Source organism: Geotrypetes seraphini, chromosome 12 (assembly GCF_902459505.1).
Source record: "Geotrypetes seraphini chromosome 12, aGeoSer1.1, whole genome shotgun sequence".
NCBI lineage: Eukaryota > Metazoa > Chordata > Amphibia > Gymnophiona > Dermophiidae > Geotrypetes > Geotrypetes seraphini.
The window spans coordinates 35665915-35810093 of record NC_047095.1 but is presented as its reverse complement, the minus strand read 5'-3'; positions in this window follow the sequence as shown (position 1 = coordinate 35810093).

Sequence of the window (144179 nt, the reverse complement as noted above, 5' to 3'; positions counted from 1 at the left end):
ACACTGATATACCAAGATTATGAAACCTTACTGAGCTGTTTGTACAGTGCTGCCAACGTAAGTGCATGGTGGCAAGTTCATGAATTTAATTGTCAGATCTTTTACATATATAAATCCACACTCCATGCCAACCACATATCCAGAGTGATTTCACTCATGTCAGATAAACTTATGCAAACAAAGGCTGTATGCACACACGTTTAGGTATCTTCACTCCAGTAAATTTTATAAAATACTGCTTCCCTGTGCAAAATGTTTATGAAAACTGCACTCAGAACATTGTAAACCGTTCTGAACTGCCCTGGGAGAACGGTATAGAAAAATTAAATAAATAAAAAAAAATAAAATAAAAAATAAATAAAAAAATTTTCAAAAAAAAGATAGACGTCCAAAAGAAAGCATAAACAAGCTCTGGGATGTCTTACTAGACAAAACGTCCAAGTGGGCATTCTCAAAGATGACTTTCTGGATGTCTAGCAGGACTTCTAACCCACTGTGCGTCCAGAGTAGAAATGGGTGTTTTGGGAGGTGGGGAATGGGTGAGATTTGGGCGGGCGTAGACTTGGACATCCTGCAGTTATAATCAAACCTTTCCCTGGCTGTCTTGGACAGAACTTTAGATGTTTTAATCTAGACCTGTTTGAGAAGCATCTAAGTGCCAAAAGGGTACCCAAACTGACCAAATAACCACTGAAGGGATTAAGTAATGATCCCAACACACTCCCCGAATGGTCATTGACCCCCCTCCCACCCCCCAAAAGTTTGAATAAAATGGTACATACCTGGATATAGAACAACAGCACTTGGTATGGGAAAGCCTAATAGAGCATCACACAAGTGTCTTAAGTAGTCAAGTGGGTGGGCTAGTGAACCATAGAGAGGAGGAGCCAGGCCCATAATCCACTCTAACTACTACATTTATGGTGGACAGTGTGAGCCCAATAAAACCCTACAATACAATATAGGTGCTACCTACAGCCATAAGGTTTATTGGGGTAGTAGACAGGTGGGTATTGTAGGTTTTAGGGGAGTTTTGCAGGGTTCACCATACTTTAGAAGGGGGTTATGGTAAGATGTACTGACACTGTTTATGTGAAGTTCACAGCAGTGCCTTCTAGTGTGGCCCATTGTTCTGTTGGCATGTCTATATGGCCTGTCAATTAGAAGGCTGGCCTCTCCCTCATCCAAATGAACTTTTAGACGTCCTGGTGGACAAAACATCTAACTAGACAATTTTCCCCCACCAAAAAAATTTGGACATCCAGTATTTTTGAAAATGGACATTTCTGGAAGTCCAATTTTGGATGTCTAGCAAGAAACATCCAAAATCAGACTTAAGATGCACTGCTGAAAATGCCCATCCACATATCTAGTGTGTAAGAGTACTTCAATCAGTTTCTCCTTTCTTATGATTAATTTCTTCTTGTTATAGTCAAGACATTCCAAGATAAGTTAAGGCTTTTTATAATAGATATTAAGGGGCTTTTTTTAACTAAAGCTTGGTCCCGCACTAATGGACATTAGTGCGCTCTAAGTGTAACACGTCCCATAAGTATAAATAGGACACGTAGCATTTAGCATGCTAAGCTTTATGAGGGGATACTGAAAAGTTTGCAGCCCAACCAAGAAGAGAATGACGTGGATATGGTTCAATCAATGATCAGAAACAATGTCAAAAACAGATAATTTTGTTTCTGCAAATTGGTACTTAACGAAATAAGATAACACCTTTTTTTTCAGCTACAGCGGCAAAATAACGCTCAGAATTTAGGAAGTTGGTTGTTTGGGCTGAGAACTTTTCACCACCCCCTCGTAGTAAAAGGGCCCTTTGGTTTTTGCAAACACCCTTTCTAATCTTTATGTCTAATCAAAGCTTCTAAAATCTAAGGAGCATGTCAAAACCCTAGGTCAACTGTCAAAAACAGGCTTTCTGTTCTGCTCCAGCTCTGCTAAAAATCTGTTTCTTAGTATTTTTCTCCTTATGAAAAGATTATTTGTTCTGATGGCGACCTTTGTATGCAAGCTTTGTTTATCTAACTCTTATCATACCATGCCTGGAGTTCTTTTGTTCTGTGTTTTGGTCACACAATTCACTAGGCTAAGCAAAGGAAGACTCTCACAGTCTGCAGTGTCCTGCATTCAGAGGCAACACAATTAGAAATCTTCAAATAAATGGTGTCAGAGCAAGTGAAGACCTCTGACAGCTGTCATTCACGGATACGTATGCTGAGGAGTTCATGGTTCAAAGCACACTCTTATGTTCATTGAATTATCCTTCATTGGAAAATAGCTTTGCCAATTTTCCTTCAGTTTCGAACATTCAATTTCACAAAATTTCTAGCCCCCCTAAACCATTTTCTGTTTGATTCTTATATTTTTCGGTTCTGAGAAAAATTCCATTCTTGTTTATCGATTTGGATTGTTGTAATGCTCTGCCTGAATGATTAATCTATGCATGGTGAACATTTTGTAATAAACAACATTTTAAAAGGAATAATTAGTGGCACTTTATAAATCAATAATGTTGACCTGGACCTTTTAATCATGGAAAAATCTGAATATCTGAGAAACAAAATAATAATAAAAAAACAATTTTCATTTTGAGAACTGCCTAAAGCAAAAATAAAATAATTAGATTGATATTTATTTTGTTTATCTTCTGAATACAGTGCTGTCAGCCAACAGCTGCTGTTAATTCCTGGAACTCGGTTGGTTGCCCAGGCAACCCGTGATCGTGCCACAGAGGTTTTCTGTGGCAACCTGCTGCATTTCAACAGGACCATCGCAAATTGCCAGCAGTTTTTAGCTTTTGGCAATGTGTAAGGGACCCTAAAATAGAAGAAAAGCAATGTGGAAAATACAGTTTCTCCGGAAGAATATTAAACTATAGAGATAATCTTGAAGTGGGCTACTAAACTGATTGTAGAGTCTGGGGGAAGAGTATGGCAAAGTGGTTAAAACTACAGCCTCATCACCCTGAGGTTGTGGGTTCAAACCCGTGCTGCTCCTTGTGACCATGGGAAAGTCACTTATTCCCTCTATCGCCCCAGGTACATTAGCTAGATTATAAGCCCTGCAGGGACAGAGAGGGAAAAATGTTTGAGTACCTGGATATAAATTTGGGTAAACTGTTCGGAGCTCCCTTGAGAGAACAGTATAGAAACTTGAATAAATAAATAATGTCCTTTGAGGTGAGACTTAAAGACCTTAACATGTGTATCTTGAAGAAAATAGGAAAACAGAGATTATGATAGGAATGTCTGAATACCTTACAAATATTTCCTTACAGAATAGGTGTTAGATCATAAGAACATAAAAAACGCCTTCACCGGATCAGACCCTAGGTCCATCTAGTCCGGCGACCCACACACGCGGAGGCCAAGCTAGGTGCTCCCTGATGGAGACCTTGATCACCCGTATCCCTCAATGTGATTTGCAAGGAGGTGTGCATCCAACTTGCGCTTGAATCCCAGAATGGTAGTCTCCGTCACAACCTCGTCCGGGAGAGCATTCCAAGCGTCCACCACTCGCTGTGCGAAACAGAACTTCCTGACATTTGTCCTGGGCCTGCTGCCCCTCAGTTTCAGTCCATGACCTCTTGTCTGTGTCACATTTGACAATGTGAATAATGATGCTTCTTGCTCTATTTTGTCGAATCCTTTTAGTATTTTAAAAGTCTCTATTATATCCCCTCGCAGTCTCCTCTTTTCGAGGGTGAACAGTCCCAGTTTTCCGAGGCTGATTGAGGTGTGAGATGGAGTGCCTAATTCCTCCTGCTGCCAGCCCTCAAGACATCCCCCGGTAGGAGGGATGCCTTGTCCCTCCTGCTACAATCCTCCCTCCCAAAGAACATCAGCAGGTTGGAACCCCCCACCCCAAGCCCACCAGGACCCCAATGCTGATGTTCTTTGCAAGGGGTGGTTCTGGCAGGAAGGACCGGGCATCCGTCCTGTCGAGGGATTTCTTGGTGGCAGGAGGAATTGGGCACTCCTTCTACCATGGACATTTGGGAGTGGTGGGGGGCAGCTTCAGGGTTCCTGCAGGAGGGACTGAGCAGCCCTTCTGCCGATAGTCTTTGTGGGGGGTGGGGGGAAGGGTCCCTGCTGCGGCTGCTAAACTGATCGCGACAGGAAGATTCCCTTGCTGCAATCAGTTCAGCGGCCGCATCTATTTGAAATGTAAGCCAGAATTTTGCTGTCCTACATTTCAGACATCCATTGCGGCCCTAGGGAGACACCTAGGCCACTTCCCGGTGAAACCATGTCCACGCCTAGCCTTGGGCGAGCTTAAGCAACCCTACCTACCTCCCTAGTCTCGTAAAGATGCCTAAAATGTGGGCAGCCTGCCTCAGGATGTTTAAAAAACAACAACATGCATCTCAATTGGCTGGGGGAGCACTACAATCGGTTCATAGTCAGTCGCGAGTGAGACACCAGCGCGCCGACAATCGAGCGCTGACAATTTGGTGCAAGAAAGAAGTGCGCCGTGGGAAAACGTAGTTTTAAAGAGCTCTGACGGGGGTGTGTGTGTGGGGGAACCACCCAATTTACTGCATAGTGTTTGCGCTGCCATTGGGGGGGTATGGGGTGCAACCCCCCACATTATAGAGAAAACTGAACTTTTCCTGAAAAAAATCGGAAAAAGTTCAGTTTTCTCTATAATGGAGGGTTCCAACCCCTCAACCCCACCCCTCCAACAGCAGTGCAAACACTATACAGTAAAGTGTGTGTGTGTGTGTGGGGGGGGGGGTTCCCCACTCACACCCCGCTTCGGAGCTCTTTAAAACTAAGTTTTCCCACAGCGCGCTTCTTTCTTGTGCCAAATTGTCAGCGCTCGGTTGTCGGCGCGCTGGTGTCTCGCGCACGACTGACTATGAACCGATTGCTTGTGTAATCGTTTATATTATTGGTAAATATTATCAGCTTGGAACTTAAGAAAAAGCAGAGTAAGAAAAGTAGCTGGCCTGTACGCCACGACATTATAGCAATTGTAAAATTTCTTGATATAATCAGGTTAACAAATTAATGTACACAAACTAAAGTGTTTCACTGACAGTTTCCCCTGTAAAATGGTGCTTTAGTACTTTTACAATGCTTTTGTCTTTGCGTTGTTTCTAAGAGGAAATAGCATTTTAATAGGAGAGTAGGGTTACCAGAACTTGACCTGATCCATTGTATGACTATAGTCATTAAAATACCTTCTTTTATAACATCTGAAGAATTTGCAGCAATATGATTTTTACTCTTTAGCATATAAATGGAAGCCTTTTGGTAGAACCAAGGCTTTATTAGAAGTCCCGGAGTATCAGATAATCTGATCATGTATCAGAAATGTGTATGAATTCCCTTCAGGGCTCTCTTTTCTGTTGCCAGAACGATGGCTGATAATCAGTGAGGCATGCAAAATGAAGACAAAACACCACACACAGGGCCTTATACAAGTTGTCTGACCTATGCTTCAAATAAAGCCCTATTTGTGTTGGCAGTGGATATCCTTGGATGCTTTCTGCTTGGTCCTGCTACCAAACATAGCCATAACATTGTCAATCTTAGGACGTAAAACATTATTACAGTATTTATTATTAATAGTTTATCTTTGGTGCTTCCGTAGTGTTTCACCCAAAAATATTTAATATGAATTTTTTCTGATTTTAATTAAAAAAATATATCAGTTGGCACCCCCGTATCAAGTAATGCTTTGTACTCTTAAGCTTTCTCCATCATAACTTCCAAGCCTTTCTTGCTTCCTTTTTTACAAGTCTCCATTTCTTACAAACACTCCAGGTCAACGGTGGTTCCCTGTCCTTTCATATTCAATGTTTGCTTCTTCTTCTTCTCCTGTGAGTTAACCCGTTGATTTCTTCTCTTCCTCTCTTTCCTAGCCAAGTACATGGCTTCTTCTTGCAGAAAGGCTCTTTTTCCTGTCACTGGTCCCTAACTGAACTTTGTTCCCTCTTCCACCTTTTGCAGTCTCTCTCTCTTTAGGTAACTCCCACCCCTCCCCCTTCCTGCTGTCTCACCCATTGTGCTGCATAATCTGATTAAAAATGAATGGACTCAGAGCTGGTGGAACAACAGGAGAAGTCTGGAACTAATGTCTTTCTCGCAAAGTTGCCTTTTTTTTACCTTCTTGGCGTAAAGACTCACCCTGCTCATTAGACCCAATGGTTTATGGAAGTTAGAAGAATTATGTGTGCCCATAACTTGAGTTTGGATTTGGAAAAGACAAAAAGTCCAAAATGTCACATCTACACACAGAGGACTGATTACTATCCATTCTTCTGACAATGCTGGCTTTTGGAGAGCATAGTTAATTTTCTTTTTTGGCACTCCCTCCCCGCAAAATACTCAGTTTTCCATACCTTTGCTATTATACGAGACCTCAAACAGTGTCAACTCCTGATTTTGGCAGATTGGCGAATATCAGGTAAAATAATTGCTGAGACACTATAGCTATCCAGGGAATGTGTTTGGGTGTAAAATCTCTGAGCAACTGGGTATGCAGAAGCTGTCAGCCAAGTGGGAGTCCAAATGTTTGAATGCTGACAAAAAATTACATCAAGTTGATTTTGCAGCATTTTCAGTGAGCTGGTGTCAGCATTTTGCAATGACTAGTCACTGTTGATGAAACATGGCTCACACACACACAAAACAAACAAACAAAGAAGGAAACAAAGCCCCACAAGAAACAAAGGAAATCCAAAAAGAGGTGCATGCCAACCTGGGATTTTTCACAAAATAGCCTCAGTAATGAAGAGGTTCTTCCAAATATACTTTATTGGTATAAATAGACCTGACACTGCCTGTGTTTCAGCTCGAAAAAGCCTGCCTCAGGGGCACATATATTGTTGAGTAGGTGATTGTTTTGAAGCTTATTTGTGGTTCAGTGTGTCACAGAGTAAGAGTTGCTGAATAATCACTCGTTTAAGCACACTGTGGAAAGTCACAGGCATGCACTATGGACTGCCAATTGCAGAGTGGGGAGATGGTGGTGATGACGGTCATTGCAATGGCATAGTAGGCCGAGGGACCTTCCAGATCTCCTATGCCCAGACCTGTAGTGCGATAGCTAGGGGATTTTGTGAACAGGATATGTGCCACAGCATTAACTGAATGTACTTGTTCCACATCAATGATATTTTGCACACCAAATTGTGCCAATATAACTTTAGGTGTAATTAACTATAATTAACTATTCTAACTTGGCTCAATATCCTATACTAATACCACCATTTTAGATCTTTTAATTGATAACCAGATGTGGAGAAGCATGTTTGATGTGATGTCCAAATCCAAGTTTGGATGTTTTGCAGAAAGCACAAAAATCCAGTAGTTAACATGACCATTTTTGAAACAGAAAAACATCTACCTTTTTGTTTTGAAAATGACCATTTTTTTTTATGGGCTTGTCCTCGTGCCTATTTTTTTGAACCATTTTTGAAAAAAAAAAAAAATCTACAAAAGAAAAATGCACAAAACAAGCCATTGGGGTGTAGGAGGGGCCAGCATTTTTAGTAGACTGGCCACACAGACATCCCAGTGGAGCACCCTAGAGGACACTGTAGTGAACTTCATATACAAAGGTCGAGGTACACATCTCACCAAAACACCCTTATAGTATATAGTGCGCCCTCCAAAACCCACCCAAAAACTACTGGACCGAACTATATACAACAATAGCTCTTATGCCTCTCTGAGAGATCCCACGTGCCTATCCCATGCCTTCTTGAATTCAGACACTGTGTCTGAATTCAAGAAGGCGTGGGATAGGCACATGGGATCTCTCAGATAGAGAAATATGTTAGATTTGGAATGTACATCTTGCCAGAGCTGGTGTTTTAGACTTGGCTGGGGCCCAGGACAGAAAATCTATTACCAAACTGGCTGAAGTGCCTTCAGCCTCTGGCAGGCTTGAGGCTCTCTTTGGTCAAGGGGTCAAGAACAATTACCCTCTTGGGATGCCCATGTGGGATCCTTATGAGGGTGGAGTTAAGGATGGGTCATTAGGAGAGGGATCTCCATGAGAGCAGACTCAGGGGTGTGGGTCTGTGAAGTGGGCAGACTTGATGGGCTATGGCCCTTATCTGCCGTCATTTTTCTATGTTTCTATAGTTACACCCTCTTAACACTATCCCTGGCATGTGCAATATCTATAATAATAAAATGCTAGCCGCGCATGCGCACTCTCGCCGCGTGTTCCCTGAGATCTGATCTGTTGCACTAGGCGAGAGTGCGCATGCGCGTTGTACGTCACCAGCCGACGATCACCTCCACAAGCCTGCTCCCAGCCAGCCGACGATCGCCTCCACAAGCCGGGACTGGAGCACAAAGAGCGCCTCCTGCCCCCCCCCCCGGGATAAACCGAAAAACGGAGCCGAGAGGTGTCCAGCAACTTTCCGAACCGGCTCTTGCAATGACCCCCGCCGGCCGGGGCCCGAGTCCTTTGCCGCCCCCACCCTTCCTTTCCCGCGGACCCGACTACGAACCTGGCGATTCCAGCGTCTGCAGCAGTCTTCACACGCTGCTTCGGGCCCTTCTACTGCCCTGATTTGCTCTGTCGCGTCTCTGATGATGTCATCAGGGACATGCCAGAGTAAATCAGGGCAGTAGAAGAACCCGAAGCAGCGTGTGAAGACTGCTACACACGCTGGAATTGCCAGGTTCGTAGTCGGGACCGCGGGAAGGGAAAGGGGGGTAGAGGAAAAGCTAATGCTTCTGCACAGGGAAGTGGTGTGGGGGGAGGGAAATGGAGGGGGAGGGAATGCTGCTTTGGACAGACAGACAGACAGAGGGAGGAAGGGAGACAGAAAGAAAAGCAGAAATACACAGGGGCAGGGAGATACACAGAAAGACAGACAGACAAAGGGGGCCAGGGACAGAGACAGACAGAAAGAAAGACAGCGGAGGAAGAGAGAGACAGAAATAAAGACAGACAGACAGACATATATTCTAGCACCTGTTAATGTAATGGGCTAAAATACTAGTTATATATATTTTGCATAGGAAGCAATGTCTGTTTTATGTCTCTGATACCATAGGCCATGCATGGGGTATATATCTTGTGGTCAGTTATTCTGTATGTGGCATTTGTGTTCCATGTGTGTGACTGAGGTATTAGAAAGAAGCAGAGCGATTATGAACACTGCCAGGACAGCCCTTTGCAGATATTGGGAGGTATTTAGTATTTTTTTATTTTTTTATTTAACCTGTAGCAGCCAGCATTTAAACAAACAAACAAAAAAATATCCTGACCACCACATATTTCATATTTTCCTTATATATTACAGCAATCATTGGACTGCTGAATATTGCATCCATTATTGCAACATAGGTTATGATTAATTCAACAAAATTGATGTATAACTTTGTTCCAGAAGTGCTCCCTAGTCCTGATTCTAAGTGAGTCATCATCAGGTTGAATGCAATTTCTTATTCATATATAGTGTGAGGGTTGAAAAATGTTTTGACGTATGTCATTTCAGCCCACTATAGAGCAAGCCCAGTGGCCCAGATGAATATTGCTATAGGGGTGATAAGTTCAGCGCAATCTTGTCACATTAAAATTGTTTTGTTTTTTTCTAATTAGAGTTTCCTTATACAAAGGCACTTTCATTTCTGAAAATGTTCATTAGAAATAGTAATATCTGACAAGAATTTGAGTCATGGAATTTTATTTTGCATCTCATTAAAAAAAGATTAATATGGATCTCCAATAAACTGCAAGATGTAACAAGACAGCATTCATAATCTAATCCACCCTTAAGGTACAAGAGTTACAATATTTATGCTTTGCACATATTGAAACACTAGTATTGTATAGCTTCAAGTCTCTAATAAAGTAGCACTTAAACCAAAATAAAAATTAAAAAAAATATTTGGAAAAATAATGCAATTATTTATTTTATTGCGATGTGATTTTATTAGGAATAGGCAGCCAGAAATTCTCCTTTTGTGTCATTTCCCATGTTGCTTCCAGAAACGTTTGTTTTATTCTTTTTTGTTTGGCCACTTTTTCATCATGGGAACAAAGTAATTTGAAGAGAGTACAGTTATCCCTGGGTTCTATATAGGTCACCCAAAGCTGGGTGCTAGAATTTACATGCAGATCCAAGATCTGGGTACTACTTTATGATGACATGAGCACCAGCTGCTAGGGTTGCCAGATTTTGCTCCTATAAAATCTGGACCCATAGCCCTGCCCCCAGGCCTGCCCAGCTTTATCTAGCCCCGCCCCATTATGCCCAAGTCACTCCCCGTCCCAGCCTTGCCTCCCAGCCTTGCCTCCCTCAACCTGTTCTCGTTCTTGAGATCTTGTCAGGAACGCATCTGCACATGCGTGGATGCAATGCGATTATATCACACGCATGCGCACAAGCACGTGATATCATGCGCGGAAGCTTTTCCGATGTGGTCCCGATGTGGAAGCTTTTCAAAACTCGGACAAAGTGTTGGGTTTTGAAAAGCTGTCCGGACTCCCAGACATGTCCTCAAAAAGATAGGACATGTCCAGGAAAATCTGGATGACTGGTAACCCTTCCAATTGGCCACTTAATTTGTGCTACTTGGTGCTTGATTGGAGTGAGCGCAGATCTCCTCTGCATAGAAACATAGAAACATGATGGCAGATAAAGGCCAAATGGCCCATCCATTCTGCCCAACGACAGTAATCACTATCTCTTTCTCTCTCTAAGAGATCCCATATGTCTATCCCAGGCTTTGTTGAAATCAGACATAGTTTCTGTCTCCACCACTTCTGCCAGGAGACTGTTCCATGCAGCTACCACCCTTTCTGTAAAAAAGTATTTCCTTAGATTACTCCTGAACCTATCACCTCATAACTTCATCCTAAGCCATCTCATTCTAGAGCCTCAGAAAATCATAAAAAGCCCAGCAGAAGAATAAGCATGAAAACCAGTTTCTAGAAATGAACTGAAGGGGGGCATTACCCTCCATTGGCAATATGGAAGGTGCTGAAACTTGTGTGACACACTTCTGCAAAACCCGTTTCACAGGAATTGATTAATTACCTAACGTATGGACTCCTGAGAAAATTAACAGAAAAAAGAAGAAGATTATTCAGGTAAGAATCTAATCTTTCATTTAATGCCAGTGCCTAGTACTGAGGGCCGTATTCTATAAACGATGACGAAGTTAGGCGGTGTTAGGCACCCTATCGCTGCCTAACAATTGTTTCAATTGGCTCTAATTGTGATGACAATTGACCACGTCATTTAAAACTGATTAAAAACTTGTTTTTAAAAAAGTAGGTGCCAGGAGGTGTCTACAGAATAGGTGCTGGAATTGCAGCTACAGCAGGATACCTAATGGTGCTTTATGCCTAAAAGGGTGTGGTTAGGAGTGGAGTGGGACCTAGGCACCATTCGGCGAGATTCACTAAAGACCTTAGCCATCTATGATTTAGGCCAGTAAAACCCTGGCCTACAGTGCAGATGTTTACATTTTCTGTTGGACGCCGTTAGCTGCGATTCTTTAAATGGTGCCTAAGTGTGATTGTCATGCGACCGACACTGTTTTTGTAGAAGGCTGTTGATTTAGGCACCTTTTACCGAAGCTGGCCCTGAATATCCGGCATAATGCTAGTGGTGGCCCAAAGAGATGCTGACCACCTCTGGCTGAATAGTAACCATGCATTTCTCAACCCTGTCTATGGGGCACACCCAGCCAGTCAGGTTTATAGGATATCCACAGTGAATAATCATGAGATAGATTTGCATACATTGCTTCCTTGGTATGCAAATCTCTGTCATGCATATAGAATGTAGATATCCTGAAAACCTGACTGAGTGCGTCCACAGGTTGAGTTGAGATTGAGAAGCACCGTTATAGAGGATGAAAACAATTAAATTTGAAATGAAAATGTGGAAACAATGAGTCACTCTACCTTTTTTAAAAATATAAATATAGGGCTCTTTTTACTAAGCTGCGCTAGCGGTGTTAGCACGCGCTTAGCGCACCCTGCATTGCCGCGTGTGCTAGGCGCTAACACCAGCATTGAGCTGGCGTTAGTTCTTAGCGCGTAGCGTGGGGGGTTAGCGCGCGGGGCAATGCTGCACACGCTAAAAACGCTAGCACACCTTAGTAAAAGGAGCCCATAATCTTGATGGTACCCAGCTTTAGGAGCTCTTTCATGGTAGAAGTTCTAATGAAATGGGGGAAATCAGAAAGGCATAAAGCCTTACACGGTAGGAACATCAACTTATTCTTATACATACTTTAAAACAAATTGTTCTCATAAAATATGCCCACTGCATCTCTGAATAATAGAACAGTAAAAATGTTTGCACTGTCCAGTCATATTTATCAAGCTTAAAGTCAGTGTTCTCAAAAGGACCGGCTGAGGAAATATCCAATATATTCCACTGACCTACAGAATGATTATCTCACCTGAACTCTCTGCTTGCATTCTTGCCTTGTTCCTGTTCATAAATCTATGTCTAACTGTACAACCTATTGTTGCGTATTGCAAATAAACAAATATGATGGTACAGATAAAGAAAATTCTATATTTCATGTATAATACCCGTATAATAAAGAGATATAGTAGGATACTAATTATCTGAACTCCAATTATCCAGACTGCTTCCATTCTTTCATTTTAAAATTTCTTTTTTTATCATAATCTCTGTATCATAATTATCTCATTATTCATTTATTTATTCAATTTTCTATACTGTTCTCCCAGGGGAGCTCAGAACGGTTCACATGAATTTATTCAGGCGCTCAAGCATTTTTCCCTGTCCTGGCGGGCACACAATCTAATGTACCTGGGCAATGTATCTGATAGCCAGCATTGTATTTCTGAATTTCTGGCAGTTTTAGCCTCTTTAGCATGGTTCATGGACAACTCGGCGAAAAACAAAGGCGCGCGCTGACAACTGAGCGCAAGACGGAGGCGCGCGCCAAAGAAAATTACAGTTTTTAGGGGCTCCGACGGGGGGTTTTGTTGGGGAGCCCCCCCCAGTTTACTGAATAGAGATCGCGCCGGCGTTGTAGGGGGTTTGGGGGGTTGTAACCCTCCACATTTTACTGTAAACTTAACTTTTTCCCTAAAAACAGGGAAAAAGTGAAGTTTTCAGTAAAATGTGGGAGGTTACAACCCCCCACACCCCCCACAACGCCCCCACAACGCGGTGCGATCTCTATTAAGTAAAGTGGGGGGGGTTCCCCCCACACACACCCCCGTCGGAGCCGTAAAAACAGTAATTTTCTGCGGCGCGCGCCTCCACGCTGCGCTCAATTGTCTGCGCGCGCCTTTGTCATGGCGCGCTTTTGACCTGACACCCTTTAGCATAGATGGTTAAACCTATATTCATCAGCTGACCGGCTACGTTATAGCAGCCAGATAGTTCTGCTATTTATGTAGGTCTGTCTAGATGCTAAATTTAGCTGGTCAGCCAGTGAAAATTGGCACTAACTAATCTAAGCTAAAAGTTCATTTTTTTGATGCTGTTTTCAACTCCTAACTCTCACTCACCATAAAATTGCCTATATCCATCCTATCATTCTCTGCAAGAAACTCCCCAACCTCCCCTGTGTGTCCTGTCTGTCCAACTTAGATTGTAAGCTCTTCCAAGAAGGGACTGTCCACTGCAAGTTGAATGTACAGTGCTGTGTACGCTTTTCAGGGCTATAGAAATGATAAATAGTAATAACAATAGTAGTAACCTGCTATGTTGAGCTACACAGGCGGTGACTGGGTTAGCCGCTAAGCACTCATTTTCAGCTGAATATTAGCGCTTAGTTGGCTAAGTGCTATTTACCCCAGCCAAGAATCACTCATGGCTGCTTAAATAGCACAAAATATCTGTGGAAGGTTTGTAAAATGAACCCACTACACACAGAAGTGCTGGTATTCATATGTGGAAGTTGTTATGTTAATATTACTCTTTTTTTGTCCACATATATATTTGAAAAATGACTGTAAGAGCCGCTAAATACATAGGCACTCTTGCATGTTCTTATACATAGAGAGGCATTTTTGTTAAGACATCTAAATCCGATTGGGACATTATGTGAAAAATGTCCAAAACTGACTGCTGAATAGAATGATTTTTGAACAAGAAAAACATCTATTTTTTTGTTGTTTGGAAAATCACCATTTTCTAGTGCATCTCTCTTTAGGTACCATTTTTTTGGGGGGGGTGGAGGGGAGTATGATTGTGATCTCGCTAACATGAATAGCGCTGTGAGTAACAAAAGTTTTTACGGGATACACGGAGGTTTGTCTTGAATTAGCATATATAAATTTTATGATGTGAATTAAATGTCTTCAGTATTGGATGGCTTTTTGTATAGTTTTCCTGTTTGAAGTCTTTTGACTGGGATTCTATTCTTTTCCGTCAAGGATGTTGGAGGAGCCTCAACCCTGAAGAAGCGCAATTGAAACATGGACATGTCGGGAGAGGTGCTCCACAAATTGATTTAAACGGATAAGTGACATTGTTTGAATATAAAATACCAAATATTAAATTATAAATACAAATTAAAGAAAATTAAAAACAAAATTGACAGATGTGAAAGATCCGATGACGATAGCGGCTCATGCGGTATACTCATGAAAACTTGCTGAAGAGCCATCTGACGATCTACTAGATACATAAAGAATATATAATAGTAAAAGACTATTTAGGAGGGAAGTTAATGTTATATTGTAAATATAATACAGACATGGCAAGTCACATGAATTAGGCGTGTGGCACATGCATTTGACCTCTTCCTCCAGCTCAGATGCCAAGGTGCCCTTCTCTTCAATATTGATTCATGCTGGAGGAAGTGGGATAGATATTGCATCTGTGTGTGTGGGGGGGAGGAGGGGGAGAGAGAGGAGAGGAGAGGGATTAGAAATGACACAGTCACCTTCAGGGGAAGGAGTAAGAGGGAGAAATACTGATTTCACAGGGAACGGGAGGAAATGATGCCAGGACCTGTGGGGGGGGGGGAGGGGGAGGGAAGAAAGAAGGAGAGAAACTGGTCCCTTGGTGAATGCAGGAGAGAGAGAGAGATAGAGAAGAGGGAGGGAGGGATAAGAACATAAGAATAGCCATACCGGGTCAGATCAATGGTCCATCTAGCCCAGCATCCTGTTTCTACAATGGCCAATAATAGCATATAATAGCTGAACTCCCAGAGAGGAGGGAAGGAGGATGGTAAGAGGAGAGAGGAAGAGATGCTGAACATGGGGTGGGAGGGGAGCAGAGATACAGAGGGGCAATGCTGGATACCTGGGAGGGTATCTCAGTATGTTTTATTAAAACTTGTTATATTGCCTATTCTTACAACAGGTCCAAAAGGAACTCCATATTAAATAGTAAAATACGCAGCATACACTCCCTCATTTAAACTTATTGACCAAATAAGTTTAAATATCTTGGAGCTGTTGATTCTCAACTGATTTTCTCAGATAAAGTTTCAGAAATGGTAAAGAGAGGTTTTTACTTTTATAGATCTTTAAGAGTGGTAAGACACTTGTTTGATACCAAGAGCTTTCATACTTTGATTCATGCCTTTTTTTTTTTTTACTTCAAAAAATTGATTATTGTGATGTTGCTTATGAACATGCATGAAAGAGGGTGACGGGACTAAATCGCGCGAGACAACGGCGCACCGACAACTGAGCGCAGACAACTGAGCGCAAGGTTGACGGCGCGCCAAAGAAAAGCACTATTTTAAAGGGCTCCGATGGGGGGCGTGGGGGGAGAACCCCCCCCCACTTTACTTAACAGACATTGCGCTGCCGTTGTGGGGGGTTTGGGGGGTTATAACCCCCCACATTATACTTAAAACTGAACTTTTTCCCTAAAATACAGGCAAAAAGTTTGGTTTCACGTATAATGAAGGGGGTTACAATCCCCCAAACTCCCCACAACGCCAGCGCGATGTCTGTTAAATAAAATAGGGGGGTTCCCCACCAACACCCCCCATCGGAACCCTTTAAAATAGTGCTTTTCTTCGGTGCGCCGTCAACCTTGCGCTCAGTTGTCTGAGCTCAGTTGTCGGCGCGCCGTTGTCTCGCGCGATTTTGTCTATGAACCATGAGAGAGATTTGCAGACCAAGAAGGCAGTGCAGGCAAATCTCTCTCATGCATATTCATTGTGGATATCCTGAAAACCTGGCCTGCCAGTAGATCTCGAGGACAGCCCTGGGCAGCCCTGGCCTACACTGTTTAAATTCTGGATGGGGCTTATTCTTGTTCTTATTTGACAACGTAGTGTGATATTCAAAACCTGATATTTTAACATGCCGGAAACATGACAATGCTTTGGTGTACATCTGAGGCATCAGTAATAATCTGTATAAAATCCTGTAAATGCTTCAGCTGTAAAAATAAGCCTTTACAAGAACATTATTTCTTCTATATTTCCTGGCATAACTTTTCTTACTGACCTTCACATGTTCTTGCCTGGTTTCTGACCCTCAGCTTAGCCTTGGTGGATCAAGAAAAGACCTGAGCATAACGTTCAGAGGTGCTGGACAAGGAAATTATTATTCCTGACATGCCTTGCCTCTGAAATTATTGAGGATATTTTATTAAGCACATAGCTATTTCTAGCTCTGAAGAGGACATACCACTAAATAACTGTATAGAGTAGAAAAGGCAGGACTATATTTTCAGGGTGTTAAAATTTTGAGTACCAGCCGACGATATATGATCAATTTAATACATATTAGCATAATCTGGTTCTAACAACAGATAAAGATGGTTTTCTTTAAAACAGCAACAAGAACAAGAAAACATGCATCCAAAGTATCGTATAAAACAAACTGGACAATGGGGATTTGTTATCCTGGCACAGTACCAGTAACATGCAATCTTGTTTGAATTTCCAGTTTACCCTCTATTTCTTCACTGAGAAGTTTATTTCATACTTGGACAATGAAATGAAATAAATGAAATGAAATAAAACGTGGTGTTTATCTGCATATTTGAAATGGCTGATATCTTTAGAGGTAGCAGATAATCTTCTTTATATAGCCAGGATGCTGAGTAGGCTCAAACTTTTTCTGCTTCCAAAATGCAATGCAATTATAAGACATGCTTATGACTGATTATAATCAATCAGCATAGTCTAAAGTGTAATTTCCATTGCTGCAGCTGTGGTTAGATTAAATCATCTTGCAAGTAATAAGGAATTACTCGAAGACATCCAGATATCTAAGTGGAAAATCTTTAAGGAAGTAATTTTTTTAACTGCCCACCTTGGTGAATCGTTTGTAGGTGATTTTAATCTGCGCACTTCCCGTTAATTTTCATAACAAAGGCATATTGGAAATTCTCCCAGACAATTTAAAACTTACTAACTTGTGAATATGAAGTTTTTGAAGAAAAAAAAATGCATATACTTTTGAAAATTCAAATGTGAATCTTTCTGAGCTCTGCAACTCTACAGGTGATCAGGTATAACTGTTCAAGAATATATTTAGGCACCTGCATTTAACATTAGCTATAGACATGGCATATTTGCAGAAGTCCAAACATAGCAAGAACTGTATCTTGTAAATTGCATGCATAAGTGGCAGCTCCACCTATGCCTTTCCCAGTGGCATAAGGGGGGGGAGGCAGTCCACCCGGGCTCTTTCTTCGTAGGGGCACAGCACCCGTCCTCCTCTCTGCCCCCGTTCCTTCCCCGCCCCCCATTTCTGCACATGTGCACTTTGTCCCTTTACCACACCTCTGTAACATTCCTAATGTAAACAGCAACTCCCAACCTGTTATCGCACCTGCGTCAGCTCTTCTGTTGACATCACTTCCTGGAACTGGACTTAGGAAGTGATGTCACAGAGAGAGCCCACGCAGGTTGGGGGTTGCTGCTTATGGCACAAATATTACAGAGGTACAGGGGAAGGGAAATGGTATGCACCTGTGGCAGTTTGTGGGGCGGGGAAGGAGCGTGTAGTGGTGGGGAAGCGGAGAAGAGGGCGGTGGACAGTCACCACATGAGCCCCTACAGCCACCTATTTTATAGGAGGTAAGGACTCCACACTCAGTGGCGTAGTGAGGGTAGGAGGTGCCTGGGGTGGTAGCGCCCACCACACCCTTATTTCCACCCCCTCGCTCCTTCCATGCACTCCACACTCCTTCTCTGCCCCCCTCCCCCGCGGCACACTTACCCTCCCCCCTTACCTTTTTAAATCTTCACCAGCAGGAACAACTTCTCTGGCCTGTTGCTCATACCAGCGTTGGCTTTCCCTCTGATGTCACTTCTTGACCCTGCAACCTGGAAGTGATTTAGAGAGGAGGCAGGATGGCGTGAGCAGCAGGCCGGAGAAGTTGCTCGTGCTGGTGAAGATTTAAAGTGGTACAGGGTAAGGGGAGGGAGAGCACAAGCATGGCGTGGGTAGCGGAGAGGTGCTCATGCCAGGAATATTACAGAAATATGGGGAAAGTGAAGTGGTGTGCACATGGCAGGAGGGAGTGGGAAAGGAGTGTGTGGAGGTGCGGGAGCAGAGAAGAGGTGGGGAGGGACACCACCACCCTGGGCCTCTCACCCTTGCTACACCACTGGCCTAGGCAAACCTTCAGCCTTGCAGCCACGACCACAACCTCTATGAACTTTTATTTCTTTTGGCCCACCTCAATAATCATAATCACTCAATACACTCTTCTCAGAATAATTTGGGTAAATATCCTGTTTGGAACCTGCCCATCATGAGTTTGTATTTCTTTTGACTTCAACTACCTCTTTTTTGTTTCCCAGAAGCTGCTACCCTAGGCAATAGCCTAGTTCTGTCTAATGGTTTGGCCAGCCCTAATGTCAACCAGCTATAAAACATTAGATGCTACCATATTATTGGTTTAATTTCATGCATTTCTTAACTAATTTTTAGAATTAAATTTATCTTTCAAGGGTGGAGACTGAGCATCTGCTCTACATATACTTTTTTTAAAGAACAGGCATGCATGTGCATATGGGAGTGAGGAGAAAAAAGAAATAAAAAAAAACCACAACAAAAAAAAAAAACCCCAACAACAACTGTTCTTAAAGTCATAGTGTGAAGAAAAGAAGCAATTCATTTCTTAACAACATTAGAAAATATTTAAGATTGTATAACTAATACTTATCTAATCCATCCTTATGTTTCAGAGTGATATCCAAAAACAGCAGTCCTGTAAAATAAACATTCTGGTTCTGATATTGAAAGCAGCTGGCTTAAGCAAAAAAAGGAACAATATCCAAAACAAAAAGAAATCCCAAAAATCAAGTATGATTATAAAGCTCAATTTGCTAAACAAAAAAAAAAATTATCACCATTGCATCACATAACATAATAAAAAATGATACACACGTACAAACTGATCAAATAGTGGCAATCAAACATTCACAGCATTGCAGTCGCACTAACATTAATTTTTCTAATCATTTGGACCTATGGGTATAACTTGCAGATTAGTGGAACTATGTATTCCACCTTTGATTATTCTTAGAACAATTTTGTAGTTATGGAATTTTGTATTAAGGAATTTACTAATAAGGAGACATTTTGTTTATTTATTTATTGAGGGGGTCCTTTAAGAAAGTTGTAGTACTAAAGCAAAAAACAAAAAAACAAAAAAACAAAAAAAATGGCATACTGCGAGGTGAGGGAATGCATAGAATGGATTTATCCATTCAAAAGAGGACTTATAAATTGAAGTTTCAAAATACACATGATTCAGATTTTGTGGTATATTTGAGAATGTGCCCTTGTCAACGATTTTATGTTGGTCACATGAGGAAAATTATAGTCCGGTTAACTGAACATTGAAGCAGACTCAGTACTTGTACTGTGTTGACCCCTTTGGTGCAACATTTTTTTGCAACAACATCAGTTTGTTCAAACTAAAAGGATTGTTATTGATATGGTCCCTTCATTACCCATAAGTGGTGATACAGCTCAGAATCTATTAGAACATGAACAATTGTGGATTATCCATTTAAGGGTAACCATGAAGTAGGGACAGAATGATAATATTGAATGGAACTCTATTCTATAATTCCTTTGATTGGTTTATTTATTTTTATTCTTATACTAGCTGATGCCCCGGCGTTGCACGGGTATTTAATTATAGCAATAACACTGTAAATGGATTCAAATAAAGATACTTTATAGTGGTGAATGAAATTATTTTTTTACAGCTTAATAAAAAGTACAATATTCAAATTATAATGTGAAATATTTGACAAAATGAATACAATATAACTAACGCAAAACGTGATTATAAACAACATTTTTAGTTTCACCTCCAGGAGCAAGAACATATAAATTGTTGGGTGAACCCACCCTTTGAGCAAGCAACATAGAGTTGTGGGCCAAGAGACCCCCAGAACATATCACCCCAGGTAGTGAGGGATCTGCATACCAAGTTTCGTTCAAATCGGTCAAGCCGTTTTTGAATTACTGTGAGAATGGCAGCTTTTTACATTTTTTCCATTGACATGAATGGGTGATATCTGATTTTCTGTTTGTAGCTCCGCCCATGTGTGCAGGTGGGCCGCGAGACCCCCAGAACATATCAGCCCAGGTAGTGAGGGATCTGCATACAAAGGTTCGGTCAAATCGGTCAAGCCGGTTTTGAATTACAGTGAGAATGGCAGCTTTTTACATTTTTTCCATTGACATGAATGGGTGAAATCTGATTTTCTGTTTGTAGCTCCGCTCTCGTGTGCAGGTGGGCCGCGAAACCCCCAGAACATATCACCCCAGGTAGTGAGGGATCTGCATACCAAGTTTCGTTCAAATCGGTCAAGCCGTTTTTGCGTGATCACGGCACATACACACACACACACATACATACCTCCGATTTTATATATATAGATTCCTCACTATCCGATGTTCTATGGAGATACCAAAAGGACACTCACGGTAATAATCTGGAAATGGACATTGAACAATCAATGATACTTACTGTAACAAATGTGAAAGCAGACTGAGCGATCACTGATATAATGATATGTGATAGAAGTCTATAAAATGCTAAGTGGAGTGGAAAGGGTAAATGTGAATTGCTTGTTTACTCTTTTCTATCTAAGTGATGCATGAGGTTCGCCATCTTCGCACCAGGCTGGCAAGTGACCAGGCAATCCTCATGCCCACCAGACACCCAGCTATCTACATGCCTAATGATCGAATCACCAACTTCAACAGCTGTCCTAACCCTTCCCTCCTGGGCAATAGCCCCTGGAGACACTTCCTCGGTGCGAGAGGATATTGCATCTCCTGGTATAATAAAACTCTGGAATTCATTGCCAGAGAATGTGGTGAAATTGGTTAGATTTGGATAATTTCCTAAAAGAGAAATCCATAGGCCATTATTGAGATGGATTGGGGAAATCCACTGCTTATTCCTAGGATATTTGTATTTATTTATTTATTTATTTATACCCTGCCTTTCCCAAGGCAGGTCACAATAAAGTACATACACAGGCAGAATCACATACAGTACAGGATAAGCAGCATAGAATCTGTTTTGCTACTTGGAATCTAGCTAGGTACTCGGGACCTGGGTTGGCCACTGTTTGAAACAGGATTCTGGGCTTGATGGACCTGTGGTCTATTCTAGTATGCCATGGAATATTGAGCTGCTTTGAATTTTTCTGAGATAAGTGATTTTTTTTTTTTTTTTAGATAAATCATCATTATTATATTTTGGACACTTTTTATATAGTTGGGGCTTTATGAATTATCACAATTTCATTGTCGACTAATGTTTATTAAAAGCTTTCTATACTGCATAACCGCCTAAAAAAAGGATCCAAGCGGTGTACAATCTATAATACACATTCATTAAGAAAGGAACTCCATTTAAAAATAGGATAGAAAAGAGTAAAAGCAGGAACCAAAATGGCGGCGGTGTGGTAGCAGTGAGGTAATCTGCTCCATTCACCTTGCTATTTTCTACAGTATATTGCTTCTTACGGACCTGTGGGTCAGCGATGCCCCATACTAAGCGCAAGGGCTTTCTTCGGGTGGATCCTTCCTCACCCCGGCAAGCTACCCTGGACAGATTCCTTACGAGCTCACCGGCCTGTTTGGAAGGAAGTGGTTTCCCAGTGTTAACCCCGGCGGAAGGAGCCGCCATGGTTTTGGGATTGGAAACATTGTTATTCCCTACTACAGCCTGACTTCCTCCTAATCCGGCATCAGAGGACGTGATGAGCGTGAATGACGACGGCTGGAAGAGCCCGATACCTTCGTGCAGCAAGGGATCCCACGAACTCACAGATGCCGAGAGTTCATCACAGATGGCGGAAGAGAGCAATGCTTCTCATGTTACCTTGGAAAATGTTTGGCGAGTCCTGCAGAAGCTCGAGGTGGCCGCTACGAAGTCTGCAGGTGACACCTCAACTATATTAGCTAAAATAGAAACTTTGTCTACTTCAATAGAATATATTCAAATTGAAACTAATGCTAAATTTACTCAATTTGACACAGAAATTTCTTCTATGCAGAAACTCTCAGGTTCCTTCATTAAAGAAAGGCAGTTTTTTCAAAGGAAAATTGAACAATTAGAATATTATAATAGAAGGTTAAACCTAAGAGTACTGAATTTTCCTAAGTCTACTGCTTTAACTCCCTTGAATATGTTTAAGAAATTTCTTATGGAAAACTTGAAATACACCATTGAGACTATTCCACCTATAAACAGAATTTAGTATCTTCCTAATAAAAAAGTTGATTTACCCGCAAAGAGTGACCAGATTGATAAACCACAACTACAAGCGTTTGACTTCGATAATATAACAGATATACTGGAAAATTCTCAAGAAACAATTGAATATAGAGGGACTCTGTTAATATCTTTTGTGTTTGATCAGGACTTAAACTCTTTAATGAGAATTTTCTTTCGTCACTCACATACACTGTTTTTTGGTCAGAAGATCTGGGTTTTTCCAGATGTTGCAAAGTCAACCCATAAGAACGGAGAAAACTTTTTCTGGGTATGAGGGAAGAAGTAAGAAAAATGGGAGCAATATTTTTGTTAAGCTATCCATGCAAATGTGTAATTCGATACACTGGTATTAAATATATATTCTTTGTACCGGAACAACTCCGAAGCTTCCTGGACATGGAAAAAATAATATAGGCTGCATAAGAAGGAAAAGGCCTGCTTTATTGAACCACGTTAAGCCTTTCTTTTCTTAAATAGTGATGATTAATTGAGAGCTCCTTATCTTTTCCTTTTTGTTTCTCCACTGTATTGAAGCCAAATAAGAGTTTAAAATAATTATGTTTAACGATCTGATTTTCAATTTAAGTAATTTAATAATTATATTGTGTTAAACCTAAAAGAACACCTTTTGGTCTTTTAGGGGGGGAAAAATTACTTGCATTTTGTTGTTATTCAATGCTCTGATTTTCTATAACAAGAGGTTATGTTGTGATGAGTTTGAAAACTCAATAAATATATATATAAAAAAAAGAAAAGAGTAAAAGCAAAAGTTATAATTTTTTTATTATATTTTTTTTCCATAAATTACAAACAATTGAAATCTCCATAATAATAATTATAATAGCAATAAAAACAAGCAATCAAATCTCAGGAAACCATAATAAATACATCAGTTAAAAAAAATTGTTAAGAATTTGAGTCTGGGGATGTTATATTAAAGTAGCAATTTAGAGTGCTAGAACAAACGAGGCTATTAGTCCTTCCTTATCACTGCTTTAATAGCATGGAAGTACTAGTGCCTTAATTGTGCTGTGAACTGAGGACTCTGGGCCAGATTCTTTAACCGGGGCCATTGTCAGTGGCTGCATTAAAAGCGGTCACCAATTACGTGTCAATTACGCAACGGTGCTGGTTACAGAATCGTGTCTCCAGCGAAGATAGGCACCGGAAATGTAGGTCAAGGTTTTCCAGGCCTACATTTCCGGCATTTACCTTTAATGTGAATCACGTCTCCATAGGCACTTAACGGCACCTAATGCCACTTATGGCTTTAACCAAGCCTACAGTGGCGTTAGTCGCCAGAAAGCACCTAAGGAGATGTGATTCCGATGCAGATTTATTTAGGTGCCAGTAGGTGCCTTGAAAATCAGTGAAAAACATCATTTGAATGGCGTTTTTCATTGAGTTTGGACACCTAGCAGCACCTAAAAACCAAGCACCATTTAGAGAATCCGTGCCTCTGTTCTTATATTAAGCAAATATGTAGACACCATTTCAGTACCTTACGGTAACAACTTGCACACTTAGGCTGTGTCTATATTGGATCAGAGAGTTTGGTGAGAATACAGTGCTTGGAACAGTCTCCCGGTGGAGGTGGTGAAGACAGAGACTGTTAGAGAGAGGAAGAGATAATGGTTACTGTGGATGGGTAGACTGGATGGGCCGTTTGGCCTTTATCTGCCATCATGTTTCAATACTGTCTATGGAAAAACCGTTTGTTCAATCGATTAATCATCAACTGACTGAGAACAAACTCAGCAGAGTTCTTATTGCGCTCAAGACCTCAAACACCCAAGACACTACTTTTAATTGTTTTTCATGCTCTTACTGTAGTGAAGTATTCATCATCGGTCTTGTGCAGGGTTTTATTTATATTTTTATATAACTTTAAGTGCTCTTCTTTATAATAATTGTCCACCATAATTAAAATTACTGTATATAAAAATATAAATAAAACCCTGCACAAGACCGATGATGAACACTTCACCCCAGTAAGGGCACACAAAACAATTAAAAGTAGTGTCTTGGGTGTTTGAGGTTTTGAGCACAATAAGAACTCTGTTGAGTTTGTTCTCAGTCAGTTGATCATGTTTCTATAGCCTTAGCCTATAATCATAAGGTTCTATGACCTCACAATGCAGGTGTAAAGAGCCTTAGCCAATAGGGAGAGGAGGAGATAGTGGATCCTGCGGAAAGGGAGACTGGATGGGCCATTTGGCCTTTATCTGCCATCATATTTCTATGTTTCTTTCTCTGTTTCTAATGTGATATCCTAAAAACCAAGCTGGCTTGGGAGTTCCCTGAGGACTAGGTTGAGAAGCCCTGAAATATGCCAAATAGTCACTAGGGAAAAGGATTGGGACCTGTACAGTATACTGCCTTTTTGTAGTTATACAACCACCATGAAAGAAGTTTTCATATATCCAGGTACTTATTTTGTACCCGGGGCAATGGAAGATTTAGGAGTCCTTTTATTAAGGTGCGCTAACCGACTTAACGTGTGCTAAAGATTAGCACATGCTAAATGCTAAGGCGCCCATAGAATATAATGGATGCCTTAGCATTTAATGCACACTAAATCGGTTAGTACACCTTAATAAAAGGACCCCTAAGTGACTTGCCCAGGGTCACAGGGAGCAGCCCTGAGATTTGATCCCACAACCTCTGGGTGGAGAGGCAGCGTCTCTACCACTAGGCTACTCCCCATTTACCCCAATTAAAGATGATTACCCGCCCTAGGTTTTAAACGACCAACTGTTGAACCTTAATCTAAAATAAACCCATTGATTTCTTCATTTGAACTTTGCAGGTATATTAAGCCTTGGTTCTCAGCAGATCATTATGAATCACATCACAGAACCTCAATCATGCCTTCCATTTCCTCGGGATTAGAATACTGTCAGCTATCAGCACCATAGCAGGCCAATGATTGCTTTATTTACACAGCAAATAGCTCTAAATCCTTGAACCATGTGATTGAATGAAAATAGAATTAAGATGTGGCTGTGGGAGATACTGAATATCCAAAGAAAATCTTGCTCCTTGTTTACAGTTCAATAAGAAGAAAAATCAGCATAATATTGTTTGTTGTGCTCTTTTTGTTATTGTGATTTTTTAAATTATTATTTCAACCTTAAAATACAGTAATGATAGTGGGAGAGCTAATTAGAATCACAAAGGGACATCATCTTCACAACCCCCATTTTAGAGTGTGGCACTCATGCTTAAGTTGTCAATTGGAGACTCTCGAAAAAATAATACCAATAGGTTTTAGGCAGTGATGAAACACATGTGCTTTGCATATTTCATGTTGGTAAAACTCATAAGTGCTCATTAAAAAACCATGCACATTGGATCAATGATAAAATAACAGCTGAAAACATTGGAGCTATTACAATACCTTTGATAAATGTCCATGAGAAGCAATAGACTTCGCTTTAATGCCTGCTCTCTTTCAGTCAATTACTGTACACTTTAGTGACAAAACCCCCCCCCAAAATATTCACTACTAAGGGGAGGCTGCAAACACTGATCCTTTCTGCCCCAAGGGTGGTCCAGAATTCATACTAGAATTTCTGGATTAAGGCCCAGTTGCACTAAAGTCATAGACCGTCAAATGATTGTCGCTAAACCAGTGTTGACTGGTTTAGCGACGATCGGATTTGCTGACCCGATGCAGAAAACAGCTCACCGCATGGTTTTCTGCAGGGTCGCTCATTCTCCAATCCGGCCATGCAAATACGCTCATTAATATTAAAATGCCATCTAAACTAGCAGAGCAATTGATGCTCTAACATGGCTTCCCGTTGCACCAAAAAAGTGATCATTTATAGCGATCCCAAAAAAGTGACTGGTCAAGACGAATCAATTACCTGTCCCACTAATACAAATATATTTCTAACATGCCAAACCTTTTTTTAATGGGCAAAGATGCTGTGTGTGTTATACAGAGCACAATATCAGCCCCATTAAAGAAAAAGAAAAAAGCTCCCTCCATGATGACGGCACTCCCTGACATCCCCCCAGATGAACTGTCACCAGGGACTGATCTCCCCACCTGCACCAGAAAAAATCAGTAGGAGGGATATCCACTCCCTCTGGCCATGCTGACCCCTCTTCCCCCACATGAGAAAAAATTGGCAGGAGGGATGCCTACTCCCTTTGGTCATGCCAACTCCCCGGGATACAGAGGGAAGAGCCTAAGGCCCTGATTGGTTCATATGCCTAAGACCCCTTAGCATCTGAGCCATTCAGGGCCTTAGGCCCCTCCCCATGCATCACATGATGCACCAAGGAGGGGAAAGGCTGCCATTTTGGATTGGTGGACCTTGGAGCAGCCTCCCTCCTGTTCTCTTCAGACAAATGTATTGGGGAGGGGTCATGGGGTAGGGGGGAGGTTTGGAGGAGCATCTGGTGACAGGAGGAAGTGACATCCCTCCTGCCTTTTTGGAGGGAAGGCGGATGGTAGGGTATGGTTTGTGGGGCAGATGTTGTATATGCCCCCCCAAAAAAAAAAAAAGGGTGCTCCTTTATACCCATGCAATGGCCACATTAGCGCTTATCGTGGTTTAACAACAGGGCCCTAGAATGAATTACATCTTAAGCATAACTAGATAAAATAGAAAAACGTACAGAGTTTTTATCTTTGAGACCTGGGAGGAAATTTGGTTTCAATACAATAAAGTCCAGCAATCATTCTGTTTTCACAGCTGTACAGGAATGTACAGTAGGCCATCTTGCAGACATAAGATGCTGGAAGCAAAAGGAAACTGATGACCCAAAGTAGGTGAATCAAAACCTGAGTCAAACCAAGCATTGAATTTATGGACATGGTATTGTATTCACATACTCTTCAAACAAAATTATTTGACCCTTAGACATAACCTGTAGAAAATCATGACAATAGAACTAATCAGCTAAGTTGAGGTTATTTTACATGAATTGTTATTTCAGGTACAGTACTCCCTCGATATTCGGGAGGTTCCATTCCAGTTGCGTGTCAAAGCAGCTCCTGATTGGTGAGGCCCGACTTTAGTACATGAAGAGGCGGTCGGAGCATACAGCGAGTGATTTCCTTCACTCGCCGGCGCTGCAGCTGCCCTCTCGTGGTCGGCGGTTCGCAGATGGAAAATACTGCGAATGACCGGGACAGTGAACCGCCAACCGCGAATTCACGGGGGAGCACTGTAATGAATATGTTTCTGCAGAAATTGAACCAAATCCATGTTATGAAATTTACTTGCTTGTTCAAATATTTTTAAAGTCATAATAAAATACTTGCTTCTTTAATTAAGCTGTTAGATGCTAATGCACATCGTATATAACAAAATAGACTAATGCAAAACATGCTAAGGCATCTTGCATTACTTTTGGTAAAGGTATGGTATTTCATTTATTGTATTGTTTTTAAGGGGGTGAGATGGAGAAAGGGCAAAGAGCAGACATGGAAGATTACGCTGCATCGATCGCACCACAGACCAGCGTTTGAAGAACACGGCCTTAAACTGTACCGTTCCCTCTGGTTTTTGTAGCCCAAATGCATGACCTTGCATTTCTTAGCATTAAATTTTAGCTGCCAAATTTCAGACCATTCTTCAAGCTTCACCAGGTCTTTCTTCATGTTATTCACACCATCCGGCATGTGTACTCCATTGCAGATTTTGGTATCATACGCAAAGAGGCAAATTATACCCGCCAACCCTTCAGCAATATCATTTATAAAAATGTTAAAAAGAACAGGCCCAAGAATAGAACCTTGAGGCACACCACTGGTAACATCTTTTTCCTCTGGCCTCTATAGTATCTCCCTTCAACCAGGTGTAGGGGTAAGAGCTACAGCCTTAGCACCCTGAGGCTGTGGGTTCAAATCCCTCACTGCTCCTTGTGACCCTGGGCAAGTCACTCAATCCCTTCATTGCCCCAGGTACACTAGATAGAGTTTGAGCCCACCGGGACAGGTAGGGAAATATGATAAAGTAACTGATTGTAAACCACTTAGAATGTAAGCAGTATATAAATAAAAATAAAGAAACGGAAGGGCCCTATCCTCTTTAACCTTTTCTCATAACAGTGTTGGTCGATCCCCTTTATCACCCTTCTCTGTATTTTTTCCAGCTCCATATCTTTCCCTTCCCCCCACCAAAAAAAAAAAATGACTGCTTAGAAAGAGCGAAGAAGATAAAAGGAAGTTGTTGGTAAATGATGAAAATTTTATCCTTCTTTAAAACGTACAATGCAATATTATTGAAAAATAATCATGAATTTAGTACTGTACGACGTCTCCACGACTGACAGCAGCATTGTTATTAAAGAATGACAAATAAAAATATATTGACAAAGGATGTACTGCATACGATAAGAAAGGTTGTTTTAAACTTGACAAATGACGAATATATATCATTTTAATAAGCTAGAATTTCCGAAAGAACTCTGTAGATCTATGGAAGAGCTAAAACATGCACCTTGAAAGAGAGAGCATTCTTCTTTGTCTAACACAATAGAATGCTAGAGTTTCGCTGTTCTGTGCATCTGTATTTTTGCGGTTCTTTTCTTTTCCCCATGGAGAGGAACAAGAGAAGCAGTGGGAGTCAGCCAAGCAGCTGGATTTCTGTGTCTTTTCTGTTCCAGTATCCCATGGTAACATGTCAATCAGACTTTATTATTTCCCCAGGTCTTCACAATTGGCAACCAAAATGTGAAAGCAGCTTTATAATTTTTACATTTTGTTATGCTCTAGACTATACTCATAAGTTTAAATGTTCACTAGGCTATTTAACAGCTAAAGTCCTTGTGCTAGCGGCACACCTATTTAATTTATACCACTTCTCCCTCGTCATTCGCAGGGGATACGGGCAGAGCCGGACCGCGAATGCCAAAAAACTATGATTATCCAGCTCTGACCCACCCCCACCTCCCTGCCGCCTTTCCGGCCTTACCTGGTGGTCTAGAGGGTTTTCGGGGCAGGAGCGATCTTCCTACGCTCCTGCCCCGTGCAGATCGCCATCAGGAAATGACTGTAGGGAGTTCCCGACGTAGTCTCGAGAGGCACGGGACAGGAGCGTAGGAAGATCGCTCCTGCCCCAAAAACCCTCTAGACCACCATGTAAGGCCGGGAAGGCGGCAGGGAGGAAAAAAAGATGGATTTTTTTTTACATTGACTGTTTTTTAAATTTTCCCCCTCCCCAGGAAAAAATCGCGATTATATGAAACCGCGAGTGCAGGAACCGCGAATGGGGAGGGGGAAGTACCTTTTTGAAAATCTGGAGGGGAAGGGGGTGGAGGAAGAATGTGTTGACCCCAAAGTCTACCCCCACTCCAAATCTGAGAGCTGCCTAAGCCCTTATAATGCCTCCCTCCCATTGTCCACAGTCTCTCTCTCTCTCCCTCACCCCCCACCCCCACTTCATAATTTGTTTTTTTCGTCCCTCCTCCACCTCTGGTCTGCATTTTCCCATCTCTCTTATCCCTCCTCAACCCCACCCCTGGGCTAGGGTTACCAGACATCCGAGAAAACCTGAACATGTCCTCTTTTAAGAGGACTGTCCAGGCCTCCAGATGGGCTTTCCAAAACCCAGCATTTATCTGGGTTTTAGAAAGCCCTGATGAGCTCCAGCTCCATCTGGAGGGCCTTTGAGCATGTGCAGATGATGTCACACACATCCTTGTATGTTCCAGGCCCTCCAGATGCGGCTGGAGCTCAACCAGAAGAAGAGAGGAGGCTTTGTGGGGGTGGGGCTGGAGGCAGAACTGAGCAGGGCTAGGGTTGGACAAGGTGGGGCTGGAGGAAGAACAGGGTCATATGTCCAGGGTTTCCTGGAGAAAAATATGGTAACCCTAACCTGGGTCAACTTAAATAGCTCCAGGAGGTCCCACGGTCTGAACATCTTTTCTCCTTCTGTCCATCTCCCTCACTTCCTCTCACCTGCCCCATTTCCTTTTAATATCCAAATGTTCCTTTTCAGAGGGGCCCTAGTGCAGCAGCCATTTTCACAAGCTTCTGGCAGCTGCCCTGAAGATTTCCTTCTGCAGAGGTCCCCTTTCTGCTGCTGCCTTTGGCTATGAGCCTAAGAATGGTGGTATCCAATAATCTTACAGTAGTCTTACAGAGTGCAAACCGTCCTTTTTCAAGACACTTTTAATTAGTGTATTGTCAGTAGCTGACCACTTGCTGCTTGCTTGTGAGGGAGTCAAGGGGTCACAGCTGTCTGACTTGATCTGTAGAATTATTGTTCTTCCCTGTCATTGCAGACTGCAGTTCCTTTCCATTCTTTCTTTTGATTAAATACTGTACAGATGATTGTAAACCACCCTGAAAGGTTTCTCCAAGGGTGGTATATCAAATAAGAAATAAATTTGGAAGCATGGAAGCTTATGGAGGTCCTGGCCGAATATTGCCCAGGACCTGCATAAGTTAGGGCAGCACATTCTTGAACAGTCATTTCCTGATATTTAGGCATACATTCTGTAAAGTGAGCCTACCTTTAGGCATGCTTTAGACGTTCATGTGGGACAAGTGGCAAGCAGCGTTATTTAGGCACTATTTAGGCATTGTATAGACGTCTCTTATGCTCAAAGCGTATCTTAGGCGTCTATTAGGCACGCATTCCCAAAAAAACCCATATAGACGCCAGATAGATGTCCCTACGATGTTATATATAAAAAGGTGTTTTTTACTGATTTGTTATCATTATTTCAGGACTGTAAGCTTTAACATAATTAACCCAAAGTATACCATCATTAAAAGGATAATAAAAACACAGTAAACCATGTTTAAAAGGACATTTATAATATATTAGTTTCAGTAGGAGTTGATCTGGGAACATCAGCATGGAAGGGGGGAAGCGTCACTCCTGTGTTACACAGAAACTTGTATAAGAATGGTATCATTAGCTCCTATAAAAAATGTAAAGCATAGGACTGTGAGCTCCATATAGGCTTCAAATAGACGTGGTTTAAGCTCCAGAAAGGCTTTAGCACAATACATGCTATTTAGGTCATCCAATCAGCTTTCTCTGGGCATCCCACAGACGTTATTTGAGAGAGGTTTTTAGAAGCAATTCCTTGCTTTAAATAACACTCTCTTTATCATGAAACACTGCTACAAATAGCTCATTCTTCTAAGCAAACAGAAAGCCCAAAACTTCAATTGGCCAAGCTTAAAAACAGAATAAAACACAGAACAGACCTGAATGTGGCTTCTAATTCATTGCAAATGGAGATATGGAGCTGCACAATGCTGACCTCATTATGACATCATCAAAGTACACCTGCACAAGTAAAAGACAAGTCAGGAGTTGAACTCACAACCTCTGGAAGATCAGTACAGCACTTTTACTCATTGAGCTACAGCACCTTCCAGTCCAGTTTCTCTGACTTCCCTGTCATATCATAGTTTAGTGATCTGTTAAGGTAAAATCTGCATTCTTCAATGCAAGGCTTGAGGATCAGTGGCTGTGCCCATTCATAATCTGACTCTTCCCTCTCTCCTTAGAGAATGACATGGGATGGTTTCCCATGGTTAACTGTGTGGACGGGGACAAATTATGTCCCTGTGCCATTCTCTAAATGTCAGTTGGCTCACTCAGTATGATGTAAGTGAATAGGAGCCTCTACTGCACACTTAAACCACACTGAATATTGGCCTCTTATTTCTTTATTTATTGGGATTTATTGATGACCTTTATAACAAGATTAAGAACATAAGAACATAAGCAATGCCTCTGCTGGGTCAGACCAGAGGTCCATCGTGCCCAGCAGTCCGCACACGCGGTGGCCCAACAGGTCCAGGACCTGTGCAGTAATCCTCTATCTATACCCTTCTACACAGGTCCTGGACCTGTTGGGCCACCGCGTGTGCGGACTGCTGGGCACGATGGACCTCTGGTCTGACCCAGCAGAGGCATTGCTTATGTTCTTATGCCTAGTTATTAAACACTGCTTATAGAATCAAGGCCTAAGTGCTCTAGTCTTCTGCAATGGATCAGTCTTTTATTTCATTCTATCCCTGCTATGGCTATCAATAAAAGAGGACTTTTTGAATTGTTGAATTTACTTATTTGCCTCTCAATATATCATAAACAAAAAGATACATTGTAACAGGAGTGTGTATGGCCAAAGATTTTATGACTTTTGTAGATTTTTTTTTTTCATGTATTTTATATAGTCATGTTTTTTTCACATATTGTATTCCCACAAAAATGTTGCCTGCATCAGGGTGAATTAATAAAATATTGTTTTCCTTAAAAGCAAAATGCAAACTAAACAAGCATTAGGGCATGGGCAAATTATTTTCAGAATTTAACCAGAAACCCTGGAAACATGGAGGAGCTTCCTCACTAGCACATCACTAGCACTTTAGAAGAATGATAAAGAGGTCTTTCTTTCACAGACCAGCGCTGCCCCATCTATTAGGTTGCAGTCAGGAGAAAAACTGACTTTGTCATGATACGGTTCTTAAAGCAAAAGTAATAAATGCTATATAAAACAGAAGCCTGCAGCATGGCTAATTTATTCATTATCCACCTCAGAAAAATAATTAAGTTATGCTTTCGTTCTTGGCACTTTATTCCTGTTTAGCCTTTTTTTTCCCTTTTCTTCAGCAGTCACTGACTGAAGGCTTATTAGAATGAATTAGCTGCAGAACTTTTAACTCTGACTTAAAGTAAAAATAATCCACTTCTCTAGCGGAAACAACATTGATTAAATAAACCAAGTTTCATGCAGTTCAGACTAATTCCTTTGGCTGCATTTTCCTATCTTAAATCGTATATCTAAATTACTCTATTTTAAGTACTTTATCGTGAACTGTGAGTTTATAATTAGTGTTAACCTTACCACCTTTACTGGTTTCACTCCTTTTAGGTTTTAGTTTCCAGAAATTATAGACTCAGATTAATGGCATGGAATTATATAGCTAAAATAAGTATATTTATCTTAATGCCAATGAACTTATTCCACTTTGTGTGTCGGGAAAAATTTTTTTTAGCACATCACTCACATTTTTTAACGCTTACAATTAAAGTACTACAATGCTTTCATTTTTATGTTTATTACTTAGAGTTACCATATGACTCCAGAAAAAGGACGATGGATTAAGACATCTGGATTTTACTTCCATTGAAAGCGATGGAAGTAAAACCTGGATATCTTAACTCATCCTCCTTTTTCTGGAGCCATATGGTAACTCTAAGTAAGAGGGTTGAGTAAGGTCAGGAAGTACATTTTGGACAGTCATTGCCTATGGGAGCAAGGCTTTCCTAGGGAGGGGCTAAGAGGAGTCTTAGAGGTTGCTGACCAGGGGAATTGGATGAGGGGAATCAACCTGGTGATAGGATGTTGGAGTGGGTTGTGATCAGACGGTGGATTTGACTGGGAGGTACCAGATCAAGGTGGGAAGTAATTGGGAAGTTGTAATTGAGGAAAGCTTGATCAGGGTGAATGGTAGTGCTTGATTGGAGTGGAGGGTGATTTGGGGAGTGTCAAAAGTTATCCTTCCTAGGAGCATGGCTGTCAATAGTGCAGCTGCACTTAATATCATTTTCTGAAGTGGAATTAAGTTTACCCCTACTATCACCTTCATGATAGTGCATGGCACCGACTCTGTGCTAATTATCACAGCTCCTGCCTGCTTAAATCACCTGTGGCTACCTACCTCCATTATTCTGTGACACTAAACTGGGCAGTGCCACTGAATATCACCTCTGACTGCCCATAAAGAATGGGCAAGCCAGGGGCAGTACAGAGATGATGTTAGGGAGGAGCCCAGGGTTATGTGTGTGCTGACAATATTCAGTTCTGGCACCATACGAACATAAGAATTGCCATTGCTGGGTCAGACCAGTGGTCCATCGTGCCCAGCAGTCCGCTCACACGGCGGCCCCTAGGTCAAAGACCAGTGCTCTAAATGAGCCCAACCTCAAAAGCTGTCCTAATTCTGCCCACTTAGCTATGCAGGTGTGAGTATTAATATCGACTGGCACCCACATAACTTAGTTTTGCCTTTTAAAGTCCCTCGATCACTCTCCTGCCACCATAACAAAGTCCCCTCCTTCCTTCCTTCTCCCCATAGATTAGCACCATGAAAAGTCCCTCCACTCTCCCCTAGAATGCATCTTCCAATGTTTAGGTACTTACCTCAGGCCTACCTAATGCCCCTGGTAGTCCATGAGGGTTGTTGGGGGCAGGAGCAAAGCCCTCTCAATCCTGCCTCTTGTGATGCCTCATGGCAGATCACAGTGCTTTATTAATACCACGACCTGCCACAGAATTCCTGCTTCTAATCTCAAAAGGCTGTTAACTATGAAATATGCAGCTATAAAGTTATTAGAAAACTCACGGAAGCTTGATCATGTTACTTCTTCATTTTTGAAGTGTCATTGGTTGCTAGTTTCATAGGATAACATTTAAATTGCTTACATTAATACACACAGCATATTATGAACACCAGCCTGTTTATTTACATTCTTTAGTAATTTCATACACATTTTCTAGGATATTAAGATCTCTGCAGGATCATAGGTAATTTATATCCTGCTTATCAACAGCTAAATGTGAATCAACACATTCAAGATCTTTTTATTGGTTGGCATCCACAAGCAGAAGCAAGTTTTAAAAAGGTTTAAGGTATTATTGAAAACTTATCTTTTTAGACAAGCCTTATGTCATATCTGTCTGTCCAAGTTAGATTGTAAGCTCCTCTGTGTAGGGACTGTCTATTAAATGTCAAATGTACAGTGCTGCATGCGCCTTTCAGCACTATAGAAGTGATGTTAGTTAGGTACTGACCTGGATGCTGAGGGAAGGATACATTAATGAAGCTGTATAATACAATTTCAGTACAGACACATTTGATAGTTTTGAACGATTGGTTTTTGAAGGTGTGTTTTAGTCTTTCCTATCAATAATTTGTGGAGCTCCCTTTTCTTTATATGTTTTTTTATTGTAAACCACTGTATGCTGTATAAGTAAAGTGGAACTGTATATCAAGTTTTAATAAAACATCAAAACTAAATTGAAGCATAAAATGAACCTCCCATTCTACTAAGCCGCTATAGAGGTTTGTACCGCGGCCTATAGCGCGAAATGCTCCGACGCTGCTCTGATGCTCATAGAATTCCTATGATTGTTGAAGCAGCGTCGGAGCATTTAGTGCTGTAAGCCGTAGCAAAAACCGCTATCACGGTTTAGTAAAAAGAGGCCTAAATGAGTTAAAGTCTAAATGTAAGCCTGTTTGGGTGACTCGTCAAATGAGCGAAGGACAATTACGCTCCGACAAACGCACCCCGACAATTGCATGCAGGGAGAAGTGCGCGCATGGACAATTACGGAAGTGGATACTATTTTCTCTTTTTTTGAGGGGGATGCGGGATCCCCCACTACACTTTAAATATTCACTTACTATTTAGTGTTAGGGTAAGATTTATATCATGATTATGGGAACTCTAATCATGATAAAAACACGAAGCCTTACCTTAACATGAAACCCCTGATTTGCTGAGACTCTCCAGGCCCCTCCCAAGGGACAGGGCCTGAGGAGTCTCAACAAATCAGGGCTTTCCAGATTCACGGGCCTCAATTGTCCTGCGTGCACTTGTCCCTGCGTACAATTGTCGGCTTGCATTTGTTGGAGCGCAATTGTCCTGCGCTTATTTGTCGGTGTACCATTGTTTGTACAAATACTTTTGAAAACTTTTGGAAATATAAAATAAGATAGCACATCCTGTAAATGTAATCATCGGTCCACCCCAGTCTGTCCTATGTGCATATAAACGTATGTGTGCTCTATCATTATGCGTAATAAGTTGGACAATTTTCAAGAAATCATGTTTCCTCGTATAAACCTCTATTTTTTTCTTTTCTTACTGTGGAAATGCTTTTGAATGTTGCCCTTGTCGTGCCAGAAAACATATAGGATATAATAATATAACAGGGTGCCTATGGGCAAGTAACAAGAATGGCACTTATTTTAAATCTATTTCACAAAGGCAACCTAGGCACCTACAAGCCATTATAAAGTGAGATCCCAGAAGCAGCCCCAATAGAATGCAAATGCCAACACACTCCTTTGCACGTACTCCAAAAATGGTGTGAAAGTGCACTTGTACTCTCTCTAAGTACCCATGCATCTTATAAATCATGGTTCTGATTCTACAAAGTCTGCCTAAATTTAGGCGCTGATACCTGCATTGATTCTGTAAAACTTAAGTGCCCATTATGGAATCATGCTTAGCATCACCTAAGCATGTTTAGGTGGGGCTCAGTGTCCTAACGTTCAGGCGTCCCCAATTTACGCCTTGGTTTTCTTTGCCTAAAGTTAGGCACCGACATCGGAGCCTAAGGGCACCTAATTCACAAAGAGGTGCCTAACTCGAAAACAGGCCCATGATCTGCCTCTAACCATCCCCACTTTTAGCATAAGCGCTTAGTGTAAGGTACCTACTTTTTATAGAATTGAGTTTCCCGACTTAGATACCTTACTCAATTAAATCCAAGTAAAGTCAATTATGTGGTGCTGAGTGTCAGTATTGGCATTGATTAAGCCTATTGATCAATTAAGTTAGGCTTATAGAATCAAGGCCTATGTGTATATATTGTAACTCCACCCCTATTCTTCACAAAATTGCTCCTGGAAATGCCAACACAAGGTATGTACCATCTTGTCAATGCACTTATATGTATGTAAGCAAGTTACTGCACAATTATAGAAAATCCATTTACCTTGAATAAATCAGCTTTAAGCATGGAAAAATCTTTATAAAATTACCCCCATAATGATAGGATTGTGCTTGGCACAAATTCTGCAATAAGATTCTGAATAAGTACTTAAGGCTTGATTTCCTAAGGCTTTTCTTTCCTTCTCAGTCTGTAGAAAAAAAAATTCTTCGTCAATCAGACCTTTAGTGGATTTTTTAAAAAAATATAATTTACCTTATAAAAGAAAATTGCATGCCCATTCTTGTGATATAGATTGCCATGTAAAGAGAATCTTGACAGAGCATAACAGGAAAGAAAAAAACAGAGTGTTCTTTTTGACAAGAGTGCCAAAAGAATATAGTATTCCTTCTTTGATGACATACCCTTGGGGATGAGATTAATGTTATTTCTTGGGGGAATACAGGAAATAGGAGCTATATTGTGGTCTATGCTCATTTTCTCTTTTCCTTCTTATAAAACAGTCTATTCAGAAGGGGTCAGAGAGAGAGAGATACCTAGCAACATAATGAGACTAAAAAAATGTTTTTTGAATATCAAGTTAAGCATGAGTGTTTGAAACGCCTTTTAAGGCATATTTCACACAAAAACATGTATGCCTATTATGGAGACTCAGTCAGTCTGTTGTCTAGCTATTAATCATTGGAAGATGATATGCTGCTTCTCTGTACAATAAAAGTAGGCGAACATTGGTGCAGAGCTGGGTCCCACTACCTGGAGATCAAGACCAACTCACCTAAGCTGCAGAAGAGCCAAAGGAACCATCTAGCAGTTGATAAGGTGGAAGAAGGAAGGAAGAATGAATGCAAAATAGACAAAACACAGGGTGTTTAAGTATAAGAGAGATCAGAAACTTGTGAAAGAAACAAGACAGAGAGCAAGTGGAAGGGGACATGAAAGAAGACTTGGAAGAAAAGGGAAGACAAATATGGATAGGGTGCAAGGTGGACAGGGCAAGGAGAGAAAGGGAGTGTCAAAGGGGAAGGAATAAAGGGTAAGAAAACATGGAAAGGGAGAAAAGAAAAAAAGAAGAGAGAGGAACAGCCCCCAGATCCCCTAACACTACACAACTCATGTTGATTATGCAGCTCCAGTAGCTGGCTGGGGTTTTCTATTACTGGAAAATTCTGTGGGATGTTTTCAGACCACAAGGATACAGTGGCGTACCAAGAGGGGGGACGGTCGGCCCCGGGTGCAAGCCCTGAGGGGTGCTCTCGGCCTTGAAGTCATTGGCGTCCGGTTCCCCCTCACCCCCGGCGTTCGGTTCCCCCTCACCCGACGACTGGTTCTCCCTCCTGGCATCTGGCGTCCGGCTTCCCCCCCTGGCCTCTCCACACCATTTACCGTAGAGAAGCAGCCTGCAGCAAGATCGCGATGCCAGAGATCTTTGCAGAACTGTTGCAGAATGGGACCTGGGAGTAATCATTAGTGAAGATATGAAGACAGCCAATCAAGTGGAGAAAGCCTCATCCAAGGCTAGACAAATGTTGGGTTGTATCCGGAGAAATTTTGTCAGCCGAAAGCCCAAAGTGGTAACGCCGCTGTACAGGTCGATGGTGAGACTGTGCAATTTTGGAGGCCACATTATCAGAAGGATGTGCTGAGAATAGAATCAGTTCAACAGTTGGCCACCAGGATGGTCTCAGGACTCAAGGATGTCCCATATGAAGAACATCTAGGTAAGTTGCAGCTATATTCTCTCGAGGAACGCAGAGAGAGGGGTGACATGATAGAGACGTTCAAATACGTTACTGGCCGTATTGAGGTGGAAGAAGACATTTTTTTCCTTACAGGACCTAGGGCGACAAGAGGGCATCCGCTAAAAATCAGAGGCGGGAGATTTCATGGTGACACTAGGAAGTACTTCTTCACCGAAAGGGTGGTTGACCGTTGGAATGATCTTCCACTTCAGGTAGTTGAAGCCAATAATGTGACTGACTTTAAGAACAAATGGGATCAACATGTGGGTTCACTTCAAAGAAGAACTTAGTGGGGAAGGTTATTTGAGTGGGCACACTTGTTGGGCCAAAGGCCCTTTTCTGCCGTCATATTCTATGTTTCTATGTTTCTATGTAACAAAAGATAGAAAAACTAATTTTATTTTCTGTTTTGTGATTACAATATGTCAGATTTGAAATGTGTATCCTGCCAGAGCTGGTCTTAGACTGCAAACGTGAGCTAGAATTTAACAGAGAGAGGAAAAGTCCTTTTTGTTTCTTTATTTTATTTACACCACTGCACCAGTGTGGTTAGGAGAAGCCAAAGGGGGGTGAAAAAGCTATAAAATAAACCCACCAGAATGTTTGAAAAAACACCCAATTGGGCAGGAAAATCGAATCGAAAAACCAATTCAATAGGCTGAATCGAATCATAATTTTTTTTCCTGAATCAGGCAGCACTAGTTTGCGCTACTGTCTTAGACTTTAGGACCTGGGATTGGGGAGAGATGGCATCCTCAGTACTTTATAATGCAAGTGAAACGAGGATTTGGTCAGACTTTTGAAGGGTCTGCAGAAGAAAAATATTGTATAGGCCGGGGACTTGAGACAGCAGGAAATAGAACATAAGAACATAAGAAATGCCTTCACCGGATCAGACCGAGGTCCATCAAGTCCGGCGATCCGCTCACGCGGCGGCCCATATAGATTCTCTATTATGAAAACCTGAAATTACCGTATCCCTCAATATGATTTGCAAGAAGGTGTATATCCAACTTGTGCTTGAAACCCTGAAGAGTAGTCTCCGCCACAACATCCACAGGAAGAGAATTCCAAGCGCCCACCACTCGTTGTGAGAAACAGAACTTCCTGGCATTCGTCCTGAACCTGCTGCCACCCAGTTTCAGGCTGTGACCTCTTGTCCGTGTCACATCTGAAAATGTTAGTAATGCTGCTTCTTGGTCTATTTCATCAAATCCTTTTAATATTTTAAAAGTCTCTATCAAATCGCCTCTCAGTCTTCTCCTCTCGAGTGTGAACAGTCCCAGTTTCCTGAGGCGTTCTTCATATCTCAAATTTTTCATTCCTTTGACTAGTTTCGTGGCTCGCCTTTGCACCTTCTCCAAAAGAGTTATGTCCTTCTTAAGGTAAGGAAACCAATGTTGGACACAGTATTCCAAGTGTGGTCTGACCATTGCTCTATAAAGTGGCAACTTTTCTTCCTTCTATTTTTGTGAATGGCAAGGCTGAGGATGTCAGAGAGTTCAGTTAAAATATGTGCTTTATAAGAAAATATAATAATGTGTTTTATAAAGTTTATAAGCATTGCTGGCCTACCCGGTGAGGTGTTCCTAGTGGTGGTGGTGGTGGCAGCGTGTCAATGTGTTGAGAGGAACGTTTGGGAAATTCTGCTGAGCAAACTCCGGGCCCATTTCCACCCCCCAGTTAATCCACTCCACTCAACTGGTTCACACACTGAGTGGGTCTTTGGGTGTTGTGCCTGGGTAGTTGTTTTGGGATCTCTTCCAGTGGTTTGTCAGTATCTCCTTGTGGTCCAAGGAAGGAAACTTTGTTAACCTTAGCATTGACCTTCAGAATATGTTTGTAACAGCGCTGCTTGTGTGGCATTAGGCTATGTAGTGATCAAAAGAAAAAAACAGACCTTTGCACATTTTTGCACTATATAGTGGGTGTATGAGGAGATTCACATTTCCTGCACAGCTAAGTCCATGTGAAGTTACCTTGTGCTGTATTTGACATCTAACAAGGTCTCTGTTTGGAAGGAAAGATCTAAGCTTAAAAATGAAGTGGCCAGAAGTTATGGTAAAAGCAGATAGCGTAGCTGGTTTTACGAAAGATTTGGACAAATTCCTGGAGGAAAAGTCCATAGTCTGTTATTAAGACATGGGGGAAGTATCTGCTTGCCCTGGATCGGTAGCATGGAATGTTGCTACTCTTTGAGTTTCGACCAGGTACTAGTGACCTGGATTGGCTACCATGAGAATGGGCTACTGGGCATGATGGACCATTGGTCTGACCCATTTAGGCTATTCTTATGTTATATTCTCATCTGTAGGGGCCTTTGTTTTCACTTCTTATTTTAATGTATTTTTTTCTGGGAACTTATCAGTGTTTTTTTATAATGGGAACAAAATTGGAAGAGAATTAATGTGTGTGGAATGTGGGGGGGGGTAACTAATTTCTTCAGCTAAATAATTCAATCCACCTCAACCAGACATAGGAGAACTCACGCACCATTTACACACCCTCCAACCAAAAACGTCAAAAGAAGAAAACTGTTTGACAACCTCCTAGCCATTCGAGCTGCAACACTCGACCCCCAACTCTACAACCTATTGACCTCGACCATAGACTACAAAACCTTCAAAAAAGAAATAAAAACCCTTCTATTCAAAAAACACATAAAACCGAACTAACACAATCAGAACTGTCCCAAGCATCACCTACAACTACTCCATATGTACTTCTGATGTCATGACAATTCAGATATAATTTATGTTATGTTATGTTTGGAATAATGGTTACATATATGAAGTTCAATAAAATAAAATTTTCACTGTCTGTTTCTATTCTGACCATTTATTCAGTTTCATGGTTATTACAAAAAATATTTTTTTTACATGGGTGTGTGTGTGTCAAAAAATGATGGGCCCCGGGTGCCACATACCCTAGGTATGCCACTGCAAGGATAGCTTGGAGTTGCAGAAGAGATTTTTTATCCACTAGAATATTGCATTCATTTTAAACAAAATGAAAAATGCAAGAAGACTGGACGGATTCATTTTGTTTCATTGCAAAACAAAATGAATCCCTTAACTCAACCTCATCTCCAGCAGACCTTTGGCCTACCTGGCTAATGAGCAAGCTTCTGTCTTTCATTGCTCCATACCTCCTCCCTCTAATCTGCCTCAAGTCTCTCCTCTGGACACATTTCCCAACCTTTGAAGCATGTTGTTGTGCAGTCCCTCTAAACAAGAATATACCCAAACGCTGAAAATATTTTACACTGATATCCATGTACATTAAATGCCTAAATTTGCTAAAGAGTTTAGGTAAAGTGGAGTACACAGAGGCTCTGGGGGATCCTTGAAAAAGCAATTTCTTGCAAAACATATCGGATCACTTGGCCCCAGGAGCGTGAGAGCTTGGATGAATTTAAGTTGAGTATAAAATAATCTCCTAAAAATATATATATAAATATAAAAACTCAGAAAAAAATATAAAAAATGGACATGCTAAAAAGTATGTAGGCCAATGAAGACACCTAGACACCGTTATCCCCTCCCGACATAGTTCATTATTAAAGGAGGTGGTGGTGTATCTGAGGCCACATCTAGTCACACAATGCATTGAATTTACCATGAAGGGTTGTTGTTGAAGCATTTAATGTACACGGATATCAGTGTAAAATATTTTCAGCGTTTGGGCATATTGTTGTAAAGTTCAAAGTTGGAGCTCTAATCGCAAATGTATTGTGTAAGAAAGAGCCATTTTGTCATAAGTCCCTCTAAACAAGCCACACCTTGATCATTCAGTTGGCTCCAGTTTCCGGCCAATCTCAAATCTCCCTTTTTTTGCAAAATGTCTTTCAATTATAAATTTTCTTGGAACAAACTAATGTACTTCACCCTTAACAATCAGGCCCATATTCTATAAACGGTGCCTTTGGTGCCAGTAAGTGTCTTACCAGTGCCTAACTTAAGTGCAAAATGTAGTTTAAAAAAATAGTGTTAAAGAAAAAATGTAGATGCTTACCATCGCCTAAAAATCTGACACCTGCATCGCGGCTACAAAGGCGCTTTATGATACCTAATGCCACTGTAGACATTGCTAACACTGGAAGTGGCGTTAGGCGTCATGAAACACCTCTGTAGTCACGATTCACATGAAAGGCAAGCGCCGGGAATGTAGGCCTTAAAAACTCAGGCCTATATTTCCAATGCCTACCTTTCAGGAAGCCACAATTCTATAAACAGTGCCGTTGTGTGATTGACACGTGATCGGCAGCTGTTTCTTAAGCGGCTGCTGTCGATGGCACCATTTATAGAATCTGGGCCTGAATGACTATCCATTTCTCTTTAGATTCACATTGCTCTGCCATCATTATTTCTTGATCTCACTTCAGTCTTTGACATCATAGATCAGGGCTGCCCAAGTCCGGTTCTTGAGATCTACTGGCAGGCCAGGTTTTTAGGATATCCACAATGAATAAGCATGAGAGAGATTTGCCTGCACTGCCTTCTTTGTATGCAAATCTCTGTCATGCATATTCATTGTGGATAGCTTGAAAACCTGGCCTGCCAGTAGATCTCGAGGACTGGACTTGGACAGCCCTGTCATAGATCATTCCTTTTTCCTTATCCACCTTCACTCCTTAGGGTTTCAAGGAACTGTCTACTCCTAGTTTGCTGATTACTTGTCCAAACGTACTTTACAACTTTTCTTCAATGACTCCCACTCTCCAGTTTACTAACTCACCTCGGGAGACCCACAAGGCTCATTTCTGTCATCCACTGTTTTAAATATTTTTTCTGTCCCCACTCTTAACCAGGAACAAGGCTGTACCCCCTTTTAACTATGTATATGATGCTTATGATCTTGTTGTAACATAGTCCACTCTCAACAAGTGTCTCTCTCCCCAATCTCATTATGGCATAAAAAGATCTGCCTCCTTCTTAGCACTTCCAAATACAAGGCCATTATCTTCTCCTGCCCTCACACTCCACTACCCTTGTGCACCACATTTGAAGGTTTACACCTTCCTTTTTAAGACTCCCATTTAAATATTATCAGAAGTAGGAGATCAACTGCTTTTACACCTAAGCAGCCTATAATAGGAGCCCTTGCCCTGATCCAACCAGGCATGTGAGCTCCTCCCCCTATATCCCGTTTAAGAGATCAATCTACCTGCTTTAAATATCAGCAGCAGTAGAAAAACAACTGCTTTTACATACAAGCAGCAGCGAGACCTACCGCAACCACCAAGAGCCCTCAGACCTGATCCTGCCAGGAGTGTGAACTCCTCCCCCTGCAGTCCATTGGAGAGATCAATCTGCCTGCTTTTAAATATCAGCAGCAGTGGAGATCAACTGCTTTTACACCTAAGCAGCAACGAGACCAGCCACAACCACCGAGAGCACACAGACCCGATCCTACCAAGAGTGTGAACTCTTCCCCCCATGCAATCCGCTAAGAAGATCGACTGTCGGCTCCGGGCGGCTTTCCCGCAGAGGAGAGAATCCTGCATTCACCGTGGGCCTCATCTGGGGCAGCCTCCTTGGAGCGGCTGGGGCACGGGCAGTGTGTCTGGGAGGGAATGCATGGATGGGAGAACATCGCAGGGGAGGAGACATAGGCATCCTGGGACTGTCTGCCAAGTCTCTTCCCTGAAGAAGCCCTTTCTGGAAACGTCAATCGCTCCTCCTAAACTTACTTGCTCCACTTCATCACTGACGCTGAAACCATGGATTGAAGACAAAGTTTTATTTTATTTTTCTTTCCAGCTTATGATTTATCTTTAATCTTATCTATTGTTTTGCCTTTTGTCTTTGTTTTGTTCTATTTCTATCATTTAAATTTCTCCAGAATTCTACTGTTCAACGGCTCCCCCTTCTGCTTCTATTCCTTTCTCTCCTCTCTTCTACCTTCCAAAGTATTTAGATCAATGCTGTCTTGTTAAAATGTTTATTTTATTTTTATTTTTCCTCTAACTCTACTTTTCACTTCTCTATTACCCTCCAGGTACTTTAGTTAGATTGTGAGCCTTCGGGACAGTAAGGGAATTTTTCAAGTACCTTTCTTATTTCTAATCTTAATGTATATTTTCTGTAAACCGCTTAGAACCTAACGGATGGAGCGGTATATAAGAAATAAATTACATTACATTACATTACATTACATTGTCTTTCAAGCCTTAAGTTGACTCTGTTGTCTGTTCTGCTTTTTTTTTGCCCTTAATCATATCTGTCCCCTTTGGCCTTTTCTTGACCCTTCACTTGTCCATTCATTCCTTCTCTCTATTGTTATCTCAAAAAATATACTACTGTAACTCACTCGGGGCTCTTTTAACTAAGCTGCGCTAGCGGTTTTAGCATGCGCTGCAATGCCGCGCGTGCTAGACACTAACGCCTCCATTGAGCTGGCGTTAGTTTTTGGCGCGTAGCGCGGGGTTAACGCGTGCGGCAATGTAGCGCATGCTAAAAACACTAGTGCACCTTAGTAAAAGGAGCCCTTAATTTTATATGGATTTTGGAACTCGTTTAGGTCTAAGTGGGCTATAAGCTTTTGAAATGAATAAATAGAAATGCCACACAATGCTCATTAGCATATAAAAGGCTTATTTTACTAAGGTTCAGTAATAGATTTAGGGGGAATTCATCAAAAGGTACTAACTGTCCTCCTCCTTTAATAACGTGTAGCACAGTTTTTAGTGCCGGCAGCGGCGGTAACTGCTCCGACGCTCATAGAATTCCTATGAGCGTCGGAGCAGTTACCGCCGCTGCAGGCGCTAAAACCCACGCTATGCGTTAGTAAAGGAGGGGGAGGGGGTGTTAGCACACATACACTAGCAATTAGCTGCACTAAACATTAAAGACATCCATTATATTTCTATGGGTGTTTATAGCATTTAGCGTGTGCTAACGTGGAATCGCCTGCTGATAAATTTCCACCTTAGCGTGAGCTAAATGCTAGGAAGCCCATAGGAGTATAATTGGCTGCATGGCATTTAGTGCACCGTAATCATTAGCATGTGCTAAATCTGTTAGTGCACCTTAGTAAAAGGAACCCAAAATAAACAATGAAATGAAAACAATATTAAAAAAAATGATCGTAAACAAAAACATTGCCCTCTCTGGAGAAGAGAGCGCGCTACCAGGCATGCAGGAAATAGTAGAAACCGTCAAGACCTAAAGCCTGTGGAAATAATACGGTCATCAAATATTTCTTAAATGCTACTGACTGCATTTCTCATCTGTCTCAGTTCCATCAGTAATTTGTTCCACTCCATAGGTCCTGCTATAGAAAAGGAGCAACTCCTTGTTTCTGCAAAGTGAATTCTTGACAGGGAAGAAACAGAAAGACAGTAAGTACCTTCTGATCATAAATCATAGAACGGTCTATAAATTTTCAATCCATTAAGTATAAAGGTGCATTGTTCTGAGAAGATTCATGGATTAAAATCAAATTTTTAAACTTAGTCATGTTAGTACTGCTACTACTAATAAAGGGCTCCTTTTACAAAGCCGAGGTGGAGGTTTCTACCACGGGCCGACAACGTAAATGCCCCAGTGATCATAAGAGTGCTCTGAGCATTGGATCATTTACTTCACCGACCTGTGGTAGAAAGGGAATGGGACGCTTCAGCACGGCCCTTTCAGAGTGGGCTTCTACTGTAGCGAATAAAGCTTCAGGGAGATATTATTAGTGAGAACGTCCGGTAGAAACCAGCTTCAGTACTTTAATAATAGTTTCTAGTAAGACAAGAAACAAGAAGCTGCAATAATTGAAGTTTGATAATGCCACGTTCTACAATGCAGTTGTTTAAATCCTTAAAAGGCACCAACGTCTTCAATCATCTCACTTGACGAAACCTAAAAAATGCAGATTTTAGCACTTCCCTAACAAAAGATGCCATCAAGAGAGAATTAAGCATAATTCCTAAACTACAAATTTGTTCAGTCAACAAAATATACTCCCCCCCACGCACACACATGCAAACAGACATTGAGGGAACATCAGAATTCACTAAAAACTATCATTTCAGTCTGTATTTTAAGCTAACAACAAGGGCTACTTTTTAATTGTGCTATTTTAGCAGAAGTTTCCATTTTAAGGAATGAAACTTACAGCAGTTACTAATAATTGAAGTTAGGGTTACCATATGGCTCCAGAAAAAGGAGAACGGATCGAGACATCCGGGTTTTACTTCCTTTGAAAGCAACGGAAGTAAAACCTGGATGTCTTAATCCGTCCTCCAATTTCTGGATCCAAATGCTAACCCTAACTGAGGTTAATAGTAAAAAAATATGTCTTAATGGTAGCCCATGATGACTCCTCCCATGGGGGGGGACGTCCCCATAGGGGAAGTTTATTAACTAGCTCCCCCCCATGAGTTTATTAACAAACATCTAGCATTCGTAGATTCTTCATAGCAGCCTATATATCAGAATCACACATTTTTTTTAGAAAAACAACTTGTATGTCTTCTGCATAGGTATAAAACTGAATACCAATCTCACAAAAAAAAATTGACAGACTGGGATAAGAAACAAGGCAGATCCATGAGGGATTTCAGCCTTGGGAGACTGTATGATCTAGGAAGTAGTTTCCCCTCATATTTGCTGAACATGATCTGTCAATTACAAAGTGCATCATCTTAAATCTATATTAACAGTGTCATAATATGAGGGGGGAGCGAGGTGGCGGTCCACCCTGGATGCCAGGCCCCTCCCCCTCTCCGACGCCCCTTCTCACTCCTCCCCCTGCCGTGCATGCGCCGCTTTCCTTCCCCCATACCTTTTTAACTTTTGTGCAAGCAGCCACCAACTTACTGCCCACGTCAGCTTTGGCGCTTTCTCTGATGTCACTTCCAGGCCCTAGGCCTAAGAAGTGACGTCAGAAAGAGAGCACCGAAGCTGATGCGGGCAGTAAGCTGGTGGCTGCTTGCACCAAAGTTAAATAGGTACAGGGAAGGGGCACACATGCGCGTGGCGGAGAAATGGGCAGGGGGGGGTCGCCGCTCATCCTTATTGCAGCAAGGGATCTCCCTGCCGCAATAAGTATAGTGGCCATGGCCGCCTGTCTGATCACCAGCAGCAGGGTGCCCAACCCCTCCTGCCGGAATGCCGCCCCGCCCTCCCAAACTCCCAATCGCCGGCAGGAGGGTGCCCAATCCCTCCTGCCGGAAAGCCGGAACCCTTCCGGACACCCCATGCTAATGACCTCCCCTCCTGATGACTCCCCTAACCTCTCCCCAACTAATCCCCCCAACTAACCTTTAAATGTTGGCCAGCTGGACGGGTCTTGCTGCCGTCCAGCCGACAGGCCCGCCTCGTCGAAATGAGATGGGCCCGCCCCTTCCCGGCCCATCCCCGCTAAGTCTAAGGCCTGATTGGCCCAGGCTCTAGAAGCCTGGACCAATCAGGCCTTAGACATAGCGGGTCCGCCCATCCCCACTAATCCTAAGGCCTGATTGGCCCAGGTGCCTACGAGCCTGGGCCAATCACACCTTAGGGTTAGTGTTGAAGATTCCTGTATTATTATTAATGTTGTTTTTAAAGTATTTATTCTCAAATAGAGGAACAATTTTATTTTTGAAGTCTATCAAATGATGTCTAGAGGATATTTAATCAAACATTTGCATGGATATGCTAATAAGAATGTCGCTCCAAGGGTCAAAGTCTCTATTCTCATTGCTAAGAATAATTTTCTTCGCTCTTGCTTGTTCTCATGATGTCTGGAAACATCCATACTTTCTTTCCCAGAAACATTTGTTGAGGATTTCGGAAATACAATCTTATAATTGCATTCATATCTTGTTCGAAGATTTGGAAACAGTAGTTTCTAGTAATTCAGTAACATTGAGAGCATCTGTTGTCAAACATTCCTCTGCACCTGGGTTAGTTCCTTCAATTTTCTTTTTTGGCAAATAATAAATTCTATTAAGTGGAGGTAAATGCTCAGGGGAAAACTTTAGTATTTCAATTAAGTACCTTTTCCACATATCAATAGGTATAACCCCCAGGGCCTTCAGAAAATTCAACAGACGCACATTTAATCTTTGGTTGTAATTTTCCATTTGTTAAATTTTTTTACTCAAACCTGTTCGCTCCTTTATCAAATTATTAATTATAGCTTGATTATTTACCACATTGTCCTTAACTTCTTTTATTTCCGTTGAAAATTCTCCTTTAGATTTCTCTAAGGATTTCCCCAAAGCGTCCACAGTACTTACAAGTGTTGTCAGTTCTTGTGAAGATCTGGCCACCTGGGTGTTTAGTCGCTCGAGAGAGTCCCAAATCTTCTCGAGGGTAATCGCCTCCGATTTTGCTGGTTCAGAGCCAGTAACAATACTGGCTCTCACTTCTCCTTGCTCTCCTTCCATTCTCGCGAGTCCAAGCCCCTGATACGGGGTCTCCCCAGTGCTCACTTCCGCAGAGGAAACCTCCAATTGGGCTGCGAGATGAACAGGGTCCAGAGGGGAGAGAGAAACCTCCTGCCCAAAATCACCAGCCGGTCCTCCGGCCGGAGAGAGCTCGAGCCTACCTCCCGGAGCATCGGGGCCAAAGGAAGCTGCGGTGAAGTCTAGGATGGATCGCCCCACAGCGGTGAAGTCTAGGATGGATCGCCCCACAGCGGGCTCAGCACGGACGTTACCCTTCCATTTTGAATGAGGCATTACGAGGTAATCAGAAGAGGAAAAAATTCCCTAGACCGTTGGTGCAACCGCTAGCTTCACGCTGCCACCATCTTAACTCCTTTAACAAGCTCATAATTGAAAAAAAAATAATTGGGTACAGGTGGCAATCTTCTTAGGCACAATTTTACAAAAGATAGACGGGTATTGCATGGTGCCAAATGGTGCCTAACTCCAAAGTAGGCATGTTTAGGGATAGAGAAAGACTTATCCCCTGTTTTACTAAGGTGCGCTATGCGTTTTAGTGCACATTTAGCATGCGCTAACCGCTAACGTGTCCATAGACTAACATGCACGCACTAGCATTTAGTGCGTGGTTAGCGTGCACTAAAATGCTTAGCACACCTTAGTTAAAGGAGCCCTTAGACACCACTAGATGCAATTCTCTGAAGGACTTAAGCACCTATAATGTAGGCCTTTAAAACCCTAATTCCATTACGTAATCCCAAGTGTACTCGTTTCTAATTTCAGAACCTCAGCGACACCACTCCGAGTTCAGACTTCCATTGCCCTAAGCTTTATATGTCTGATAGTCATTGGTTCTTTACTCGTTAGATTTTTCTTTCAGTATTTAAATATTTCTTTTATATTTCTAACATTTCAATAACTTTTAGAACATAAGAACATAAGCAGTGCCTCTGCCGGTCAGACCATGGGTCCATCCTGCCCAGCAGTCCGCTCCCGCGGCGGCCCAAACAGGTCACGACCTGTCTGAATCACTAGAAGGGGCTCCCTTGCCACCTTGGTATCTCGTTTAAGTCCTGCCTTCCTATCGAAGTCCTAGCCCTCCAGTCTTGCACATGCACGACCTGGTTGGTTTATACTCATTACCTGGTTAACATTCTATACTTGTGTTACATCCCAGCTCCTCCCTCAGTATCCCACGATCCCTTTATCCGTCAGGAATCTGTCCAAACCCTGTTTGAATCCTTGGACCGTACTCTGCTTGATCACTTCCTCTGGTAGTGCATTCCAAGTGTCCACGACCCTCTGGGTGAAAAAAAACTTCCTTGCATTTGTTTTGAACCTATCTCCCTTCAGTTTCTCAGAATGCCCCCTTGTATTTGTTGTCCCCTTTAGTCTGAAGAATCTGTCCCTATCCACCCTCTCTATGCCCCTCATGATCTTGAAGGTCTCTATCATATCTCCCCTGAGCCTCCTTTTCTCCAGGGAGAAGAGCCCCAGCCTTTCCAGCCTCTCGGCGTATGAGCAGTGTTCCAGCCCTCTTACCATTCTCGTTGCTCTCCTTTGGACTCTCTCAAGTACCGCCATGTCCTTCTTGAGGTGTGGTGACCAATACTGAACGCAGTATTCCAGATGCGGACGTACCATCGCTCGATACAATGGCATGATGACTTCCCGTGTTCTGGTTGTTATGCCCTTCTTTATGATGCCCAGCATCCTGTTGGCTTTTTTCGAGGCTGCTGCGCACTGTGCAGATGGCTTCAGTGATGCATCCACCAACACACCCAAGTCTCTCTCGAGTCTGCTGTCTCCCAACAATAACTTAGTTTAGCAATTTTGTAGTTTGGGAAGTCATAGCCAACATGTTTCCCAGCATTGCCGACGTTATTCAGCACACTCCCTTTCCAGTGCTGGATAGCGTCAGCAATGCTGGGAAGCGTCCTTGAAAAGCTTGAGGGCTTACCCCTTCCTTTTTGAGACTCCCATTGTCTTTCAAGCTTCAAGTTGACTCTGGTCTGCTTTTTTTTTTTAATGTCCTTTATCAAGAGTGGACTGCTGGGCATGATGGACTGGTCTTACCCAGCAGCGGCAATTCTTATGTTCTTACATCTTAATGGCAGCCCATGTTGATAAATTCCCCCTAAATACTGTTACATGTGCTTTGAGTTTTATAGTGCCCTGAAATAATCTCCACAACCTTAACACATGGAAGGAGATTTTCTTCCTATCTTCTTTTTTCTTTCCTTAAGTGTTCTTAAAATGCGCAGTGCCTAAAAAGATAGTTTTGAAAGCAAGCAGGAAGTAGATGAACCATATGGGAAATACATGTTCTTGCTTTTACATGACTTTTAAGCTGAAATTCTTATTTCAGAATATATATATATCCATCATATCACAGGCATGTGACTGAAAAGGAAATACAAACAGCTGAAGACTAGATATTTAAAAAGGGCCATCAGATGTTTCTAATTTTGAAATGTTTTCTACTAGCCTCCGGAGTATACTTTAAATTCTTCACTCACATAAAGCCCCGAAGCTTTCCTGCAGCTAGACATTTCAGCGCAGGTGAAATTAACCGGTATTAGTATGGAGTTTACCAAACAATATATATTTTGTGGTTGATATATGGGAATGATAAAAAGTTGAAATGGATTAAAAAAAAAAAAAAATAATCTATTAAGTAGCCTGGTTTCAATTTTAAAGAAAAAGGAAATTTATAGGTCACTGATCTTATACCAGTCTTTGTGAAGGTGCAAAACTCTGTTTTCAACTTCTAGAATCATTTGAAGACATAAAGACAAAGTCACAAGATCCATTTTGCTAAAGTGCACTAAGCAGTTAGAGGTCAATTTAATAACAATGCTTCTATATTTAAGTGCTTATGTAGCACTTATTCTATGAAGGAAAAATAGGTGCCTAGTTTTCTTTATATAAAAAAATGAACATAAAAGTTGAAATATATGCTTATAATTAAGGATGTTCAAACACTAAAGAGTATTATATCAAAAACTTTACATGCTGTTAATGAGATTTGTACCCTGTTACTATATAATATATGAGGGACCGTTGAAAAATTCTCAGCCCAACCAAGAAAAGAATGATGTGAAGCCATGAAACTTAGAAGTTGTGCCATACTTTTCTTGACACTTTTCATTTCAATGATATGAAATGAAATGAAGTGTCAAGAAAAAACGTGATCCTTTGTTAAAGTGGCAATTAGCGTGTGGTACCTTGATATTTTGAATAGATCTCCCAAAGATAGATGCCGAGATCATCTATGCTAAACTAGTATGCTAGAAAGGCCATTTTATGCAGAACAACCGTAATAGAATATTAGCATAGAACGCAGCTCGGCCCTGAATCTATAAAAGACACCTAACATTAAGCACCTAGATCGGCACACCCAGCCAATCTGGATATCCAACTTACCCCTTTCTTTGCAAAGTCACACTAATGTTTTTCGTGCCGGCTGCGGCGGTGAGAACTTCGAAGCTCATACGAATTTTATGAGCATCGGCGTTCTTACCATCACGGCCGGTGCTAAAAACGCTAGTGCGACTTTGTAAAGGAAGGGGTTAATTATTTAAAAAGCCTTAATCGGCATTGTTAATAAAAAACTGCAATTAATTAGATGGTAGGCACCTAACTTGGTAGGTGCCTTCCACTTCAAGGCAGGCATCTACTCCAAAGCTCCTACCAGAAAGTCGGCGTGGTCAGGGGGCATATCAGGGGCAATTTTTGCATTTAGGAAGCAGATTATGGGCGTGTTTTGAGAAGCGCCATCATTTAGGCCAAGAAAAAACCTGGCATAAATAGAGAGTGCTTAAAGATTCAACGCCTACCACGTTAGGCGATGCTAGGTGCGATTCTATAAATGGTGCCTAACTTATAATTGACACACTCCTCAGCATCTACATGTTAGGTAACATTTATAGAATTAGAGTCCTTGCGTCTAAACTTTGGATGTGAGCATTCATGCCTGCCAAAGGCGCTTGAACCCATTGCAGGCATTCTGTAAATGCCTTTGACCTGCCCATGCCCCTACCATGTCCACATCCCTTTGGAGTTGCACACTATGGAAATTAGACATGCATGTTATAGAATAGGGCGGAGGGTAGATCCATGTGTAACTGGATTTGCCAGATGCTTTTAGGTCATTTGCCTAGGGGTCATCGGGTGTTGTGTAGGAAGATGAGTTTATTGGCCAAGAAGTGTATTCTTCAATATTGGACAGTCCCTGACCGCCCGAAGTTTTGGCATTGGCGAAACCAATTGCATCAGTTGGCCATCTGGGAGGCGAGAGATGCTGGAAGGCCTGAGAAGCGAAAGATGTTGTTTCTGCAAATATGGGATCCTTACTTACAAACCTTGCATCCTAAGGGCCATAGTGCGATTTTAAGATGGGTGTCTTAGACAGTGGGGTACCTAGCATATGTGACACCCGGGACCCATCATTTTTTGACACCCCCTATCTATATGAAAAATATGATTTTTAGTAACAATCCACATATTGCACAAGAGTGTACCTACGAAAAGGCAGAATCTTAAACACTGCAGTGAGCACTAGAACACCAATACATACATTGTAAAACTAAACAAGCCAGATCCTGTACAGTCAAATGATCCTGTACAGTCGATGATATCAGAAAGCCATGTCCCTTTCATACACACAGACAGATACACCCTCGCCCAATATGGAATAATCACAAACTAAAAATAGAAATATGTAGACAAAACTTAAACTGAACTGCCAAGAAACCAGACTCTGCATATAATGCAACACTACGACACCACAAAAACAGTAATACATGTCCTCTAATACTGTGCAAAATTTAATGACAGTAGATGTAAATTTGAAAAAACTGATACATAACAATCACCACTTTACAAATTAACAAATAAAAAATAAAACAAATAATGAGAAATAAGAAAATACCATTTTATTGGACTAATCCCCGTAAGCTCGGTCCCCATCCTCGCAAACCACCTGATTCCATCCACACAAGCCTTGAATTGTTTTATATTGAACTTATTATATTAAAGTATAAAAAGAAACAATATTCTGTACAATTGTCAATTTATAAATCAGCGTCTTCTCCCCACTCCCCATTTCCCTTCAGCGTCCTCAGCCCACTCTCTCTCCACTTTCCTTCAGCGCACGCACATAAAAACAAGCAAGTAATTTTATATAATTTTCATTCTATTCATTCATAGAAATTAAAGTCTAAATAATGTCAGTCACATAACAAAACATGATTTTACAAAAATAATTTCCTGCACAGTCAAGCCTACAAGGATTACAAGATGTCTTTCAGCAGCTCCCCTCCCTCCCTCCCCCTTACCTTTATTGGCAAGTCAAAATGATCTACCAACAATAAAATTTTAAAAACACAAAGCTCACTGTACCCAGAGAAAATGTTAATTATCATTTATATTCCACGGGTTTTCAAAGAGGTCAAAACAGATGACTTTATGCAATGTCACCTCAGTGACAACTATACAAAAATAGACAAATATACCCCCTCTCTTTTTATTAAACCGCGATAGCGGTTTTTAGCGCAGGGAGCTGTGCTGAATGCCCCACACTGCTCTCAACGCTCATAGGCTCCCTGCACTGAAAGCTGCTATTGCAGTTTAGTAAAAGGGGGCCATAGTGCAAAATATAGACAGCATATATAAATTCTCAAAACAGACACATTTTGATCACTAAATTGAAAATAAAATCATTTTTCCTACCTTTGTTTGGTAATTTCATCAGTCTCTGGTTGCGCTTTATTCGTCTGACTGTGCATCCAATATTTCTTCCCTTCTTTCAGCCTCCTGTATGCTTCCTCTCCTCCAGACCTCATTCTCTCCCCCAACTTTTTCTTTCTTTCATCCTGCCCCCTTCTTTCTTTCTCTCTCCATGCCCCCTATCTTTCTCTATTTCTGTCTTTCTCTCTCTCTTTTGTGCCCCATTTCTTTCTTTGTTTCACCCTACCCCCCTTCTTTCTTTCTCTCTCCATGCCCTCTTTCTTTCTCTCTGTCTGTCTTTTACTCTCTCTCTCCGTGCCCCATTTTTTCTTTTTCTTTGTTTCCCCCTGCCCCCTTTCTTTCTGGTTCCCTGTGTGCCCCCCCCCCCCGTTTCTTTCTTTCCCCCTCCCCTTCCCTATGCCACCACCATTGGAAAAATGCTGCCACCGCCACTGGGGAATAGGCTGCCACTGCCACCATCGGGAACAGGCCGGCTCCGAGTTCGCCCTGCTTCTCTTCCCCGCGGGGCCGACCATCTCTTTGCTGCTTGACATCAATTCTAAAGTTGGAAAGGACGTTCCGGGCCAGCCAGGCAGCGATTGGCTGAACCAGAACGTCCTCTCCAACATCAGAATTGACATCGGGCGGCGAGAGTTGGTCAACCCTGCAGGAAGAAAAGAAGGGAGAAGTCGGCCGGCTTGTTCCCGATGACGGCAGTGGAAGCCTTTCCCCGGCGGCAGCCTATTCCCCGGTGGGTGACCAGATGTGCACTCCCTTGGGGCGTGCACCTGGGGTGGACCGGCCCCCCCGCCTTCCCTTGGTACGCCACTGGACTTAGAGTATATTGATGTGTCATAGTAAGGTTAAATAGAGAGTATCATTGTGAAGGGGGGTTTAAGGGAGGGGAGGTAGGGGATATATATGCTCCTTATTTTATTTGATGCTTTGTTATTGTATTATGCACCTTGGAGTGCTCTTATACTTTATTTGATGTTGTTTGCATCAATAAAAATTGTTTGAACTTAAAAAAAATACCAATTATTGGTTGTTATTTCTAATTAAGCCAATTACTTTGCACAAGTTCTTGGATCCGTGCACAAAATTGAATGCTCAACTTTGCGTGACCTATACAGAGTTCAGGTGAATCGATTTAAAACAACAAAAAATTGGCCTCCCAATTTGGTAACTGACCTCCCCCTTACCCCCTAAAGCAGGAGTAGCAGCACTGCTTCTTGCTGTCCAGCCGCTGCCGCACCTGCTTTAGAGGGGGAGGGTCACTCGGGAAGTGCTGGTGTCCGGCTTCCCCTATGGCCTCCTGCTAGTGTCCAGCTTCCCCCCTGGCCTCCCAATGGTGTCTGGCTTCCCCTCTGGCCTCCCGCTGGTGTCTGGCTTCCCCCTGGCATCCTGCGCATCCATTTACCTAATATCAGCAGCCTGCAGAGAAGATCGCTTGTGCTAGCGATCTCTGCAAGCTGCTATAGGTCTTCGGAGCTGTTTCCTCTGCCACGATCATGCCTCTGTTGTCAGAGGAGGGGAAGGACCGCAGCAGAGGAAACAGCTCCGAAGGCCTATAGCAGCTTGCAGAGATTGCTAGCACAAGCGATCCTCTCTGCAGGCTGCTGAAATGAGGTAAATGGATACGCGGGAGGCCAGGGGGAACATGCAGGGCTTCCGTAGGGGGGGGGGGGGAGAATATGCAGTCCTTCGGGGGGGCACAGTCCTTTGGGGGTGGTAGTATAGGCCTTCAGGGGTAGGGTACAGGCCTTCAAGGGGGAACAGACTTTCAGGAGAGGGGGGGCCCTGGTATAGAAGTACACGGAGAGAGGGAGGGAAGGGGGTTCAAAAAGACGTGCATATGCTGGACTTTGGGGAGAAATAAATAATGGGTCTAAAAACAGAAGAGAGATGGTGGAAATGGGATTTAGAGAGGGAAGGAACACAAAGGGAGAGAAGTTGGACGCAAGGGATGGTGTGGAGGGGGGGATAGAGATACTGGATAGGAGGTTAGTTGGGAAAAGAAAGGGAGAGGTGGTGGATCCTGGAGTGGTGGGGAAGGAGAGAGAGATGCTGGATGAAAGAGTAGTTAAGAACATAAGAACATAAGAAGCGCCATCTCCGGATCAGACCTTCGGTCCATCAAGTCCGGCGATCCGCACACGCGGAGGCCCTGCTAGGTATTCACCTGGCTTATTTTATAGCCAAATATATATGGGAATTCAATCGTGTAAGTCAGACTAAATGTAAGAACGCATTGAGAATACTGTTATGATAGCATAGGACCATTCATACCACATTAACACAGAACACTCATTAACATCACACCATCAATATAAGAAATTATAAAACAACGGAGAAAAATAAACCTCAAGTGTGAGAGGCCGGGACTACACAAGTACCCGAGTCTACTCACATCATCACTGGTTTATGAAAAAACTCCGTGTACATTTAAATCAATACTTTTTCATTCACACTCAATAACTTCTTAAGAGTTTTCAAAGAATTTTTTTCAAAAGTGTTTCAGGATAATATATATAGACATATTCATGGCATGAACCAGATCCCAAACTAATCATAAACAGCACGAGGGCTACAGCTCAACTAAACAGGTGTATGCAATTGTTGAGGCATGGAAATTTGGAGCACAAGAATGAGAACAAGCAACAACTCATCTGAAAAAACGGAGTGTCCCAAACGATTCTCAGTCCTTTATCCCGACAGAAAAGTCCTTCTGTTTCGCCTGAAAGGCTACTTCAGGGGAAAGATCCAATGTCCAAAAAATCTCCTGCTTCTTTCAACGCCACAAACGTGCAGCTGGCTCCTCTCAAGATAGTGTCTTGAGAGCTTGAGAGGAGCCAGCTGCACGTTTGTGGCGTTGAAAGAAGCAGGAGATTTTTTGGACATTGGATCTTTCCCCTGAAGTAGCCTTTCAGGCGAAACAGAAGGACTTTTCTGTCGGGATAAAGGACTGAGAATCGTTTGGGACACTCCGTTTTTTCAGATGAGTTGTTGCTTGTTCTCATTCTTGTGCTCCAAATTTCCATGCCTCAACAATTGCATACACCTGTTTAGTTGAGCTGTAGCCCTCGTGCTGTTTATGATTAGTTTGGGATCTGGTTCATGCCATGAATATGTCTATATATATTATCCTGAAACACTTTTGAAAAAAATTATTTGAAAACTCTTAAGAAGTTATTGAGTGTGAATGAAAAAGTATTGATTTAAATGTACACGGAGTTTTTTCATAAACCAGTGATGATGTGAGTAGACTCGGGTACTTGTGTAGTCCCGGCCTCTCACACTTGAGGTTTATTTTTCTCCGTTGTTTTATAATTTCTTATATTGATGGTGTGATGTTAATGAGTGTTCTGTGTTAATGTGGTATGAATGGTCCTATGCTATCATAACAGTATTCTCAATGCGTTCTTATTTTATAGCCAACCATATCTTTATATGCCTCTCTCAAGGAGATATGCATCTAGTTTGCTTTTGAAGCCTAGGACTGTCGATTCCGCAATAATCTCCCCTGGGAGAGTATTCCAGATGTCAACCACTCTCTGTGTGAAGCAGAACTTCCTGACATTAGTCCTGAACTTGCCCCCCCCCTTAGCTTCATTTCATGTCCTCTTGTCCGTGTCAAATTGGACATTGTAAATAATCTTCTCTGCTCTATTTTGTCGATTCCTTTCAGTATTTTGAAGGTCTCGATCATATCCCCACGCAGTCTCCTTTTCTCTAGGGAGAACAATCCCAGTGTTTTAAGTCGATCCTCATATTCCAGTTTCTCCATACCCTTCACTAGTTTAGTTGCTCGTCTCTGCACCCTCTCCAGCAGTTTTATATCCTTCTTTAGGTAGGGAGACCAATGTTGGACGCAGTATTCCAAGTGGGGTCTGACCATTGCCCTATAAAGCGGCATTATAACTTTCTCCGATCTACTCGAGATTCCTTTCTTTATCATGCCCAACATTCTATTTGCCTTATTTGCCGCTGCCGCGCATTGTGCCGACGGCTTCAGGGTCCTATCTATCAGTACACCCAGATCCCTTTCTTGTTCACTTTTCCCCAGAGTTGCACCTGACATTCTGTACTCGTATTCCTTATTTTTACTGCCTAAATGCATTACCTTGCATTTCTCCACGTTGAACTTCATCTGCCATTTCTCCGCCCATTTTTCTAACCGACACAAATCGCTCTGGAGTTCCTCACTGTCCTCCTGCGATCTGATTGCCCGGCAGAGTTTTGTGTCGTCTGCAAACTTGATGATCTCACTGGATGTTCCATTTTCCAGGTCATTGATATAAATATTAAAAAGGATCGGCCCAAGTACCGAGCCCTGGGGCACACCACTAGTCACTCTCTCCCAGTCGGAGAACTTCCCATTTATGCCCACTCTCTGCTTTCGGTTTTCCAGCCATTTGCCTATCCATCTTTGTATATCTCCCTCTATGCCATGGCTTTGTAGCTTCCTGAGAAGTCTTTCGTGTGGAACTTTGTCAAATGCTTTCTGGAAGTCCAAGTATATTATGTCCACCGGCTTTCCACTATCAATTTGCTTGTTCACGGTCTCAAAGAATTGGAGTAAATTCGTCAGACACGATTTCCCTTTCCTGAATCCATGTTGACTGGGTTTCATCAAGTCGTGTGTGTCCAAGTGCTGAACTATGCTATCCTTGATCAGTGATTCAATCATCTTGCCGGGGACAGACGTAAGACTCACAGGTCTATAGTTGCCCGGTTCTCCTCTCGATCCTTTTTTGAAAATTGGCGTGACGTTCGCTTTCCTCCAGTCGTCTGGTATCTGACCAGTTCTGATTGACAGGTTTGCAAGTTTTTGCAATAACTCTCCAATTTCAATCTTCAATTCCTTCAAGACTCTCGGGTGAATTTCATCCGGTCCAGGGGATTTGTCACTTTTAAGTTTGTCGATCTGGTAGTATATCTGATCTAAGTTCACTTCGACTGTGGTGAGGCTGTCCTCTATTTCTCCTGTAAACAGTTTCTCCTCTTCAGGTATTGTTGAGGTGTCCTCCTTCGTAAAGACGGACGCAAAGAAGGAATTTAGTTTGTCTGCGATTTGTTTATCTTCCTTGATGTACCCTTTTCTTCCCTTGTCGTCCAGGGGTCCCACTGCCTCTTTTGCAGGTTTTTTCCCTTTCACGTATCTAAAGAAGGGCTTGAAGTTTTTGGCCTCCCGGGCTATTTTTTCCTCATAGTCCTGTTTTGCTTCCCTCACCGCCTTGTGACATTTCTTCTGTTCATCTTTATGTTTGTTCCAGGCTTCGGTTGTCTTCGTGCATTTCCATTTTTTGAAAGAGTCCTTTTTTACCTTTATGGCTTCCTTCACCTGTATGGTGAGCCATGCCGATTCTCCTTTGCTTTTAGTTCTCCGATCTTTGGAAATCCTCGGAATGTAGAGATCTTGTGCTTCTGCAATAGTATTTTTCAATAGGCACCATGCCTGATCTACTGTTTCAAGTTTGTCCACCATCTTCTCGAGTCGTTTTGTTACCATGGCTCTCATGCAATCGTATTTACCCTTTTTAAAGTTTAAGGTGGTGGTTAAGGTTTTGACATGTTTCCCTTTCCCGATGTCAAGTTTAAAGTTGATTACATTGTGATCACTCGTTCCCAGTGGAACCATGACTTCTACTTCTGTTATCGGTCCAGTGAGACCATTTAGGACCAAGTCCAAGGTGGCGTCGCCTCTTGTCGGCTCTTTTACCATTTGCTCCAGGAAGCAATCCCCTAGCACCTCCAGGAACTTGGCCTCCTTGCCGCAGTTGGAGGCTCCTAGTTTCCAGTCTATTCCTGGGAAATTGAAGTCTCCCAATATAACTACATTGCCTGTCTTGCATACTTGTTTGATTTCCTCCATCATTTCTGAGTCAGTGACTTCCGCCTGTCCTGGGGGACGATAGTAAAGGCCAATTTTTATATCTGCGCCATTGCGACCAGGAATTTTGATCCAGAGGGACTCCAGCTTCTCTTTCCTGTCTGTTGTAATCATTCCAACAGAATCTATTCCTTCCTTAACATATAGGGCAATACCTCCACCTTTCTGCCCTTCTCGATCTCTTCTATATAGTTTGTATCCTTGTAGTACTGTGTCCCATTTGTTTTCTTCATTCCACCATGTTTCTGTTATGCCAATGATATCCATGTTCTCATGTCTTGCTATCGTCTCTAGTTCTCCCATTTTGTTTCCTAGACTTCTAGCATTTGTATACATACATCTAAGTTCCCTTCGTGTTACCTTTTTGGACCTTCTACTCTTGGCTGTCCTTACAGTTTCATTTACGGTATCCTTTACTGCTCCTGTGTTATCTCCCATGTTTGCTGTGTGGTCATCCCCTCCTGTGTCTGAGTTGTCCCTTCCTGCTTGTTCTCCTTTGTTGGCTGTGAGGTCGACCTCTCTTGTGTATGAGTAGTAGTCCTTTGTTCCTACGTCGGGGCATCCTGTTGTCCGTGCCATCGACCGGTTGTCGACTGTCGGCTTTCCCCTGTCCTTCAGTTTAAAGCCTTCTCTATTGCTTTCTTCATGTTGCCTGCCAAAACTCTTGCTCCTTCCTTGTTGAGGTGTAGTCCAACCCTTCTGTAGTACTTGCTTTTTCCCCAGAACGCCGTCCAGTTGCGCACGAAGTCGAAGCCTTCGTCTTCGCACCATCGTCTCATCCAGGCGTTGATCACTTGCAATTCCCCTTGTCTCTTTCCATCTGCTCTTGGTACAGGGAGGATTTCAGAGAAGGCCACCTTCACCTCCCTGATCTTCAGTTGTCTTCCGAGTGAGCGGAGCTGGCCCTTCATCTCTTCCCTGTCATACTTCCGCCCGCTCACATCATTTGTTCCCACGTGGATAAGCACAGCGGTGTCCACTCCCCGTGCGCCATCTATGATCCTGGAGATCCTGCTGGTCACATCCTTTACTCTTGCTCCAGGCAGACAGGTGACGACTCTGTCCTCTCTTCCTCCTGCGGTGTGGCTGTCCACGTGTCGTATAATGGAGTCGCCTACGATGATCCCCATCTTCTTTATTCGGGAGTTCCTTGGGGGGCGTAGGTCCACGTCCTTGGAGTAGGGCCAGTCATCTTCCTCCAATGATACTCTTGAAATTGTTTCCTGTTCTTTGGGTGGGGGGACATCTTCCTGTGCTCTCACTATTCCTCCTGTTGTGCGGTTGTCTCCTATCTCGTCTTTGTTTTCTTCTGTGTTTGCATGGATGTCTTCTCTCCTCACATGTGTTTCCTGAGTACAGTTTTCCAGCCCTGGGATCTCTACGTGGTGCTGATGGGCTTCCTCTATGAACGTTTCTAGATCCTTGACCTCGTCGTTTGGGCTGTACTCCACTAGAATCTTCCCTTGTGCTCGGATTCTGTCTTCGAGTTCCATCACTGTTCCCTCCAATAGTCTTACCTGACATTTCAAGCTATCCATCTCCATGCATCGATCGCAAATGTATGCCTGGATCCCCGAAGGGAGGTAGTCATACATATTGCAGTCGATGCAGAAGACAGGAAAGCTCATCTTCTGACTTCCTTGGGCTTCCATTTCGTGCTTCACTCGTGGGTTGTCTGAGTGATTTGTTGTGACCTACTGCTGCTCTTTTTCCTACTGATCCTACCTCCCCCTTACCTTCTGACTTCCTGACTGCAAGCTTCCTATTTGAGTGAGTCTGTTTGTGTTACAGTGCCTGTGCCTTTGTGTGCTTGTGTCCCTTGCCTGCTGCTTCCTTGTGTTGCTTGCCTTGTTGTCTCTCTCGTGTGTGCTGTCTCTGCTCTACCTCACCTTGATTGTATGTGCGGGTTGGTTTCTTTTGTGTCTGTCTCTTCCTTACCTTCTGTGGTTGTCGGTTCCTTACCGGTCTGTTCTCCTCTGGTGTTCTTGAGAGTAGCGCTCGTCCCTTGCAAGGCCCTTCGCAAAGGCGCTCTCGCTAAGGCGAGCGCCTTTACCGCGCGCCTTCGCCGCGCGCCGAACGGCTGGGCGCCGTTGGCTCCTCCCCTTTTCAAGGGGGAGTCCGGCGCTGCCTGTGACGCTTGGGGGGGGCGGAGCGAACTCTCGCCGCTACCCCGAGCCTACTGTCTTCCTACTCCTGCTTGCTTCGGTGCCCGGCACCAACGCTGCCTGTCTCCTCTGCTTCCTGCTTCCCTTCTCTCCTCTCTCTTCGGCACCGCGTGTGCCGCGCTGGCTCCTCCCCTTTTCAAGGGGGAGTCCGGCGCTGCCTGTGACGCTTGGGGGGGCGGAGCGAACTCTCGCCGCTACCCCGAGCCTACTGTCTTCCTACTCCTGCTTGCTTCGGTGCCCGGCACCAACGCTGCCTGTCTCCTCTGCTTCCTGCTTCCCTTCTCTCCTCTCTCTTCGGCACCGCGTGTGCCGCGCTGGCTCCTCCCCTTTTCAAGGGGGAGTCCGGCGCTGCCTGTGACGCTTGGGGGGGGCGGAGCGAACTCTCGCCGCTACCCCGAGCCTACTGTCTTCCTACTCCTGCTTGCTTCGGTGCCCGGCACCAACGCTGCCTGTCTCCTCTGCCTTGAGAAAAGGTGGATCTGTCGATGGAGATGAAAAAAAGGAAAGATGCCAGACCTCCAGGGGAGGGAAGGGAAACGGAAGGGGAAGACAGAGATGGAAGATGGATGGTTAGCACGGAGAAAGAAGGTTACCCTGGCAAGCAAGTTATCAGAAGACAACTAGAGCCTGGGACCAACAAGATTTGAAAAATGACCAGACAACAAAAGGTAGAAAAAATAATTTTATTTTCTGTCAGATTTGAAACACGTTTCCTGCCAGAGCTGGTGTTAGACCTCAAACGTGAGCTAGAATTTAACAGAGAGAGGAAAAGCCTTTTTGTTTGTTTATCTTGTTTACACCACAGCGCCAATGTGGTTAGGAAAAGGCAAAGGGGGTGAAGAGGCTATAAAATAAACCCACCATGATGTTTGAAAAAAACACCCAATTGGGGAAGAGAATCGAATCGAATCGAATCAAAAAATCGATTCAATAGGCTGAATCAAATCAAAAATTTTTTTCCTGAATCGGGCAGCACTAGTAATTACACATAGAGTTTCTGCATAATAAAGATATGCTACCGAGTTAATGTCATCAAGGACACATGATCACTTCAGAGCTGCAGCAAAAATAAATGGTGAAGTGCTAGAAAGCAACTGAAGAACATAAGAACATAAGAATTTCCATCTCCAGATCAGACCCTGGGTCCATCAAGTCCGGAGATCCACACACGCGGAGGCCCCACCAGGTGTACCCTGGCATAATTTTAGTCCCCATATCACTGTATGCTTCTCAAGGGAGATGTGCATCTAGTTTACCCTTAAATCCTAGAACGGTGGATTCTGCAATTACTTCCTCTGGGAGAGCATTCCAGGTGTCCACCACTCGCTGTGTGAAACAGAACTTCCTGATATTCATCCTGGACCTGTCCCCTTCAGCTTCAGTCTATGTTCTCTTGTCCATGTCACACTGGACATTGTAAATAACTGCTTTCCCTGCTCCATTTTGTCGAATCCTTTCAGTATTTTGAAAGTCTCAATCAGATCCCCTCGCAGTCTCCTCTTCTCAAGGGAGAACAACCCCAGTCTCCTAAGTCGTTCCTCGTAGTCCAGGTTCTCCATACCTTTCACTAGCTTCGTTGCTCGTCTCTGCACCCTCTCTAGCAGTTTTATATCTTTCTTTAGGTATGGAGACCAATGCTGGACGCAGTATTCCAGGTGCGGTCTGACCATGGCTCTGTAGAGCGGTATTATAACTTTCTCTGATCTACTCGTAATTCCCTTCTTTATCATTCTATTTGCTTTCTTTGCTGCTGCCGCACGTTGCGCCAACGGTATCAGGGTCCTATCTATCAGTACAACCAGGTCCTTTTCCTGTTCGGTCTTTCCCAGAGTTACACCTGACATACTATACTTGTGATCTTTATTTTTTCTGCCTAAATGCATCACTTTGCATTTTTCCACATTAAAATTCATCTGCCATTTATCTGCCCACTTCTCCACAAACACAATTGGCAGACCCCTGAAACTAAAATGATATTTCATGAATTGCTGCAGCTCACAAATTTTGCATCCTGACTGAGCTTCCTTTTTCATATACTTCAGTGTAGAGCTGCCTTCAAAGGGGGTCTGCTTTCCTATTTTGATGCCACGATTTTAGCATTGTTCCAGTTATTGCTGTAGAATACTGAGTGAGTTTACTTTGCTCAAATTCTATCTGTTTCAATCCAAATCATTATTTTATCATCTCAGATTGAATTTATTTTTTTTTATTATTTCTAGTTTTCTTTTATCACAAAGCATCCAGGATTTCACGAAAGCAAAGGCTTATGGAGCTGATTGGAGAAAATCTAATCAGCGACACTATAAACGGCGCTAGTCATGATTACTTATGCACCATCTTGTACAACAGGATAAGAAAACTATCACAGTGAATCCCTGCAGTCTTCTGGATATAGTACTCGTAGGGCCTGGTTTACTAAAGCCATTTTTCCCATTCTGTATGTATGAGGAACAAACGATTAGTAAATCAGGCCCAGAGAGATAATAGAAAGACTTCTATTCTGTAAAAGCTTTCTCTTATTTTGCTCCAATGGAAATCCCTTATTGAGTAAGGCCTGATAGACAAAGGCACAAGTAGTAATTCCAGAGAAAATTGTTTTCTTGTATAGAACATGTTACCATCAAGAGCCTGATGGAATCCATTTACTCATCTGCTTCTAAATGTGAAAAACTAAGTACATACAGTGCTTTTAAACCAGAGTAGTCTACTATGTATTAGGGATTTTATGACTCATACAACAGAGTTATAGATTATTCTTATGTGAACCAGGTTTATATTATTTCAGGTTAAAAAAAATTAACACTTTTATTGTTTTAAGAAAAAAATGTGATATTTTTCAAAGATATAGAGTTGAGAAGGTGTTTCCTTCCTCTTAATCTTGTTTCCAAGACATATTATTTGGAATCTTTGCATTTTATTTTTCTTTCTATGTTCAACAATATGTAAATGAGCTGTTGAGTTGGTTGGATTTATTTTCCTAACCTCATGTTTTTCCATTTCCATGATATTATATTGCAAGTTCATGAATTGCAGCTTGAGCTACTAATGTGAGCTATCTCATCACATACGGTAATGCTTTTAACATATTTTATTTTACCACTGGTCCCATTTTATGCAGTAGGACCTATTAATTAATAACAGGGCACGTTTGTAAGTTTCATTAAGCAGCTAATGTAAGGTATGTAGCACAGTGGACAGTAGCTCAGACCTGCGCTACAGTCTTCTGCATTAAAAAATATAGCTTCTGTGATAAAATTCTTAAATTAGCTGCTAAATGATGGAGTAGATGAGATCTGGGAGTGCAGTGCACCAACAGAAGTGTGATTATCATGCATGGCCTTTTATGACTGCTGATAGTGCAACTAAATTTGATGCCACATCAAGAGGAGGCAGTAGGTCAGCTGAACTACCAGCAGTCCCTTAGGGCTAGATTCACTATGCAAACCGATTGTTTATGGCCAATCAGGGACTTCCTTAGACTCCTCCCTAAGGAAGTCCCTGATAGAGAGCTGCACGGGAACGGGGATGACGGGAATCCCGCGGGACCCGCAGGGATCCCGCGGGTTCCCCCTTTGGGTCACGGGGATCCCATGGGGACGCCCCCTAGGGTCGCGGGGATCCCGTCGGGATGCCTCCGAGGGTCGCGGGGTTCCTGCGGGGTTGGATCGTAGTCTCCTTCTCCTTACCTGCCCTGTCGCAGCACACAGCCGAACGGAAATCTTCCCGATGTCAGCGCTGACGTCGGAGGGAGGGCTTAAGCAAAGCCCTCCCTTCCTCCGATGTCAGCGCTGACATCAGGAAGACTTCCGGTCGGCTGTGTGCGGCAGGGCAGGTAGGGAGAAGGCAATGGCGTACGAAAGAGGGGGGAGGGGGCGGTCCGCCCCAGAGAATGTGCACAGCCGGTCAGGTCCCCCGATCGACCGACAACAGGCCCGGCCGACAAATCTCCCTGCCCTGTTGCCGCGAATCTAAATTACCTCTTACAGCAGCTTCACTACTCCAGCTGCTGTAAGAAGGTAATTTAGATTCGCGGCTACAGGACAGGGAGATTTGTCCGACCGGGCCTGTTCTGTTGTCGGTCCGGTGCAAAAGCGCCACAAAGGTAGGTGGAGTGGAGAAGAAAAGACGCTTAAGGGGGGAGAAGGCCGCTGAAAGCACTGGGGAAGACAAAGGGGTGGAAAAGAACGCTGAAAGGACATGGGGTAAACGGGAGGAGGGGGGGGAAGGACCCTGAAAGCACTGGGGAAGACAAAGGGGTGGAGAATGCCACTGAAAGGACATGGGGAAGACAGAGGGGGGAGAAGGCCGCTGAAAGGACATGGGGAAGACAGAGGGGGAGAAGGCCGCTGAAAGGACATGGGGAAGGCAGAGGGGGGAGAAGGATGCTGCCTGACAGGACATGGGGAAGATGGTGGGGGAGAAGGACACTGAAAGGAAATGGGGAAGAGGGAATGGGAAGAAGACGCTGGCAGGGAAGAAGGCAGAGGTGCCAGACTATGGGGGGAGCAGAGGGATAAAGATGGGTGCCAGACCAATTTGGGAGGGGGGAGAAAGGGAGAGGCACAGTAACAGAGCAAATGGAAGACACAGAGAGAAGAGAGGCAGTGGATGGAAGGAATTGAATGAGAACATGAAGAAAGCAGAAACCAGGCAATAAAGGTAGGAAAAAAATTCTTTTTTTTTTAAATTTTTTTGCTTAAGGATAAAGTAGTATATTAGTTGTGTTGACTTTTTGAACTAAAAATTTATAAACATTAGAGGCTCTGGTAGAAACCCGTTTACAAAGTATGTATTCTTCCCAATTAATATTTCCAAATTAATAAAGTCTTTTTGCTTATTTTTAAATGGGTTTCTACCAGAGCCTTTAATTCAGTAGCATAATTAAATGAAATAACTATTTCTGTAGTTTATAGGGACGGGCGGGGACGTAGGGGATTCCTCGCGGGGACGGAGGGGATTCCTCGCGGGGACGGGCGGGGACGGAGGGGATTCCTCGCGGGGACGGGCGGGGACGGAGGGGATTCCTCACGGGGACGGGTGGGGACGGGTGGGAGTCCTCATGGGGACGGGTGGGGACGGGTGGGACTTTGGCGGGGATGGGTGGGGACGGGTGGGATTTCTGTCCCCGCGCAACTCTCTAGTCCCTGATTGGCTCTAGTCCCACAGTTTACTTAATAGACATCGCGCCGGCGTTATGGGGGGTGTGGGGGGTTGTAACCCCCCACATTTTACTGAAAACTGAACTTTTTCCCTGTTTTTAGGGAAAAAGTTCAGTTTACAGTAAAATGTGGAGGGTTACAACCCCCCAAACCCCCCATAACGCCGGCGCGATGTCTATTAAGTAAACTGTGGGGGTTCCCCAACAAAAACCCCCGTCGGAGCCCCTAAAAACTGTAATTTAGAGCGGTGCAGCGGCGTGCGCTGCGGTCAATTGTCGGCGCGCGCTTTTGTCTTTCGCGCCGTTGTCTATGAACCGTTTATGCTTAGCTTTAAAGTTAAAAGAGGGAGTTTAAGAGGGAGACCATTAATTTAAGAGAGTGTTCTCATTATAAGTGGTAAATACTGTATTTCAGCACCATTGCCACAGCTGATATGAGGGACCTAGGAAAGTTCAACATTTTCAAGTTATTCTTCCTATGATAATTTTCCATATACAGTATTCAAATGTTTTTTGAATAAATGATCTTTCTTTAACCATATCCAGTTCTAATTGCTTAAATTGGTTAAACTGTTCTTCATGTTTTTCAGTACTCTCATCATGCGCTCGTAGGATCTCTCTTTGTGTTTCCACAATGGAGGTAATAGATCCACAATCACTTCTCAACACAGAAACTGTTTTCTTAATGTTGGAGTCCATCCATACTGATAATAGCAGGCTTCACCATCTCCCCAAATTGCAGAATTTTACCTCTAGAAGCCTTTCCTTCTCAAGTTTCAATGCAGAATGGTGATTTTATAGCCTCAGCTGGACATTACTCCATTGACTGTTACTCCAGGGCTGAGTATTGTTGATTCCTTGTGGGAGAGCAAACCATCAGCCATTCCTGTATCGTTGGGGGTGGAGCCTGCCTCTGATCTGGGCTCAATGAAGCCTGATAGACAGTAAGTTCTGCTGTTCAATCTAATATCCCTCCTGAAGTCGGCACCACTATCATTGTTTGCCAGGTCATCGCTCCTGGAATGGCTGCTTTCAATCCTTAACCCTATTCCTCTGCCCTCCAACCCATCCTGCTGATTAACCGTTCCCCTTAACTGTATCCATGACATCCTGTTTGTCTGCCTTTGCTGTTTAAATTGTAAGCTCTTTTGAGTAGGGACTGTCTTTTTTGTGACTGTACAGCACTATAGAAATAATTCATAGTAGTGATAGTAATAGTGTGAAGAGTTTCAGTCTTTAGGAAGCAGAGTTGAGATTGTGATGTCATAATACCGCATTCCACCAATAGCTAAGAGCCAACCTCATCAGTGATATCACAATGGCTTGATTGCCCTGTACTCCCCTCTGCCCTCTAACCCAGCCAGCAGATTAACCATTCCCCGTAACTGTATCCATGACATCCTGTTTGTCTGTCTTGCATGTTTAGACTGTAAGCTCTTTCGAGCAGGGACTGTTTTCTTATTCTTTCTGACTCTGTGCAGCACTGCATATATCTAGTAGCACTATAGAAATAATTAATAGTAGTAGTATTAGTGGTTGTCTGAAAGAGATGTTTCAGGGTTGTTGACACTGGAGAACAAGTCCACAAAGTCCCTTTTTTGTTTCCCCATAGCAAATGCCGCTGAGATAAGCTACGCCATCGCATTAGCTTCAGTCAAGGAGAGAGCTCCGTTCATGCATCCACCCTTGACGCCATCTTGGCCCCCACCTCCAATCTTTTCCTTTTAATTCTTAAAAAAAAGGATTGATTAGTAAAAATTATTAATAGAAGTTTGGAACAGTGGTTCTGGCTCTTCCAGTGTTTATAATGGTCAAATCAATTTTTTTAAAAAAATGTTTATTTTGTATAAACATTTAAGTTAATGTAGTCACGGCCACAATTGAAAACGGATCCATCGTTTATTATGCCCTGTCAAGGAATTATATGTTTTAAATAAAATATTATAATGATATCAAGAAAAAGTATACAGAAGAATTAGTTGCTATTAATCTTGCAGAAGTTTTCTTTTAAATTCTAGAATGATAAACAAAATGGCTAACCCCCTCCTTTACAAAGCCGCACTAGCTTTTTTAGTGCCAACCACCACGGCAGCACCTCCAACGCTCATAGAATTCCTGTGAGCGTCCGAGTTGTTACCGCCATGGCCGATGCTAAAAATGCTTGCATGGCTTTGTAAAGCAGGTGGTAAATTACCTTAAATTTTGAAAGGCCTTAAAAAGATATCTCTTCATATATGTTCAGGAGTCTGTTATAAAGCCGACTCAATGAATATTCCTTAAACAGTAAATGGGAACAATATTCGATTGAAATGTTGTATATTCAAACTTTTCTTCTAGTTTAGGGGTGGGAAAGTTTCATTATCAAAATGTCAGCGAATGTTTGAAAAAAAAAATATGGTCTAGAGTACACAGTTGGCTAGTAGATGTGTTTGCAATTCTCTGGTCACTGGTGTATAACTAAATAGACCAGCCTGTTTTAATCTTCCTTTACAAACATGTCAAAAGCTGAGTATCGAAGCATATCCAGTTCCTTTTTAGTATACTTAAAGAAGCAGTTTTCCCATGTTTCAACAATGGAAAATAAAGACAGTCATCTTAAAGTTATGCTGGCTTGGAGACATCTGTTCCACTGTTAGACACGCTGGCCAGACAAAGTTACGAAGCTACTTGACCTCTCTGTAATGTGGGTTTATTTGGCCCATGAAATTGAGCATGCATAATAAAACAGAGATACAGATGCAAATCAATTGCACTGTTTGCATAAAAAAAGTCGATGTTGTATTAATCCAGATAAGATATTCTTAAAGGGACCCTTGCAATGAGTCATCTATCTATCCATCTGGTAATTTATTTATGAACAAAAACTAAGACACTGATTGTGGGCTTACAAGTACATTTTAGAGAAAATATTAATTTCTTTTTTGGAATTAATAACCATAACAAAATGCAATGATAGTTAAACCACCTGAGGTAACTCTAGACTCTTTATGGGATCTTATGGCTAGCTTTGTGAAGACCATAACCCCTAATTTTCAACATATTGAAGAAAAAATTAAGGAACATTCTAAAGAGCTTAAAGACTTAAGAAAGGACATGACTGTCTCTAATCCATCCATTCAGAAATTTGAACAGGAAATGCGCACATCTAAACAACTTCAACAGACTTTAGTTAAGGACAATGCTAATTTGAGGAAAAAAATGGAAATGCTTGAGAATAATTCTTGTAGTAATAATTTAAGGCTGATTAATTTCCCTAAGCTTGCAATGGTAACCCCTAGGGAAATGCTTAAGAGTTATCTAGTGGAAACTTTAGAAATCTCAGAAGAAACCTTACCACCATTTTCTTGTGTGTATTATTTACCTGACAAAAGCTGTAATCAACAGCAAAAAAGATCTTTAGAACAGGAACCAATAAATGTTTCAGAAATATTAAAGACTTCTGATAAAGAGTTAGCATTACCAGCTACATTGATTATAACTGTAGCTCTTTCGATAGATAAAGCGTGGTTGTTAAAACTTTACTTTAAAAATAGACAAAAAGATTTTCTTGGCCTTAAAATACAGATGTTTGCTGACCTTTCACGGGAAACGCAAAGGTGCCGCCGTGAATTTCATCTTTTGAAACCTGGGGTTATATCCTTGGGAGCTACTTTTTATTTGAGGCATCCTTGTATTGTGTCTTACCGTACTGTTAAATATGTGTTCTTTGAACCATATCAATTGACAACTTTTGTGGCAATGTCTCGTCAGGATGGAGAAAAATATGGAACCTTGTTTTCAGTGCTATAGCTTGCAGCATCCTTTTAATACACATTTTGTATTTTCCTTTTGCTCATTTTCGCTGTTTCTAAAGTCTTGGATCCAAAGGAGGACCTGAGTTAAATGCTATTTTCTTTATTGCTTGTAAAATCAAATTATGTATGCTATTATTGTTTTCTGTACAAGTGCAATACTTGAAACTTAAGCTGAAAATTAATAAAGATATAATTATTAAAAAACTCAAAATGCAATAATAACACTATGAGTTAATCATTGACTATTTTCAGTTTTGTTACCGTTAAATCAATACTATTTGGCTACAAATAAAATACACATATTCTATATAAAAGCAAATTAGTTTTATTGAAAATACAATCCTCCTTTTATGAAGCCACGTTAGGGATTTTTTTTATCACAGGCCATGGCGGTAAAAGCTCTGATCCTCATACGAATTCTATGAGTGTCAGAGCTTTTACCGCCGTGGCTGGTGATATAAAATCCTAACGCAGCTTCCTAAAAGGGGGGAATAATTGATTATAATTTAATCAGTCAAGATTCAGGAGGCAGCAGTCAGCATTTTCTTTAAATGCTAACCTTCATAGGCAAAAATGAGGCACTGCCTTTGAATATCTGGGACCATGCTACCATGCACTGGCCGCCGGAGCTTATGGGGGTCTTGGACAATATTCAGCCAGGACCCACATAAGAGTGCATACTATTTGCATAGAGGGCACCCATTGGGCAGGTGTGAACTATCATGCATGCACAAACCAAAAAGCTAGATTTGGATTTGAACACCGGAAAAAAATTGGCATAGAGTGCTATTCCATAAAGTGTGCTTCGAGTTGAAAATTCTTTATAGAGTAATGCTTAAAGCTCATTCTGGTCCCCAAATTTTGGTGACAGCATTTTTGTCAGCTGAAACCTGATGTAAAGGCCGACAACTATTAGGGTGTGGGAATAGTGCTATTCTGTAACTGCCTGCAGATTTTTGGAACAGCCCTATGTCCCTTTTTTGAGTTGTGCACTAGGGACCCCATATTCAGACTATGAGAGTAAGCTCGGCTGACTTCCGCGGTCAGTGCTGTGTCTGAATATTCAATGCCGGGACACTTCCAGGGACCGGCATTGAATATCTGGCACATTTTTGGATGCCAAAAACTTAGGCAGCCATGTTGACATTCAGTGCTGGCCAACTAAGGCCCTCTTTTACAAAGGCACGTTAAGCATTTTAGTGTAGATTTAGCGTGCACTAAATCAACGCATGCGTTAACCGCTAATGCATCCATAGAATAACATGCATGCATTAGCATTTAGCGTGGGTTTATCGCGTGCTAATATTTAGCACGTGCTAAAAAGTTTAGCGCACCTTTATAAAAGAGGGGGAGAGTTTATAGCGGCCAAAGATAGACCAACTATTTAAGCAGCCCAATTTAGCCACTCAACTTAACCAGCCAGCAGTCTGAATTTTCGGATAGCCAGTTAAGTTGCACAACATAGCTAGCGATTTGTTAGACACCAACTTCCTCTTACACTAAAGCACGCTAACCGATTAGCGCACGCTAGTCAAGGAACTAGAAATGTTCATAGAGGAAGCTCATCAGCACCATGTAGAGATCCCAGGGCTGGAAAACTGTACTCAGGAAACCCATGTGAGGAGAGAAGACACCCATGCAAACACAGAAGAAACCGAAGACGAGGTAGGAGACAACCGCACACCAGGAGGAATAGTGAGAGCACAGGAAGACATCCCCCCACCCAAAGAACAGGAAACAATTTCAAGAGTATCATTGGAGGAAGAAGACTGGCCCTACTCCAAGGACGTGGACCTACGCCCCCCAAGGAACTCCCGAATAAAGAAGATGGGGATCATCGTAGGCGACTCCATTATACGACATGTGGACAGCCACACCGCAGGAGGAAGAGAGGACAGAGTTGTCACCTGTCTGCCTGGAGCAAGAGTGAAGGATGTGACCAACAGGATCTCCAGGATCATAGATGGCGCAGGGGGAGAGGACACCGCTGTGCTTATCCACGTGGGAACAAATGATGTGAGCGGGCGGAAGTATGACAGGGAAGAGCTGAAGGGCCAGCTCCGCTCACTCGGAAGACAACTGAAGATCAGGGAGGTGAAGGTGGCCTTCTCTGAGATCCTCCCAGTACCAAGAGCGGATGGAAAGAGACAAGGGGAATTGCAAGTAATCAACGCCTGGATGAGACGATGGTGCGAAGAAGAAGGCTTCGACTTCGTGCGCAACTGGACGGCGTTCTGGGGAAAAAGCAAGTACTACAGAAGGGACGGACTACACCTCAACAAGGAAGGAGCAAGAGTTTTGGCAGGCAACATGAAGAAGGCAATCGAGAAGGCTTTAAACTGAAAGATAGGGGAAAGCCGACAGTCGACCACCGGTCGATGGCACGGATAGCAGGATGCCCCGACGAAGAAGCAAAGGACTACTACTCCTACACAAGAGAAGACGACCTCACAACCAATAAGGGAGAAAAAGCAGGAAGGGACAACTCAGACACAGGAGGGGACGACCACACAGCAAACAAGGGTGATAACACAGGAGCAGTAAAGGATACCGTAATTGAAACTATAGGGACGGCCAAGAGTAGAAGGTCCAAAAAGGTAACACGAAGGGAACTTAGATGTATGTATACGAATGCTAGAAGTCTAGGTAACAAAATGGGGGAACTAGAGACAATAGCAAGACATGACATATTGGATATCATTGGCATAACAGAAACATGGTGGAATGAAGAAAACAAATGGGACACAGTACTACAAGGATACAAACTGTATAGAAGAGATCGAGTAGGGCAGAAAGGTGGAGGTATTGCTCTATATGTTAAGGAGGGAATAGATTCTGTTGAAATGGTTACAACAGAAATGAAAGAGAAGCTTGAGTCACTCTGGATCAAAATTCCTGGTCAATATGGCGCAGATACGAAAATTGGCCTTTACTATCGTCCCCCAGGACAGGCGGAGGAAACTGACTCAGAAATGATGGAGGAAATCAAACAAGAATGCAAGACAGGAAATGTAATTATATTGGGAGACTTCAATTTCCCAGGGATAGACTGGAAACTAGCAACCTCCAACTGCGGCAAGGAGGCCAAGTTCCTGGAGGTGCTAGGGGATTGCTTCCTGGAACAAATGGTAAAAGAGCCGACAAGAGGCAACGCCACCTTGGACTTGGTCCTAAATGGCCTCACGGGACCGATAACAGAAGTGGAAGTCGTGGTTCCACTGGGAACGAGTGATCACAATGTAATCAACTTTAAACTTGACATCGGGAAAGGGAAACATGCCAAAACCTTAACCACCACCTTAAACTTTAAAAAGGGTAAATACGATCGCATGAGAGCCATGGTAGAAAAACGACTCGAGAAGATGGTGGACAAACTTGAAACGGTAGATCAGGCATGGTCCCTACTGAAAAATACTATCACAGAAGCACAAGATCTCTACATTCCGAGGATTTCCAAAGATCGGAGAACAAAGAGCAAAAGAGAACCGGCATGGCTTACCATACAGGTGAAGGAAGCCATAAAAGAAAAGAAGGACTCTTTCAAAAAATGGAAATGCATAAAGACAACCGAAGCCTGGAACAAACATAAAGATGATCAGAAGAAATGTCACAAGGCGGTGAGGGATGCCAAACAGGAGTATGAGGAAAAAATAGCCCAGGAGGCCAAAAACTTCAAGCCCTTCTTTAGATACGTGAAAGGGAAAAAACCTGCAAAAGAGGCAGTGGGACCCCTGGACGACCAGGGAAGAAAAGGGTACATCAAGGAAGATAAACAAATCGCAGACAAACTAAATTCCTTCTTTGCGTCCGTCTTTACGAAGGAGGACACCTCAACAATACCTGAAGTGGAGAAAGTGTTTGCAGGAGAAATAGAAGACAGCCTCACCACAGTTGAAGTGGACTTAGACCAGATATACTATCAGATCGACAAACTTAAAAGTGACAAATCCCCTGGACCGGATGGAATTCACCCGAGAGTCTTAAAGGAATTGAAGGTTGAAATCGGAGAGTTATTGCAAAAACTTGCAAACCTGACAATCAGAACTGGACAGATACCGGACGACTGGAGGATAGCGAACGTCACGCCAATTTTTAAAAAAGGATCGAGAGGGGAACCAGGCAACTATAGGCCTGTGAGTCTTACGTCTGTCCCCGGCAAGATGGTTGAAGCACTGATCAAGAATAGCATAGTCTGGCACTTGGACGCACACGACTTGATGAAACCCAGTCAACATGGATTCAGGAAAGGGAAATTATGTTTGACGAATTTACTCCAATTTTTTGAGACTGTGAACGAGCAAATTGATAGTGGGAAGCCGGTGGACATAATATACTTGGACTTCCAGAAAGCGTTCGACAAAGTTCCACATGAAAGACTTCTCAGGAAACTACAAAGCCATGGCATAGAGGGGGATATACAAAGGTGGATAGGCAAATGGCTGGAAAACCGAAAGCAGAGAGTGGGCATAAATGGGAAGTTCTCCGACTGGGAGAAAGTGACTAGTGGTGTACCCCAGGGCTCGGTACTTGGGCCGATCCTTTTTAATATTTATATCAATGACCTGGAGGAAGGAACAACCAGTGAGATCATCAAGTTTGCAGATGATACAAAACTATGCCGGGCAATCAGATCGCAGGAGGATAGAGAGGAACTCCAGAGCGACTTGTGTCGGTTAGAAACATGGGCGGAGAAATGGCAGATGAAGTTCAATGTGGAGAAATGCAAGGTAATGCATTTAGGCAATAAGAATAAGGAATACGAGTATACAATGTCAGGTGCAACTCTGGGGAAGAGTGAACAAGAAAAGGACCTGGGTGTACTGATAGATAGGACCCTGAAGCCGTCGGCACAATGCGCGGCAGCGGCAAAGAAGGCAAATAGAATGTTGGGCATGATAAAGAAAGGAATCTCGAGTAGATCGGAGAAAGTTATAATGCCGCTTTATAGGGCAATGGTCAGACCACACTTAGAATACTGCGTCCAACATTGGTCTCCCTACCTAAAGAAGGATATAAAACTGCTGGAGAGGGTGCAGAGACGAGCAACAAAACTGGTGAAGGGTATGGAGAAACTGGAATACGAGGATAGACTTATAACACTAGGATTGTTCTCCCTAGAGAAAAGGAGACTGCGTGGGGATATGATCGAGACCTTCAAAATACTGAAAGGAATCGACAAAATAGAGCAGAGAAGATTATTTACATTGTCCAATTTGACACGGACTAGAGGACATGTAATGAAGCTAAGGGGGGACAGGTTCAGGACTAATGTCAGGAAGTTCTGCTTCACTCAGAGAGTGGTTGACACCTGGAATGCCCTCCCAGATGAGATTATTGCGGAATCGACCGTCCTAGGCTTCAAGAGCAAACTAGATGCATATCTCCTTAAGAGAGGCATATAAAGATATGATGGACTATAAATTACGCCAGGGTACACCTGGCAGGGCCTCCGCGTGCGCGGATCGCCGGACTTGATGGACCAAAGGTCTGATCCGGAGATGGCAGTTCTTATGTTCTTATGTTCTTATGTTCTTAAATGCTAATGCGTCCATAGGCTAACATGCATGCGTTAGCATATAGCGTGCGCTAAATCGATTAACGCATGCTAATTGGTTAGTGCACCTTAGTAAAAGAGAGCCTAAGGCCTTCTTTTACAAAAGCGCTAATCAACATGTGCACTAACCGCTAACACATCCATGGGATAACTTGCATGCATTAGTGTTTAACACGTGTGTAGCATGCGCTAAATCAACATGTGCACTAACTGCTAACACATCCATGGGATAACTTGCATGCATTAGTGTTTAACATGTGTGTAGCATGTGCTAATATTTAGCATGCTAAAAAGCTTAGCCCACCTTTGTAAAAGAGGGGGCAAGGGGCTGATTCCTAACTTAATTGGCAAAATACCCTTAGCCTCAATAATTAGTTAAAAAAAAAAAAATTAATTGGGCAATAGGCGCATATCTGATTATATAAAAGATAGACACCTCTCACAATGCGCTTAGTGGCGCCTAATACCTAAGTGGGCGTTTCTATGGGTGAAATGTGTGTTAGAAACCGTTAAGCGCGATTCTCCAAAAACATAGGCACTTGAAATGCAGGCCTTTAAAATTCTCACCTACATTTCAGGTGCTTAGGTTTTTACACAGGCGTCACTAGCTGTAATTCTGTAAATGACACCTAAGCATGATTGACACAAAGCTAGCGCCTTTTTTTAGGCGTCGGCTGATTTAAGCATCATTTATATAATCAGCCTGCAAAATGGGCGCCGGCCGGGTGTCGATCACCAGCAGGCGCCACATCCAGAATCACGTCTTATTTTTAACATAGGCACCTTAAATTTTGGTCAGCATTTTAAAGGCCTATATTTAAGGTGCCTATCTCGTGCCTATGAAGATGCATAGGGATGCCTAAGGCTACTTCGGGTGCAAACCACACACACGCTGGCCTTAGGCATCCCTATGCGTCTTCATAGGAATGAGACAGGTGCCTAAGAATGGCGCTTGCATTTTTAAAAAATGTGCGTTCCATTTGGTGATAGGACAGCTACTGCTGCCTAACTTCAGGACACCATTTAGAGAATTTGACCCTAAATGCTAATATTCAGTAGCTATCTCATGTTGAATATTAGTGCTTAGGTGGCTATGTGCTATTTATTATTATTTTTATAATCTTTATTAATTTTCCAAACTGAAGAAAAAGTGCATACAGATATAAACAATAAATAGCACTTACAATTGCATAAATATAAAAAACAAAATACCTTATACCACTACCCCTCCCTACCCTCCCCCCCATCTGTATGTGTGTGGAAATATAAAAAAAAAATCCAAAAATTAAGGATTGTTCCAATTAACCAATCTACAATTTAATAAATGTTTCCAACGGACCCCACTCTTCTTTCAATTTTTTATTATTTTCCACTTGTTCCGCATACATTCTCTCATACCTGTAATATAAGCACAACATTTCCCACCAAAAGGATAGGTTTAACCTGTCATAATTTTTCCAATTATCGGTTATCATCTGCATTGGCTATGTGTTATTTAACCAACCAGGTGCCATTCCTGGCTGACTAAATAGCTCTGAATATCAAGAGGCAGGGGATTTAAATGTGCATGGTTATAGAATAACATGCAGGAAGATATGCATGCAAAATCTAATTAAGGTCAATTGACTGTAATAATTCATTGTTAACTATTAATTTATTGCTAGTTAATGGCTTGTTAGCTAATTCTTGCATATACACCTTTAATCAGCCTGCAAATTCAGTGCCCAATTGCACCCCCTTTCCAAAAACAGTACACATTTGACAGCTTTGTTCATGTGGCGAATACACGGTCAAACAAACATGACTAAACAGTCCTAGAAACAATATGGGAAAAGAAACAAAACAAAAATGTTCTGGCTGCCTAACTCTAATAAATGCTAGAAAAACTCAACTCCAACAGCCCCTACCCTCACCCCACCTTCTAGTTGTTCTACACTCAATTTTGTGCTTTTTCTATGCTAAAAATTCCAAAATGACCTACTGTACATATATGTACATAAGAACATAAGAATCACAGCTGCTGTGTCAGACCAGTGGTCCATCGCACCCAATAGTCCACTCATGCAGCGGCTCCTAGGTCAAAGACCAGTGCCCTAACCGATACCAGCCTCATCTGCATTCATTTCGGTTCAGCAGAAACTTGTCTAGCCTTGTCTTGAATACCTGGAGGGTGTTTTCCCCTATAACAGCCTCCGGAAGAGTGTTCCAGATTTCTACCACACTCTGGGTGAAGAATAACTTCCTTACGTTTGTACAGAATCTATCCCCTTTTAACTTTAGAGATTGCCCTCTCGCTCTCTCTACCTTGGAGAGGGTGAACAACCTGTCCTTATCTGGAAAAGGCTGTTAAACATTGATATTTCATACTTTCAAAATATTCCTAATTATCTGGAAAATAAACATCTATGTTTACAATTTAATACCTCAACCAGACGTAGAAAAACTCACACCCCATTCACACACCCTCCTATCAAAGAAGTTAAATGGAAAAAACTCTACGACGGCCTCCTAGCCACTCAAGCAGCGAAATTAGATAACCAAATCTCCAATCTACTGATAACAACCACAGACTACAAGTTATTCAGAAGATAAAAAAAGACCATACTCTTCAAGAAATCCCTGATTAAATCTTAACATCTCAAATATTTCCTTCTACCTATCTTCTTCCTCACTCTCTGAAAATATCTGCCCTCTTCTCTACCTTCACTTGTCATGACCACTGATCTCTTCTTGTAACAGACCAACCTTAAATTCTTTTGTAATCCGCCTTGAACCGCAAGGTAATGGCGGAATAGAAATCTGTAATGTAATGTAAATACTCCTAAGAATAGAAGCCCTATTTATAATATTTCTATTTAGGAAGATTTTAAAAAAATGGTAAACACTGCAGACCAAATTTCTCTTGATTTTATTGGGTCTGCATCTTCAGTTACCTAATAATATTGTGCTGAGTAAACTGAGACCATCTAGATGTGATCGGTATGCATTAAGGGGCAGATTTTGTAAGTGGCGCCTTATGTGGCAGACGCCTAGAATAGTGGTGCCTGCCATGTGCCAATCACAGACAGACGCCCCTTATATAATCATGGCTAGCAAGGACCCTAGGCGCTAGGCTAGGGTTCTACAGGCATCTAGGGTCCTTGTAGAAATGCGGCAAGCAGCGCCTAGTGATGCTGAAATGCAGTGCCACCCCTAAACACGCCAACTTCTGGGTTTTGGCGTCACTAGGTGCCATTAGGCGCCAGTCCCAGAGGGCACTTAACGATTAATGGTGTGATCAATTACCTTGCAACTTAAAACCAATTAAAAAACACTTAAGTTAGGCGCCACAGGCACGAACTGTGTGCCTCCCGGCGCCTATCTTTCAGTGACTTTTTTAGGAATCCAGCTCTAATTGTATAACAAGCAAAAATATCATAAATTATTCTGGCAATTTAGAAAAACAAAACAGAATGCTGAAAAAAAATATCTTCACCTCTCGATTTGTTTTCCCCCATCTTCCTTTCCACTTTCACATCTTGTGGGAATTATGTAGCTCGAGCTGACTCGTAGCGTCCACAAGAGATTTTAACTTTGATAAACAAGCCCCACCAAGTATACTGGCAAAAACTTATTGAGGTTTGCCCAGTAGGCTTACGTTGGAGAGCAGATCAATAATCACACCGCTGAACTGACAACCTAACTAGAAAATGCATGATTTATTTGGTATGGGTACAGCTCACAAAGCTGCAGAGTAAGAAAGCCTTGCAATAGCTTTTGACACAGATCTGGGCAAAACATGGGTTTCAGAATTAAGAATTCTGATAGATACAGTCACAGATTGCTTTTGTTTTTGGAAATACCATGGGCCAGACTTACGTTCCAGGCAAAAAAGTTGTCAGAATGATAAAGGTCATCTTGCTTGCACAATTCTGAAAATATACAATTTTTCCTGAAAGATATCAGCTACAGATCTGGAAAGAAAATACTAATACTCGTCATTATTTTTATAGGGCTCCTTTTACAAAGCCGCGCTAGCGGTTAAACGCGCTTAAGAGCACGCGCTAGATCGCCGGCCGCGCTAGCCGCTACTGCCTCCTCTTGAGCGGGCAGTAGTTTTTCGGCCAGCACGGGGGTTAGCGCGTGATGAAAAGTCGCACGCGCTAAAGCCGCTAACGTGGCTTCGTAAAAGGAGCCCATAATGTTACTAGAGGTACAGTACACAAAAGCTCATATGCAGAGGAAGAAAAGTTTATTTATATATTTATTTTATTCATTTTTCTATACCATTCTCCCAGAGCTCAGAATGGTTTACATGAATTTATTCAGGTACTTGAGCATTTTTCCCTGTCTGTCCCGGCGGGCTCACAATCTAACTAATGAACCTGGGACAATGGGGAGATTAAAGGGCAAATTCTATAAGAAGAACCCAAAAGTTAGGCGCCGAAGTAGGCACTGTTCAGCGCGATGCAAGTAAAATTGGGGTGCTGTTTAATGAATCACGCTGAGGGGCACCTATTTTGGAGGTGCCCAATAAATAGGCCAGCTCTAGGCGCAACTAAAAGTTAGGTGCCCAGCTGAGCGCATAAGCACGCTTAAGAGCAGTGATTCTGTAAGAAGGCGCCTAACGTGCATATCGCCTATTTTTTTGAAGGTCACCTAAATTTTTATAGGCACCTTATTGCAGAATCACTTTTTCTTGATAAGTCTAACAAGATGGTGGACGGTTAGCTCATCAACTGCACTGTCTCCCTTTTCCCTTTTTATTTTGGGTTTTCTGTTGCTTTGTTTGTTTTATTTAGTTGTTTATTTTTTGTTTGATCTATTTTTATTAATCTTATTTTGACTTATTTTATTGGTTTTGGGCCTCCACTCGTGAAATCTGGACTGATAGCTGTCTGATTTGACCGTTGGTTTTGGTCTAACAGTCGAAAAGCCTCCTTCCTACCTGATGTTCCTTGCACCTCTGGCAGGTCTGAGCTGTGCTTGGCGGCTGAGCCATAGCAAGTGAAACTGGTGGTGGAGAGTCAAGAGGGGAGCGGCGCTGATGTCGGTGAAGGGTGGCTGAGACATCGGGAAGCGGTGGCTATCGAGACCTGGAGGCGCCATATTTAAGGTGCTCAGCGTGAACACCAATACCGGCAAGGATGCAGCTCCAGATTTCCTGCTGGCAGAGCGGCATCGGCAGGATGGGAGGTCTGCAGAGTAAATTCCTCAGGTCTGAAGTCTCGCCACGTCCGATATCTCACCAACATGGGAGTGGTGTTTGTGAAGGGCGGTGTCAGCAAGAGCGAGGGCTGGCAGAAAGATGCATAGTCCGGACCAAGGAGCGGAGGAATGGAGTCAGCAGGAACTGTGAGGAAGCTGAGCTGTTCAGCGCAATGGCCGGTGATCTGGAGATCAAAGGATTTTTTTTTTTTTACATCGGGGGAGGTGACCTGTGGTTGGTGCACAGAGGACGATGATGGCGGTTGCTCGGCTGAAACGGCTGATGTGCTAGGAATTGTGGTAATGGTGGTCTGACTGAAGCGAAATTGAGACCCTCCTGACTCTTATACCATCATGTATACCATATCTTTTATCATATTGTTTTTTACTTATTTGTTTTAGTTCTTCATTGAAATTTCTTTAGAATTCCATTCTTTAGAATTCCTTCTATTCATATTCCCTCTCTATACCTTTTTCCACACTTCCAAAGTCCATATATTTTCTTTTATATTTCTATATTTTATTTCTAATTAAAAAAAAAAAAAAATTTTAATTTAGTTTATCCACTATATTATTGTTGGGATGTTTCAAATCTTGTTTTTATCTCTGTCTTTATTTTTACTTCTTTACTATTCATTAATTGTTTTTCCCAGGTACTTTAGCTAGATTGTGAGCCTTTGGAACAGTAAGGGAATTTCTAAGTACCTATCTTTACTTATCTTATTTTTATTGTATCCTTAATGTATATTTTCTGTAAACCGCTTCGAACCTAACGGTATAGCGCTATATAAGAAATTAAATTAAATTAAATTAAGTCTCTATTATTGCTGATTAAAAAGCTTAATTGAGCTTGTTAATCTATTTAGATAGGCGCCTCTGAAATAGGTGCCTAACATTAGGTGCTGATGACGTAATTTTAGCCTAAGTGACTAGCCCAGGATCACAGGGAGCAGTGTGGGTTTGAACCCACAACCCCAGGGTGCTGAGGCTGCAGCTTTAACAACTGTGCCACACTCTCCAGTGGCCCTGAAGCAGTGGTGTCTGCCTTGAAATGATCATCAGCCTGTTAAGAACATGAGAACATAAGAATAGCCGTACTGGGTCAGACCAATCGTCCATCAAGCCCAGAAGCCCGTTCTCACGGTGGCCAATCCAGGTCACTAGTACCTGGCCAAAATTCAAGGTGTAGCGACATTCCATGCTACCAATACAGGGCAAGCAGTGGCTTCCTCCTTGTCTTTCTCAATAACAGACTATGGATTTTCCTCCAGGAACTTATCCAAACCTTCTTAAAACCAGCTACGCAATCCGCTCTTACCACATCCTCTGGCAACGTGTTCCAGAGCTTAATTATTCTCTGAGTGAAAAAAAAATGTCCTCCTATTGGTTTTAAAAGTATTTCCATGTAACTTTATCAAGTGTCCCCTAGTCTTTTGTAATTTTTGACGGAGCGAAAAATCGATCTATTTGTACCCATTCTATTCCACTCAGGATTTTGTAGACTTCAATCATATCTCCCCTCAGCCGTCTCTTTTCCAAGCTGAAGAGTCCTAACCGTTTTAATCTTTCCTCATACGAGAGGAGTTCCATCCCCTTTACCATCTTGGTCGCTCTTCTTTGAACCTTTTCTAGCGCTACTATATCTTTCTTGAGATAAGGAGACCAGAAATGAACGCAATACTCCAAATGAGGTCGCACCATGGAGCGATACAGGGGCATTATGACATTTTTTAAGACATAGTCTTGTTAACCATCCCTTTTTTTAATAATTCCCAGCATCCTGTTTGCGTTTTATAGCCACCGCCGCACATTGGGCGGAAAGTTTCATCGTATTGTCTACAATGACACCGTAGATCCTTTTCGTGGGCGCTTTGTTTGTTTGGAGTGACTACTTAGAATTAGAGTTTTCAATTGTTTTTGGCTATTTTTTTCACCTTGCTGTCTTTACATTAGCAAAAGTTTTTTTGCCTGCGATGTGTGGGTGGTAGAGTATGGATTCACCTCTCCAGTTAGTTGAGGCTTTTTGTTTCGCTTGTTAGACTGCTTTGGTGCACAGCTGTTTTGGTGTATTATTAATGGAGTTATTTTCCATTTTGTGACTAGATGTACACATACAGTTATTTAATTTTAGTGTTTATATACCACTTATAGCCTAAGTGGTTTACATTGAGGTAGTCAAGCATTTTCCCTGTCTGTCCTGGTGGGCTCACAATCTATCTAATGTACTTGAGGCAGTGGGGGAATTAAGTGACTTGTCACAATGAGCAGTGTGGGTTTGAACCCACAACCTTAGGGTGCTGAAGCTGTAGCTCTAAGTTTCAAGTTTTAATAAAATTTGATGGATCGCTTATTTGTTATTCAAAGCGATGAACAAATCTAAAAACATGTAGTACATTTCTCAGTGCGGAGAGACGACATTATTAACGTAAAACAAAACAAAACAGATCCAACAGGAAAATAGGGCAGGAACTGCAATATTTGACAGTAAAGGAGACAAATAGGGGCAAAACGATAGGAAGGGGAAAGACCACATATAGGTCTTGTAAAAATTAAGATAGTGCCACACACTCCCCACACTTAAGAAACAGTTCCTGCTTGACAGACAGACAAGACAAATAAAGAATTAGGAATTATATTTATAGTATTGTATGATTGATTAAGACAACTTGGGTAGTGAATGGTTGAATAAAGGGCTAAGAGTTAAAAGCAGCCTCAAAAGGTGGGCTTGTAGCCTTGATTTGAATAGGGCCTTAGACAGTGCATGACATCAACTCAGATATTCTTTTCCAAGTGTATGATGCAGCAAAAAACCTGTCTAAAGTTGGCGTCCATTATAATGACTACTAGGCTACTCCCGAGACCTGTTTTCTGCTTTAATCTGCAGCTGTCATAACGGCTGGTATATACGGTTTCATTTTCATTTTGGGGGGTGGGAGGGGGTCAGTGACCACTGGAGGAATAAGGGGGTCTATGCCTTCATGACTCCAGTAGTCATCTGGTCAGTTTTGGGGGGCACTTATTCATTATTGAAATATATTTACCCTCAAACGTTGAACTTTTGCGCTGGACTTTGTCTGCAATATTTCATTATTGCAGAAAATCGTCCGAATCATAAGTCTGCCCTAATCCCATCCCAAAACACGCCTCCAACATGCCCCCTTGCTATTTCGATGAACTGCAGAGTAAAATGTCCCAATTCAGAGTTTTGAAAATGGCAACAGAGACCTTTGTACGGGAAAATGAAATCCATCTGCTGCTTGGGAAAATGAATGCCATAGACACTTAGGGCCGGATTCTGTAAACAGCGGCTAAATCGGTGGCATCCACAAAAATGACACTGGCCGCATGTCTATCATGCTTAGGTGCCGTTAACAGAATCATGGCTAACTACGCCTAAGAAAAAACTTAGACCAGCGTTTTACTGGCCTACATTGCAGGCACCTAAGTTCTTTAGTGAATCGCATCTAATCGTGCCTAAGTCCCTCTCTGCCCCCTAACCAACCCCACTTAGATTTAAGGCGTCATTAGGCATCCTGTTGTATATTTATCACCGGCACCTATCTTTTTAAAATTGGTTTTAAATGACATGTTCAATTACCGTGCCAATTAAAGCCAATTGAAACAATTAAGTTAGGCAGCAATAGGGTGCCTACCTCCCCCTAAAGAATATGATCCTTAGGGCCTGGTTCTACAAAAGTTGCTGAAAGTTACACCTGCAGGCGCCTAACTTAAGTGCTTTTTAATTGGTTTTAAGTGTTTCAATAATTGGTCACACCATTAAGTGGTTCAATAATTGGATACCATTAAAATCCAAAAAAAACATATTAAAAAATTAGGCACCACTAGGCAACCTCCAGGGTCCATGGCACCTAGTGGTACCTAGTGATGCTGAAGCCCAGAGGTGGGTGTATTTAGGGGCAGCGTTGGTCTTTGGCATCACTAGGCACTACTGGCTGCAATTCTACAAGGACCCTAGGCACTGTAGGCTTGTAAAATCCTGGCCTACATTTCTGGTGCCTAGGGTCCTTGCTAGCTGTGATTCTTTAAGTGGAGCCTGTCCATGATTGGCATGTGGCAGGCTCCTGTTTTCCAGGCACTTTCCGTATCAGGTACCACATACAGAACCAGGCCCATATATTGGCTTGATAAAACAGCTACAAAACAAGAACACACTTTGACTCTCACACACAGTAACCTGTTACAAAATTGCCCTCCATGTTTAAATGTAAACAACCATAAATGGTGCATGATCTTTGTCATAAGGCGTATGAGGACAGGCTTAGAGATCTCAATCAGTATACTTTAGAGGAAAGGCGGGAGAAGGGAGATATGATAGAGACGTTTACATACAATCAGCCAAAAAATTGTTATTAGCCTAGTAGTGGAGATACCCCATGAAAGTACATTTATAATAGGTGGAGAAAAAGCCTCAACTTATCAACAATATACGGACGGCAACCCAATGAGTTCTTAAGCCAGTCCTGCTCTGTATCATAGGTAAAAAAAACTCCACTAAGCTAATAACAATTTTTTGGCTGATTGTATTTATATTTTGTTATTGCGATTTGGATTCTTGAGAGACGTTTAAATACCTACGTGATGTAAATGCGAATGAGTCGAGTCTCTTTCATTTGAGAGGAAGCTCTGGAATGAGAGGATATAGGATGAAGTTAAGAGGTGATAGGCTCAGGAGTAATCTAAGGAAATACATTTTTACAGGTGGTAGATGAATGGAGCACTCTCCCGGTAGACATGGTGAAGACAGAGACTGTGTCTGATTTCAAGAAAGTCTGGGTTATGTGGGATCTCTTGGAGAAAGGAAGAGATAATGGTTACTGCGGATGGGCAGACTAGAAGGGCCATTTGGCCTTTATCTGTCATCATGTTTCTATGTTTCTATAAGCAACCTACATAAACAAGATATAATGTGCCACAGTAGTATTGTTAATTTATTTGCAAATATGACAAAAAACAATACAAAATATAAAATCTTACTATATAAATGTATTTGTGCTCATTTGACAAAAGAAGACCATCCTCCATAAGAAGAAAACATACTTTTAATTTAGATTGGAAGAGACAAAACAATGATCAATAAATTAAAGTATGCGTATTTGAAAACACAGCAAAGACATCATGTCAAACTGTCAACTTGTCAAATGGTAATGACAAGGTAAGCGAGAAAAAATATCAAATCTAACTTGCTTATTGAACACAGATTTGCTTTCTATTACTCTTTGGCATTTTTCATTGTAACTCGTGGTAATTTTGTGGACTCCAGGTTTTCAAAGCAAAAGAACTCACGTACTGTGAAAATTACTTCAGGAAAACTATGCATTTATATTTATAGCTTATCTTGGACAAGCACAGACTTTAAGGGACAGATTCTGTATAAGACATGGGTCTCAGCAATCGCCTAAGAAGCAGCTGAGAATCACACATCGGTGTCCTTTGCAGAATCGTGTCTGCCCTAATAGACAAATGCCAAACCCCACCTAACTGCCTTGATACTCTAACTGGTGCCCATGTCACAGACACCGGTTAGAGAATCGTGTCTTATCCCTTGTCATCAGCTGATCGCAGCAAAGGAATCCCCCTGCCACAATCAGCTGAACAGCTGAAGCAGGAAACCCCCTGTGAAGTCCTCCAGCTGGAGGGATGCCACTCCCTCCTGCCAGAATTGCCAACCCCATCTGTGAAGTCCCTGAGCAAGAGGGATATCCACTCCCTCCTACTGAAACCGCCAATTTCTCCCCCGTAAAGTCCCTCAATGGGAGGGATGCCCACTCCATCCTACCGGAACTGCAAACCCCACATCCGAGAAATCCCTCGGTAGGAGGCATGCCCACTCCCTCCTACCGGAATCGCTGAACCCTCCCAAAGAAGTCCCCTAGTAGGAGGGATTCCCACTCCCTCCTGTCACCTTCCCCCGGAAGTTCCCAACCTTCTGAATTGGCGATACCCCACTACAGCCCCCCCATACTCCTCTAAATATATGGGACCCCGGCAATCCTAAGTCCCCCTGTCACTCCCCACTTCCATATCTCTGTAATAGAAAGAGCGGACAGAGGATTGCATACACCCTCCAGCCAGCAGGCCCACCACTCCAAAATGGCAGGTCTTCCCCTTCCTGGTGCATTCTGGGATGTACTGGAGAAGGACCTAAGTCCATGATTGGCTCAGATGCCACCAGTTAGTGCCGCTGAAAATCACCATACACCGCTACATTAACATAAGCTGTCATGTCTAAGTTTTGACATACCAAAGCGTCTTTGCAGTAGTATTATGTAATGGGTTCCTTAATACCATTACAGAATGGGGTTAAGTGAGCTTCTTTGTCATGCCTACATCTAGGTGCCAGTTTATAGAATGGCCCCTATAACATCAGTGCTTTTACCTATAAAAAGAGCAATGCTGAATATATTGAATAGATTGCGTTAAACACTAGGTTTGATATTTAACTTATTACAGTTACCACATTGACTGAAGATCGGCCCTCTAATAGCATTCCTAGACATCACCACTATGTCAACAAAGAAGAAAAATGCTAACTGAAGTAGAGGAAAATCAGACCCATTTTTCACGTTTTCATACTTTTGTAACCTTTAACCAAAATAGTACCATAAATTACTGTCTAAGCATTAAGTTAAGAAAATATATGGAATGTCATAATGATGAATACCGCTTTAATTCACTACAAGCCCGACAACAATTTGCTAACTTCAGTGCTTGCTACTGACTATAAAGTTGGCCCAGACATGATTGGATGAGTAGAACATTGGTGTAAAACTGCAATCAAGGAGAACTTTCAGGATAGCCTCAGTGAATATGTATGAAATGTATTTGCATACAATGGAATCAGTACATATAAAAGTATCTTATGAACATTCATAATATCACAGAGAGAATGAGAGTCAGAAGGCCTTGAGCATGCACAGATGCTCAAGGCCCAGCCCAGGCAAGAGGCGGGATCTTTCCTTAACTGGCACCGGCACGCAGCAGATGGGGTAAGGAGCTTGTTTGGGTGGGCGGGCGGGCGGATGCTGCTTCCAGCACGGGGGTATGATGTGGTTCTCACGGGGGGGAGGAGCATTCACGGGTGGGGGTATGATGCCGGTTCGAGCGGAGGGGTGCTCATTTAGCGGGACAGTGCTCGTTTTGCGAGTTAAGGTTTGCGGGAGTGTTTTGCTCGTCTTGGGAAACACTCGCAAACCGGGTTACTCGCAAACCGAGGTTCCACTGTAGTTTCAAAGCATTTAGATTTTTTATACTCATGCGCTCCCGAGGGAGGTGGTGGAGAGGAAAACGGTGACAGAGTTAAAAAAAGCATGTGATGAACACAGAGGATCTCAAAAGCAATGCACATTTGCTGTTTCATTGGGTGGAGTGTATACAGGATTTTTTAATGGAACTATAGGAGAACTGCAATAATATTTGTGATATATAAATGTGTGCTGTAATAGATTAATTTGAGGTTGTGTGAGTGATTTGTAGTAGTTCCGTATTTAATTTTGTGACATTAGTATGCTTGTATAGCAAAACTGAACTTATGGAGAATGTGTAATCTAGTAGAAGAATATGGAAAAATTATGTTCTTACCTGTTAATTTTTTTCCTTTAGACACAGCAGAGGAATCCAGAGACCAATAGGGATAGCACACATCTACCAGCAGGTGGACATAGAGGAATTGATTAAAAGGTAGTCCTATTGGCTGGCACGCCTCCTGCATCTTCAGTATTGCTCTTTGCCCGAGCATCCGTAACCATCAAAATGCTTAGCATTTAAAAAAACTTCTTTCCCATAACAAATTTCAAAAGGTAATAATACAGAATACAACTATCAATAACAAAAGACTTTGAAAGTTGCAAAAGCAAAAAAACTGACCGTCAATATCCAGAAAAGGTGGGGCTCTGGATTCATCTGCTGTGTCTAAAGGAAAGAAAATTAACAGGTAAGAACATAATTTTTCCTTCCTTAACAACAGCAGCAGATGAATCCAGAGACCAATGGGATGTAGCAAAGCAATCCTCAATCTGGGTGGGAAGCAAGCGCCGCCTTCACAACAACCGAAGTACTAAACACAGCCTCCGCATGTGCCCCCCACATCCAACCGGTAATGCTGAGATAAAATATTCTTGGAAGACCAAGTAGCCACATGACAAAACTCCTCCAAGGAAAAAACCTCTGGACTGAGTCCAAGATGTAGCCATTGCTCTGGCTGAATGGTCATGAAGTTCTTCCACCAACCGCTTCCCTGCCATCAAGTAAGCATAAAGAATGTCCTCCTGGACCCTTCAAGCGATGGAGGCTATGGCCACTACCATATGTTTGCTGCATCCTTTGAAGCAACTAAAAGGCATTAGAAACTTACAGATTGTGGCGAATGCTGTGCACTTTTAAGAAACGCAGTGAAGAAAAGCTTGTTTCCCCATTCCTCCTCCCATGAAGAAGGAAGGAAACATGAGAGCGGCATAAAAGAAAGGATGACAACACCTTAGAAAGAAACTGTGGTACTGTCCGAACTGACACCCCAGAATTTGTAAATGAGAAATAAGAATCCCTGCCGTACAAGGCCTGCAACTCATAAAACCGCTGAGCTGAAGCCATGGCCACAAGAAACATCGTGTTCAACGTCACAGCCTATTAGAGTTTCAAAAGACAAGGTTGAAACAGAGCCTTCTGTAAACTGCGAAGAAGTACCTTAAGACTGTACTTCGAACAGGGCTTCTTAAGAGGTGTATGAATATACTGTACTTCTTTTAGGAATTTAACTACATGAAGCTGAGAAGTAAGTGAAGAGCGAGATACCTAGCCTTTGTAAAAAGCTAAAATTGCCACTTGAAGCTGAAGGGAATTGAACGCTAAGCCCTTGGCAATAAGCTTGAGCCAAAAAAGAAAGAATATAAAACATAGAAGTCTGGAAGGGTGCCAAATGTTGAGAAGTACCCATGAAAGGAAAAGTCTCCAAATATAAGTGTAAGCCACAGGTGTAAGCCAAGTGTAAGCCACAGGTGAAGATGTCTGTATCGCCTAGAGAAGAGAAGAAATAACCTGCTTCTCATAACCCTTATACGTCAGCCATGATTTTTCAAAAGCTAGGCCGTAATACCAAAGTAGGACGAATATCAATGTTGATCGGACCCTGGGTGAGTAAATCCAGAGATACCGAGAATCTCAACAGTTCAGCCGTTTAAAGACTCATCAGATCTTCACAGAAAGGATGGCGCGGCCAATATGGAGATTTTCTGATTACTGTGCCCTGAAAGCGAGCCAGGGGAAAACACTTAAAAAAGCAAAACCAGAGGCGTGAAAGAAGCAATGCTGCTGCCCCCTCTGATTGCCACTCCCTGTGTCTGCTGAAGAAGCTATGAAGCTTTGAATTTTGAGATGAGGCCATGAGGTCCAGTTCTAGGAGATCTCACCTTTATACAAACAACTAGATTGTCTGAGTGAATAGTTCCCAATTTCCAGAATGTAGATTTTGTGGTGAGAAAGTCTATCTAAACCCTTTTCCTGTCCTGTAAAATGATGCACTGACAGAAGAGGAAGATGAGATTCCACCCATTGAAGTAGAACCATTATTTTACTCACCAACTGAGTACATCACGTACTTCCCTGGCTGTAGAGAAATACCACCGTCATAACACTGTCCTAAAAGGCCTTTATCATCATTCCAGAAGAATGGTCTGAAACTCCTGAAATGGTAGCCTGACCATGTTTCAGTCCAGAAGAATGAACGAGTATTGAGTCTCCTCTTAATACCAGACTCTTTGCTCTGAGGATTGAAGGCACTGAGCCCCCCAACCCGACAGCCTGGGATGTTTGGTGACTATGAGCCAGTCCTGCAAAGACCGAGGCATGCTTTTGAAAAGATTAATCTCGCTGAGCCACCAAATTATATTGAGCGATGCTTGAGGAGCCTACTAGATACTACAATTGGAGCCTTGAGATACCGGGAACCACGGAACAAAAAGCAACTGCTGTAGCATTGGTGGAATGCTGCTTCTGAAGGCTCTTTTGAAAAAGTTTAGATATTGAAAATATATTCAAAATCAGTTACGGAATGACAATTCTGGAATTCAAAAAATGTTATGATCTGGTTATGATTTAAATGCAAGTGATATTTATATAATCAACCGGACTGAAAGCTGTTGGGCCAATGTTAAGGGATTAATCCCTCCAGTGGTCATCTGGTCAGTTTGGACATATTTTTAGTACTTTGTTATTGAAACAGATCTTACCTCAAATGTCCAATATTTGCCCTGGATGTTTTCTACAATTTTCCATGATTACAGAAAGACGTCCAAATCATAAGCCCTCCCTAGTCCTGGCCAAAACATGACCCCAACACATTCCTTTGAGATTTAGACGGGGTGAATGCACTGAATCTTCTCTCCAAAATATATGCCATAATCAGACACCTAAATGAACACAAACCAAGTTATCTGAGTCATGAACCCTATTTGAGCATGCACCCAGTTACTGTTACCCAATGCAGTTGACACTGTACATGGCACTCCTTCAACATCTGTTGTATTCACTATAGGCTAACTAGTGAGATTTTCACTTGTGTGTACATGTTTTGGTTTTTTTTCCAAAATGTTTGCCAAACCAGTGATTGTCTTGAGAGACCCTGATGTGTTCTATTTTGGCAGAAGACTCCCGTTGAAGGTACTGATTGAGTACCACAATGTTGTCAATGAACAACATAGAAAACTGTCTACAAAATGGGCTTTGAAAATAGCACTTTGGATGTTTTGGTGAAAAAGTCCATCTGCCCCTTTATGCCACTTGGTTGAAGTTTCTCTGTTTTGAAAATGAGCCCCATAATCATCTAACACATGCCAGAACCTAGTAGAGGTTTATAAAGCTGCCAGATTTATAAAGGCTGCTTCTAATTTCCTTGTGCAATACGCAAAGTTCTGCCATAGCGAATATGGAATTTGTTCAGCATTTTTATAATATGTAAGTACTCTTGAAGGTGTATATGCTTTTAACAATTGTAAACCTAGAACTTGATCCACTGACTCAGAATAACAAACAAGAGGAATGTTTTATATGTGTAATGGGCCAAGAATGACGTTCAGTTCAGGCACCGGAAAATTCCTGTAAAACAGGTAGAATGGCAACATAAACTTTTATATCTACTGCAAATCTTTCTCAAAGATTAGTACTGGATTCTATTGAGCATAAAAGCTACAATTCCTAATAAGAATTTATCTGACTCCAAGTTTGCTTTTGGGCATCAAGCTACACATGCTTCAATTAGACCAAAAAGGTAGTGTTTATCACTCCTGAAATCTAATTCATGCTGCTGTATGCAGCCCTAAGGTGGCAATTATTTTGGAATCCCCTAATAAACAGAGAATTGATATGATGGGTAAGTCAAAATAACTTGCTTTTCCCCCTTCACCGTCTATACAGGCCTTGTGGTTGATACCATTATGTCATCTTTAATTTTAGTTCCCATTTCTAGATTGTCATATAGACTATGTTAACAGAATAACTGAGCATGGCAGAAATAATTCCATAAAAGCGTGTTACTTTCAAAAATAAAAACAGTAGCATTTCTGGAAATATATATATAATAATGAAAGACCTATCATTTCCCTTATTAACAATATACAGTTCATTAATGTTTAAAATATGCTTATTGCAGCTTTCCGGGCCTCACTACATCTTGTCACGTAGAGCCAACATTGCAGCCATCATGCTGTTAGGTCTGCAATTTGTCTTTATATAGCAGGACCTACTATATAAAGACAAACTGCAGACCTAACAGCATACTCCAAAGAAAGCCACAGCATGATGGCTGAAACGTCGGTTCTACCCGACAAGATGTAGCGAGACCCAGAAACCTGAAAGAAGCATGATGCCAGCTGCGGAAACACTGAGAGACCATGTTTAAAATATGCTATTATTACATTTGGATTATGAGAAAAATAATTTGAATCAACCACTGATGGCAGCCATTCAGGGAGCAGCGTGGGGCCAGGCAGGAGCGGGAAACGCTCGCGCTTTCCTTGTGCACCATTCTGCTACAAGAGATGAGGACTCGGAGGCAGCCGTCCAGTGAAGGAGGGGCAAGAGTGTGGAAAGCTCCTGCCAATACAGCGCTGGACCACCGGAATTAAAAAAAAGGTACCGGTGTGTGTGTGTGTGTGTGATATATTTGCTCCATAAGACACACCTACATTTCCACCCACTTTTTGGGAGTGGAAAAAGTGCATCTTATGGAGTGAAAAATACAGTAATAGCATCTTGGTGTCCAGACTTCATTAAAGAGCATGTCGGCGTTTGTGTGCCAACATTTAGGCACTATCACTTACATCACGTAAATGCGCTCCTGAAGGAGGTGATGGAGAAGAAAATGGTGATAGAGTTCAAAAAAACATGGGATGAACACAGAGGATCTTGAATCAGAAAATAATGGTATATATTGAAGATCTAAGGCCAGTACTAGGCAGACTTGCATGGCCTTTTGGTTGAGGATGGGCTGAGGAGTGCTTCAATGGCTGGGATGGTTTAGATGGGCTGGAGTGAGCTGGAGTGAGGCTGGAGTGGGCTGGAGTGAGGTTCAGTAGATGGAACCTAAGTACAGTACTGGTCAGAGCTTTGGGTTCTGGCCCAAAAATAGCTAAGAAGAAGGAAAATTTAAATTAAATCAGTAATCTTAAAGAGATGGTAAGGTTGGGAAGACTGGATGGACCATTTAGGTCTTTATCTGCCATCATAAGAACATAAGAATTGCCGCTGTTAGGTCAGACCAGTGGTCCATCATGCCCAGCAGTCCGCTCACGTGGCGGCTCTTAGGTCAAAGACCAGTGCCCTATTTGAGTATAGCCTTACCTGTATATGTTTTGGTTCAGCAGGAACTTATTTAACCCTTTCTTGAATCCCTGAGGGTGCTTTCCTCTATAACAGCCTCTAGAAGAGCGTTCCAGATTTCTACCACTCTCTGGGTGAAGAAGAACTTCCTTACATTTGAATGAAATCTACCCCTTTTAACTTTAGTGTCCTCTCGTTCTCTTCACCTTGGAGAGGGTGAACAATCTCTCTTTCTCTACTAAGTCAATTCCCTTCAATATTTTGAATGTTTCGATCATGTCCCCTTTCAGTCTCCTCTTTTCAAGGGAGAAGAGATCCAGTTTCTCTAGCCTCTCATTATATGGCAACTCCTCCAGTCCCTTAACCATTTTTGTCACTCTTCTCTGGACCTTTTCGAGTAGTACTATGTCCTTTTTCATATACAGCGACCAGTGTTGGACGCAGTATTCCAGGTGGGAGCATACCATGGCCCAGTACAGTGGCATAATAACCTTCTCAGATCTGTTTGTGATCCCCTTCTTAATCATTCCTACCATTCTGTTCACCCTTTTCGCTGCGCTGCACATTGTGCGGACGGCTTCATTGACTTGTCTACAAGCACTCCCAATTCTCTTTCCTGGGGACTATCTCCAAGTACAGCACCGGACATCCTGTATTCATGCTTATGATTTTTGTTACCGACATGCATCACTTTGCACTTATCCACATTGAACCTCATTTGCCATTGTGCGACCCATTCCTCAAGTGTGTCTTCGCAATCCTTCTGTGCCCTCACTACTCTGAATAACTTTGTATCGTCCGCAAATTTAATCACCTCACTCGTCATACCAATTTCCAGGTCATTTATAAATATGTTGAAGAGCACAGGCCCGAGCACCGAACCCTGTGGCACCCCACTCGTGATGCTTTTCCAGTCCGAGTATTGTCCATTTACCTCCACTCTCTGTTTCCTATCCGCCAACCAGTTTTTAATCCATGTGAGTATATCATCCTTCGATGCCATGGCTCGCAATTTTTCGAAGTAGATGTTCATGTGGGACCTTGTCCAACGCCTTCTGAAAATCTAGATATACGATGTCGACCGGGTCACCCTTGTCTATCTGCCTGCTTACTCCTTCGAAGAAATGCAGTAAGTTTGTCAAGCAAGATCTTCCTTTGCTGAAGCCGTGCTGGCTGGTCCACATCAGATTGTGTCCATTAAGGTGATTAATGATGCGGTCCTTTATCAGCACCTCTACCATCTTTCCCAGTACCGAAGTCAGACTCATTGGTCTGTAGTTTCCTGGATCTCCCCTCAAACCTTTCTTGAAGATCAGCGTAACAATCACTACTTTCCATTCTTCCGGAATCTTTCCTGATTTGATCGATAGATTGGCTATTAGTTGAAGCAGTTCAGCTGTAATCCCTTTCAGTTCCTTGATTACTCTCGGGTGGATGCCATCTGGGCCCGTGGATTTATCATTTTTAAGCCTATCAATCTGCCTACACACTTCTTCTAGGCTGACTGTCGCCCCTGTCAGGTTCCCATCTTCATTTCCTATGTATAGTCTGTCGCTTCTGGTATATTGGATATATCCTCTTCGGTAAATCTAGACACAAAAAATGTGTTCAGTTTGTCGGCAATAGCTTTGTCCTCCTTTAGTACTCCCTTTATTCCCTGGTAATCTAATGGCCACACTGCTTCCTTCTTGGGTTATTTCCCCTTAATATATCGAATGAACGGCTTACAATTTTTTGCCTCCATGGCTATTTTTTCCTTATATTGTCTCTTTTGGCCCCTCTTACCGCCTTATGGCACTATATTATTATGTAAAGAATAGGCATAAACATTAGCATGCAAATATTTCATTTTGGCTCATACCTTGTAGTATTCTATAAATAATACATGCAAGGCCAGGGCTTGACCATCCTCCATCTACTTCTGTGATCCCATTTTAGAGGCACTGGGCAATATCGGTGCCGGTTGCAGAATATAGCCTTAACTGATTACTACATCCATGACCACTTTCTGCCCATTTACCACCCATGCATTGCCCCTTCCCAAATTATTTTTTAAAAATTAAATACCATGCACTTACCCCCCAATTTGCATGCTCAGTTTAATTGAATAAGCAGCCAATTTGCGCTGACAATTGGATTTAATTTAAAATTATGTACATAAATTTAGGTGTGGGATCCGTGCATAAAACTTACACATAACACCAAAAAGGGCATAGAAACGGGAGGGTAATGGGTGGATCCAGGGTGTTCCTCAAAGTTACACACATACAGTAATTACAGAATAAAAAATATTCACACCTAACTTTAGGTGCAAGGTTTTGCATCACATTTCTGTTGGGGCAAATGGTTGTGCCTAAAGTTAGATGTTGATCCTGGGCATAAGTGCTATTCTATAATCTACGCTTGAGAGTGAAGGTGAGGCCATGTTTTGAGGCCCAGGAATTATGGGAAAAATAGAGAAGGTAGTTGGTTTTTGATGATCAGAGGATCCTAGCAGAGGGTTGTAAAACAGCATTCCTTTTTAACAAATGATTAGATTCTGTGGTTCCAGAGAGAGAGATAAGTAGTCAAGAAGAGTATGAGGTTAACACTTGGCGGACAGCCCCTATATTTCAGGTGCAGAGGGAATTGCGTCATTCAGAGAGGCGATGGAGAAGGACAAATGATATGGATGATTATGAGAGTTATAAGAACATAAGAACATAAGCAATGCCTCTGCCGGGTCAGACCTAAGGTCCATCGTGCCCAGCAGTCCGCTCACGCGGCGGCCCAACAGGTCCAGGACCTGTGCAGTAATCCTCTATCTATACCCCTCTATCCCCTTTTCCAACAGGAAATTGTCCAATCCTTTCTTAAACCCCAGTACCGTACTCTGCCCTATTACGTCCTCTGGAAGCGCATTCCAGGTGTCCACCACCCGCTGAGTAAAGAAAAACTTCCTAGCATTTGTTTTGAATCTATCCCCTTCCAATTTTTCTGAATGCCCTCTTGCTCTTTTATGTTTTGAAAATTTGAAGAATCTATCTCTCTCTACTTTCTCTATGTCCTTCATGATCTTGTAGGTCTCTATCATGTCTCCTCTGAGTCTCCGCTTTTCCAGGGAGAAGAGCTCCAGCCTCTCCAATCTTTCAGTGTATGAAAGGTTTTCCATGCCCTTAATCATTTGTGTCGCTCTCCTCTGGACCCTCTCAAGTATTGCCATATCCTTCTTAAGGTACGGCGACCAATACTGAACACAGTACTCCAGGTGCGGGCGCACCATTGCCCGATACAACGGCAGGATGACCTCTTTTGTTCTGATCGTAATACCATTTTTAATAATACCCAACATTCTGTTTGCCTTCTTCACGGCTGCTGCGCATTGCGCCGTTGGCTTCATTGTTGTATCCACCAGTACACCCAAATCTCTTTCAAGGTTACTTCCCTCTAATACTAATCCCCCCATTTGGTAGCTGAACATCGGGTTCTTTCTCCCTATATGAATTGTGTTTGTGGGAATATCTGAGATTATGTGAAGAAGATCAATGCAAATAGTAAGAAATGAGAGTTAAGAAAGCATTGAATTGTCCACAAGAATTATATTTGATGGTGAAGAACTTGTCTGGGAGGTCATGTACTAGAATAAATTTCTAAATTCCAGCTGCAGAGTTTTTGTATGCAGAGTTTTTGAGATGAAAGATTCAGAATTTAGATGCATTGATTGATAACATTGATATAAGGAATGTGGATGAGATTGTAGAGGAGAAGGAGGCGAGATGGACAGAAGTTGTGCGAGAGAGGGAGGTGATTAAGATTGTGCAGTCTATAACAGCTACTAGGACACATGTTGAACCATGCTCTTCAGGTACATTGCGCCAGATAGCAGATAGCACCGGTACTGACCATAATGGTTAGTAAGTTCCTGCAGGGAGATGATTTTCCAGAGAAGTGTAAGACTGCAACAGCTAGGCCTGCATTGAAGAAAGATGGGTTAGATAGTGCAGAAATGAGTAACTTTAGGCCAATCTCTGCATTGCCATTATTGGCAAAAGTATTAAAAAAAGGTGGCATTGCCCCAATTGGAAGAGTCTGTAGAAGCAAATGATTGTCTGGATAGAAATCAGTTTGGTTTCAGAGGAGCCCTAGTGTAGCGACGCTGATAATTTCAGCTGTAGATGATGCTCCACATGGGCATGGATCAGGTAATATATTTTGGTTTTGTTTCATTAGATATTTTATCAGTTTTTGAATTCCTGGATTTGGACCTAATGTTAAGTAGGTTAAGGATGCTGGGCGTAGCAGGAAAAGTGCTTAAGTGGTTTAGATCTTTCCTGTTTGGGCAATCAATGTGTGTGCATAGTGGAGGGGAAGTTTCATCAGCATTGTCAATCATGAGGGGTGTGTAGCAGGGGTCAGCCCTGTCTGCAATGTTGTTTGAAATTGATTTGACCCCATTGGGTAAATTGCTAGAGGATTTGGGAGTATACTTTTTTGCCTGTATGCTGATGATGTGTAATTTTTCTTCCTAATAAAAATTAAGATGGGTGGGGGGAGAGAATTGGTTGCACAGTTGAATTGTTATATGGGTCAGATTGGTAGGCGGATGAGTATGAACAGGTTTCTTTTAAATGTTGCAAATACAGAATTTATGATTGTAGGGAATGTGTTGGAACATTTGTGACCAGATAGTGTGTGCATAATTATATCCAGCTTCCAGGGAAGAAAGAAATCACCTTGTTGGGAGTAATTTGGGCTGCAAAATTGACAAAGTATGCAAGTGGCTAAAATGGTAAAGATGGCCTATTTTGAATTTAAATGTTATGCCAGTTAAAATCTGTGCTATCTGGATGGGATTTTTGAGAGGTATTGCATAGTATAGTGTTGTCAAAATTGGACTACTGCAATGCCTTGTATTTTGGTATTGCCAGTACTCGAATCTGTAGTATCTGCTGTGCGTTTATTGATGGGAGTGTCACGTTTTTACCCCATCTTGCCAGCCCTTAAGAAGCTGCACTGGTTACCAGTGTCATTTCATGTGAAATGCAAGATAATTTTGTTATTGAACCACTGGGTATATAGAAGCTTGTATTTCAGTTCAGTTCTGCATTTATATCAGCCAGGTCATTCGTTGTGCTCTGAAAATGCAATGCTGCTGGTTGTGGGAAGGCAAGATTGTAGTACGTTGTTGATACAACACAATCTGCCTTTTTGAAGGCTGTTCCGGCAATGTGGAATGCCCTGCCTAGGCAATTGTGATTATGCAATAATAGCTTGAAGTTTAAGTAATTATTAAAAACTTATTTCTTTGTGCAGGAATCTGTTAAGGGGGGTAGCACAAGGCTTAGAGAGGTTTTGATGTAAAGGAAAAACTGTTGGCAGTTATTACCATTGTTTCTTATTGTGTTGAAGATTGTATATGTACGGGTTTATGTGATTATGGATGTTTTTATTGTAAAACACCTGGGTGGTAGGCAGATAAATATCTGAAATAAATAACTTAGGCGTTGTCTGTAGATTTGTACTTAGGTATTTTTTTCCAGTGCCATTTTTTGGCACAATATATTGAATTTCATCCTTAATGTGAATGAATGGCAAAACTAAAGCAGAGTGTTTTGGCACATCTTTTTTTTTTAATTGAAATTTTAAGTCATAACAGTGAAATAACATAACATTATACCATAGATATGATATAAATCCAAACATAACAAAAACTGTGAGTACAGAAATGGAAACAGGACATGTTACAGACAAGCTACATTAAAATCTGTGAAAATAACAGTGTTTTTTAAACATGTTACAACTAGTCAATACATGTCAAACTAGTAGCACAAAACCAGCTTAAAATGTTAGCAAAAAATATATCGGCAGGTATAGGAGTAGGAAAAAAAAAAAAGCACATCTTAAGTTAGGTCATTTTTGCTACATTAGACTGTGTTATAACACAGCTTAATAACTGAACCCATTAACAAGGGTGCTGTGGAGTAGGCCCTGAGAAAAACAGATGGGCCCAAATCCTTCCATGAAATCCAAGCGCTCCACAAACAGGATGAACTGTCATTTTGCAAGTGGATATGTTTGCTTTTTAAGATCCCCCTCCCCCTCTCCACACACACAAATTGCCTTCTCTTTCTTTTATTTTAAAACATTAAGGTGTGACACACAAGAGTCTGACAGATGTGATGCTTTAAATTTGAAATTTAAAGGACATAAGCTATTTTACTATCTGATTTAGGTGCTTGTAAAAAATGATTAAATGCCAACTCTGAAAAGATTGGTCATTTTTTTTTACCCTTCTCAGATGAAGAAAGGCTGAATTCTAGACAGGTGCTCAGTTTGCTTTAAATTTTCATGTACATAAAGTTCACAGTAGAAAGTGAAATGCTTTAACATATATCACAATAGCTAAACCTAATCTGTTTTTCATACATGCAGTGTTCTAACAGTACTTCTGAAAACTGTATATATAAAAAGATTTAAAAGGATTTGAGTATACAGTATAATCTCGTTATAACAGACTCGCTTATAACGGAACCTCGCCTATGGCGGATGAGGTCCGTTGGTCCTGACCGTGTGCCTTTATAAACATACAGAAAATCATCACATATAGCGGACTCGCATATAGCGGACTTTCAGATATAACGGACAACCAATTTGGTCCCCAGAGCTATTTTTAGCTGTAGTTTTGTTCGGCTATAACGGACATGCAGGCTCCGCCTACAAGACGCGTGGCGTGCCGGTGATATAGTATCAAAATGCAGCCCAGAAGAAAATGACAGAATATTTTTTTCTTTCCAGTACAGCACGACATAATGAGTTAGAACATCTTTTAGGGTTCTGGTTTTTGCAATAATTTCGTGCCATAGCAATGTTTTGCTGAGTTTTGTTATTGATGTTGGTGAAATGCTTGTGCAATGACTGTTGTTCATCGATTGTACGTTGCTTCAAGTTGACCTAAATAAAGTTTAAAAAAAAAATGTAACTCTGGATATAATGGACTGTTTTTCCAGGTCCCTTGAAGTCCGTTATAACGAGATTATACTGTAACACATCTAAAATGCAGAAAAGAGGGTAGCTCACTATTTGCAAATGGAAACAACAATGTGAATAATTTGCAATCTAAGAAACACAACCTTTTTTTTGAAGCATTTCGGGATCTTATACCAAGCTGCTATAATGTGTGCCTTTACACAGGCCTTTCCCACATGCTAAGGGCCATTTTTCCTGCAGCCTGAAAAAAGGCTGCTTTTCCATTTTCTCAACTGATGTCCGTACGCCAATGATGCAATTAGTGCATGGATATTAGCAAAAATTAGCCTGGGAGCACTGACCGCCACCCATTTTTTTAAGCAGTGAGGGTTCATGCGCTAAACCTGCACTAATCAATTAGGGCCAGATTCTATAAATGATGCCTGAACACGCCTACTTTTTAGTCGCCGTGCGGCCTGGTTGTCAATCAACCGCTAGTTGCCACGCATTGAATCCTGCTTAGTGTTGCCTAGGCATTGCCAGGCATCCCAGAGGTAGGTTATGGTTCACTTGGCCAGATTTTACTTGGCCTAAATTACTTGCGCCAACATGGACTCCTAGTGATGCATGCCAACCACGCCTGTTTTCTGCCCCTAACCATGCCTGCTTTTCAGGTAGGCTTCATTAGGCATAGGAGGGCACTTTGACTTAGGCATCGCTAGGCATGGAACTCTTAATTGCTAGTAAAACAGGAGGTTAGTGTATTGAGTACAAATTTAATATGCCCAAAACTCAAGATACCTAGTGATGCCTACGGATGCTTAGGTGGTACTAAGCGTGATTCTATACAGTGCACCTTTTATAGAATAGTGCTTGGTACCACATTAATCAACATCCATTTTTTGGGTGCTGTATATATAGAACCGGGCCCCTTTGTGATGTCATGTCTAATTTGGTCCATGGGATGAAGATGACCAATTTCTAATTTCAACTATGTCTCTGCCCTCATGTTTGATCAACCAATATCCTACAGTATCTGTCTAAGCATATATGCTAATTGGGAGGTATGAATTCAGGGAAAGTTTACTCCACCTTGATTCTTACTTAATTTTAGTTTAAAAAGGCCCATCCTGGGCATTCAGTTTTTCTATAGAACGTTTACTAAGCAGCAGTTACTATATAGCCTCTTATTCAGTGCTGGTGGCCAGCATGAACTGGCCCTGAATATCTAGATAAAAAAAAAGCTCACGGAAACATTTAAAAAAAGCACTGACTGCCACAAGCTGAATATTGATCCATCTAAAGAGATAGGGAAAAAATGCTTGAGTACCTAAATTGAAAAGAAACGAAAAGACAAAAAATGGAACCAAGTCCTGAACTTATAGGAGATAAAAAATCAACGTTTATTTGTATAGATTAAAAATATACATAATGCAATGTCATAAAATATATAATACTAGCTGATGCCCCGGCGTTGCACGGGTATTTAATTATAGCAATAACATTGTAAATGGATTCAAATAAAGATACTTTATAGTGGTGAATGAAATTATTTTTTTACAGCTTAATAAAAAGTACAATATTGAAATTATAATGTGAAATATTTGACAAAATGAATACAATACAACTAACGCAAAACGTGATTATAAACAACATTTTTAGTTTCACCTCCAGGAGCAAGAACATATAAATTGTTGGGTGAACCCACCCTTGAGCAAGCAACATAGAGTTGTGGGCCGAGAGACCCCCAGAACATATCAGCCCAGGTAGTGAGGGATCTGCATACCAAGTTTCGTTCAAATCGGTCAAGCCGTTTTTGAATTACTGTGAGAATGGCAGCTTTTTACATTTTTTCCATTGACATGAATGGGTGATATCTGATTTTCTGTTTGTAGCTCCGCCCACGTGTGCAGGTGGGCCGCGAGACCCCCAGAACATATCAGCCCAGGTAGTGAGGGATCTGCATACAAAGTTTCGTTCAAATCGGTCAAGCCGTTTTTGAATTAATGTGAGAATGGCAGCTTTTTACATTATTTCCATTGACATGAATGGGTGAAATCTGATTTTCTGTTTGTAGCTCCGCCCATGTGTGCAGGTGGGCCGCGAGACCCCCAGAACATATCACCCCAGGTAGTGAGGGATCTGCATACCAAGTTTCGTTCAAATTGGTCAAGCCGTTTTTGAATTACTGTGAGAATGGCAGCTTTTTACATTTTTTCCATTGACATGAATGGGTGAAATCTGATTTTCTGTTTGTAGCTCCGCCCACGTGTGCAGGTGGGCCGCGAGACCCCCAGAACATATCACCCCAGGTAGTGAGGGATCTGCATACCAAGTTTTGTTCAAATCGGTCAAGCTGTTTTTGAATTACTGTGAGAATGGCAGCTTTTTACATTTTTTCCATTGACATGAATGGGTGAAATGTGAATTTCTGTTTGTAGCTCCGCCCACGTGTGCAGGTGGGCCGCGAGACCCCCAGAACATATCATCCCAGGTAGTGAGGAATCTGCATACCAAGTTTCGTTCAAATCGGTCAAGCCGTTTTTGCGTGATCGCGGCACATACATACACACATACATACCTCCGATTTTATATATATAGATAAAGACTTATAAAAATCTAACTGATGCAAACAATTTCAAAACATGAAAAAAGTGCTATATATATATAAAAGACGGACCCTACACGGTCCATGTTTCGGCAATAAATTGCCTTCCTCAGGGGTCCTAAAAGGGTGCACAAAACAAACAAATGTAAAAAAGGAAAACAAAAAAGGAAAATCAATAAAAATACATGATGCCATAGATAAAAAGGATTGCACTATGAATACCTAAATATATATTTAAAAAACCAAAAACACTTAGGGCACCTTTTACTAAGATGCGCTAGCGTTTTTAGTGCATGCAGGATATTACTGTGCGCTACACCACGCGCTACGTGGCTAGAACTAATTGCAGCTCAATGCTGGCATTAAGTTCTAGTGCGCGGCACTGTAGCATGCGCTATTCCGTGCATTAATACCCTAACGCAGCTTAGTATAAGGAGCCCTTTGACAACCTCCATTGATAAGTAGTATATAAATAAGTGGAGGGAAGAGTGGCCTAGTGGTTAAAGCTACAGCCTCAGCACCCTGCGGTTGTGGGATTGAGCCCATCACTGCTTCTTATGACCCTGGGCAACTCACTTAATCCTCCTTTGCCCCAGGTACGTTAGGTAGATTGTGATTCCGCTGGGATAGATAGGGAAAAATGCTTGAGTACCTGGATGTAAAGACCACTTAGAGAACTTCCATTGATAGGTGGTATATAAATAATCGACTGTCATCTAAATTTTCAGGAGTAGGTTTCAAGCGTGATTGCTGAAGATTTTGGGGCATTAAGACAGCTTAGAGCCATTCGAGATTTCTTGGATGAGAAATCACTGCACACATTAATTCATGCCTTTGTATTATCAAAGTTAGATTATGTATATGCAGACATTGGGTCAGGACAGTTGAAGCGCTTACAAACAGTGCAGAATACTACAGTTAGATTATTAGACTGGGCATATATTCGTGATCATGTGACACCTTTGTATTTAAAATTCTATTGGTTACCAATGGAATTTAGGATCAAATTTAAAATCCTAATGTTGGCATATAGAGCATTATTTCAGTTTCATCCTTCATATCTTTCTAACCTGGTGCTATTCTATGCTCCAAGTCATCTATTACAATCTCTGAATGATAATAGGGTAGTCGTTTCTCACTTCTTGAAGGCACATCTTGCGTCAACTAGAGGTTGGGCATTCTTTTATTGAGTTCCGCGGTTATGGAATAACCTGCCCATAGACTTGAGAAAAGAAGAATCCTATATAAATTTTAAAAGACATTTAAAAGCACATTTTTTTCAATTGGCTTTCTCAACTTAGAATAGAGTTAGGGTCTGTGATCTGTGTTTATGTAATGATTGATCATGCAATGGAGAATTTTTAGTTGTATATATAAATTATGGTTCATTGAGATTTGAGTGTTTTATTGTTTTGCCTTTAGAATGGTTCTTATTGCGATGTGGTTTGTTATACTATTTACAAAGAAAAATTTTTAAAAACCTTTTGTTCTTAATCTTTCCTTTTCTATTTGTAATAGAGTTCTTTTCTTGATGAATATGATTTATGCATTGTAAACCGCTTGGATCCTTTTAGGCTGTTATACGGTATATAAAGTTTTTAATAAACATAAACATTTCATTCATAGAATCCACCATTGCCGCCTCTAGACTCTTACAGCTAATTAGAAAACATCTTTAAAAAGGAAAGTAGAGAGAAAGACCCGAAAGGTCACACTGAAAGAACATGCGCTGGAGTGAGCAGAGCATCGGGCATTCATTTCCAAATGTGTAAGACAATGCATCACAGCGGCACTGCATTAGCTAAGACATTGGGGTGCAAGCTGGAGCAAAGAAAGCACAGCAAACCCCAGATTTTCTAAGGCATACAGCTACTTAGATAAATCAGACATCACTATTGTGACTAGCAAGTTGCATTACTCGCATCTAGCTTAGGGAGCCACTGCAACGGAAGGCAGCAGATGTGAACTAGTAAAGAAGCACGCAGAAACCCACTGAACTTCCTGCTTTGGGGTTGCAAACCTTCTCCAGAAGACAAGAAAACGTGGCTAGACGATAGCACATCAGCTTTTAAAAGGATGGAGTTTGAAGTTATAAGGGTGAATAGCAAACAGCTGGCATGCAAAAAGAACAGAGCTGTTCTAACAACTGGTAATATAACCCTCATGGGACACAGCAATATTGGACCTTCTGCTTATGAATAGAAAACAAAAATGTTTTTGTGGTTGATTAGGGCCCAGACAGTGATAGTTATTCAAAATCAAGGTCCTAGACTTCAGGGAACCAATTTGGTCAAGATGAGGGAGTATCTTGAGAAGTTGTTAGCTGAATGGGAAAGTCTGGGCAGTGAAAAAAATCTGAAAGAGGGTATTGTAAGGGCACCAAATCTGTGTTAGAAAATCAAACAAAGGTAAGAGGAGAAAGAGTCCTCTATGCTTTCCTAAGAAAAAGCTGAAAAGGTATGGAAACAAAGGTTAACATTCATAAATTATAAGAGATCACAGAAAGAGGAAATGTAGGCAGAATGGACTGTACAACCCTCCTCAAATTTCCAATCCAAGTTCTTAGGTCTGTATCTAGCAATAAGAAAATGTAGGACAAATTTCTCTGTTCTGGATAAGTTTTATTGTGATATAATACAGATCATAATGCCAGCAGAGAAGATGAAGTCTATTCCCCCAATATTCAGCCAGCAGCAGAGAGCATTTTTTTTTTGTCCAGAAATTCAATCCCAGGCCCCTGTGCGAGCTTCAACATTGAATTTCAATTTATTAAAAGCTAGCTACCACATACCCAGTTAAGTCAATATTCAAATTTAACAATCCATGGGTTAGAGCAGTGTCTTGGCTGCACACTAAATCCAGGGCCCTGGCCGGAAGGCACCCAGAAGTGTGTGGATATGATGACATAACCCATTCCCCAGGATCAAAGCCTGCTGCATGAACCACTAGGGTCTTGCGCATTCACAGAGGCCCATATGGCCACGACCCGCTTCGGTAGAGGGATCCGGGAGGTGCGGGGACAGGAGGAGAGATGCCAGCCAGGAGGAGAGTCATTTGCATCGGCTGACTTCCTAGAGGGCATGCCTCTCACCGTGAGAAGCACTTCCTGTAGGCAGTCAGCCGGCGTGGACCACTCTCCTCCTCGCCAGTGTGACACAGCACACCTGAAATCTCAGGAGGCACATTGGAGTGCTGCGACAAACAGTTTGCAATACACTGAGATAGAGAATAAAAATAGGGGAGAGAGTGGCATAGTGGTTAAAGCCTCAGGGGTTGTAGGTTCAAACCCACACTGCTCCTTGTGACCCTGGGCAAGTCACTTAATCCCCCCATTGCCCCAGGTACATTAGATAGATTGTGAGCCCGCCGGGACAGACAGGAAAAAATGTACATTTACACCAACTTCTTTGAAGAAGTAACGTCTGCAGTTTTCATGAGGCAATTCTATAAGGAAGCATAGGTACATGTGTGTTTTCATGTAAGAGGGTCAAAATAGGCACTCTGTTTTAAACTCTATTTTTACTACTTGTAGTTGTCATTAGATGGAGGAGGGGGTATGTTGGAGGGGAATAATAAGCCATGCATGCTATATTTTTATGTTCATACAGAACAGAACAATGCTTGTCAATCTTTTTGTGGCTAGGACCCCATAATAGTGACCTCTAGAAGCATAGAAGAATGGTGCACCTTTGGAGAACCTACCCAAGTCATGGGTTTTGTGGCTTTATTTTGGGTCCCAACTCACAATTTGGGAAGCTCTGGAACAGAGCAAGCACAAGTGTCCACATGGCAGTTTTGAAAGTAAGAGTCTTTCCATACTTCCCTTTTGGCCCATTCTGACCTATATATATATAGATTTTTTTTTTTTTTTTAAAGTAAGGAACAAGAGTTTTCGTATGTCTGATACCTATTACAGGAACTTCAAAAATATGTTTTCAAAATCATAGGCATGAGCATAAGGAGGAATTTCTCCAAAGATGTGTGGGGGGAGGAGGGAGGGGGGAGGGGGTGCTAATATTTTGTATTAGTCAACAGGTTAGCAATAGGGAAAGTAATGCCTATGAGTAACTCCCTACACACAGAGCAGTAGAATGTTTTAAAAAGCTCGAGTGGAGGGCAATAACTATAGTAGCAGCAAACAACCCCTCTTGTCTCCACCCCCAGACCCATAGTCACTATCTAAAGCAAGCCAATTTTACCAGGACCATGATGACTACTAGCATTCTAAATAATGCATGAGGAAAAAAAATGATATAAATTGAATTATTTCCAAATGGATAATTACCTACTAATTACTTTGAAGGAAAACCTATCATTAGCAAACTGCAAGCGGTAATACACATTTAGAACAAGGACTGAACGCTGACTTAACTTTGTAGCATTGCTATTTGCCATTTTATAGAATTTCATCTTTAAGGTAAATGTTAAGAATGTTGGCTCACTTTTTGCATCATTACTGTATCTCTGGCTAGCAGTAAATGCTTATAAATCCGTTATCAAATTCCCTCCTCTGTGACACTGACAATTTTGCATGGAGCTGCCAAAATTAGATATTCTTCTATTAATCATTGTTAATACAAAAAAGGGTTTTTTTAAGCTGTCCTATAAAAAACATACTAATTAGAAATGTCTGAAACCATACAAATCCACTGAGATTAATTTATTCATCATAATCAGTTAATCACATTTTTCTTGTGTAATTAGACAGCCCTTGATAAAGAGGAAGAACCTTTAATTAAAAAGAAAAGGAGATAGTTCTAAGTCTAAGTTACTGTGCGAAACCCTCTTACATACAATATATTTCCAGAGCATTCTCATTAGAAGAAGAAATGAGCAACTTTAAAGTTGTGCAAACATAAGAACATAAGAATAGCCATATTGGGTCAGATCATGGTCCATCTAGCTCAGTATCCTGTTTCCACAGAGGCCAATTTGGAGCCAATCAGGGCTTTAGGCTCCTCCCACTGCATCCTAAGATGCATTGGGAGGGGGAAAGCTCGTCATTCACAGCACATGGCCTTGTAGGCAGGAGGGAGTGGGCTTTCCTCCTGCCAATCTGTCCTTGAAAGATACGGAGGTCCAGGGATGTGGGAGGGTCCAGCAATGTCAAGGGATGTTGGGGGGGATGCGGGTGGTGGGAATCCATGGATGTCAAGAGGATGTTGGGGGATGTCTGGGGAGGGGTGTCCTGGAAAAACTTCAATTATTGCTTCAGGATGTCCAGGTTTTAAGCCCGCCTGATTAACGATCATAACACATCTCCCAACATGCCCCTTTGAGCTCAGGACGCACAGCAGCTTAGAAGTGCTGCTCAACGTCCAGAAAATTTGTTTTAATTATCAGCACATGGATGTCCCTGCTATTAGGACATCCAAGTGCTGACTTAGGCAGGTTTTTGGAGGTTTTAAAGTTTTGATTATGCCCCTCAGAGTGTACATCAGCAAAGGTTGAAGGGGTACATACTTGGAAATCTAGCAAAGAGTTACTCCACTCAATTCTAATAGTTGCAATATTTCAAAATGTCTCCTGAAAAAAACAAAACAAGAGCCACTGTTTTTGTTACCATTTTTATTTTTGCTGCAAATATTTTCACCAGCATTTGAGTACAATGGCTATTGCAAGTAGACCCTCTACAGAAAATTTGCTCTAGGATTTTGAATTATAACATATTACACTTGACTGTAAATTATTACAGAGAATAAAACAGGTAAAAGCTATCTTTTTACTCTTGAATGTTTCCACTGTGACAAACTGTACAGTGACACATAAATGATTGTCAAGAATTGTATTAGTTTCAAACATTTATGCACACTACTAATTTTAAACAAATCAGCATGTAATATGTATTGTATTGAGTAGCTGAGTGGTTAAGTGTTAACATAGTGACACAACATTCATGAGATTTTCGTTTCCAATATACAGCATTTCATCAGCAAGGATGTAGATATTTAGGAGAATCAACATTTCATTATTCAGATAAGATTGCATCCTCTTTTTCTTTTTTTATTATTATTATCATTGAATGAAACCAAAGGGTGGTTTTATCCCTTTCCCCATCCACCTCATTCTGCAGCAAGCAGTTACTGTAGGTGCTATAAATGATGGAACTTTGTGTGTGCTCTGCATTTTCGGGCACTAAGGATCTGTTAATTGGGCTTAATAAGTGATAATTGGAGCCAATTAATAGTTATGCATGGAAATATCTTATAAGGTATTCTATAAGCACTGCACCTAATTTTAATGGTGTGCAACTCCAAAGTGGGTGTAGGTCATTGGATGGGCCTGGGTGGGTCAAGAAGTGGCTGGAAATTAGGAAGGGGGTTATAGTATTCTTGCTATACTATATCTAACTTTAGTCACCATTTACTGAATCTGCTTCTTAAAATGAGAATTGACACATTTACTCCCAGATTCTATACATGGTGCTCAGATTTGGGTGCATTCCTGAGATGAGCGTGGACCTTACTTGACTAATGAGCTGTTAACCATCAATAATTGGAGGCTTACAACCAATTATTGGCATTAATTGGCACCAATTAGGATTTGCGTGTGCATCTGGCAATTCTCTGCTCTGTAATGCTGGGCGCCTAAATCCCAAAGTGTACAATTCAATGTGGGGGCATGGCCAGGGACATTCCAAAATGTTATATGTACCCAGGTCGGGCGCCAGCATTTATATCAGGTTTCAACAGGCGTAAGTCTGATGCCCAGAGTTTAGGTGTGAGAATCAGTATTAAGCAATATTCTGTAAAAGGCATGAGCCTTTACAGAATAGCACTTAGCCCTGATCTATTTCGGTGTTACCGCCTGCTCAAAAGGACGCAGTAGCGGCTAGCGCACGTGGCAATTTAGCGCACGCTATTCCGTACGTTAAGGCCTTAGCGCACCTTCGTATAAGGAGCCCAAAGTTGTACAAAAGTGCATTATGTTATTTTAATTGTACTCATTTTATAAATTGCCATTTGCAGAGCCATCATGGCAGTATACAATATCTTAATAACATACTATAACAAAAAAACAATAAGAACATAAGAATAACCTTGAAGGGATATTGATTTGTGTTTTTTATATATATTTTCTCTGTTAGTGGTTTATTGAGTGGATCCAATAATATGGACTGTATCATTGAAAAGGAGATATTCTTTTCTTGCTCTTGTTTTCCTGTATTTTGGATATTCCTGTATCTTGTTATATTTTGTATGTAGCAAAGGTTAAATAAAGAATTAATTAAACAACAACAAAAAAAACAACAACATAGGAATAACCTTACTGGGTCAGACCAATGGTCCTTCTAGCCCAGTAGCTCATCCTCAAGGTGGCCAATCCAGGTCACTAGTACCTGGCAAAACCCCAAATAGTAGCAAGGACAACCGGACAAAATGCAGACAATAAAGGAGAGGGGCAGAGAACAGACAAACATATCAAGAACCAGAAGGGGCTATTATTGTACTAAGGGAGGGGCATGAAGGTTGACTGAAGGGGCATGAAGAAGGACATGTTTTCCATTTATGTACATACATTAGAGAATGCTGTAAGTTAAACATAAGAGCATAAGAATTGCCACTGCTGGGTCAGACCAGTGGTCCATCGTGCCCAGCAGTCCACTCACGCGACAGCCCTTAGGTCAAAGACCAGTGCTGTAAATGAGTCCAGCCTCACCTGCATATATCCCAGTTTAGCAGGAACTTGTCCAACTTTGTCTTGAATCCCTGGAGGGTGTTTTCCCCTATAACAGACTCCGGAAGAGCCTTCCAGTTTTCTACCACTCTCTGGGTGAAGAAGAACTTCCTTACGTTCATACGGAATCTATCCCCTTTCAACTTTAAAGAGTGCCCTCTTGTTCTCTCTACCTTGGAGAGGGGGAACAACTTGTCTTTATCTACTAAGTCTATTCCCTTCAGTATCTTGAATGTTTCGATCATGTCCCCTCTCAATCTCCTCTTTTCGAGGGAGAAGAGGCCCAGTTTCTCTAATTTCTCGCTGTACGGCAACTCCTCCAGTCCCTTAACCATTTTTGTCGCTGTTCTCTGGACACTTTTGAGTAGTACACAGAATATGTAGCACTTAGAAGTGCTCCGCTACACCTGCCATTGCCTTGGAATAAATGAGCACACCGAACTTTGTGGTATTTATTTATTTATTCAATTTTCTATACCATTCTCCCAAGGCAGCTCAGAACGGTTTACATTAATTTATTCAGGTACTCAAACATTTTCCCCTGTCTGTCCCGGCGGGCTCACAATCTATCTAATGTACCTGGGGGCAAGGAGGGGATTAAGTGACTTGCCCGGGGTCACAAGGATCAGCGTGAGTTTGAACCCACAACCTCAGGGTGCTGAAGCTGTAGTTTTAACCACTGCGCCACACACTCCCCTTTATGGTATCTTGCTAGGTACTCGTGGCCACCGTTGGAAACATCCTCTTCAAACGATCAATGATATTCAGAAAAGTCAAAACGTTTAAATTCACTAACTCAATGGTGTAACAGAGACAAGACCTTTCTATGATAACTTATTCTAATAACTTTGTTATTAGAATAACAGCATATTAGGCTTGGTTGACCTTGTGTCTGTCTCAGTGTGGCGATGCTTATGTTCTTATATGTGCGTTCTACAACTACATTTGTGCACACATCTGCATTATAGTATTGGAGCTTAGCATGCGTCTCTTGGGCTCTTAGCCTGAGGCACCCAGTTATAGACTTGCCCCCCTTAGGGACTCTCTAATTCCTATGTTAACTGGCAAATGCCGAATGAGGTGAGAAATGAATAGGGTGAAGAGCAGCACCTTAAACTTTTCCTCTGGTAGGTGCTACGTATAACTTTTATCACAGCAGATAAAGCGGGGTATTTACCACCGCCTCAATAAGTTTCATTCAGTTCATTTGTATTATTTGCAATGCTGTTTAGGCATGCTAAAAGTATTGTCTCTGCGCTAACACAGGCTTTACGGTTAATTTGCGGTAATTTTAACAATTACTAGTAACTGCAAAACTTTATAGCACTTTAGCAAAAGTCATCCAATGTTGTAAGAAGTGGGGCATGATTTTAGATGGATTAGATGTGATTTACATGTTGAAATCACCCTATATATATTACTGGCAGTTTTATAATGCTCAAACTCATGAACATTAACTTAATCTCCCCACTATTCATCCCAGAGCGGTCAATGGTTTTAAAGCTGCTGACTACTCCGGACTAAATCTAACACCGGGGCAATGTCTGGGCACCAGTATTAAATATCCCGGTCATCGGATGACCTGGATGTTATGCTGATACTGGCCAATATTGCCAGCGTCCATAAGAACATAAGACCATAAGAGCAGCCATACTGGGTCAGACCAATGGACTAGCTCAGTTTCCTGTTTCCAACAGTGGCCAATCCAGGTAACAAATACCTGGCAAAAACCCAAATAGTAGCAACATTCCATGCTACCGATCCAGAGTAAGCAGTGGCTTCCCCCATGGCTGTCTCCATAGCAGACTATGGGCTTTTCTTCCAGGAACTTGTCCAAACTTTTTTTTTTTTAACCTAGCTACACTAACCACTGAAACCACCTTCTCTGACAGTGAGTTCCAGAGCTTAACTTTTCTTTGAGTTAAAAAAAAAAAATTCCTCCTATTTGTTTTAAAAGTATTCCCATTTAATTTCATTGAGTGTCCCCTTGTTTTTGTACTTTTGGAAAGAGTGAAAAATCAACTCATTCTACAACACTTAGGATTTTGTAGATCTCAATCATAATACCCCTTAGCTAAGGTGAAAAGCCCCAACCTCTTTAGTTTTTCCTCATTTGAGAGGAGTTCCACCCCCTTTATCATCTGGGTTACCCTTATTTGAACCTTTTCTAATTCCACTATATATTTCTGTAGAGATATAGCAACCAAAAATGTGCCAACACTCAAGGTAAGGATGTGCTATGGAGCAGTACAGAGGCATTATGATTTTCTTGGTTTTATTTACCATCCCTTTCCTAATAATTCCTAATATACAATTTGCTTTCTATGCCATAGCCATGTAATGGGCTAAGTAGGCAAAGCTAGGACTTCCTTTAGTGAGGTCATATCTGCCCAATTAATAATCTGCCCAAATAACTGCTGATTCCTCCTCAACTTCACCTACAGACTGTCCCTTAGTAACAACACTGCGCCGTGGCAGGACTCCTGGCAGAATTCTGCACGTGTGAGATAGCAGTTCACATAAACAGTCAAGTCTATGCTGGCACAGGAAGAGGAAGTGACTTGCTATGCTGAGGTTCACTTCCTCCTCAACTACTCATGTCTAAGGTTAAGAACATAAGAATAGCTTTACTAGGTCAGACCAATGGTCCATCAAGCCCAGTATTCCGTTCTCACGGTGGCCAATCCAGGTCACTAGTACCTGGCTAAAACCCAAGAAGTAGATGTATAGATTTCTCCGGATTTACGAGGACATGTCTAGGGGTCTGGACGGCTTTTCAAAACCCAGCACTTTGTCCAGGTTTTTAAAAGCTTCCCTCTGAATCGTATCGGGCAGGAGGAAATCTGTCCATCCATAGATGCTATGCGATGACTTCACATGCACGCATGACATCATTGCATCACATCTGCATATGAGCGGATTTCCTCCTGCCCGACGAGAGCAGGCAGCGGGGGCCAGGGCTGAGCGGGGCTAGGTTGGGATTGGGGGCATGACTGGGACATAACGGGGTACGGATGGGTGGAACTGGGTAGACCTGGGGATAGGTCTAGGACAGGGATCTCAAAGTCCCTCCTCGAGGGCCGCAATCCAGTCGGATTTTCAGGATTTCCCCAATGAATATGCATTGAAAGCAGTGCATGCACATAGATCTCATGCATATTCATTGGGGAAATCCCGAAAACTCGACTGGATTACGGCCCTCAAGAAGGGAGTTTGAGACTCCTGGTCTAGGGGGTCCAGATTTTACAAAAGTTAAGTCTGGTACCTCTGCTCATGTCTATACTGAATTCTGCACATGTGTAGAATTTTATGTGTCTTGAGGGGAGTCAGGAAGTCTGCACAAATTTTGCACGTGCAGAATTTCACCAGGACTATGTGGCAGTCTGAGGGATATTCAGCAGCACCATGTGGATAAGTGCTGCTGAATTTAAAGGGATATCCCAATGCTTATATGATAAAGCTAAATTCATGAAGTTTGTGAATTTGCATCATTAGCAGATGTTTGGTTTCCCTTTTGATTCTTGTTCTAGATGAACTTTTGAGGAAGGTCTGACTGCATGTAATCAAGTTTAAATTATCCCAATTTATTCAATTGGATTTTGCAAGTTCACCTGAAGAAGCCGCAGTGTGATGATATATGAGCTGTGTTAGGATTCACTAAATAATTTCCCTTGAGACAGACAGTGAAATACAGGGAGTATTTGAAAGGCTTATTCATCCTTTTACATGATAGAGAAGTTGAGTGAGAGATTGTGCAGAGCCTGTGGTCAGCTAGATCTGAGGTTGTGAGACAGGACTTGTGACCAGAAGCAGTTTGATGATGCACCTAGGACCAGTGTAGCTTATGAGGAAGTGAATGTCTAGCATGCGTTTGTGTCGAGGAAGTCTTGACACATTCTTGGAATACATTTTTTGGGAGTCTGCCAAGTAGGAGCCAATCAAGGTTCATCGTTCAGAGTGAAAGTGTTTAAAATCCCAGAAGGAGTCATGAAGTCTTGCTTAAAAGACTGAAGAGAGGAAGCGGACTCAGAGAAGAGTCCCCGAGGAGAGGAAAATTCATAGGAATGCTTCAAGAGACCGTGTCTTATTTTTTTCCTTGCCCTTTTGTTTTGGCATTTTTTTGTTCTTTGTTTTGTCTTATTGCCTTTCTGATGCCAGTTTCCACATTCATTTACCCAGTACATCATTGGCTCAATATTCAAAATGAGTTATATGGTTGCTGAACTTTAAATGGTAGCCACTGCCCCACCCCTAAAAATCAAGTGATACATTTTTAACCAAGCTTACCAAAGTGACTCATGGCTTTGATGGGGAAGAAAATGAGACCCAATCCCAAGTCTGCAAGCTCAGTAAGTACCCCTGCTTGGGGTCCCTCGTAGAGAGTTGCACGGAGACAGAAATCCCACCTATCCCCGCCCGTCCCCGACAGGATTCTCTCCGTCCCCACCCGTCCCCGTCAGGATCCTCTCCGTCCCCACCTGTCGCCGCAAGGAATTACCTCCATCCCCGTAAGGAATTACCTCCATCCCCGCCTGTCCCCATAAAAAGCAGCAATTACTTCTGACAGGATCATCAATTCCACAGTTTCTTTTGTGTTTGCGCTGCTGTTTTCCTTGTGGAATCTCTTTGGTGGAACCCTTTTTTTGTTTTCTGTTCAGGTAATTAACTTATAAATCCCCTCTTTTACTAAGGCTGACGTGTCCATTATATTATATGGACGAACCCTGCTTCCAAAGCCTTCCATCCCAATGGGAGTCCCGTTGGCTACAGGGGGTCCCTGTGGGAGTCCCATGGGTTAGGGGAGATTCCCGCGGGACCCCCATAGGACCCGTGGAATTCCCGCGATCCCCGTTCCCATGCTGAACTCTAGTCCCTTGGATAAGCATGTTGTGCCTTCCACAGAAATTGTTAGTTCATCATTTCTCTCTCTCCTGGTGGGATGTCCATTAGCTCACCTGAAAGAATGCCTCCCCCTACACCTCTGCAAGCACAAAGAGATACAGAGTGCCCTCCTATCTAAGCTTGATGAAGATCTTCCAATTGCTGTTGTGGTGAATAGCTCACAACACAGCTCCATTCTTCATTATCCTTTGTAAGCTTTTATACTCCCACTTAATGTTTAATTTATTATTTTCTTATTTAAATATTTCATGTGTCCAACTTAAATTCTTCTTATAATAATCATATAATAATCAAAGAATTGACTTAGCTTTCTGATTCAGCACACCTCTCCCAATGTGATCCCGTTTCAACCTCTTTCTCAGGGTCAGGGTGGTAATAATCCATAAGCTGCAAAAGAGAAGTTAAATTAACTAACATGTCCACCTAACAGCCTGTTTAATATCTTAACAACATTCTTTCTTACCTAGTGGTAAATAAACCTGCCCAGTCAAAGTAGAGAACCCTGCCGCGTTTGATTTTAAAATGGCCACGGTGTTTTTACTCTCACTCTTATAGGGAAAACCTCTGACGTCACCTAATATGTCAGCTCCAATTACTACCGTAGTTATTGGACACATGACTAGTGAGTGGAAATGCCTCTTATTTGTTCTAAACAGGTTCATAAGAACATAAGAATTGCCTTACTGGGTCAGACCAATGGTCCATCAAGCCCAGTAGCCCATTCTCACAGTGGCCAATCCAGGTCCCTAGTATCTGGACAAAACCCAAGGAGTAGCACCATTCCATGCTACCGATCCAGGGCAAGCAGTGGCTTCCCCCATGTCTTTCTCAATAACAGACTATGGACTTTTCCTCTAGGAAATTGTCCAAACCTTCCTTAAAACTAGCTACACTATCTGCTTTTACTACAACCTCTGGCAATGCATTCCAGAGCTTGTCTCTGAGTGAAAAAAAAAAAATCCTCCTATTGGTTTTAAAAGTATTTCCTTGTAACTTCATCAAGTGCCTAGTCTTTGTAATTTTTGACAGAGTGAAAAATCGATCTACTTGTACCCATTCTACTCCACTCAGGATTTTGTAGACTTCAATCATATCTCCCCTCAGCCGTATCTTTTCCAAGATGAAGAGCCCTAACCATTTTAGTCTTTCCTCATACAAGAGGAGTTCCATCACCTTTATCATCTTGGTTGTTTTTCTTTACACCTTTTCTATTGCCACTATATCTTTCTTGAAGTAAGGAAAACAAAATTAAACGCAATACTCCAGTTGAGGTCGCACCATGGAGTGATGCAGGTGCATTATAACATTCTTAGTCTTGTTAACCATCCCTTTTTTAATAATTCCTAGTATCCTATTTGTTTTTTTGGCCACTGCTGGACATTGGGCAGAAGGTTTCATCATATTGTCTACGATGACACCCACTTTTTTTTTTAAATGTAAAAGGAAAAAGTCTACAGGCTCAGTCAACTACTGACATCCATTCTGAAGTTTCATTTAAGCCCCTATGCCTGGCACTTCCTTACAATCTCTTCCTCAGAGTGTCATGTCTCAATTGCGAGGAACAGAGCCAGTAACTCTAGCAGTGAAGAAACTCATGTCTGTTTCTTTGGAAGGACTTGATGTGGTTATTCCACCCAAACCATCTCATGAAATTTCCCTTCAAGATATATGGATGGTGACTGTCAGGACTGAGTACATGATGAAAGTCCAGATGCAATAGATATGCTAATTTACACAAGAGAAGATTGATAAGTTTGAAGAGGTAGATAAATTATTGGGATAGATAAGAAGCTTCAGGTTATGGAGCCTCAGGTTGCTACATTACAAGTAACAAGAACATTAGTGATTAAAGATAGTTTATCCATGATTTTCACAAGGACAGGCTAGAAAATTAATACATAATTTGATTTCAAAGTGTCCTTTAATCTTGACACATTCACAGAGTCTTAATGCCACTGAACTGTTGGCTCAATGAATTTTGGGTTTCATTGAGAGCTCGATGAACTGGAGCTACATCCTGTTGAAATTAAAGTACTCAGAAATGGCTCGAATTTCAGGCAGATGTTTCTGCTGCAGTAGGGCATTTTTTTAATTATATGTAAAAATATTGGGGGTTCCATTTTTTTCAGACATCGGATGGAGTCAGTCCAGAGGAACACAACTAAAATGGTTGGTGGTATATGTCATAAGGCATATGGGGACAGACTTAAAGATCTCAAATATGTATACTTTGGAGGAAAGGCAGAAGAGGGGAGATATGATAGATGTTTAAATACCTATATGGCATAAATGCAAATAATACAAATCTCTTTCATTGAAAGGGAGCTCTGGAATGAGAAGGCATATAATGAAGTTAAGAGGTGATAGGCTCTGAAGTAATCTAAGGAAATACTTTTTTACAGAAAGGATGGTAGATGCATGGAATAATCTCCTGGTAGAGGTGGTGGGGATAAAGACTGTGCCTGAATTCAAGAAAGCATGGGCTAGCCACTTGGGATCTCTTAGAGAGAGTAGGAGATAGAGAATATTGCGGAGGCCAGACTGGATTGGCCAGTTGGCCTTTATCTGCAATCATGTTTCTGTGTTTCACTATAATTTAAATGCATTCATTCAAACATCCAGCAGTGGATATTTACACCAGCCATAGGGCTGTTACGTATAAGTAGTCACACCCAGGGCAGGATTAACCAATAGGCCAAGTAGGCATGCGCCTAGGGCCCGAAATGGTCAGGGGGGCCCGATGAAGGAGGGCATCAACATTGTTTCTTCCAAACGGCGATGGGCCCCTCCAGCATCAATAGGCAATGTGGGCCTCACCTCAATCGGCAACGAGGCCCCCCCCCATCAACGGAAAGTAAGACAAGCAAGCAATGTGGATAAGAAAGGCAACGGGAACTGTAATTGTGCAAGCAGTGCTGCTTGCCCAAAGCTTCCCTCTGACGCAGCTTCCTGTTTCTGCTGGCGCATGGTGGGGTGGGGCGGGGCAGGAAGCCCAGTGTACTTGTGTGCCTAGGGGCCCTCGACAAATTAATCCTGCCCTGGTCACACCAGATATATATGCGTTCTCTGCAACTAGTACCTACTTTTCTTTATAGAATATGCTTATTATTGGCACCATAACCATTGGCTATTTAGTAAGGCCCAGATTCTCATCTGTACACCGAAAGATATGCAGTGGTAGGTGTTCTACTGCTACTTAACTTAGGGGTCCTTTTACTAAGGCATGCTAGCTGTTATAGCACATGCTAAATATTAGCGCACGCTAAATGCTAACACGTCCATTATAGTATATGGACATGTTAGCATTTAGAACATGCTAATATTTAGCGTGCACTAAAATGGCTAGCGCACCTTAGTAAAAGGACCCCTTAATTGTTTGAATTGGTGCTAAACGGCGCAATAATTGACCACATCATTATAAACCAATTAAAAAGTAATTACATAAAAAAGGTGCCACTACATGGTCTCCAGGACCAGCATATACAACAGTTTTCAGTGCATGTATTCTCTTTAAATTATCTCACTAACACTACACATATAAAATTTGGAATGCTATTTAATATGCATAAAATCTACAAAAAATGTATCCACATACTTATGAAAAGCCAAATGTACAGGCAGTCCCCGGGTTAAGAATGAGTTACTTTTTAAAGCTGTTCTTAAGTCGGATTTATATGTAACTCAGAACTTATAGATTTTAAGATTCTTGCTACTTACCTCTACTCCCAGCTGACAAAAGGGCCAACTGTCCCTCTAAGGTACATCATGCATAACCACACACTGTTCTTAATGTGGCCATGCATCATTCCCGAATCTGCTGCAGGAGAAGTGGAGGATGGGGGTTATGAAAGAGAACATTTGAGGGGAAACTTCCAGCTGTGTCATTTTGCTGTAGGGAGGCCTTGATGAGGGGAGGATTGATTAGGGAATCTTTGGTTGGGAAAGGGGGACTTGACTAAGGGGCTCTTTGGGAGGAGGTTTGCATTTGGGGGAGCACTGTGGCCATGTACATTTCTTTAGGGCGTTGGCCCCTTTAAGATGCATCTCAGCGGATACTGCAGGTCTGTGACAAAATACTGCTTGCGAGGTGACTTGCAAATAGCATTACACATTTATCAGAGATTATCAGAGGAGTCAGCAACCTATGGTATTGAGATACTGTGTCTGGTGACTTCATTGGTAAATCAAGGTACAGTAAAGGCCCATCTTTTTTTTTAATTTTTTTTTACCATATCTTGCTAACTCCTCCCTTCCCCACAAATGATAATAAGCTATCATAGTTCATAATGAAGACGTCAACGTCTTCCTTCATGTTGAATTTGGGATAAGTAGAACTAGATTTGGAATCACTGTTGAAACATTATGTCAAGTTTGTTGTGGTAAGGAAAGGGGAGATAATGTTAGTCACAGTGTGCTGGATTGTGACTAGATGGGAAAAATACAGCGTCTTATAGTTTATGAGCTGTCAGTATCAGGGGAATGAGAAGAGCTTGTTGACAAGGAAAATGTGTGATGTGATCCATGGCCAGGAAACACTAATACCCTGACCCTTTCCACTAAATTTCAATCCAATATCACTACGCAGATAAAGAGTGACAAAATCCTAATGCTCAGAACTCTGATAAAAGAGGACCATATATTGTGAAAGTGAGATAAGGCATTAAAGAAATGCATATGCCAGGAGGCATATTTTTACCTTGAAGATAAGAATAGTGTGGATACCTTGATCAACAGCTTGTCAGAAAAAAAAAAAAAAATCCAAGCAAGATGATTGACTATTCATGCTTTCCAATATTTTTTTTAGCAGAAAATCACAGACCATGCTTTTCGGAGACTGAGGCCCAGTTACCAACTATCCCCACCACCACAACCACCATTCCCACCTCCCCCTTCTCTATCAAGGCTGTCTAGTTCAAAAACCTAGAAAGGTAGTTTGGAGAAGAAGGGCCAATGCTAGAAACAAAATATGGAGGCGACCTTCAATACTGTATGAGAGAACTGGTGATAGATAAAGCGACTATTAAAATACTAGGTAACGATATAATCAGCTAAGATATAAAGGCAGGAGTTTCCAAACCTGCCCTGTGGGTTTCCATCCATTCGGGTTTACAGGATATCCACAATGAATATTCATAAGATAGGAGTAGTGTATGCAAATCTTTCTCATGACAGGTTTTGGGAATTACTGATCTAAGAGGCCCTTTTTCTAAGCTGTGCTAGCACATAGGCTTCGAGTGTCCTAACAAGGGACTGTTCCAAGCACTAAACCTATTGCTATTTCAGCTCATAACATATAGGGTTACCAGACGTCTGGATTTCCGCGGACATGTCTCCCTTTTCGAGGGCATGTCCGGGGGTTGTGGAGGGCTTTTCAAAACCTGGCACTTTGTCTGGGTTTTGAAAAGCTTCCTGTCAAAATCGCCTATGGAAGGGGCATCCGCACATGTCCACGCATGTGCAGATGCTTTCTGGGGTGGGGCTGGGGGGGTGGGGGTGGAATGGGTGTGACACAGGTGGAATAGGGCATAACTGGGTGGGCCTGGGGGGCGTGGCCATGGTTCTGAAATTTCCTTCAGGAAAATCTGGTAACCCTAATGACGGTGTCAGGTCAAAAGCGCGCCGGGACAAAGGCGCGCCCAGACAATTGAGCGCAGCGTGGAGGCGCGCGCCGCTCTAAATTACTGTTTTTAGGGCTCCGATGGGGGAGGCGTGGGGGAACCCCCCACTTTACTTAATAGACATCGCGCCGCGTTGTGGGGGATTTGGGGGGTTGTAACCCCCCAAATTTACTGAAAACTTCACTTTTTCCCTGTTTTTAGGGAAAAAGTTAAGTTTACAGTAAAATGTGGAGGGTTACAACCCTCCAAACCCCCCATAACGCTGGCGTGATGTCTATTAAATAAAGTGGGGGGGTACCCCCCACACACCCCCATCAGAGCCCTAAAAACAGTAATTTAGAGTGGTGCGCGCCTCCGCGCTGCACTCAATTGTCCGGGCGCGCCTCTGTCTTTCGCGCCATTATCTATGAACCCCTAATGACATAGGCATTTTCTCATTTGTTGAATATCAGGCCATGGGCTACTGCTAGCATCAGTGTGTGTCAATCTTAAAAAAGCACCGCCTTAGACATGATTTTTGTGAAGGGTGGGTTCTGGAAATGGTGGCCTTTAGAACCCTGGCCGACGATTCCGGCGTCTATGTTTCACGTAGCCACAATTCTGTAGGCGGTGCCGTCGCGTGATTGATACGCAAACGACGCTGTGTTTGGAGGCTTTGCCCAAGAATGGCATTGTTTGCAGAATCTGGTCCTAAATCCCTCTGTTGCCCCAGGTACCACAGTTACACTGTGAGCCTGCAGGGACAGATGAGGAAAGATATTTAAGATGACCTAATTACTGTTCAGTAAATTGTAAAGCACTTTTAGTGAATCTCTTCATGAATAACTACAGTTGATAAATACCATTTTTTTTAATGTCTGTGTTTAAAAAAAAAAAAAAATCTTTATTTATGTCAACTCAGAACAAAACGGTTCGTAGACAACGGCGCGAAAGACAAAAGCGCGCGCCGACAATCGAGCGCAGCGCGGAGGCGGGGGTTTTTGTTGGGGAACCCCCCCCCAGTTTACTTAATAGACATCGCGCCGGCATTATGGGGGGTTTGGGGGGGGTTGTAACCCCCCACATTTTACTGTAAACAGAACTTTTTCCCTAAAAACAGGGAAAAAGTTCAGTTTTCAGTAAAATGTGGGGGGTTACAACCCCCCACACCCCCCACAATGCGGCACGATGTCTATTAAGTAAAGTGGGGGGTTCCCCCCCACACCCCCCGTCGGAGACCTAAAAATAGTAATTTAGAGCGGCACGCGCCTCCGCGCTGCGCTCAATTGTCTGGGCGCGCCTTTGTCTTGGCGCGCTTTTGACCTGACGCCGAACAAAACATATGCAAGAGAATAACAGAATACACTGGATAAAAAGAGTGTGGTAAAGAATCATGAACACAGCAAAAAAACCAGAAAACAAAAAGGCATGATGCAATACTATACAGGAGGGGGTTTACAAAGGAAATATGTATACTGAGGATGACTGTTGTGTCCATAATGTTTTGATTGGGTTCATTTACTCAAAGTATATAGATTGCCATCCTAAAAAGATAGGTTAGAAAAATGGTTCTGCCAGCAGAGGAGACTTGTTCTCTTCAATTGATTAATGTTACGGTATATTTCAAAAGTTCTCATCCCTTCAGCAGAATGAATGAACAAAAGTTTTATACATGTAGGGCCCTATATCTGTCTACTCTATATACCCACATAAGCAGCTGTAGTAAATGAGTTTCCTATTTCCCAATACTGATGAGCAGCGTGAAAGACATTTAAAGCACCGCGTCAGAAGCCCATTTCTCGAAGGTCATCCTTTCCTTTCATTACAGGAGGCTCATTTTTTTTGTCATACCATCCAGCTGCTGCAAAGCAATGACATGATATGTGTGCCTCGACGTTCGGGGTAGGCGATTCTACCCACTTGCTTTTCCATTTTCTGCACTAAGCAGGAAAAGCATTCCAACCCCCCCCCCCCGCCCTAATCTTTTCTGTGTATATTTTATAAGGGGTTCTTTAGTGTAGACAGCATTCTTCATCATGATCAAGAGCTGTCAACTTAAAGATTCAGAAATCTCTTCAGGAACTAAACTATTGCAGCAAAAAAAATAAATAGTCATGCAGGCACAGAAATATTTATGCTCATATAATGGCTCATCCAAATTGCACATCTTCCAGAAACTTCTGACCTGCAGACTGCTGTGGTAGCTAACAATATATAACTAGCTGGTTGTTGTTGGGGTTTTTTTTTGGTTCAGCAATGTTTATGCAAGCTGAAAATGGAAAGAACATGCTTCCTTATATCTAATCATTCTACAACAGGTTGTGTAAAGTTTGTCAGCAATTATGAATGTAAGTAATAGAATACTAGTTGCAGTTTCCCGTGCTAGCGGAACACTCAGGGCTCCTTTTACTAAACTGCGCTAGCGGTTTTAGCGTGCACCTAGTGCACGCTGCATTGCCGCATGCGCTAATGCCAGCATTGAGCTAGCATTAGTTCTTGGCACGTAGCGTGGGGTTAACGTGCGCGGCAATGCAGCGCATGCTAAAAACGCTAGCTCACCTTAGTAAAAGGAGCCCCCAGTTTCCCACAAGTGCTAGTGAAGCATTCAATGGTATTCTATAACATAGGCCCACAAAATCATTATGGCCCAATTCAGTAAAGGGCACTGAAACATAGGCACCCAAAATTTGGGTGTTAAGCACCAATTCTATAATGTAGTGGCTGTTATAGAATACTAGCTTAAGTCCACAAGTTGGTGCTTAACTCCAGGTGTGGGCACATATGCCATGTCAAGGACTGGTGTAAATGTTTGCTACCTAATCCTGGCAGTTATTGTGCAGAATGGAGAGCTGCACGGGAACGGGGCTTGCAGGATTCCTGTGGGGATGGAAAAAGTTGCCATGGGAGACAAAATGTAGTCAAAATCTCTGGTGTCTCCAGAATGAGGCTTGGGATGCACTGAGAGAAGCAACTGGAGCACCAGAATGAGGCTTGGATAGCCCAGAGAGGCAGCTGGAATTCTAGACTGAGGTTTGGAACACTGATTGATTGAATAGTGAATACCAGTGGCGTATTAAGGGGGAGAGGGGGGAGATGTACTGCCCTGGGATCCATCTTCCTGGGGGCACTGGTGCCTCTCCATCTAAAAAAAATACAAAATGCCTACTGATCCCTTGAAAACAGTAGGTGACGCCTGCAGGCATAAGAGCTATTATAGAAACATAGATAAAGGCCAAATAGTCCATCTAGTCTGCCCATCCACAGTATACAGTTGGGTACAGTATATAACTTGCGATTCTTGGAGGGCTCACTATACAATATAAGAGGGTTATTATGTGATGTGTATCTGGGATCTTTTATGTGAAGCTCCCTAGGCTACCCTACTACTCTTCTGGGATGTCTGTGTGGACAGTCTAGTAAGAATACTGGCCCCCTAGTGGCTTGCTTTTGTGCATTTTTCCCTTGGATGTTAGTTGATTGAAAATGGTCCTTAAAGAAATGCATTTGAGCACAAAAACATCTAAAATAGGGATATTGTCAAACCAAAGATATAGATGCTTTTCTGGTTCAAACATGACCATGTGTGGCACTGGATTTTATTTTTTTGGTAAAACATCAAAAATATGTGTGTGGGTTTTTGTAATGTCATATCAAAAATGTCTCTCTACTTCTGATTCTCTAAAAATCTCCAAGTTGCTTAATTTCCCTAAATCTCTATTAGTGAAACCATTGTGGAAGTTAAAATAAAAAACAAAAGGAATTGACCCCAAAATATCCACAAAGAAGAAAATCCAGAGAAAACAAAAAAAAAAACTATGTGGAGTGACGATGTTCCTAAATGGACTTTATTTGAAAGTGTCAAAGTTCCATAAAATAATTCCATCCACATAAAAATAAATCATCCACATAAGAGCCTTAAAGGACCTAGTCCACTAGGGATACAGGACCCAACACGGTCCGCGTTTCACCACACAATTGTTTCCCATGTACTCACCTTTATAGGACCCCCAGGGACCCCTGAAGAAGACTTTTTGTCGAAACGCAGACCTTGTTGGGTCCTGTATCCCTAGCGGACTAGGTTCTTTAAGGCTCTTATGTGGATGATTTATTTTTATGTGAATGGAATTATTTTATGTGGATGATTTCAGTGTACCTTTGGAACTTTGACACTTTCAAATAAAGTCCATTTAGGAACATGAATGGAATTATTTTATGTGGATGATTTCAGTGTACCTTTGGAACTTTGACACTTTCAAATAAAGTCCATTTAGGAACATCGTCACTCCAGAGTTTTTTTTTGTTTGTTTGTTTTCTCTGAAGTTAAAATAAACCCACACATTTTTCAGGATATTTTGAATATACTCACAAAATCATTTTCACCCATTTATAATACATTTTACTTATTTGTGTGCTTTGGGAGCTCTACTGGTGAGAAGCTGCTAAAATAGTGACCTGAGTGTGGAACTTATGGAGTCCCTCCAAAATTCTTGGCTAGAGGTAATCTCACAGGTTACACCTTAGTGGTGTTTGTCCTTGAACTAGACAAAGACTGACCCTCGACAATGTCTGGCAATGTAAGTGATTGGACTATCTTGAATCTAAAACACAAGTCTTTCCTGACATGTTTCACATATTGCTTCTTAAGAAAGTGCAACTTTTAAATTGAAATATTCATGTAAGAAGTATGAGATAACATATGAGTATATACGATATATATTTTTTTAATGATTCAAGGCAGCTGACTTTGTTCTCAGGGCAAAGAGCCAGTCTGGATGAAAATTCTGTTCAGTTGTCACAGAGATGACGCGGGAAACTACAGATCGGTTAAGCCTCACTTCGGTTATTGGAAAAATAATGGAAGCGTTGCTGAAAGAAAGGATAGTGAAATTCCTTGAATCAAATGGGTTACAGGATCCCAGACAACATGGTTTTACTAAAGGTAAGTTGTGCCAAACAAATCTGATTGAATTTTTTGATTGGATGACCAGAGAATTGGATCAAGGACATATGCTAGATGTAATTTGCTTAGATTTCAGCAAAGCCTTTGACATGGTTCCACATAGAAGGCTCTTGAACAAACTTGATGGGCTGAAGTTAGGACCCAAAGTGGTGAAATGGATTAGAAACTGGTTGACGGGCAGATGCCAGAGGGTTGTGGTTAATGGAATTTGCTCGGAAGAGGGAAAGGTGCGTAGTAGAGTCCCTCAGGGATCGATGCTGGGATCGATCCTGTTCAATATGTTTGTGAGTGACATTGCCGAAGGGTTAGAAGGAAAGGTTTGCCTTTTGGCAGATACCAAGATTTGTAACAGAGTAGACACCGAGGAGGGAGTGGAAAACATGAAAAAGGATCTGCAAAAGTTAGAGGAATGGTCCAAAAACTGGCAACTAAAATTCAACGCAAAGAAGTTTGGAAATCGGAAGGAGCCATATGTGCTGGGAGGTGAGAGGCTGATGTGCACAGATGGGGAGAGGGACCTTGGGGTGATGGTGTCTGAAGATCTAAAGGCAAAGAAAAAGTGTGACAAAGTGGTGTCTGTTGCCAGAAGGATGCTAGGCTGTATAGAGAGAGGCATGACCAGTAGAAGACAGAAGGTGTTGATGCCCCTGTACAGGTCAATGGTGAGGCCCCATTTGGAGTATTGTGTTCAATTTTGGAGACTGTATCTGGAGAAGGACATAAAAAGACTTGAAGCGGTCCAGAGGAAAGCGGTGAAAATGGTAAGAGGTTTGCACCAGAAAATGTATGAGGAGAGACTGGAAGCACTGAATATGTATACCCTAGAGGAAATACTTAAAAGGTATTAACGTAGAACAAAATCTATTCTGGAGAAAGGAAAATGGTAAAACCAGAAGATATAATTTGAGGTTGAAGGGTGATAGATTCAAGAGTAATGTTAAGAAATTCTTCTTTACGGAGAGGGTGGTTGATCTGTGGAATGTGCTCCCAAGGGAGGTGGTGAAGAAGAAAATGGTGACAGAGTTCATACGAGCATGGGATGAACACAGAGGGTCTCTAATCAGAAAATAATGGATGTATATTGAAGGAACTAAGGTTGATACTGGGCAGTCTAGTATGGTATGCATCCCATATGTGGACATTCAGTTGGGGACGGGCTGGGGAGGGCTTTGATGGCTGAAATGGTTAAGATGGGCTGGGGTGAGCTTTGATGGAAACTCCAGTAGATATAACCGAAGCCCACTACCGGGCAGGGCTCTGGGTCTCTGGCCCAGAAATATATAAGAAAAAGGACAATTTTAATTAAATGATTGATTTTTATGGAGCATGTAGGGTTGAGCAGACTGGATGGACCATTCAGGTCTTTATCTGCCGTCATATACTATGTTACGTAAAGACTCACAATTGAGACTAGAGACTTACAATAGGATTTAAAAAAGGCGTACAATAGGATTTAAAAAAAAGGGAAGAACTACAATTTAATAAAAAGGAAAGTAACATAAATAGGAAGAATATATAGTTCAGCTAAAAAAAAAAGGCTAAAAGTAGTTAAATCATACGAAGTCCTGAAAAGGACGCTCAAACATTAAAAGCATCTCTGAATAAGAAAGCTTTACATTTAGATTTAAACCAATCCAGTGATGATTCTTCCCTTAGATCCAAGGGAGCAGCATTCCAAAGCGACGGGGCCGTGACTGAAAAGATAGATGTGCGTAATGGATTTAGTTTATTTCTAGTGCCAAAATCATCTTGATGTTGTAGCTTCAAAATTTATAAACAAAAGTTGTAAAATAGATAAATCAAGTATAACATATCAACTTTGTTGGAATGGTACATAATTACAAAAATTTTTATGGTTAAATAGACATGCTTTTCACACTTCAAAGCTTTATACCTTTTTTTTATATAGATGTCAAATTGCTCGACAAAACATTAGAATTCTCAGCATTGTTGACAGGTTAAAGTAACATTTTCAATGATACAAGTAGGTCACAGCAAGACAGCAGAAAGCAACCTATATTTTTACAGTAACCACTTCAAATGGCCAAGTCGTGAAAACAATGTACAATAACAGGATAAAAGCTTATCATGTTTGTTCCTGATAATTCTGAATGTTCCTTATATTGAAGCAAGAAAGCACATGGAGCTCAGGAAAATTGTTGAATTTTGAAGTACAATTAAAATCTCATTGCAAATGAATCAGAAATCATTCCAGAGCCTGAAGTTTGGCTCATTCTGTGGTTTCAAATATTTGGCCCACATGACAGATTCAATCCATAAAGCAAATCTTTCCAGCCTGCTAAACTTTTCCCTGCCTGCCACTGTTCCCTATAAGCTGGGCAGAGGTCCTACAATTTCCTTACTGCCAGTGGGTGGCAGTGCTTAAATATTGTGTTTTCCATGACTAGGAACTAGAGCTGTCCGATTAAGAAAAAAAAAAAAAGTTTTGATTCAATTTTGCCAATTGAATCCATTCTTCACTTTGATATGATTTGATTTGCTTTCTATGATATAACTTTAAAATTAGATGGTGGGCTTATTTTGCAGCCTTTTCACCCAACCCACCCTCTTTGCCCTCTCCAACCCTACACTGACACTGTCAAGTATAAACAAAACAAACACTGTTAGCTCCTAGCTCACACTTGCTGTCTAACACCAGCTCTGGCAGGATATACATTTCAAATCTGATGTATAGTAATCAAAAATATAGAAAAACAAATTTTCCTTTTGTTGTCTAGTCATTTTATTATTCAAATCATGCTGGTCATAGGCTATGGTTTCTGTTTGTCTTCTGTTAACTTGCTCGCCAGGGTCTCCTGCCCATTTGACATTTTCTTCTTTCTCCATGCTCACCATCCATTTTGTTTGTACCTTCCCTTCTTTCTCTTCCTCCCTACAGGTTCATCACTCCTTAATGATCAGCAAGCCTCCCCAAGGGTCCAGCACTCTTTCTCCTTCTCCCTTCCCCTTCAGCTCTAGCTCCCAATCCAGTATGGCATAGTGGTTAGAGCTACAGACTAGTAGATTGCGAAGGCAACGCGAATCGATCGCGGAGCCCATCCCGGGCTCCGTGAGAGATTTGCGTTGCCTTCACATTCTACCTACATCCTGACGCTATAAACAGAATGCAGAAGCTCTGGGCTGATCAGCATTCCTCTCCCTGATGTCAATTCTGATGTCGTAGAGGAAGTTCCAGGCCAGCCAATCGCTGCCTGGCTGGCCTGGAACTTCCTCTCCGATGTCAGAATTGACATTGGGGAGAGGAATGCTGTTAGGCCCGACACCTCTGTGTCAGGAAGCAGGGAGAGCTTGAGGTGGTGATGGCTTGGGGGAGGGCAGGGAGAAAGAAAGCAAGGGGGCAGGCAGGGAGACAGAAAGAGAGGGGCAGGGAGACAGAAAGAAGTGAAACAGAAAGAAAGGGGGCAGGGAGAAAGAAAGAAAGAAAGAAAGGGGGCAGGCAGGGAGACAGAAAGTGCCCCAGTGCCTGTCCAGTGTCCTTAGTGCCCCCAGTGCCTCCTTCCCATGTCCATAGTGCCCCAGTGCCTCCTTCCCATGTCCATAGTTCCCCCAGTGCCTTTCCTGTGTACCTAGTGCCCCCAGTGCCTCCTTCCCATGTCCATAGTACTCCCAGTGCCTCCTTCCTATGTCTTCCCTTGCCTTTGTCCCTCCCCCGAAGCCAGCCTGCCTGCCTACCTCCTTCCCTCCCTCCAGTACCTGATTCAACCCCCCCCCCCCCCGCGATTCAAACCGCCCGTCCATCCGCCCATGTACAGCTGCTGCCTGTCAGTCTGCTTCCCTGCCGTGTAGATTCAAACCCTGGGCCACCGCTGCTGCTTCTTCCCTTCTTCCCGACGTCAATTTTGACATCGGAGAGGAAGTTCGGGCCAGCCAGGCAGCGATTGGCTGGCCCGGAATGTCCTCTCCAACGTCAAAATTGATGTCAGGAAGAAGGGAAGAAGCAGCAGCTGCAGCCCAGGGTTAGAATCAACGCGGCAGGGAGGGAAAGTGATCACCCATCCTGGTGTCTCCGCGCACAGCTTCGGGACGCTGTCCCTGAAAATGAGACATTTCAGTGTCCCGAAGAGGTGGGTCGGGACAACGGGAAGGTCGGTCCGAAAACGGGACTGTCCCGTTGAAAACGCGACGTATGGTCACCTTATAGATAGATACTTACTGGTATACATATGCACACATTGAAGGTGGCACTTTAACGTGTAGATTTTAAAACTGTGAAACTATTCAGTCCTTTCAAAAAAAAAAAAACTTCTCTCGTTCTCCTTGCATCAGCTCAGTTGATACTTTATACTGGAGGGAGAAACAAAGTATCCTGTTCCTGAAGAGAACCAATGTTAAAACCACTAAATTGAAGAGACATCTGAGAACATCCAAATCTAAGTCTCTAGAGATGTTGATGCTTCATTTATTGTCTGTATATCCAGTAGAGGAGCACAAGTTTTATAGAGTCTATTTTAACTAGCAATAGCTACAGATTAATGACTGTTTATATTGTATAATATATCCTTCATATTAAACTGAAAATAGATAGCAATCAGAAATTATTGCACAAGCATATTGTTTAGCAATTATGAATGTTGGAAATTAGACAAGATCATAGATATTAGATAGATTGTGAGCCCACCAGGACAGATAGCCCACCAGGACTGCTTAGATAACTTTGATAGGCGGTATATAAATACCTTAAATAAATAAAAATAAACATAGTTTGTTAAAAAGTCTTACTATTAGTCTGACCTTTCATATTTAAGGTACCAATCTAGACATAAGAAGGAATTGGAGTGAAATGAAAGGCCCCTATGAATAGTAGTGGATTTCATACTTGGTAGTTTTTAAGAGTTGGCTAAAGCAGGGTTTCTCAAGTCAGTCCTGGAGTACCCCCTTGCCAGTCAGGTTTTCAGGATAACCACAATGAATATGCATGAATGAAATTTGCATATAATGTAGGCAGTGCATGCAAATCAAGTTTATGAATATTCATTTGTGGATATCCTGAAAACCTGACTGGCAAGGGGGTACTCCAGGACCGACTTGAGAAACACTGGGCTAAAGCAGTCATTCAGGCCTGTGGTCTTTAAATGGCACCTTCTTAAGGTGCTGATAGGTGCCCAAACTCAGTAAAAAAACATCAATGAAACATTTTAACTGAGTTTCAAGGCTTCTACCGGTCCCTAAAAAAATGGCACTGGAATCGTGCTTCTGTAGGTGCTTTAGGTGCTCTAGGCCGGAGATGCAATTCACATCATAAGCAGGTGCCAGAAATGTAGGCCAAGAAAATCCTGTGCCTACATTTCCGGCGCCTACCTTTGCAGGAGTCGTGATTCTGTATCTGGCGCCGTCATTTGATTGACACACGATTGGCAACTGCTTTTAGGGTGGCCGCCGACAATGTTGCCAGTTACAGAATCTGGGGTCGTTGTGCATTTGTGAGTGCTGAGGCACAGCCTAGCTGATCTAGGTCCCTAAATTATTTAAAAAAGCTTAATTGGCACTGATAGCAAGCAATTAGCACCTTATAATTGACGTAAATTAAAATTAATTGGATGGTAGTTACCTATACTTAGGCCCAAATTCTGTAACCGGTGCCTAATGTTAGGCACCTATTTCGGAGGTGCCCATCAAGATAGGCATCTATTTAAATCGAGTAACAAGCTCAATTAAACTCTATAATCAGCACTAATTGAAATATAGGTGCCTATCAAGAAAGAGAAATTCTGCAACAAGGCGCCTCTAAAAATTTATGCGGCCTTCAAAAAAATAGGTGCTATGCATGTTAGGCATGGGCGTGGCTACATGTTAGGCACCTTGTTGCAGAATTAAGCATGGCTCCTCTCTGCAGCTTGAGTTCTCGAGCAAGGTCTTGGGCATCATCATTGATTCCACATTGTCCTTCAATGACCACCTCCAATCCTTGGTAAAAAAAAATGCTTTTTCAGCCTTCATATGTTGAGGAAAGTTAGATCCTGCTTCCATCAAAAACATTTTACCCTCCTTGTCCAATCCATCATCCTCTCCAGATTGGACTATTGCAACTCTATCTACTTAAGCCTAACTAAGAAAAACCTCCACAGACTCCAACGGATTCAGAATGCCGCGGCCAAGCTCATCTTCGCTAAAAGTAAATTTGACCATGTCTCCCCGCTCCTGGCCAAGCTCCACTGGCTTCCGATAATCGCCAGGGTCCACTATAAATGCGCCTGTTTAACTTTCAAAATCCTATGTGGCATCCTCCCTCCCTTTATCCCTCTTTCTTGGAATTCCTCAAACCCTAATACCACCAGATCCTCCCACAAATTAAAACGAATCTTCCCCTCGCTAAAAGGCATTTCCCACACAGGAAAGCTAGGGACCTCCCTTCACTTCAAAATCACTGAGCTCTGGAACAACATTACCTCCCCTCTTCGGAACTTGAGCTCTCTCCAAGTTTTCCGCAAACATCTGAAAACCTGGCTTTTCTCAAAAAATGTAAGTCTCCCTCCAATTTAGGAATCAAGGAAACTCTTATATCTTGGCATCCCAAGTCCTCTAAATTTTCTTCACATTTCTACCTCTAACCCTGTGTTGTAGTTCCTTCCTATTTCTCCTACTGTAAACCGTGTCGAGCTCTACGAACGTGGAGATGATGTGGTATACAAACCTAAGGAGTAGATTAGATTAGATTAAGCGCTCAGCTAGGTGCCTAACTTTTAGTTGTGCCTAGAGCTGGCCCATTTCTTGGGCGCCTCCAAAATAGGTTCCGCTCAGTGTGATTCATTAAACAGCACCCAATTTTACTTGAATCGCGCTGAACAGTACCTAATTAAGTGCCTAACTTTTGGGTGCTTATAGAATTTGCCCTTTAGTCCAATGTATCTACCAGAAAGTAGGCGTAGTTAGGGACAGATTGTGGGCGTGTTTTATATGTAGGTGCCTATTTTGGGACTTAGGCGCCAATATTTAAGCCAAGAAAACCCTGGCATAAATAGGACACACTCCTACTGGCGCCTAAGGCCACTGCAGGCACAGTTAGGTGCAATTCTATAATGGGAATATTTGTATGCACTAAACGCCGTGTTCCTCAGCACCTATGTTTTAGGCGTCATGTCTAGAATTGTGACCTGAATGCATTCCTCCAGGTGCATAAATGTCCCCTGGGTCATATTTAGAGACTGTATTGCCACTGCCTATTCAAAAGGTCACATAACCCTCATACAGACAGTCCCCAAGTTACAGACGCCCAACTTAAGAAGGACTCATACTTAAAAACACAGTTGTGGCTTCATTTGATATCACTGAGCAATATTTCCAATGGCACAGACTCCTACACTTCTGTAGCAGATTCAGGAATGATGCATGGCCACATTAAAAACAGTGTGTGGTTGTACATGCTGTACCTTAAAGGGAACACTGGGTCAATTGGCCCTTTTGTCAGCTGGGAGCAGGGATAAGCAGCAAGAATCTAAAAATCTGCAAATTCTGAGTTACGTACAAATCCGACTTTAGAGCAGCTTTAAAAATGTAACTCGTTCTAAACCTGGGGACTGCCTGTATCTGATATAAAGCCATAAAGTGCTGGAGCAGAACATTCCTGCCATTTTTTGTGGAAAAGTTTTATTTCTTGCATGGGATTTTGAATGGATTCCACATGGGGTACCTGTGCAAAAGGAAATAAGAACATAAGAACATAAGCATTGCATCTGTCGAGTCAGACCATAGGTCCATCACGCCCAGCAGTCCGCTCCCGCGGCGGCCCCCCAGGTCAAGGACCTGTAGTGATCTATTACTCAAGGGCGTTTTGTATTGTATAGTAACCCTCTAAATATACCCCTGGATCCCATTTCCCTTCAGGAACTCATCTAATCCCTATTTGAAACCCAAAATTGTACTCTGCTCAACCACCTCCTCTGGAAGCGCATTCCAGGTGTCCACCACCCTTTGGGTGAAGAAGAACTTCCTAGCATTTGTTCTAAATTTATCTCCCCTCAATTTTTTTGAGTGCCCTCTAGTTTTTGTTGCCCCCGCCAGTCTGAAGAACCTGTCTCTCTCTACTTTCACCATACCCTTCATGATCTTATAGGTTTCTATCATATCCCCTCTAAGTCTCCGCTTTTCCAGAGAAAAGAGCCCCAGCTTCTCTAGCCTCTCAGCATATGAAAGGTTTTCCATGCCCTTTATCATTTTTGTTGCTCTTCTCTGGACCCTCTCGAGTATCGCCATATCTTTCTTTAGGTACGGCGACCAGTACTGGACGCAGTATTCCAGATGCGGTCGCACCATTGCCCTGTACAGCGGGAGGATAACTTCCTTGGTAGTTCAGCAGGTCATCCTAAAAATCTCTACAGCATGCCTGGACTTTGAATTAGAGTTGTGGAAGTCAGCTGTGTTGCACAGATTCTGTTAGTACACAGCAGACTCTGTAACAAACCGTATACAGAACATTGGTAGAACATTTACGATTACCATTCCTACACACTACTCCTGTTGTGTTTGTATTACGTTAAAATAATCATTACGACAACTATAAGTGGATGGCCATGAAATATGTAATGTATTATGAAACTTAAGCCATTTGTGTTTACAGTTTATTTAAATTTGATAAACTGCAGGAAGGAAAGAAATAGAAAAGCAAAGAGAAATGTTTCATGGTCATACTCATATTTTGTTGAATCATGACAAGTATACCAACTGAATTTGAGTATATATATATTGAAAAGTGTCAAGAAAAGCGTGGAATAACTTGTGGGTTTCATGGCTCCACATCATTCTCTTCTTGGTTGGACTGAGAACTTTTCAGCAGCCCCTCGTACATATAACATGCCGTTTACTCAAGCTTGGTTCAATTAAATCAGTGAGTCATAAAATCAATTGAATCATACAAATAGGCCATTTTATTTCATTGTCTTCTGGCATGCGTGCTGGGTTCTGAAATCAGTATGATGCCTGGACTTTTGAGAAAAGTTAGAGGACAATTTTTAAAAAGGGTGGTAAAGCTCTGGGTGAAGGCTCCGGAAGCTATTGTTTCAACAAAGGCAATTTCCAGTTGAGCTGGAAGCCCAAGAAACAGAAGGAAACTGCCAAACCCCCCCTCCCCCCCAAAAAAAATAGAGATGGATACCATTAAAATGATGACTACCATGGTAATTATAAGTTTCCTCATGATTTCATTATGTCAGGTATATTAAGGTATATTAAAGCCAATTTATTCCCTGTTAATTACTACTTTATGTTCGACATTGTATAAATACGTTGTATAAAGAAGATTAAGGAAGATGCTGAATGACTGAAGCAGTTTGGTATTTCATTAGTATGCTCTAACGTGCTGCAGTTCTGCAATTACTACATGCATTCACTTTGTGCTCTTCAATAAGCTTGTTAAGAAAAGCTCCCTTTGGGGAATTTAATGAAAGCAAAATTTTACTGTAGGCTATACGTTGGAGTCCGTGTGCTTGATATATTTTGACTTGTCGTTTGTTATCGCTCTGGCTTTCTGAAATGGGCTGGTACTGTATAGGAACTGCATCTTCTGATTATTTCCTTTCCCCATTTTATTTAGAAGTAGTGAAAAAATTGTATTCCTGAAGCAAGAGAACAGTCTAAGATACATATATTTTCTCATCTGTTACTATTTTAAACATACATATATAACTTACTTTCCTTTTTGCAGGCAGCATCCATAACATACAAGGTATTATCCCCTACGTGATGGGAGACTCAAATAGATTTGCCTGTTTGCGGATGATACCAAAATCTACACTTGAGTAGAAACCTCTGATGGTGTGGATGACATGAAGAAGGACATAGTGAAGCTTGAAGAATGGTCTGAAATTTGGCAGCTGAGACTTAGGGCTCCTTTTACTAAGGTGTGCGAGGGCTTTAACGTGAGGAATAGCGTGTGCTACATTGCCGCGCGTGCTAGACCTTAACCCCAGCATTGAGCTGGGGTTAGTTATAGAAGCGTAGCGCACAGTGTAGCATGCTAAGAAATGCAAGGTTTGGGCTGTAAAAACCTGAGGGAACTGTACAGTTTAGGTGGGGGGGTGGGGGTGAAAAGCATTTGTATAAGAAAGAGGAGCGGGACTTGGGTGTGATAGTATGTGGTGATCTTAAGGTTGGCCAAACAAGTTGAAAAGGTGACAGCAAAAGCTAGAAGAATGCTAGGTACATAGGGAGAGGTATGACCTGTAGGAAAAAGGAGGTGTTGATGCCCCTGTTTAAGACTCTGGTGAGACCTCCTTTAGAATACTGTGTACAGTTCTGGAGACCACATCTTCAAAAAGATATAAACAGGATGGAGTCGGTCCAGAAGAAGTCTACTAAAATGGTCGGTGGTCTTTATCATAAGGCACATGGGAACAGACTTAGAGATCTCAATATGTATACTTTGGAGGAAAGGCGGGAGAGGAGAGATATGATAGAGACGTTTAAATACTCACATGGTGTAAATGCACATGAGGTGAGTCTCTTTCATTTGAAAGGAAGATCCGGAATGAGAAGGCTTAGGATGAAGTTAGGTGAAAGGCTCAGGAATAATCTAAGGAAATACTTTTTTTTACAGAAAGGGTGATAGATGCATGGAATAGCCTCCAAGAAGAGGTGGTAGAGACAAAAACTGTCTGAATTCAAGAAGGTATGGGGCAGGCCATGGGATTTCTCACGGAAAGGATGCCATGAATGGGCAGACTGGATGGGCCATTTGACCTTTATCTGCCATCATGTTTCTATGTTTCTATGCCATATTCATGTTTATACATGAGAAAATATTTTATAGGTAATTCTGTAACAGTGAACCTATATTTAGGTATCTTTTTTTTTTTTTTTTATAAAGGAAAGTAGTACTTGCTTTCATTTATAGGATGCTAGAGTAATTGATCAAAGAAAAATGTTAAAAAAATATAAAACAAATTTTTAAATGGTTCATTTATATGGGGATGTTTGTATTTTTTATTTTTGTGTTTTTTTATGGAAAAGGGGAATATAGATATGAATGTTGCTGTTTGTGAGAATTGGATTATGTCCATGTGTTAATAATTTATGTATGGTTATTTTGTAACCTGCCTAGGAATAGGTGGGAAATACATTTTTAAATAAATAAATAATTGGGTATATACATCTGGATTCTCTAACCAGCGCCCATATTGGTGTCTGCCTTAAAAGGGGTCATCGATCGAGTGTCAATTACGTGACAGTGTCAGTAAGAGGATCACACCTTAAGTGCCTATGTAGGTGCGGTTCACGCAAAGATAAGAACCTGAAATGTAGGCCCAGAAAACCCTATCTATGCCAGGAGATACCAAAAATAGTCCACAGCTTGCCATCAGCTGATCATGACAGGGGAATCTCTGATCAGCTGAGCCAGCAGGACTCTCTGAAACTATGGCAGAGAATTAATTTAATCTCTCCGCTATGGCCTTGTCTTCCCTGAGAACCCCTTTCATCCCTCAATTGTCTAGTGGTCCAACTGATTCTTTTCCTGGCTTCTTGCTTTTAATATACCTACAAGAGTTTTTACTCTGTGTGTTTGCTTCCAGCGCAATCTTCTATTCAAGGTTTCTCTTTGCCTTCCTTATTAGCGTCTTGCAACTGACTTGCCATTCCTTGTGCTGTTTACAATTATTTTTAGTTGGATCCTTCTTCCACTGTCTGAAGGATTCTCTTTTAGCTCTAATAGCTTCTTTCACCTCACTCATTATCCATGTCAGCTGCCATTTGGGCTTTCTTCCTCCTTTTTTAATACATGGAATATATCTAGTCTGGGCTTCCAGGATGGTATTTTTGAATAACATTCATGCCTGATATAAATTTTTGACCTTTGTAGCTGCTACTCTAAGTTTCTCTTTTACTATTCTCTTCATGTTATCATAGTCTTCTTTTTTAAAGTTAAATGTTGTTGTATTTATATAATTCTCTTGAGTTTCTGTTATGAAAATTGTTTATGCTCAGACATCCCCCAAAATATGATTAGGAAAATGGAGTAGGCTGGAGTACCCATTTTTACAAACTAAAAAGAGATTCATGGGGTGAAGATAAAGGAATTATATGCATTGACTTTTACAACTGACTTCTTTACACATATTGTCACCTACAAAATTGGTGCCACAAAAAATGGTGCGTAGTACTATTCTATAAACAACTTTCGGAGTTAGGTGTGGATTATAGAATCACATGTTGCGCCTGTCTGCCCAAATTAGGAGTGGGCATTTTTTCCCAATGAAAACCAGGCCTAAATGCCCAAGTTGTGCATGGATCAGATGTATTCCATAATAGTGTACCTAACTTTTAGAAATGTCCATAACCAAAGTCCATAGCAGGCAAAGATAGGCCTGCTTTTTATATGGTCCAAATTGCCCATTAAACTTAGTCAGTCAGCAGTAAATATTGCCGGTCATCACATGATATAAACTGATTAACTTTTTAGTGCTGATTGCAAATCTTCAGCACAATTTGTTATTTTGTGCTGAATATTTGCGGTTAGGGTGCCAATATACTATTTAACCCCTCAAGTAGCTTTGAATATCAGGGAGATAATATTTAACATTTTCTTTATGGTTTTTATAATTGTGCATATATTTGTATGTACATCTAGATCTATCTAAAGATAGATAGATATACAAAGTAATGTGTCACTGGTTATATATCAGTTTAGTTAATTTCCATACACATCCAGGGTGGGAGCAAGGGAAATGGAAAGGCATCATTTTATCTTGCATTTAGTTTATTGAAATTCTATATGTGGTTATACTTTTATGGATAAATGGGAGGAAGGGGGGAGAAAATGATTGTTTTCAGAATGTTTGTATATTTAAAGTGCTTTTCCTGATTTGTGTATGTTTAAAATTTCTGCAATGCACTGTTAATATTTGAAAATTAATAAAGATTTTTTTTTTTTTTAAAGTTTGGTGTTAAAGTTCAAGAGAGTATAGAAGAGTTTCAGGAAGAAGTGTTTTCAAGGGAATGTTGGGAGAAGGTCTCACAGGAAGTGAGCTGATATTGGAGCCAGTCTAGAATGATGTGCACAATTATATATAAAAAAAAAAAAAAAGGTTCAGAACAGGTGAAAATAATTGAGAACCTGGAACAAATTATCAGTTTCTGATGAAGGGGCAAAATGTTGAGGCTGTAGAGAAAAAGGAAGGCTAAATGAAAATCAATGCAATATGGTTTTAGGAGGGAAAACAAGAAGGTGGAAAATTTTGATGCTTATTCATCAGAACCAAAAAGGGGGTAGGAACTTGACAGTGTCGCAATGCCTGGTTATCGCATGAAATAAGCTGGTTAACCTTTTGGTGCTGACTGCGAATATTCAGCACAATTGATTAGTTTGTGCTGAATATTCACAGTTAGGTGCCAAAATGCTATTTAACCAATTAAATGGCTTTGAATATAGGGGAGATAATATTTTAAATTTGCTTTTAAAGTGACAGAGGAATGCTCTTTCAAATGAAGAGTCTTGTTTAGAAGCAAGAATGGGTTGGAAATAGGGCCCAAATTCTGTAACCAGTGCCTAAAGTTAGGCACCTATTTCGGAGAAGCCCAACAAGATAGGCGCCTATCTAAATTAAATACAAGGCCAATTAAGCTTTTTAATCAACACTGATTGAAACATAGGCGCCTATCCAGAAAGAACGATTCTGTAACAAGGCGCCTCTAAAAATTTAGGCGGCCTTCAAAAAAATAGGCGCTATGCATGTTAGGCATGGGCGTGGCTACTTGTTAAGCGCCTTGTGGCAGAATCATTGCTCTTAAGCGTGCTTAAGCGCTCAGCTAGGCGCCTAACTTTTAGTTGTGCCTAGAGCTGGCCTATTTCTTGGGCACCTCCAAAATAGGTTCCGCTCAACGTGATTCATTTAAACAGCACCCAATTTTACTTGAATCATGCTGATTAGGTGCCTAATTAGGCACCTAACTTTTGGGCGCTTCTTATAGAATTTGCCCTTAGGAGCCTATTTGACCTTCAGAGATAGGTCAATTACCATCTATGCATATAGTCATTATTTTTATCAAATGCATATATGTACATCATTACTTTATCCCTGCTTCACCCAAACTATGTCCCTAGGAATACCTACATGCAGATTTTGGAAAAAAAAAATATATATCTATACACAATATATATATATATATATATTTATATACATAATTTTTTTGTGTGGGGGGCATTCCTACTTATTAGGGAAGTGCCTTTGTTTAAAATGACATAGGAAGTGCCAATATTTCCTATGTTATGTGCAGGGGCATTTTCAATAAGACATCTAAATCGATTTTGGACATTATGGGAAAAACATCCAAAAATCCAGTAGAGAAAATGGTCATTTTCAAACCAGAAAAATGTCTGTCTTTCCAGTTTGAAAATGGCCATTTGCTAGATATTTTTGAGCTCAGTGTGTCTTTATTTTAGGATCATTAAAAAAAAAAAAAAGTTAGAGAGAAAAATGCACAAAAGCAAGCCATTAGGAAATATGGGGGTGGGGGCAGAATTCTTAGTAGATTGGCCACACAGACATCCCAGAAGAGCAGTGAGACACTGCAGTGGACTTCACATAAACGGTTCCAGGTACACATCTCACCATTACACCCTTAAAGTGTATAGGAAACACTCCAAAATCCACCAAAAGCCTACTGTTCATAACCGAACACCACAGCAATAGCCCTTGTGCCTGCAGGTGTCACCTATATGTAGGCATAATAGGTTTTTTGGTGGATTTTGGAGGGCTCACTTGTTCCACTACAAATGTACTAGGTAGAGTGGGATATGGGCCTGGGTCCCCTTTTCTATAATCCACTGCACAAATCACTAGGCAGCACCAGGGACCTGCTTGCTGCTTTAATAGGACTGCCTATACCATCTGAAACTATTATACAGGCTGGTATGTACTATTTTCCCCCATCTTTAGTGGGTGGGAGGGGGTCAGTGACTTCTGGGGTAGTAAGGGGGGAGTCCTGTCTTAATCCTTCCAGGTTGGGCACCTTTTCGGTATATGTGATGTAGCCTCAAATGTTCCATTTTTTTATCCTTGACATTTTCTACAATTTCCATTATTTAAGAGAAATGTCCAAAAAGTAAGCCTGCCATTGTCCCACACAAATCCGTTTCCTTAGAAAAAAAACAGGGATCATAAATATAAAGGTGGAAGTCAGAAAAGAGCACAAGATGTATATCAAAAAGACTGACTTTAATGAAAAAACTGTCTACAGAGAGTGATCAGTTCATATATAATGTGCTCAGAGATATGAAACTCCAAAAGGAAGGCTGGAAAGCCAACTTTACGGGAAGAGTTCACCTTCCAGTCATTGCAACCTCATATGTATCTGATCATACTCTGAGACTCGATGGAAAAAAAATATGTCTTATATTGCTTCAATTATTCAAAAGTCATTCAAAAAAATCCAAAAGGATCATTTCTTGTCTTTATATGTTTAAATTCATTAAAGTTCATAATATGCAGATAAACGAAGAAATCACTGAATTGATTAGATGTAACAAACAGTTCACTTAGCTTATAACTGCAATCTAAGGGGTCCCAACATTGCCCCGTTTCAAAATTTGCTTCAGGAAACCCAATATGGACTTTCAAAGTTCTTGATTCAAAAAGATGTGGTGAGTTGGTAAATCTCTGTGTCCCACACAAAGCACACTTCCAACATGTCCCCTCGAGATTTAGACGAACTGCATAGAAAGCCACGTAAAAATGGATTTTGAAAGTAGCAATTTGAATGTTTGTGGGGGGGGGGGAGTCCATCTGCTATTT